Raw genomic sequence first — 144,179 nt, forward strand, 5'->3', positions numbered from 1 at the left:
TAGTTAATTAACGTGGCGGGGTCCAGTTGACAGTGAGAGGGGAAGGGTAATTAGCGCCCTAATTAAGCCGGTTAGGCCGGCGGTTAGCTGGAGCACGGCGGCGTTGGCCGTCCGGCCAACTCCGGCAGCGGGAGAGGGCGCGCGGCTAGGCATGTTAGAATGCCTCCAGAGAGGCGAGTGGGGTGGTGCCCACGGTTCGTGCCAGGGTCGCCGAAGTCGCCGCGGTAAGCACGACCGTGACGGCTGTAGAGAAGCGGCCGCACGGACGAGCTACAGTGGCGGAGCTCGCAAGCGAGGGTGGGGGTACGGGCACGGCAGGTGCGGGGCTCGCAGTACGGGCACGACTTTGGGATGGAGGGGGAAGCGGATGGGGCGACGGGGAGCTCACACGAGGGGGTCGGGGAAGCGTTTGAGGAGGCCGGCGGTTGCCCTCGCGGCGAGCGGCAGCTAGGGCGTGGCGGAGGACGAGCAACTCGGGCGCAGGGGGGTTGCTGCAGCGCGGCGCGAGGATGATGAAGAAGCTGCGGGGTGGAGGTGGCTGTCATCGGGCGCGGGCGTGCTCGCCGGGGCCACCGGGAGCAGCCGCGACCAGGTACGGCAGGGCGCCGGCGGGGGAGGTCTTCGACGATGTCGTGGCGGCGGATGTGGGAGTAAGGGGTAGCGGTCGAGCGTGGGAGGTCGAGGGGAGAGATGGGGTTCGAGTGGGAACGGGCCAATGGGGATTTATGGTTACAGGGGAGGGGAGAGGTTAAGTGGTGGGGGTGGGCTGGCCTGCCCGGGGTGGCTGGCTGTGCCGAGGCCCAGTTGGCCATGGGGAGGTTCATTTACTTTTTTACTTTTTGTTTATTTGTCTTTTTGTCTTTAATGTAATTTAGTTTAATTAAAAGATAAAATAAACTTCTAAATTATTATTATCTTTTAACCCATGGCCATAAAAAGTTTGACCCCTAAATAAAATGTTTTAGTATTTTTATAATTTCTAAAAGGCATTTAATTATTGTTTTAGTTACTATTTTAATTATCTTAGTGCATTTAATTATTTTATAGAAATGTGGTTTATCTACCAATATTACCTATGATTTAGTTGCCACACTTAGAACATTTTAGTTTTAACATTTAAAAACTTTTATTGTTTGACTTTATTTTAAATTTGAATTTGAACGGGTTTTGAATCAACGGGGGGTTATCAACAGTAATCGTGGGGATGTGGCATCATTAGCAGAGGGTTACTGTAGCTTAATTATCCGGGCGTCACAATTAGTATCAAGATCGAGGTGTCACCCTACTCCTTCGGTGTCGGGAAGTGTGTGTGTGGGGGTGGGGGGGGGGGTGGCAGTGACACTTAGATATAAGGAGTTTGTATGACACGTATCTATATTAAGGGATAGGTAGGTAGCATGTGTGTGAGGCATACTTAAAGCATCACAGAGATAAACAAATGATGTGCACTGAAGTGTCGGAAAAAAATGAAGAGAGAAACAATGTCTACGCATGCGCGTGTGTGTGTTTGTGTGTGTGTGAGAGAGAGAGAGAGAGAGAAATCTCAAAACAAAAGGTGCTCTGCTGGAATCCCATTGTATGTATTCATATGGTTCCGGAACTCGAGTTAACCTTAGGCATATGTGTGAGAGACATAATTATACTTTGAGACATTAGTGACGGTGGGTGGGTGGAATTAAAGGGGTGGGCGTGTGCTACAGAGAGAGCGTGTGTGTTTCTGTGTGAGAGACTTGTAGGACGGGGTAGAAAGATGAATTCTAACCTTGATGGAGGGAGAGAAATACACGAAGTGCACGTGTGTGATTCCGATGCCCACGGAGAAATGAGATATGTATGCGTGTGAGAGAGATTGCACAATTCATTCACGTATCACTATCTAGCGATCGCGGATGTGCATAGCTTGAACATAAATCAATATATACTTCCTATTGTGACCAAAGATACAATATTGATTCAACGCTATAAAGATTGGACACTCACATATCACATTTTTTTTCTGAATAATCCTTTTCAATTGTGCATGCCAAAGTTACAGTGATGTTTCTTCAAACAACCAATGTAGCTATCATGTACATGCACCATTGTTAGTCTTGCATTAATATTTATTAGTCTTGGATGATTTAAGGTTCTATTATGAAGTAATATATGTAATATTCATATATGAATTCAACATCCATTTCTTTTTGTGCGCCTCTACAATATCCATTTCTTTTATGTGACTACAACATCCATTTCTTTTTGTGCGCCTCTACAATAACACGTCAATGCATTATGTTTAAAGTAAATAACCAATGTCACTAAATTATCTATTTACACGAGTAGTACATAGGCTGAGCGTTTGATCCCCTTTTTGTGAACGCGCCTCTACACCCGTACGATTGGCCACGCCCGTGTGAACGTCCAAGTTATCAGTGCATCATCCCGAGTTATTGTCTTTTTTCTGGGGTGGACTTCAGACCAGTTATTAACTGTTGACGTGTGCCCCGTGTACACAGTCTCGCATGACCTTCCCGCTAGCACTGTCCAAAATTAGTTGAAACTGGATACGAACGATCCCGCGGGCGGCAAAATCTCCCGCCTCCTTCTAAAATTTCTGCCACATAGTCTTTAGCATGCGAAATTCCCCTTTTGTCCTTGGTGCATGGAGAACAACAGTTACAAATACCGCCCTCATTTACATAATAGGCCGTGTCTACTTTGGTAACTTCCGGTCCCCCCACCACACGGCACCCCCATTTCCTCTCCCCTCCCGCAAAAACGACTAACTCCACAGCACCCGAGCATCTTACATCACGTTGTCCGTACTTCATAGGCCTTTCTACCCCTCCCCTCTCGAAACCCTAGACTGCTCATCCACCGACGTACCAGAGCCCATTCACTGCCAGCGGCGTCCACCTCGCTGGATCTGCTTCTGCGGCCGCATATACCCCTTCCACCTCCCCTAGAACAAGTAGACTGCTCATCCACCACTGTACCACAACCCATTCAGTGCCGGCCTTGTCCACGACACTGGATCTGCTTTGCCGGTACTCTCGTCAACCGCAGCGCATCTGCAATGGCTCCTTCGTACTCCCCACCGAAGACGCTCCGTCCACCCCCCGGAGCCGCCCCACCGACGGCCCCGTCGATGGCCTCTGACCCTCTTCGCCGAAACCTTCCTCAACCCTACCGGAGCTGCTTCGCTGACACCATCGTCAACCCTACCAGAGTAGCTTCGTCTATACCATTCTCAACCCTATCGGGGCCGCTTTACCAACTCACAAGTCCACGACCTCTGATCCGCTTTGTCGCACCCTCGTCCAACCTACTGGAGCAGCTTCTGATGCCCCGTCCATGGCCACAGATCCGCATCGTCGACACCACCCTGAACCCAACAACCGGAGCAGCTTCATCGATGCCCTCGTCCACGGCCTCAGATCCGCTTTGCCCACACCATAGTGCCCCCTACTGGAGCCGCTCCACAAACACCCTACTCCAAGATCTCCTTACCAGACCTCGACAGCCAGTGCAATGTCATCACCCATGACGTTTCTAACCCGATTCCCACCATCTGGCAAGATGCCAAGCACCCTCCACGGCCTAGGTACTTGTCACATTTAAACCCATCCAGCATCACCTGCTTGATGTACTTCAAATATACTAATAGGTCATTGTTCCATGTTATGCAGCTGGCAAAAACTACAAGGACGATGTTTCTTCTGGATCTAACAGCTTGGCCGACTAATATCCTGGACTGAGGCATTGCTATGATCTTGTAAGTGTGTCTCTCTCTTGTATTGTTGTGTGCCTACCAGCGTGCTTTGCTAGGATTTTTGACCAATAATCCCTTTGTGCAGACAATGATTTCTACTACTGGCTGCTAAATTAGATATGTAGATGTCATACATGATACTACCTTCGTTCCTAAATATAAATCTTTCTAGAGATTCCACTATAGGCTACATTCAGAGCAAAATGAGTGAATCGAACTCGAAGATGCATCTGTATACATCTGTATGTGGTCCATACTGGAATCTCTACAAAAACATATACTTAGGAACAAAGGTAGTACACTACACAAAATCGTAGGTGGCATGTAGGAATTCCAGTGCACTACATTAGGCTCCCTTAGAGTGCCTGCTAGTCCAGCACACAGAGTCATGGCTAGTTTATGCTACGCACACAATCGTTAATTGGTGGTTTAAATATGCGCAAGGGATATGCAATGTATTATCATGTAGAGATGTCTGAAATTAGACGTGTCAACTTGCAGATACGATTACGCAATGAAGTACAAGATGTATGTGGCAATTCCATGAACATCGCAAAAAAGGAGAGGCAGCGGTGAGCCTATATAGTGTGCTATGGTAGGTCACTCTGGCCCAGTTCTTTTGCAGGATTCTCCCAGAATCTGCCCCTCTCTAGCTTCTCCTAGAATCTTTGACCCCCTTTTGTTTTATAGTCCTACCTAATTATACCCTAGATCGATAGGATTGTAAAACAAATGGGGCTCAAAGATTCTGGCAGAATCTGGGTAGGGGTCAGATTCTGGGACAATCTGGCAAAAGAACTGAGCCTCCATTGCAATCATCATGACATGTTATTTGTATGTCAGTTCTATTGGCCAAGTTTCTTAGGGACAATTATTTGAAGAAAATAACCACATGTGAATATACGCTCCAGGTAATAAGCCAACCAGTTCTTTTCATTGCCTTCCTTTTCAGCTTATATTTGGTATGATCGGTGACAAGTCTAGATTGCATTATATTTTGTCATTTTTCTGCCCATATGAAAATTAATTTGACTTGCAAACATCAAAAATTGAACCCAATGTAGTAATTAATATGATAGGAAGATAGACCATCAATATTTGTTCAAAATGCAAATACAAAGATACCATCTACTTGGCACAATCTACTTTGGTCAATGTCTTCCATAGAGATCCCATTGCCTAATTTAAACGAAGAACACATGACCTAAATTTAAATGAAGAACAATTATTTATTGAAATTCGATGGTCCAACTGGCTGGCTATTATCATATAGCACCACCACCTGAAAGCATCATATAGCAGCAGTAGCAGCTCATAGCAACTCATCATACAACAACAACATCATAAGTGTGCAATTCATGATATACGAGAAGCAACTCATAGCAACTCATCATATAGCAGTAGCAGGAGCAGCTCATAGCAATTCATCATATAGCAGCAATAGGAGCAGCTCATAGCAATTCATCATATAGTAGCAGCAGGAGCAGCTCATAGCAATTCATCATATAGCAGCAGCAGGAGCAGCTTATAGCAACTCAACATATAGCAACAACAGCTCATAGCAATTCATCATATAGCAGCAGCAGCAGCTCATAGCAATTCGTCATATAGTAGCAGCAGGAGCAGCTCATAGCAATTCATCATATAGAGTAGCAGAAGCCGCTCATAGAAATTCATCGTATAGCGGATCAGAATGAAAATTTGACAAAAAAATGAGAGGAGATCCTCACCTTGTTGGATGAGCTCATCCTTCAACAACACCTCAAGGCCATGACCTGGAAGGAGGGGAGGAGGAATGAGGTGCCTTCTACCGCAGTGTGGCATCGGCCGTAGTTGTGCGGCGCCCGCTGGAGTAGTGTGTTGGACGGACCACAGTGGAGCAGTTGCTGGAGACCATGAGAATGAGGGGCGATGCTAGAGGGAGGAGCAGCCGGGGAGATTTGGCCCTACTTGCCTGCGATGTAGTCTAGCTGGACACAGCATCATCGAGGACCAGGCCAGATGAGACCAGTGGCAATGGCTCACTAGAGGAACCCTAGCGCTGCAGGCAGGGGATCAAGGTAGAGGGAAAGGGGAGAGGAGATGCAAGCAGGCAGGGCAATGAACACTTGCATGTTTGGTTTTTACGTGAGCAGTGGCATTTTGAGTGTAATATAGGCAGACAATAGAGTCATTTCACTATTCCCCTTCCCTTCAATTTTTAGTGAGCTTCTACCCGAAACACCCCCCTCCAAAGCGAAATAAGTTAAGCCCAAGCCCATAACTCAAAAATGACTTCTTCACATCTTTTATGGCTTATTTTGACAATAAACTCTAAAAGGGTGAAATAGAACCGGCCCTTAACATGCAATTCAATTGTGCGTGCAATGATGAATCACCCCTACCTGCTATAGTGTACATTTAGGCATCATCATACATGGCATAACCTAATACATGTGCATTCCATTGTAGAATCTGGAATATGCAATGTTTATGTTAGTTCATATGTTGCACATGATGTTTAAATGGCCCTTAAATCTGGTCAGCCAAGTGATGGTATTTAAGCCTCCTTGAGGGAGTCCTGGATTAGGGGGTGTTCGGGTAGCCGGACTATACCTTCAGCCGAACTCCAGGACTATGAAGATACAAGATTGAAGACTCCGTCCCGTGTCCGGATGGGACTTTCCTTGGCGTGGAAGGCAAGCTTGGCGATGCGGATATTCAAGATCTCCTACTATTGTAACCAACTTTGTGCAACCCTAACCCTCTCCGGTGTCTATATAAACCGAAGGGTTTTAGTCCGTAGGACAACTTCATCATACAACAATCATACCATAGGCTAGCTTTTAGGGTTTAGCCTCCTTGATCTCGTGGTAGATCTACTCTTGTACTACCCATATCATCAATATTAATCAAGCAGGACGTAGGGTTTTACCTCCATCAAGAGGGCCCGAACCTGGGTAAAACATTGTGTCCCTCGTCTCCTGTTACCATCCGGCCTAGACGCATAGTTCGGGACCCCCTACCCGAGATCCGCCGGTTTTGACACCGACATTGGTGCTTTCATTGAGAGTTCCTCTGTGTCGTCGCTTTCAGGCCCGATGGCTTCTTCGATCATCAACCACGATGCAGTCCAGGGTGAGACTTTTCTCCCCGGACAGATCTTCGTCTTCGGCGGCTTCGCACTGCGGGCCAACTCGCTTGGTCACCTTGAGCAGATCGAAAGTTACGCCCCTGGCCATCAGGTCAGGTTTGGAAGCCTAAACTACACGGCTGACATCCGCGGGGACTTGATCTTCGACGGATTCGAGCCACAGCCAAGCGTGCCACACTGTCTCGATGGGCATGATATAGCTCTGCCGCCGAACAGCGCCTTGGAGGCCGCACACACATCGGTTCCGACCATTGATTCAGAGCCCACTGCGCCAATCGAGGATCAGCGGTTGGACGCTGCCTCAGGGGCTGCGATCTCAGAGGCGATCGAGCCGAACTCCAGCCCTGCACTCCGCATGGCCCGTGACTCCGAGGAGCCGGATTCCTCTCCGAACTCCGAGCCCCCCGCGCCCCTGCCTATCGAATCCGATTGGGCGCCGATAATGGAGTTCACCGCCGTGGACATCTTTCAGCACTCGCCCTTCGGCGACATCCTGAATTCTCTAAAGTCTCTCTCTTTATCAGGAGAGCCCTGGCCGGACTACGGTCAGCAAGGTTGGGATACAGACGATGAAGAAATTCAAAACCCACCCACCACCCACTTCGTAGCCATTGTCGACGACTTAACTGACATGCTTGACTTCGACTCCGAAGACATCGACGGCATGGACGGCGATGCAGGAGACGAACAAGAACCAGCACCTGTGGGGCGTTGGAAGGCCACCTCGTCATATGACATATATATGGTGGACACTCCAAAGGATGGAGATGGCGATGGAACAGCGGTGGATGATACCTCTAAGAAACAGCCCAAGCGTCGGCGTCAGCGGCGCCGCTCTAAATCCCGCCAAAGCAAAAATGGTGATTCCGGCACGGGAGATAATACAACTCCGGATAGCGCCGAAGAACACCCCCTCCAGCAAAATTCGGCATAGGAGGACAGAGAAGCCAGCCCTCACGAGAGGGCGGCGGACCAAGAGGTTGAGAACGATAATTATATGCCTCCCTCTGAAGACGAGGCAAGCCTCGACAACGACGAGTTCGTCGTGCCAGAGGATCTTGCCGAGCAAGAGCGTTTTAAACGCAGGCTCATGGCCACGGCAAGCAGCCTCAAGAAAAAGCGGCAACAGCTTAGAGCTGATCAGGATTTGCTAGCTGACAGATGGACTGAAGTCCTTGCGGCCGAAGAGTATGAACTCGAACGCCCCTCCAAGAGTTACCCAAAGCGTAGGCTGCTACCCCGACTAGAGGAGGAAGCACCTACATCACCAGCGCATGACATGGCCGACCGGTAACCTCGTGGTCGCGACAGAGAGGCCTCTTGGCCCTCCACTCAAGCCATGCCCCGGCACCGCATCAAGCATACTAAGGCACGGGAAAATGCACCCGACCTGCACGACATCCTGGAGGACAAGGCAAGGCAAATAAGATCGATCTACAGATCGCGCAGGCGCCCCACGGCACGTGACGGTGATCGTCACTCCGGACGCAATGAATTCGGCCGGGCCGAACTCAACAGACAAAGCTCCTTTGAGCTGCGTCGTGATATAGCCCAATACAGAGGCGCCGCACACCCACTATGCTTCACAGATGAAGTAATGGATCATAAAATCCCTGAGGGCTTCAAACCCGTAAACATTGAATCGTACGATGGCACAACAGATCCTGCGGTATGGATCGAGGATTATCTCCTTCATATCCACATGGCCCGCGGTGATGATCTACATGCCATCAAATACCTCCCACTCAAACTTAAGGGACCGGCCCGACATTGGCTTAACAGCTTGCCAGCAAACTCAATCGGTTCTTGGGAGGACCTGGAAGCCGCATTCCTTGACAACTTCCAGGGCACTTATGTGCGACCACCGGACGCCGATGACCTAAGCCACATAATTCAGCAGCCAGAAGAATCAGCCAGGCAATTCTGGACACGGTTCCTATCAAAGAAAAACCAGATAGTCAACTGTCCGGACGCAGAGGCCTTAGCGGCCTTCAAGCATAATATCCGTGACGAGTCGCTGGCCCGGCACCTGGGACAGGAAAAGCCGAAATCTATGGCAGCCCTCACGACACTCATGACCCGCTTTTGCACGGGAGAAGACAGCTGGCTAGCTCGCAGTAACAACTTAACCAAGAACACTGGTAATTCGAATACCAAGGACAAAAGTGACAGGTCGCGTTGGAACAAACAAAAGCGTCGCGTTAACAGCGACAACAACGAGGATACGACAGTTAATGCCGGATTCCGAGGCTACAAATCCGGTCAACGGAAACAGCCATTCAAAAGAAAAACTCAGGGCCCGTCCAGTTTGGACTGAATACTCGACCGCTTGTGCCAGATACATGGCACTCCCGAGAAGCCAGTCAATCACACCAACAGGGATTGTTGGGTGTTCAAGCAGGTAGGCAAGTTAAGAGCCGAAAACAAAGACAAGGGGCTGCATAGCGACGAGGACGAGGAGCCCAGGCCGCCGAACAACAGTGGACAGAAGGGATTTCCCCCGCAAGTGCGGACGGTGAACATGATATATGCAACCCACATCTCCAAGAGGGAGCGGAAGCGTGCGTTACGGGACATATATGCGATGGAGTCGGTCGCTGTCGTGGTTCTAAGTCTGACAGTAATGTAGGGGGGTAAGTATGGAGAGGCGATATCTTAGCTATGGAGAAGTTGTAAGGATGCAAGGTTTACGAGTTCAGGCCCTTCTCGGAAGAAGTAAAAACCCTACGTCTTGGAGCCCGGAGGCGGACGACTGGATTATGTGAGTATGAGTTACAGAGGTGCAAACCCTTGTCTCGGAGGAGGGGGGTGGCTTATATAGAGTGCGCCAGGACCCCCGGCCAGCCCACGTTACGAAGGGTTCAATGTACATTAAGGCAGGGCGTTACTGGTAATGCTAGTAATAAAGTGCTATGATGACCATAAAAGCTACTTAATGACCGACCGTTAGCGTGCGGGGTGACTTTAGGTCTCCTGGCCGTCGAGTGGTTGGATCTTGGTTGAGTGATCGCTTCTTGGTCGAGTGACTTCGAGTCTGTCGAGTGGAACACCTTCATGTCGATTGAAAAGCGATTTCTTCTAGAGATGTCCTTGGGTAGGGCAGTTAGGACAGATCCATGACCCTACCCTAGGTACATAGCTTCATCATTAGCCCCCGAATGGATCGATGTTTGAGTGGGGAAGGAGTTGAGGACCTCTCCGACTTGTTTTTCATGCCGTGAGCATATCATGCTCCGGATCAATGGACCCGAGTGATGACAACAACTTCCTTTTCGGCCGCCTTGATCCATTCTTAATTATTCGTCGAGTGAGTTTCTTTACCTGTAAGGCTCCGAGTGACGGTGCGGAGGAGATCTTTTAGTCTGACAACTTTGTTTGCTGCCCGCAGATTTCGTGGGATCCGAATTTTGGGAAGCGTGCAGGACGGGGGAGGCCGCAGTAATCGGATGGGATAGAGCGGAGATGTCTCGATCCCCGCGCCGCCTTTTTTGCCACGTACCGCACGCGCGATCGGTACGGGATTTGACAGAGTCACCTGGGCCTACCCGTCAGCCACTCGGAAGCGGCCTCGTTAAAGGCGTTGGACCGGAGTCTCCCGAATAGTGCATCTCATTTCCCCTTCTCTTCCTCACGCCCCTCCGCTGCGCTCGCTCTCGCCCCAGCGCCACCGCACCGTACGCGTCTCGCCGGCGACAATGGGGAAGGAGAAGACAGCGGCTCTGGAGAGGGCCAAGAAGGTGACAGCGAGGTCGAAGGGGAAGGCAACCAGCCGGGGTGGATCTTCCTCGCAGTCCGGCCTGCTGAGGGGCTGGATCCAGGGCGACTGGACCCACTCGAGGATCTCCCAAGAAGACCTCGACGACTTGGCCGAAGGGGGGCTGATCCCTACGACTCGGCGCGGCTTCTGGGGAAGGAATCCGAGCCGCAGCCTCGGGAGGGTGAGCGTGTCCTTCTTGCCACCCACGTCGACCGTGGATTTTCCTTGCCCCCTCACCCCTTCTTCCGAGGGTTTCTGAACTTCTTTGGGGCATAACTCCATCATTTTACCCCCAACTCAATCGTTTATCTTGCCGCTTTCATTTCTTTGTGTGAGAACTTCCTGGGTTGTCGGCCTCACTGGGGTCTCTTCAAGCATATTTTCACTTGTCGCTCCCAGACAATGAAAAAGGCTAATCCGAGTGACGAGAGGACCCAAGTGATCCAGATGTGTGGGGGTCTTGGCATCTAGTCGAGGGGGAAAAGCTCCTTCCTGGCCATGATTCTTCCCGACTCAGTTCGCGGATGGCAGTCGACTTGGTTTTACTGTAAAGACCAGTCGACGCCGGGGCAATCGACTGGCCTCCCTCCCTTTACCATGGACCGAGTGGAAAAACCCTCCCCTTTGAAGGTGCTCCCGGAGGAGAAGGCGCACGTGAAGGTGCTGGTCGACCGAGTGGTCCAGCTTATTCGCGATGGGGTCACTGGTATGGATCTCTTGGAAGTCTTCCTTCAGCAACGCATCCAGCCTCTCCAAGCCCGAGACCATCTGATGTGGATGTATTCGGGTCTTGAAGACTCCACTCGGATCCACCCAGAGGAGGTCCACGATGACACGCTGGAGAAGTGGCTGTCTGGCATTACTGGAAATAAGGACAATCCCAGGGGAGCCAGGAGAGTCCCTCCATTCGACCAGTCCCACGCACCCGAGCAGGTCTGATTCTGAGTTTTTGCTTGTAATCTGAATTCACTCGCGTAGCTGCCGATATTGCGTCGACTGACTTTGATCTACCTGCTTTCTTTCAGGCCATTATTGAAATGTATTCAATGCCCAACGGGGAGCAGGAGCAAGCTCTGGAAGGCGAGGCGAGTGGCGGTGAAAGCGGCGAGTGGACTTTCGATGGTGAAGGGGATGGAGGGAGCGACGACTCAAGCGGTGGAGAAGAAGTCGAGTCGCCTCCTCGCAGGGAGAGGCGATCCAAGCTTGACCAAGAACGGCCGAGTGCCCGTGACAAGGCAACTGCTCCAGCTGGTCAGTCTTCGAAGCGCCCTCGGATCTCTTTGCCAACCCCGACTGAGAAGGCGCCAAAGCACCCCAGAGTCGTAGAGCCGAAGACTCGGAAGGCGTTGCCGAAAATCAAGATTGATATCCCCGTCGCTTCCGCGTGAGTGCCTCTCTTTGCATTCACTCGACGCCCCGCGCTGTTTGTTTTTCTTGTTTTAACTGGACGAACTTTGGAACTGTCAGTGCTGCTACCTCTGGGACCTCAGCTTACAGGGATGATGACGAGGTGATGGAGGATGCGGTCACTGCTAATCCGCCTATGATTTCTGCCACACTATCTTTATTCGGTTGATTCAACTGCAATCTGCCTCATTGGGTGACGTGATTTTGGCAATTGAACTTTGCACAGCTCCCAACACTATCGACCTCCCTGATGATGATGAAGAGTCCGAGAGGCCTTTGACGAGGAAGAATAGGCGAGCTCCTGTAAGTGAGGTGCTACAGTCGACGCCGAGGGCGGAGCTAGTCGTTCAGGACACTGGCGACGTCAATCGGGGTTCTGTTACCTTCACCGAGCCACTGTCGAGTGCCTTGCCTTCTTCGTCGACTGCTCGAGCCCCCGTCGACCCGCCTTCACTTTTTGCAACCCATCATGTCCCGGAGGACGAGGTGAATGCTGCTAGGGAAGCCATACGCCAGGCAGGCATTATGATGGAGAAGATGAAGACAGTGCGAGACGCCAGCCAAGCCGCCTATGATGCCAGCTCGGCTCTCCAGAGCAATGTTCATGTTAGTTGGTCGCCGCTTGTTCTATTAGGATATGCTATCTGAAGATTCTTTCCGAAAATCTTTTCATCTGTACACCCAGTGGGTCTGTCAATTGAATTTTTTGGGCTAGTGGGGGCACGCTGAGTGCACCCACTGGGTGTAGTCCCCGAGACTACGGTGGACTGCTGGCAGTCGACTGTAGTCTTTGTATTTTGTCGAGTAAAACCGAACTGGTAGTTTGTTTCTTCTGCTCGACTCGGTCGAGTGGGATCAGAACCGGTGGGGGCACGCCAAGTGCACCCACTGGGTGTAGTCCCCGAGACCGCGGTCGACTGCTGGCAGTCGATTGTGGTCTAAGTTCTACTTTCTCTCTCTCTTTTTTTATTCCCCTCACTCGACTCCGGCGGACCGGTCGAGTGGGATCAGAACCGGTGGGGGCACGCTAAGTGCACCCACTAGGTGTAGTCCCCGAGACTATGGTGGACTGCGGGCAGTCGCCCTTTGTCTTAGTATTTTTTTGCTGTAAAAATAACTTGTCCCCTTTGATTTCAGAAATCTTGTGATCTTGGAGCTCGCTTTGCTGACTTGGAGAAGCAGCAAATTCAACTGAACCTTGACTTGGAGCTGGCCAGGACAGAGCTGCAAAAGGTCAGAGACGGCGCCGCAGGTAAGACGAGTTTGTCGACTGGTCAGTTTTAGGCTCAAGCACCCTTCTGCTATTTCTGAATCAATCATCATTTCTTTGCAGAAAAACTAAGAGAAGCTTTGGCGAAAAAGGATCAGGATTTGTCTGCTGCCCAGAAGGAGGCTGATGACAGGACCGCTCTGGCCGAACAGAAGCTGGCTTCAGTCGGCCAGTTGGAAGAAGAGAATACCAGGCTGAAGACTGCTCTGAATGAAGCCAACAGGGAGTGCACACGTTGGAAGAAGGAGAACCTCAACCTGAACGAGAAGATGGAAGGCGTCGCTCGTAGGAGGGACGATCTGGAGAGCTACCTAAGGAGCCTTGCCAAGAAGTTTTATATCAAGCTTGAAGGTGCACATTTAGTTCCGACTGATTTTTCTTTGTGTCGACTCAGTGTATGAAAATTGACTTATCCTTGGATCGTGAATGCAGAGTTTTGCCAGAACTTTGAAGAGGAGACTGGGCGGATCGAACCAGGTCTGGATCCAATCAACTCTCCCGTGAAAGATGAAACTGCCATGAATCTGCTCCGACTGGAATCTCGCGTCGACGGTGCCATGGACTACTTGGCGCGACTGAAGGTCGCCATGTCACGGATCGACCCGTCACTTTGGCCAGAGGCTACGCTCCAAAATGATCTTGAGTCTCTGATGACTTGACTTAACAGAATCCCAGACCGAGTGCAGGAGTGGAAGAAGTCTTCTGCTCGTTGTGGCACTGACGTGGCTCTGTCCTTGGTTCATGTCCACTGCAAGGAGGTGCGACAAGACAAGCTGGCCGCAATCAAGGTCGCAAACACCCAGAAGCACGACTTCTGAACTTTAATGGAAACCTTCATAGCTGCCGCCACTCGGATTGCCGATGGCGTCAACCTAGATGAGTTCGTCAAGCCTGCCAGCCCTCCTCCTGCGGAGTGAACAAACTCTTATGTCCTACCTTAAATTTGCCTCGGAATGCCGAGTGGTTTTTGTAACCGTTAAACTTTTTCGGGCTGCGTGCCCGAGTACTTCGATCTGTGATCTGAAACCTTTAGAATTTATCTAAACTTGGTTTATCGTTGAATATCTTTATGAATCTCCTGCTGAGTGAATCCAATCTTTATTCGAGACAACTTTCTGTATTCGCAGTGCAGCTCCGAAGGAGGGGGAAGCAGTCGACCCACGTCTTGTATTTGTGGCGAAGCTCCCCAGGGGCGGGCGGCGGTCGACCCACACCCTGTTACTGCAGAGTGGGACGGAGCGCACATTGTATTTGTGGCGAAGCTCTCCGGGAGAAGGTGGTGGCCGACCCACACCCTGTTACTGCAGAGTGGGACGGAGCGCACATTGTATTTGTGGTGAAACTCTCTAGGAGAAGGTGGCAGTCGACCCGTACTTCGTTACTATAGAGCGGGATGAATCGCGCATTGTATCTATGGCGAAGCTCTCCAGGAGAAGGTGGCAGTCGATCTGCCCCTCGTCATCCTTGAGGATTGAGATGTGTTTGGGAGAACTTAGGCGAGTGCTGTACTGCAGCTAAGCCCCCAAGTGAGAGGATCGCTCTCTACTCGATAGGATTTTTTCAAACTTAGGCGAGTGCCGGACTGCAGCTAAGTCTCCTAGTGAGAGAACCTAGGCGAGTACCGGACTGCAGCTAAGCCTCCGAGTGGGAGGATTGCTCTCACTCGGTAGGATTTTTCCAAACTTAGGCGAGTGCCTGACTGCAGCTAAGTCTCTAAGTGGGAGAACTTAGGCGAGTACTGGACTGCAGCTAAGCCCCCGAGTGGGAGGATTGCTCTCCATCGGTAGGATTTTTCAAACTTAGGCGAGTGCCTGACTGCAGCTAAGTCTCTAAGTGGGAGAACTTAGGCGAGTACTGGACTGCAACTAAACCCCCGAGTGGGAGGATTGCTCTCCACTCAGTAGGATTTTTCAAACTTAGGCGAGTGCCTGACTGCAGCTAAGTCTCTAAGTGGGAGAACTTAGGCGAGTACTGGACTGCAGCTAAGCCTCCGAGTGGGAGGATTGCTCTCCACTCGGTAGGAATTTTCAAACTTAGGCGAGTGCCTGACTGCAGCTAAGTCTCTAAGTGGGAGAACTTAGGCGAGTACTGGACTGCAGCTAAGCCCCCGAGTGGGAGGATTTCTCTCCACTCGATAGGATTTTTCAAACTTAGGCGAGTGCCTGGCTGCAGCTAAGTCTCTAAGTGGGAGAACTTAGGCGAGTACTGGACTGCAGCTAAGCCCCCGAGTGGGAGGATTGCTCTCCACTCGGTAGGATTTTTCAAACTTAGGCGAGTGCCTGACTGCAGCTAAGTCTCTAAGTGGGAGAACTTAGGCGAGTACTGGACTGCAGCTAAGCCTCCGAGTGGGAGGATTGCTCTCCACTCGGTAGGATTTTTCAAACTTAGGCGAGTGCCTGACTGCAGCTAAGTCTCTAAGTGGGAGAACTTAGGCGAGTATTGGACTGCAGCTAAGCCCTCGAGTGGGTGGATTGCTCTCCACTTGGTAGGATTTTTCAAACTTAGGCGAGTACTGGACTGCAGCTAAGCCCCCGAGTGGGAGGATTGCTCTCCACTCGGTAGGATTTTTCCAAACTTAGGCGAGTGCCGGACTGTAGCTAAGTCTCTAAGTGGGAGAACTTAGGCGAGTACTGGACTGCAGCTAAGCCCCCGAGTGGGAGGATTGCTCTCCACTCGGTAGGATTTTTTCAAACTTAGGCGAAGCGGATTCGCGGCTAAGCCACCCACTGGGGGATTTCTTACGCAAACAAAAACAATAATAATCACTAGGAAAATTATAACGCTCTTGTCTTTTGATAAATAAACTACAGGAGTTTTTCTTATTACATCTCATCCGAGTGAGAATTCAAGTATAAAAGGGGGCGGAGTAGCTCCGCATTCTAGGCTCGTGGCTTGTCAATCTGGCGATCGACATTGTAGAGGTGGTATGCTCCATTGTGGAGGACTCTGGTGACTATGAAGGGGCCTTCCCAAGTAGGAGCGAGCTTGTGTGGTTTCTGCTGATCCACTCGAAGGACTAAGACTCCTTCTTGGAAGGCTCGGCTCTTCACGTTTCTGGCATGGAATCGACGCAAGTCTTGCTGATAGATGGTCGACCAAATTAAGGCCATTTCTCTTTCTTCTTCTAGAAGGTCGACTGCGTACTGCCGGGCTTGTTCTGCTTCCTCTTTTGAGTAGAGCTCGACTCTGGGAGCGTTGTGAAGCGGGTCGCTCAGTAAGACTGCCTCGGCTCCGTAGACTAGAAAGAACGGGGTTCTTTCGGTCGATCGATTTGGGGTTGTCCTCAATCCCCAAAGGACTGATGGGATCTCGTCGACCCATGCACGTGTTGCGTGCTTGAGATCGCGCATCAATCGGGGTTTCAGTCCTTTGAGAATTAGGCCATTTGCCCTTTCCGCTTGCCCATTCGACTGGGGGTGAGCGACCGAAGCATAGTCGACCTGAGTGCCCTGAGAGGCGCAAAAGGCCCATGAGCTTGTCGAAATCGAAGTTTGACCCATTGTCCATGATGATACTGTGCGGAACTCCATATCTGAATATCAACTCTCTGATGAAACTGATAGCGGTGCAAGCATCGAGATTCTTGATAGGCTTGGCTTCAATCCATTTGGTGAACTTGTCGACTGCTACCAGCACATGAGTGAAGCCGCTCCTGCCTGTTCTTAGTGGTCCAACCATGTCCAGCCCCCAAACGGCGAAGGGCCAGACAAGTGTAATGGTTTTCAGGGATGACGCGGGTTTGTGTGGCATATTGGAGTAATACTGACATCCTTCACATTTGTCGACTATCTCTTTTGCCATCTCATTGGCCCTTGGCCAGTAGAACCCCGCTCGGTATGCTTTGGCCACAATGGTCCGAGAGGACACATGATGACCACAGGTCCCCGAGTGGATATCGTTAAGGATCATCTGACCTTCTTCTGGTGTAATACACTTCTCGCCGACCCCAGTCACGCTTTCTCTATATAACTGTCCCTTTATGACTGTGAAGACCTTGGATCGACGGACGATCTGTCGAGCCTCTTCTTCGTCTTCTGGGAGTTCTTTCCTTAGGATGTACGCGATGTACGGTTCTGTCCAGACGGGAGTGATAACGAACACTTCCATGATCAGATCGACCACAGTCGGAACTTCAACTTCGGTCGGATCCATGGCGCTTTTTGGCTGCGGGGCCTCTTCGGTGAAGGGATCCTCCTGGACTGAAGGTGTGTGGATGTGTTCCAAAAACACATTGCTGGGAATGGCTCCTCTTTTGGAACCTATTTTTGCCAAATCATCAGCTGCTTGATTTTTCAGTCGGGGTATGTGGTGAAGCTCTAACCCCTCGAATTTCTTCTCCAGCTTTCTCACTGCATTGCAATAGCCAGTCATGGCTGGACTTCTGACATCCCATTCCTTCATCACCTGATTAACCACCAAATCTGAGTCGCCGTAGACCATGAGGCGACGGATGCCGAGTGAGATGGCCATGCGTAACCCATATAAAAGTGCTTCGTATTCTGCCTCGTTATTGGAGGAATCGAAGTGGATTTGAAGAACATATCTGAGTTTATCTCCTCTGGGGGAGACCAACACCACTCCGGCACCGGAACCACTCAGCATCTTGGAGCCGTCGAAGAACATAGTCCAATGCTCCGAGTGAGTCTGAGTCGGCAGCTGCTGTTCAATCCACTCGGCGACGAAATCTACGATTGCCTCGGACTTGATAGCTTTCTTTGCCTCAAACTTGATATCTAGGGGAAGGAGTTCAATCGCCCATTTTGCCACTCGACCGGTTGCATCCCTGTTATGCAGGATCTCTGACAATGGAGCGTCGCTGACGACTGTAATGGAATGATCAGAGAAGTAGTGAGCAACTTTCTTGGTGGTCATATAAATCCCATATACAAGCTTCTGATAGTGAGGATATCTTTGCTTTGATGGGGTCAAGACTTCAGAAATATAATATACTGGGCGCTGAACTTTGAAGGTTTTCCCTTCCTCTTCCCGCTCGACCGTAAGTACCGTACTGACGACTTGTCCTGTGGCTGCAATGTAAAGCAGCAAAGGCTCCTTGCTGATTGGGGCAGCAAGCACCGGCTGGGTGGAGAGCAGAGCTTTGAGCTCTGCAAATGCTGCATCAGCTTCAGGAGTCCACTCGAACTTGTCGGACTTCTTCATCAATCGGTAAAGAGGCAATGCCTTTTCACCGAGACGAGATATGAATCGACTTAGGGCGGCCAAGCAACCAGTAAGCTTCTGGACGTCGTGCACTCGCACAGGGCTTTTCATTCGGAGTATAGTGCCAACTTTTTCTGGATTGGCGTCGATTCCCCGTTCGGAAACGAGAAAACCGAGTAACTTTCCGCCAGGGACCCCAAATGTGCACTTTGATGGGTTAAGCTTGATATCATACCTCCTAAGGTTGGCAAAGGTTTCAGCAAGGTCAGTCAGCAGGTCAGAACCCTTCCGTGACTTGACCATGATATCATCCATGTATGCTTCTACATTTCGACTGATTTGAGTGAGTAAACACTTCTGAATCATCCTCATGAATGTAGCTCCGGCATTCTTGAGGCCGAATGGCATGGTAACATAACAGAAGCACCCGAATGGAGTGATGAAAGCTGTCTTGATCTCGTCAGGTCCATACAGACGGATCTGATGGTACCCGGAATAGGCGTCCAAGAAAGACAGTCGCTCACATCCCGCGGTCGAGTCAACTATCTGGTCGATGCGGGGGAGAGGAAAATGATCTTTTGGGCAGGCCCAATTGATATGTTTAAAATCAATGCACATGCGAAGTGACTTGTCCTTCTTGGGGACCATGACAATGTTGGCGAGCCACTCGGAGTGGTAGATTTCTCGGATGAACTCCGCTGCTAAGAGCCGAGCCACCTCCTCGCCAATAGCCTTTCTCTTTTGGACGGCGGACCGTCAGAGATGTTCCTTGACAGGTTTTACTTTTGAGTCGACTCTCAGGCGATGCTCAGCCAGCTCCCTGGGAACACCTGGCATGTCAGAAGGCTTCCATGCGAAAATGTCCCAGTTCTCATGGAGGAACTGGATGAGCGCTTCTTCCTATTTGGAGTCGAGTGTTGTCGAGATATGAGTCGGAACGGCTCTAGGGTCGGTCGGGTGGATGTGAGCTGTCTTTGTATCGCCAGTCGACTGGAAAGCTGACTCTGTAGCGGGCTTCTTGGCTCGCAACAGATCACTCGGGTCTGCAGTCTTCTGGTATTCCTGCAACTCCACCACTGCCATCTGCGCATCAGTGATCTTCGAACCTTTTGAAAACATTCTTCCGCTTTCTTCTGATTGCCCGTAATGGTGATCACACCTTTGGGGCCAGGCATCTTCAATTTGAGATATACATAACATGGTCGGGCCATGAAGCGTGCATAAGCCGGCCTGCCCAAAATAGCGTGATAGGCACTCTGGAAGTCTACAACTTCAAATGTCAACTTTTCTTTGCGGTAATTCTTGGAATCACCGAAAACCACATCAAGAGCAATCTGGCCGAGTGATTCAGCCTTCTTCCCAGGAATGACTCCATGGAAACTCATGTTGCTGGCACTAAGTCTGGACATCAGAATGCCCATCCCTTTCAACGTCTCAGCGTATAATATGTTCAAACCACTGCCACCATCCATCAGGACTTTGGTCAGTCGAGTGCCTTCAACAACTGGGTCGACCACCAAAGCTTGCCTCCCAGGGGTGGCGATGTGTGTTGGGTGGTCGGACTGGTCGAATGTTATGGCAGTCTGAGACCATTTCAGGTAACTAGGTGTTGCCGGAGCGACCATATTCACCTCTCGGTTAATAACTTTCAGTCGACTTTTGCTCTCAACATCAGCAAAAATCATCAGGGTAGAATTGACTTGAGGGTATCCGTCATCACTGTCCTCTTGTCCTCGACCTTGTCTGACTCCTTTTCCTTACCCTTGGGCTACTTGCCCTGGAACTGCTGGATCAAGAGTCGACACTGCCGAGTGGTATGTTTCGGGTAAATAAAATTACCCTCTTCATCTTTCTTTATGTGGACGAGACATGGTAAGTCCAACACATCATTTCCCTCCTGGTCTTTAACCTTTTTGGGGTTCCAAGGCCCTTTAGGTTTCCCTTTAGACTTTCCTTGGGCCAAAGCTAAAGCTTCCCCGGGAGCCACTGGCTCGGCCTTCCACTTCTGTTTCCGATTGGAATTACCTCCGGTTTCTTGGACGACTGACTTGAGCTTGCCACTCCTGAGTCGATCCTCATCTTCACCATTAGCGTACTTGGTGGCAATCTCCATCATCCGATTCAGGGACATATCTCCGGTTCGACCGAATTTCAAGTTCAGTTCTCTGTACTTGACGCCTTCCTTGAAGGCACAAACTGTTTGGTGGTCAGGCACGTTCTCCACCGAGTGATGTAACGTGATCCATCTTTGGATGTAATCCCTCAAAGTTTCATTCGGCCTTTGCACACAAGACAACAGTTCCGTCAGTCCTGCTGGTCGCTTGCATGTGCCTTCAAATGTGGTGACGAACACTCGGGAGAGATCTTCCCACGTGTAAATGCTGCTAGGCGCTAACTGGTTTAGCCACGCTCTGGCCGAGCCCCCCAACATGAGAGGCAGGTGCTTCATGTCCACTTCATCATTGCCGCCGCCAATCTGGACGGCCACTCGGTAGTCCTCGAGCCAAGTATCGGGCTTGGACTCGCCAGTGAACTTACTGACTCTAGTCGCCAACCTGAAATTGGGAGGAATCACAGCAGCCCTGATGGCTCTACTAAAGCACTCTGGCCCCGAAACATGTACTCTGCTGCTGGCAGGCGCATCTCTGTCGTGGCCTTCTCGGTGAGCCCTGTTCCTGTCGACCATACCCTGGACAAGGATGGATCTCGCGTCAAAGCCTGGCCCTCTAGGGTCGACTGGAATCCTTCGCCCACCACTATGAGGGCGCCTGTCATCCTGCTAGCGAGGCACATACGACCCGCTCCTCGGGGGAGGCATGGGCACTCAATGTCGACCGTCACGATCGACTCGGTGATCATACTGCTCATGGTTCCCATACTGGTCACGCCGGTCTCCACGTCCTTCACGCCTCGGGGGCGATCTCGGGCTGTGGGCCGACTGGACTGTGTCCGCGGCAACGGACCTGCTGTGAATTCTGTTCCGCGACTGAGAAACACTGGAATTCTGATCTCCTGCTGCCCGGAGTAACGCTCTGATCTGCAGCAAGCCTCTGCCAGCCTCCAGCTGGGAAGGCTGAATCGACTCCGCTATACGGGCCGCGGCTGCTAAATTCTGAATCGGAGTCCGATATACCTGCGGGGGCGGGAAGAGCTGACGTCGAGTGGATTCGGGAACCTGTTGTCGCGCACGCTCGTCGAGTGCTCGCTGGACGTTCTCCAGTCGAGTGCGCTCGGCCAAGTTTGCCAGGCGCGCATCCTCCAAGGCGCGAGCCTCGGGGGTTTCTCCAACGATAGGAGTGTGCAGCGCATCCATGTTTCGGCGGTGAATTTCTTCTCTCTGCAACGACGTGAGAGGCTCGGGAAGATACTCCTCATGGGGACGCGACGGGTCGCCTCCTCCTGCGCCTCCGTCGGTGCGGGTAAAACCGGGGGGACTGGGCGGTCCATCGACCATCAGAACCTCCGCCGCCGGATCGCTGCTGTCGCACTCGGATGCAGTCTCTTCGGAGCCAATCGAATAGGCCGTAGAGGGATTCGTCGGGCTCGATCGCCGCGACTTGAGGGGTGGCCGACTGACGGGCCACCGCGTGTCTCACCCACCGTTGAAGCCTCGACCGACCAGAGCGCTTGCACCGGCGGGAAGCGGGGAGGGAGGACAACACAGGAGCCGACCGGTAGGGGGTCAACGGTTGCCGCAGGAGAACACCGCGGACGCACGTGCTAAAGTGCGTTTCCCCCCGGACAGGGAGCGCTTCCACGTCGAGCGGAGCCTCCTGAAGCTAGGCGGAGTCGTCGGTGATGAACGTGAGCGCGCCGAGACGGATCTCGCGGCCCTCCACCAAAACTCCGTCGAAAACCATGATGATTCGGGTCGGAAAAGATCGCAACTCCTCCAACAAAACGCTAAAACACCTGCCCCAAGGTGGACGCCAACTGTCGTGGTTCTAAGTCTGACAGTAATGTAGGGGGGTAAGTATGGAGAGGCGATATCTTAGCTATGGAGAAGTTGTAAGGACGCAAGGTTTACGAGTTCAGGCCCTTCTCGGAAGAAGTAAAAACCCTACGTCTCGGAGCCTGGAGGCGGTCGACTGGATTATGTGAGTATGAGTTACAGAGGTGCGAACCCTTGTCTCGGAGGAGGGGGTGGCTTATATAGAGTGCGCCAGGACCCCCGGCCAGCCCACGTTACGAAGGGTTCAATGTACATTAAGGCAGGGCGTTACTGGTAATGCTAGTAATAAAGTGCTATGATGACCATAAAAGCTACTTAATGACTGACCGTTAGCGTGCGGGGTGACTTTAGGTCTCCTGGCCATCGAGTGGTTGGATCTTGGTCGAGTGATCGCTTCTTGCTCGAGTGACTTCGAGTCTGTCGAGTGGAACACCTTCACGTCGATTTAAAGGCGATTTCTTCTAGAGATGTCCTTGGGTAGGGCAGTTAGGATAGGTCCATGACCCTACCCTAGGTGCATAGCTTCATCAGTCGCCCCAAAGTTCAACCCATGGCCCTCCTGCCCGATCACCTTTGATCGAAGGGACCACCCCACTAGCATCCGTCACGGCGGCTTCGCCGCATTGGTTCTAGACCCAATCATTGACGGATTTCATCTCACAAGAGTCCTCATGGACGGCGGCAGCAGCCTGAACCAGCTTTACCAGGATACAGTGCGAAAGATGGGCATAGATCCCTCGAGGATCAAGCCCACCAAAACGACCTTTAAAGGCGTCATACCAGGTGTAGAAGCCAACTGTACAGGCTCAGTTACACTGGAAGTGGTCTTCGGATCTCCGGATAACTTCCGGAGCGAGGAGTTAATCTTCGACATAGTCCCGTTCTGTAGTGGCTATCACGCACTGCTCGGGCGAACCGCATTCACAAAATTCAACGCGGTACCGCACTATGCATACCTCAAGCTCAAGATGCCAGGCCCTAGAGGAGTAATGATGGTCAATGGGAACACTGAACGCTCCCTCCGAACGGAGGAGCACACGGCAGCGCTCGCAGCAGAAGTACAAAGCATCCTCTCTAGGCAGTTCTCCAGTTCGGCCTTCAAAAAGCCGGACACTGTCAAGCGCGCCCGAAGTACCCTACAACAAGACCGCCTGGCATGTTCCGAGCTAGCGTAGCAATGCGGCCCCAACCCTAGCCCTCGCGATATATCGAAACCAGCGCTTCGCGTACATAACTACGCTCTTGAAATACCATGGGCACAGGGGAAGGGGCACTATCACGGCACGCCCGAAATACGGCTTAAACCGCACCAGGGGCCGCCGGATTCCTTTTTTTCTCTTACTCTCAAGACTCCATACTTCGGACGACCCGTTCGGCAATTCAACTGCCGCACAAACGATGCAAGATCCAGGAAAGCAGACAAGCCACGCCGCATCATGGAACTCCCAGGTGGTCTCTACTGCGAGCAGTATACCTGTTTTTTAATACAATTCCGCGGCCTGCCCCTGGCCAGGACATGTTAAATAGTCCATATCGTTCCGCTTTCATAGCAGCCTTTCTATAAACAATGCATAGCTTTTTGTCTATTTTTTGCATTACCCTCTTTTTATATATATGTTTATTAATAACATGCTGCATCCGTACACTGTGGTATGGCAAAATACGCCAGGGGCTTCAGTACCCATCAATATGGCGTGAGAAGTCCGTCCACTTTCACAAGTGCGGCACCCCGAACTTATAGCACTATATGCATCGGCTCCAAATCATGATTTGGGTCAATAGTTGGGTTTGCCCGGCTCCTATGTTTTGGTGCCTTACGTTCCGCTATATCGGCTAAGGTAGCACTAGGAGAACCACTGCGATTGTGCCCCAGTTGAGCTGGGCCGAGCACCTCAGTGGAGAAAGCTAAAACTGACTGTCATGATGAGGCGAGAGACCGGTCGCTGTTCGAGAGGTTTTTCGAGTCCTTAAAGGCTTATGCCGCTTCGAGCGAGGAACCGGCTTTGTCCGGCCAAGGCATGGATAGCGCCCCGAACTCGGTCTTTCGAATACTAGGGGCTTCACCGAAATTTAAAATTATAGAGTTCTATGGCTAAGTGAGAGTGTTCAAGCATTATAGTCCGATTGTCTTGTTCGTTGTGCTGACCGCCTCCCTCGACGGACCCAATCATGGGAAAAAGAGCGCTCGGGTTTATCCCGAACACCCCAGCACTAGTGGCATGGGGGCAGAAGCCGACGACTGGCCATCTCTCAATTTTTTGATAAACGGCCGCACAAAAAGTAATATTTTAAATTCAAGCATTGCTTAGCGCATATGAACAAGTTTTCAGCGCACAGGATAACACGAGCGAGTTCATTCAAAAATTACATCCTTGGTACATTCATCCTCCACAAGGCGGGCACCAGCAAGAACATCCTTATAATAGTTCTCGGGCTTGCGATGCTCCTTCCCCGGCGGCGGCCCGTCCTTCACAAGCTTCTCACCGTCCAGCTTACCCCAGTGCATCTTTGCACAGGCTAGGGCCCTACGGGCACCTTCGATGCAGATGGAGCGCTTGATGACCTCGAGCCTTGGACAAGCCTCCACCAGCTGCCGCACCAGTCCGAAGTAGCTCCCAGGCGGGGCCTCTCCAGGCCACAGCCCAACTATGAAGCCCTTCAGGGCCTGTTCGGCCGCCTTGTGGAGCTCGACCAGCTGCTTCAGCCGGTCGCTCAAGGGCACAGGGTGTCCGGCCTCAGCATACTGAGACCAGAACACCTTCTCCGTCGAGCTGCCTTCCTCGGCTCGGTAGAAAGCGGCCGCATCGGATACGCTGCGAGGAAGATCTGTGAATGCCCCTGGAGAGCTCCAGATTCGGGTAAGTAACAAGTAGTTTACTTTTATATGTATGCTTTGCATATAGAATGCCTTACCCGCCGCTATCTTTTTCACCGCATCCAATTCCTGGAGGGCCTTCTGGGCTTCGGCCTTGGCAGATTTGGCAGTTTTAAGGGCCGCGGCAAGCTCGGACGCTCGCGTCTTCGAGTCGAGCTCCAAACTCTCATGTTTTTGCATGAGAACCTGAAGCTCTTGCCGCACCTTGCCAACCTGCGCCTCAAATTTCTCCTGCTCGGCGTGCTCCGTGGCCGCTTTCTTCTCGGCCTCGGACAGCGCCTGCTTGAGGGTCGCCACCTCAGTTGTGGCCCCTACAATAAGCAGTATACTCGTGTCATTTTTTGCAATTGCGCCTTCCTATAGGCATTTTTTCTATAAGGTATCTCTTACCTTCTTTCTCCTCGAGCTGCCGTTTGGCAAGGCCGAGCTCTTGCTCGGTCCGCTCGAGGCCCTGCTTCAGGGCACCCACCTCCGCAGTCAGTGCGATGGTGGCCAGCAGTGAAGCCTGCATACGTATATTGACTCCTTTTTTAGTTAGACTCCTACGATATTTAATAGATCCTCTATTCAGCTTTTCTTTCCGAACGCCAAATAGAGCATCAGGGGCTACTGTCTATACGGTAATATTTTTACATATTTTTACTTACCTCGAAGCCTGTTAGAAGGCTAGCACAAGCTTCATTCGGTCCGCTTTTGGTGGACCGAACCTTCTGGACCACCGTACTCATGATGGCACGGTGCTCCTCATCGATGGAGGTGCCCTTAAGCTCCTCCAGCAGATTGTCCGGCGCCTCCGGTTGGACGGAGGACGCCGGCTTAGTAGGCTTGCTCCTCTTGGCAGGAGTTCGCCTACCGCGGTCCGGAATTGTTGATGATTCCGGCGCAGTGTCCGGCTTAAAGCCGTACTTGGAGCCCAGGGGGTCTTGTCCCCGTCACTCCTGGAGTCCGGGAGGTCGCCTCGCAGCTCCTCCTGGACCACCTCCTCTCGCCCCGGAGCTTGTCGCAATGCCACTTCGGCGTCATCCGCAGCACAGGGGGAAGCAGCGGACGGAACTGAATTCACGTCCGATGAATCCAGGGAGCCGCTCGATGACTCGTCGAGCCCGTCCTTGGGCAGACTGCATGATTATATCCGACATTAGGGAAAGCTGTGCAACAAAAGGAATATCACGAGTTACTCTGGTATCCGAACACTTACGATCTCGCCGGACGCTTGGCCCTGTCCGGCCACTCCTCTTCGTCCTCGTCGGCGTCGGGGACGTAGTCCAGCGGAGGGGTTTTCCTCTTCTTGGACCCCTCGGCTTCCCCTACTGGGGCGGCCTTCCTCTTCTCTCCTCCCCCCACTGGAGGGGGAGAGGTTTCTTCTTCCTCCTCCTCGTTTTCACGGGAGGAGTGCGTCTCGGACTCGTCGGACGACGAGTCCGACACCACCATATGCCGGGAACTCTTTCCAGTCCCCATGGCCTTCTTCTTCTTGGCCTTCTTCTCCGGCACCACATAAGGTGCCGGAACCAGCAGCTTCTCTAGGAGAGCAGGGGCTGGGTCTTTGGGCAAGGGAGCCGGACAGTTAATCTGTCCGGACTTCTCCCGCCAATCTTGTCAAAGGTGAGGGAGTTTAGATCCCGCATAGAGTCAAACTATGAAAAGCTTAACATCCTGTAAAAGATGGAAATATCTTACCTCGCCAGCAGGACGCTGCGAGCTGAATCCGCGGTCTTCGGAGGCGGATGTGGGAGCCTCGGCGCCTTTGGTTAGCCCCCTCCAGACATCTTCGTATGTCGTGTCGAAGAGCCTGCTCAGAGTTCGATGCTGGCCGGGTTGAACTCCCACAAATTGAAGTCCCGTTCTTGACACAGAAGGATCCGGCGGACGAGCATGACCTGGATTACGTTGACAAGCTTGAGCTGCTTGTTCACCAAGGACTGGATGCATTTTTGCAGTCCGGTCAACTCTTCTTCGTCGCCCCACGACAAGCTCGTCTCCTTCTAGGACGTGAGCCGCGTAGGGGGTCCGGATCGGAATTCAGGGGCTGCGGTCCACTTCGGATCACGTGGCTCGGTGATGTAAAACCACCCTGACTGCCACCCCTTCAAGGTCTCCACAAAGGAGCCCTCGAGCCATAGGACGTTGGCAATTTTGCCCGCCGTGGCACCTCCGCACTCCGCCTGGTTGCCGCGCACCACCTTTGGCTTGACATTGAAAGTCTTGAGCCAGAGGCCGAAATGGGGGCGAATGCAGAGGAAAGCCTCGCACACGATGATAAACGCCGAGATATTGAGGATGAAGTTCGGGGCCAGATCGTGGAAATCTAGGCCATAGTAGAACATGAGCCCACGAACAAATGGGTGGAGAGGAAAACCCAGTCCGCGGAGGAAGTGGGGAAGAAATACTACCCTCTCATGGGGCCTTGGGGTGGGGAGAATCTGCCCCTCCTCAGGAAGCCGGTGCGCGATGTCTTTGGACAAGTATCCGGCCTTCCTTAACCTTTTGACATGGCCCTCCATGACGGAGGAGACCATCCACTTGCCTCCCGCTCCGGACATTGTTGGAGAGGGTTGAGGTAGGAAGTGCGGGCTTGGGCGCTGGAGCTCGGGTGCGCAGAAGATGGATAGGCAAAGGAGGAAGAAGGCGTAGGTAAAAAGGTGGATCCTTATCCCCTTATATGGGCAGATGCGACTATGCGTCCCCACCAGCCTAGTAAAACTCGCTTGCCTCCCAAGCATCGTGATAAGTGGCGCGGTTGGGTTACCCACGTCCGTATTAATGAGAATCCCGTAAACAAAGGGGACACGATCTCTGCTTTGACAAGACGTGCCAAGGAAACCGCCTCGCAAAACACACTGAGGTGGAGAAGTGAAAACGATTCGAATAAAGGCTTGGCCGTAGTGTGATGTCACGCTGCGGAATACGTCAGCAGATTAGATTGGTGTTAATATTATTCTCTCTATGGCAATACGTGGAAGCTTATTTTGCAGAGCCGGACACTACTCTTGGTGTTTACAAAACTTTTATGAAGAATTTGGAGGAGGAACCCGCCTTGCAATGCCGAAGACAATCTACGCGCCGGACTCGTCGTCATTGAAGCCTGGTTCAGGGGCTACTGAGGGAGTCCTGGATTAGGGGGTGTTCGGGTAGCCGGACTATACCTTCAGCCGAACTCCAGGACTACGAAGATACAAGATTGAAGACTCCGTCCCGTGTCCGGATGGGACTTTCCTTGGCGTGGAAGGCAAGCTTGGCGATGCGGATATTCAAGATCTCCTACTATTGTAACTGACTTTGTGTAACCCTAACCCTCTCCGGTGTCTATATAAACCGGAGGGTTTTAGTCTGTAGGACAAATTCATCATACAACAATCATACCATAGGCTAGCTTTTAGGGTTTAGCCTCCTTGATCTCGTGGTAGATCTACTCTTGTACTACCTATATCATCAATATTAATCAAGCAGGACGTAGGGTTTTACCTCCATCAAGAGGGCCCGAACCTGGGTAAAACATTGTGTCCCTCGTCTCCTGTTACCATCTGGCCTAGACGCACAGTTCGGGACCCCCTACTCGAGATCCGCCGGTTTTGACACCGACACTCCTTCTTTGCTTCTTTTCTTAATATGTAAGATTTGCTCACACATATGTTCAATTGCTTGTTTGTATCAGCCAGCCATACTAGGACTATTTGCTTTGATTACTTGCTATTCTTGACCTAACACTCTAACAGAGCTTGTCAACGATTTAGACACTAAGGGCTGCTGTAGTGCGGGCTTGTCTAAATCATAGGTGACATAAAGGTTTGGTTGTACACTAAAGTAGGCTCTCCAAGAGTACCTGGAGATCCAGTTCGAAGGCATGCCTAGTTTTTACATAGTGCACACATAGTAAATGCTCATTTCATTGTGTGAAAGTGCAAGAGATGTGGCATGTTTCATTATGTGGTGTTGTTTTGTTATAATCTCATCCTTTTGTGTTGTTCACAGACTGGAAAGTATGCATATTTATCTTCCAAGGAGATGAGTAACTGGTTTGTGTCACCTTGCAGAGGGGGTGCAATGAAGATAAGATTGAGGATTTCCAAGTACAAGATGTTAGGAAGGAGCCTTGCAAGAGAAGGAGGAGCAACGTTGAGCCTGTTCAACCAGTTAAGGTAAGTCACTGTATCCAACTCAACAGTTCAATTGCTTGTTTGTTTCAGGCATAGTTAATTTGCTCTTTTCAATTGCTTTATTTGTCCTCGGTTAATGAGATGCCCAAATAATGATGCATGATGTTGGGTACTTGTATAACTATTAGTTGACATAATTAAAGGCCTTACCATTTAATTACTCTGGCAAAGTGTGCCTGAAGCTTTGAAGTCTATTAACCAACTATTACCGCATGAGGCTCGCAATCTAGTTTATACTAGGCTAATGATTGCATAGTTTTGCTTGCTGTAGTAGGTTTGTATGAATCCCTCTGTTATTCATTATGCTCCCTAAGACTTTAATCGAGCTACAGAATGGCCAACTGCTTGCGTACTTATACGCAACGTGCTGTCTGAACTTGTTTGTGTTTTGGATTTGGCCCCAACATCATGCTCCTCTAGTGAGCTAAGAGAGATTTCTGTATGCGGGCTGCATAGACTACCATTTTGTAATTTTTAAAATATCACCTGCTTATGCTTCATGACGTGTAACATTATTGTTAGTCCTGTTTTGCCATGTACAAAATAATTTGTCTTACTCGCTTCACTGTTGTAACTATATTTTTTCCCTAGTCATGTGTACTTACAGAAACATTTCAGGATGAAGTGACATCAACACAAAGATCTGCGAGCAGTGCGACATGGCCATTACCAAATGATTATGGATTGGAATTGGAATGTGTTGATGTTCTCGAGCATCAACTAGAGGTGGCAAGACAATGTGTACATGATTCTGAATGTACAATCAACAAGTTGAGACTGGACTTGCAGGTATTAGATGCAGGAGTCAAAAAATGAAACGAGACACTGAGGTACCCATGAAGGAATTGGAGATTTTCCAGACTGCAATTTGTGCTATCTAAATCTGGCCAATCCTATTTTCTGAAGAAATTATAGTTCAAATGTTAAGTTCTGTTGATGCGTGTCCATGATGTATGAGCTTTATTTGTCCAGTGTATGTAATTTGCTGTTTGTATACGCTTTATTATCATTGGTGCCGAACTATAATGCCTAGTGGGTATATTCGGTTGTAATTTCTTTATTGCATAGAGTAGGATTATTCTACGTTTCTATGCCTTAGTCTTTTTATTGTATAGTGTATGTTTTTAGAGGCGATGGTATAGAGTAGGATAATTCTTGAATATGCTATATCGTTGAAACGGGGGCCAACACGCCCAGACATTTCGTGGACACCATACAAACGAACAAACATGTATAGTCAAAGCGGGCCTTAATTGGGCTAGTCAAAATAATATTTAGTGGATCCCAAATGATGTGGCCCACCATAACAACGACTCTTAGCAGGCCGTTAACAGGCCAAAAGCTCGATAGGGCCGTATAAATGGAAATGGCATGCGGGCCTCTAGCTGGCCGAAATAAATGTTAATTTTGTCTCGTCCCTTTTACTTTACGGGCTAGTAAGAGGCCGAAAGTGTTATGGGCTAGAGGAGGCCCAATTTGCAAAATAGGCTTTTAACATGCCGAAAGTCGCGTTGGGCTGAAATTTTGCCCCACAGAACATGGTCCCCTAATGGACCCAAAGTTTAAGGCCCAACTGTTGTGCGGGCTGTTAGCAGGCCGAAAGACAAAATGGGCTAGGAATTAGCCCATTTACCGAATGGGACAAGGACATGCCTAAAGTCATAACGAGATAGAATTGGCCCAACTACAGAATGGGCCAAGAAAAGGCTGAAAGATGTTTCGGGCCGTTAACGGGCTGGAACTGATGATGGGTTGCTAACAGGCAGAAAGAAGCTCGGGTCGTAATTGGGCCCAAAGACGTAGCGGGCCGTTAACGGGCTGACACTGACGATGGGCTAGAAATTGTCAAATCTAGAATGGGCCTTTGATGGGCTGATTCTGTGTAACTTGTATGGGTCGTGCTTGTGAATGGGCCTGACTCAAGTAGGCCGCTAATGGGCCGGCTCGCTTATTTTGACATGCTTGACCTTTTAACCTGAATGGGCCACTGTTGGGCCAAGACATGTGTCGATGTATCAGAGGCCCGTTCCGTCCATTCGCTGGATGACAACTGTCTGAACGCCGGGCCGACACGTGGATCTGCCGGCGAATGAGAATTTTACATGTGGAAAATCCCCATTGGTCCGCTATTAACGGGTTATCGAATCCAAACCGGATCCTGATAGCTTAACGGCGACCCGTTACGGTGGATGCCACATGTCGATTACCCTTGACGAAAGCACTTCTATGACGCGTGATTTATCGTCATGGAAGTGGACACTTCTGTGATCATAATTTTTGTAATGTCATGGAACACATCTATGACAGCACATGTATGACTATCTTGATTCTGTCATAAAATTGTCATGGATGTACTTGCTTGACAGAAAACGTGACCTACTGTGACAAACACGTATCATCACAGAAGTGTGTTTTTTTGTGGTGCACTCTTGGGAAGAAGCCCAAAGTTGGACCCAAGCTTGAAACTAAGTGCTTCTACTGCAAAGGGAATGATCACTGGAAGCGGAACTGCCCTAGATACTTGGCGGATAAGAAGGATGGCAAAGTGAACAAAGGTATATTTGATATACATGTTATTGACATGTACTTTACTAGTGTTCGTAGCAACCCCTGGGTATTCGATACCGGTTTAGTTGCTAAGATTAGTAACTCGAAAATGAGAGTTGCAGAATGAACACAGACTAGTTAAGGACGAGGTGACGATGTGTGTTGGAAGTGACTCCAAGATTGATACGATCACCATCGCACACTCCCTCTACCTTCGGGATTAGTGTTGAACCTAAATGAATGTTATTTGGTGTTTGCGTTTAGCATGAATATGATTGGATCATGTTTATTTCAAATACTGTTATTCATTTAGGTCAGAGAATAATTGTTGTTCTATTTACATGAATAAAACCTTCTATGGTCATACACCCAATGTTAATAGTTTATTGAATCTCGGTCGTAGTGATACACATATTCATAATATTGATGCCAAAAGATGCAAAGTTGATAATGATAGTGCAACATACTTGTGGCACTGCCGTTTAGGTCATATTGGTGTAAAGCGCATGAAGAAACTCCATGCGGGTGGGCTTTTGGAATCACTTGATTATGAATCGTTTGATACTTGCGAACCATGCCTCATGGGTAAGATGACTAAAACTCTATTATCCGAAAGAATGGAGTGAGGTAATGACTTATTGGAAATAATACATACCGATGTATGCGGTCCGATGAGTGTTGAGGCTCACGGCAGGTATCGTTATTTTCTAACCATCACGGGTGATTTGAGCAGATATGGGTATATCTACTTAATGAAACACAAGTCTGAAACATTTGAAAAGTTCAAAGAATTTCAAAGTGAAGTGGAGAATCATCGTAATAAGAATGTGGCCTTCATTTAAACAATGTGGAATAGTTTCATAACTCACGCCCACCTGGAACACCACAGCGTAATGGTGTGTCCGAATGTCGTAACCGTACTTTATTAGATATGGTGCGATCTATGATGTCTCTTACCGATTTACCACTATCGTTTTGGGGTTATGCATTAGAGACAACTACGTTCATGTTAAATAGGGCACCGTCTAAATCTGTTGAGATGACACCGTATGAATTGTGGTTTGGCAAGAAACCTATGCTGTCGGTTCTTAAAGTTTGGGGTTGCGATGCTTATGTGAAAAAGCTTCAGCCTGATAAGCTCGAATCCAAATCGGAGAAGTGCGTCTTAATAGGATACCCAAAAGAAACTATTGGATACACCTTCCACCACAGATCCGAAGGCAACACTACAAAAAAATACACTTCCGTGATGATACGTGTTTGTCACAGTAGGTCACGTTTTCTAACATGCATGTACATCCATGACGATTTTATGACAGAATCAAGATAGTCATACATGTGCTGTTGTAGAAGTGTTCCATGACATTACCAAAATTATCATCATGGAAGTGTCCACTTCCATGAAGATAAATCGCTCGTCATAGAAGTGCTTTCGTCAAGGGTGACCGACACGTGGCATCCACCGTAACGGGTCACTGTTAAGCTATAGGGTTTCTGTTTGGATCCGATAAACCGTTAACAGCCAGGACCAATGGGGATTTTCCACGTGTAAAATTCTCATTGACCGGAGGAACCACGTGCCGGCTCACCGTTGGGACAGATGTCATCCACTCAGTGGACAGGATGCGCCTATGATAGATCGACATGTGGCACGGCCCAACAGTGGCCCATTCCAGTGAAAAAGGCCGGCCTAGTAAGAATTAGTAGGCCGGCCCATATAAGGCCTACTTGTGTCAGGTCCATTTAAGCCCACGTCCCATACGAGATGTGCCCATTCGTCCCATCAATGGCCCGTTAACGATTTGACTCCATTGCGGACCATCAACAATTCGAGCCCGTTTACAACCCGCTATATATTTGGGCTCAATATCGGCCCGATGTGGTTTCAGCCTGTTAACAGCCCATTCAAGGGATGGACCAATTTTCAAGATGTACATCTTTCGGCCTTTTAGCGACCCATTTAAGTGTTGGGCCAATTTCCGGCCAGGTGTGTCTTTTAGCCTGTTGATGGCCCGTAAGTGAGTTGGGCCTCAGACCTGAGTTTTGGCCTTTTAACGGCCCATGCTCTTCATGGTCCAATACCAGCCCGGTTTCTCTTTCGGCGTGCTAAAGGCCCACAACACAGTTGGGCCATTTACAGTACGACCTGACTTTCGGCCTCTTCGCGGCCCATGCTCTTCATTGTCCAGTACGAGCCCGCTGTCTCTTTCAGCTTGCTAAAGGCCCACGGTATAGTTGGGCCATATGTAGCCCGGCCTAGTATCGGCCTGTTAACGACTCATGAAATCAACTGGGCCCACCTGTTGCCCGCTTCCATGTCGGCCTGTTAACGACCCGGGAGGTAAGAGTGCTGACCATTAACTTTCGTCCTGGTAATGGCCCATTAACTAAATGGGCCCACTAAAGTTCATACATGTCTTTAGGCCCAATTAGATAATTTGAGCCCATTACGATGAGCAATTATGCACAGGACCAAAACCGATCAAGCAAAGGTACGACATACAGGGAAAAACGTTGCACATCCAGCATATATTACAGGAAATTACATCCACTGGGAAATCAAAGATTGATGCGAGTGCAAATAAATGAACAAAACCTAATGATCTACAATGTCACAATCTGCAACCTCGGCGCGGATGATGCCCATAAGCATGTGGGCAAGTTCTTGCTGCTTTGGTACACTGTCTCTGAAAACATTGATTAGTTGTTGTTGCGCACGAATGTGCACCTCTGATTCCTCCACCATTTCAATCATTGCTTCAGCCATTAATTGGTTCACAAACATACATTCTTTCCATTGCATTCGAGACAGAGGAAACAGAACAGACTTAGATGGCGATTTTGGCAGGCTTGTATTATTGATAGTGGAGAGTATCTCGACCACTGCATCATAACATAAATTAGGAGGGGAACCAAACAGATTAATCAAGAGTTATTGCCATATTACCTGGCCTAGATTTATAAGAAAGAAACAATGGGGTTGCTTTGCTGTTTTTAGAGTTTATCTTCTTATCTTTAGCAGCCTGCACCAAATTAACACACTAGCATTGCTATCATTGGCCAGGTCAGATAATAGGAAAGCAACATTGACACAACGAACACCAGCCTACACCAAATTAACACCATATGGCACAGCTATCATCAGCCAGGTAAGGTAATACGAAAGCAACATTGACACAATGAACGGATGGGCAACCAGAGCAGCACAACAATTCAGTAATGTGCATGATATGAGATAGTACAGTCATGCAGCTCAGTATGCAAAACTACCATGCAGTTTTCCTTTAAAAAATCAACATTGTCGCCTTTAACATTTTGCTACAACTAATTTTAGATCAGATAAAGGTTGGATTCATGCCAATTAACAAAATATATGCTGATGTAAAAATATAGTGATATACAACAGGTACTTACATCAGCATTAGAGCACAGAGAATTCCCGCAAGATACTTTCCTCAAATACGATCCCAATGGAGGAAGTCTTCTATCATTTAAACTTATTTTCTAAAAGAGAGATGGGTAAGAAACATGTAGAAAATATGATCAGAATGCTATAAAATTTCATGATGCGAGGATACGCACATGCTTCCTAGAATGGAGTTGACATATTTTTGCTGGACTGGAGCAGACTAGTTCTTTGGCCACTGGAATCTTCTTATTATCAGTGGGAGTTTGGTTTCTCTGTGTTGGAGCAGTATCTATGAAAACTGGAATTGGTTTATTATCTCCTGGCGTTTGGATCTTTTGCAAAGACCTGGTTTGTAACCCTTCAGATTCTAACATAGCCGTCTTCCCCTTGCATGCCTTATATAGAAGAATGGTGCTTCAATTATAAAACATGCTACAACAGAGATGGAATAGGTACTGAAGAATAGAAAGGCATGACATATTGACATGTATTCCCTCCATCCGGAAATAAATGGATGGTTCTAGGCGTATTTCAGTTCTAGATACATCCAGTTTTATCCATTTCTGCGACCTGTAATCCGGACGGAGGGAGTATGATGTAAGAGCTAGGGATACGACGGGACAACAGTGTAAAAAACACTACTTGAATGTAAAAACTGTATGCTAGCAGAATACATACAGAAAAACACTAAGGCAACATATGCATGTATGATTGGGAAACTAAGATGGCATTGCAAGAGACAACTAGCACAACACTTCAATGTAAAAAAAGAACATGGTATGGTAGACAGATGAAGTACATACTGATGAATAACAATGCATAAGATATTGAGAAGCATGATGTCCAAACTAAGCAGATGGCATTGCGATAGAGTAGAATGACAGTACTTGAATTTGAAAACATGTTATCATGAATGGAATAGGTACTAAAAAATAGGAAGGCATGCCATATTTACATGCATGATCAGTAGGCAAAGCACAAGGCATTGCAGCAGAGTGAATGCACTCCAGGACATTATATGCATGATGTACCCATATCAAGGGCCAAGTTAGAGCAAGGACCTTGTGGGGTGAATAGGATTCATCATCTTTCTGCAAGTCTTGTGAAGAACTACCTTTACATGTTCCATCATATTGGGTATCATTGACGTCAAGTTTGTTGGCCATTACATTGCTCTGTGAGGTTCTTGTGGATAAATTAGTGTGTGTAATTATATCTGACATGCATGGAAGACAACTAGTAGTTAGATTTATGTAATGAGTGCATGTAGGAGATGACATAAATAGTAGGACTGGGGTTAACTAGTAGCAACAGGTCTTGTCGTGGAGTTGTCACGGCAGATGTCCTAGTGTGAGGACTTAGTCGTGAGGCCAACGCATCTATGTGGTACCTTGAGAGGGGTTGAGCGGAATCGAGAGATGCAACGCAAGACAAGATTTTAGACAGCTTTTGGCCCCGGGAAACATCATCCGGTAACAACCCTACATGCTGTTTGAGGCTATGTCTCATTATGATCATGAGGAAGTCGTCGTAAACCGGATCTCCTAGTTAACCCTAACCCTTTAAGATTGTTTCTTCTTACTTATCCCTCTTTGGGGAGCCCTGCCCCTCCTTATATATGTTGAAGGGGCGGGTTACATGTAGAGTCCAACTCAGACTTAAGACTTAACTATTATAACTTCTCTTCTTGGCTTTCTTAACATATTGGGCTTCATAACGTCTCGGGCTTCATAACATCTCGGGCTTCATAACTCTTGGCAACCCAGTTACCACTGCCTGCCCGGGAGTTAACTCGTGCCGGTTTAAGAATTTCTGCTGAGTTATCATCTGACTTAACTCCTATCTTAACTGTCAGCCGGTTTAACAACCGGCCGGTTTACCGTCTGGGTTAAGTGCCTGTTTTACCTGTCTGTCTTAACTGTCAGCCGGTTTAACAACCTACCGGTTTACCGTCTAACTTAACACCAACCGGTTTACCACCTGCCTTAATACCTGCCAGTTTACCACCTGCTTTAACACCTGCGGTTTACCTCCTGCTTTAAGACCTGCCAGTTTACTAAGTCCCAGCCGAGTTATAAATCTGGCCAGATCATACCGCGGGGTATATCCCCGACATTAGCCCCTAGTTTAATTTGGATTTATCCATGTTAAACTGATCCTGATCATCCTTAAGTCCTTATCACTTCCTTCTTCTATAAAATCCGAGTCAATAAGCCAGCTTCATAATCAATTTGCTGACATTGGTTTGTCACAGAGAAATATTGTGAAGAAAAACTCTGTTGACTTCAGCTCCCAATGCTTAACAAAAATATTGGCCTTTGAAATACTCATTTGATCTTCAACCGGTTTAAGAATGTAGGACTTGCCGGTTTACCATTGCCAAAATTACCGGTTTAAGAATATTGAACTTTGCTGGTTTATCATTGCCGGTTTACAAATATTGATGGCATCGGGTCATAATTGTAGTTAACATCAAGCTTGAAAATATACCTCTTATATGCCTATCACTTGTAGCCCCCAAGTCTTAAGAAGGTAGCATAGTAACAACTTAAGACTTGCTTCAATATGAATGTCACAAGCTTGAAGAAATCCAAATTGTTCATCTCAGTCACTAATCAAAACTGAATATTCCACATATGTAGCCCCCAAGTACTGGGTTGTCATGCTTGCAGCAACCTGGGACTTGTAATTGCCTGATTCTCATAAAAAGTTCAACTAGTGTAGCCCCCAAGGGCCGGATCATTATGCAATAAGGAGTAGGGACTTTATAGATATGATCATGTAGACTTGAACATGAACGTGTAGCCCCCAAGGGCCGGCTCAGTAAGATAATATTGAGCTGGGACTTTATATATACTTCATTGAGAATAACATTATACGATGTAACCCCCCTCATGGGGCTTGAACCCACGTCCACAAGGTTGAGAGCTTTGTGCTTTACCAACTGAGCAGTGGATCCTTCAATAATAGATGAAAACTTGTGTACCTTGAATTGTTCGATAGGAGCAATTGGTAGCCCCCAAGGGCCGGCTCATTACGATGTGATGAGTCGGGTCTTCAATAAGTGAGCAAAACAATGACTTTGCATTAGCCCCCAAGTGTCATGGTGCATGCTTGCAGCGACATGAGACTTATGTATTTGATGTAATCTCAACTTGAATAATGTAGCCCCCAAGTGGCGGGTCGTAAGCCTGCAGCGACTCGGGACTATTCCTCCAATTGTAGAATAAATCATATCTCTTGATAATATGATAGTCATTGCACTAAAGCGACTTTGAAAACCTTAATTATAATACTGGTTATTGATAACCATAATAAAATCCAGCCATGTTGGCTATTAAAGATTTGAATAATATGACCTGGTTTGAAAACCGATTCCTGCCATATAAGCCGGTATATCCATGCACATATGATACATGCTATGATGATGTAATTATAATGCAACGTATGATGCAATATATGATGATGTATATGTATGATCAAGAGGGTTTAAGCGATGGTTCGGATATGACCAGAGCCCTCAAGTAGTCATAATTGTGGCATTGCGTCGATCAAGAGGTGTAGCTATGGTTCTAATACGACCAAGCCCCCAAGTGATTTCCCTGGTGCCCTTATGCCTATCAAGAGGTGTAACTAGGGTTCAAACCCATAGCCCCCAAGTGATTTCCCTGGTGGCTTTATGCCTATCAAGAGGTGTAGCTATGGTTCAGATACGACCAAGCCCCCAAGTGATTTCCCTGGTGGCCCTTATGCCGATCAAGAGGGTATAAGCTATGGTTCGGATAGGACCAGAGCCCCCAAGTGATTTCCCTGGTGCCCTTATGTCTATCAAGAGGTGTGACTATGGTTCGAACATAGCCCCCAAGTGATATTGTGAGCTGTGCTCAAGGGATACCCATGTTTGAGCTGTGCAGTGCAGCAGACTCTCTTTGGCCCCTTATGATAATATTGGCTTGTTAGTCGGATTACCGAAGTAACCAGAGCTATGCTCTTATGATAATATTGGCTTGATAGCCGGATCAAGAGGGTAGTAACGCTACGTTCTCTTTGGTGAATACACCTATGTTTGAATAGGAAGCCCCCAAATGATATTGTGAGCTGTGCTCAAGGGGCACCTATGTTTGAGCTGTGCTTTTGCAACAGACTCTCTTTGGTCCCTGTAATTTTTTCTTGAATCGGATTTTGAACCGGAATCCTTTTTTTAAGCCGGAAATTTTCTGACGGCCTTTAAATTTGCACCAATTTGGCGGTTTTAGGGTCCTGCATTTAGATAATTGTGTAAGACGGAGTAATTGATTTTTAAAAGAAAGCAATATACAATATAAAAATATATTGAACGGACTTCACCTGATATGCCAGGCCAGTAGTTATCCACCGCGGAGTTGATGATCACCATGGTGAAGCGGAAATCAATCATGGGTGAGTCCGCCATAGGAACAGACAGATGAGTCGGCCGCAATATTATAGGCCGGCGCGGACGGGCAAGTTGTCCTCCATATTGTAAACTGGTGCGAATGCGTGAACCGGCTGTCCGTTCATCAGGTAATGTGACACGAAGAAAAACACCGTTGTAGAACGTTGCCATCTCATGCTCCATACCCGCAATACAAATATAATTGTCCTGTGTATAAAAAATACGGCAAGGCGTAGTAATTGTTTGTGAAAAGAGATCAACATGCGCTTTAACAAACAATATATAGGATAAGTATCACCTGATTTACTTAGGTGGCAGCTCTGTACATAGACCCTGTCTTTAGGTCCAGCTTGCCTTTAAAATATTCAGTCATGGTCTGCAAACCGACCGGAACGGCACGTGGGCTTCAACTTCTTCTGGTTGCTTATTTCCAGTATGCTGCTCCGGTTTGCAAATGCCTGATCGTGCAATATCATATGCATATTCGCCCCATTCATCAATGAGTACTAGTTTTGTCAGTACTTTGTATTGGCTTGGGTCTTCACGTGGGGAGAAAATCCCCTCCTTTCTTTAGCAAGTTCAAAGTAGTGCAGGGCACGCAACGCTAGTAGCTTTGCTCTTCTGCTATGCATCTTAGGAGATGTGATGTTTGTCTAAGTTAATGCCATAGAAGCAGCAGGCTCGATGCACAACCGTTGAAACAAGGTGGCTCCAAACGGTGACTTGCAGAAGCACCAACAAGGTGGTACAAGGCGGCTCGGCGCGGCACCGGCTTAAAGCCACGGCGACGGAAAGGTAGCTCAGCAGAAGTGTCCCAAAGGTGTTGAGGCGGCTGACAGTCTGAGGTTACGGCTGTGGCCGGAACAGCGGCTCTGCGCGGCCAGGAAACACGGACTCGCCGGCGTGTGGCGCAGCGTGGCGGTTTGGGCGGCGAGTTGTGCATGCGTCTGCTAGTGGTGGTCCGGCGTGGGCAGACACTTGAGACTGGAAGGTCCGGGCGGCGACTCTGACGGCGGGGCAACGGGGCCGGCAGGCGTGCTCGGAACTGGCACGCATCCAGCGAGGCGGATCAATAGGTGCTCCATCTCTGAAGTATAACACTACTTTCACAGCGAACAATTATCCTGATGACCTTGCACTTGTAGTAGATGGTGGATGCATGGTAGATGAATAGTTGATCTGATGTACATGCATTAGCAGCCCACTAACAGCTCTATGTCGTAGTTGTACAACTTGACGATGTAACTGGAGCTTATGGCAGGTCGGCGAACGGAGGCGAGGCGACTCATGGAAACTGGTCAAACCGCATGTAAAAGGAAACACTGGAGGCCGGGACACCGGGCCATGCCGGGCGCAGGAAAGCTCAAATGGAGAAGCGGTGAGTCAGCGGGGCGCGCCGGAGCCGGCCGGAGCAGCGACTCAATCCGGGCGCGCAGACGGCGGGTCGGAGAAGGCGCGGATGCGGCCGGGTTCAGCACGGGCGTGCAGAGCAGGAGTTGAGGGCGGTGGCGATCCAGACGGGAAGGCGACGGTGACTGCTGCAACATCCGGTTCAAGGGTAAAAACGAGACGGCGCCGGCGACCCACGGCAACGGGGCGGCTCTCGCAGCAGGGGAGAGGCGCACGCTAGGGATCCGGCGGCGACTTAAAGTGAGGCTGGGGCGGCTCCATCCGGTGCAGCAGCGGGTGGAAGACAGGCGTGGCTGGCGGAAGGCATGGTCGGCGAGCGACGACTCAAAGACGGCCGACGCGGCGGCGCAGGGCACTGCGACGGTGGCCCCGTGAGGCAGGATCCAGCTCAAGGCCGCGCCGGTGGAGGCGGGTTAGAACCGATGGTGGCTCGGAGACGTGATAAAGCATGGCTGCGCCGGTCGAAGCAGGTCGTAATCGGCACGGACAGGGCAGTGCCAGCGCGAGGCAAACCGGCAGCGGCTTCGAGGGTAGAAGACGCCGGTGAGGCGGGCCACGGTAAGGCGACAACAGGAGGCAGGTCAGGCGTTTCGACGAGGGCGGCTCTCGTCGATGGAGGTGACGAAGGTGGGTCAGCGCAATATGGGAATCGGAGTAAGGCGTGGCGGCTCCGAGGCCAGTGCGAGGCGCGACTGAACCGGTGTCGGGTTGGAGATGCGTAGCTGCGGGTTGGTGATGGCGACCCAGAGGAGCCGAGGCGCGACTGAACCGGCGGCGCGACTGAACCGGCGGCGGTTCAGAACAGAGGCACGGCCTCCTCAGAAGTGAGGCGCTCGACGCACAATCGACGACTCGGAGGCAGCAGGCGGCCCGAGGCATGGAAACTCAGAGGCGAAGGAGGTGGCCTGAGGCGGCACCGGGGCGGTTGCAGATGTGACCATGGCGACCGGCGGATCGGCGTGAACTCGAGCGAGGGGCGGCCTGAGGCGGCAGGGCCGGCTCAACCCAGCGGCGGACGTAACTCGCCGGCGACTTATGCCCAGACCGAAGCGGCGAACGGAGACCGGCGGGTTGAAGCGGCGACGCTTTGGCTCGGTCTGAGGCCACTTGGCCACGACGGGGACAGAGCACGGCCAGGGGAGACATGGGCGTTGGAGAACAAGGCAAACCCACTGCGGCTCGGCGATGGTGAATCCAGGTCCGAGGCGAGTCGGGGCGGCGTTGGCGACGACGCAGCCGGTTTGACGACCGGCGACTCGACCCGCGGGTGTTTTGACGAGGGCGAGTCACAGCCTCACAGGCAGAGGGGAACCGCAGCGGCGGGTTACCGAGGCTGTAGCCGGTTTAATGCGGCAGGAATCCACGCCGTGTTAGGCCTTCCACTATGTAGGCCAAAAGAGGTCAAATTAACTTCTAGCTTAGATAACCGGTGCCCTCACGTTGTGAGGCCGGTGCCCCAACAAAATTTTCATGGCATCGGAGCAAGTAGGAGCACCGATACCCAATTCCTTCAGCCAATAAAATACTATTAACTCTCAACTTTGAACAACAAATGTCTTCTCTCTCTTTGCTCAATACACAGCAGCATGGTGTACTTGTTTATCATATGGGTCCCAGAATCTTTTTCCTGCCGAAGCCCTACGTTGTGAGATCGATGCCTGAAAAGCAATTTTGGGCACCGGTGATGAGGTGGCTGCCTTTTGATGTATTTGGCACCGGCTACGTTGTGGAAGGCCTTATGGCCGCGGGAACGACGGTCTATCCCGAGATTGAACTGGGCAGGTCGCGGAGGCGGAGCAGAGGACGGGCGTGACTCGGAGGTGGCCGGTGCTCAAGCGAAGCTGGACGAGGCCATGGCTGCTTTGAACCCAGCGCAACAGGGGAGGAGGCTTGGAGGTCCCCTGGCAGTCGGCGGTTCATGGTGCGGTCGGCAGAAAGGCGCGAGGCCAGGGCAGCCGGGCATGAGCATCCCGGAGGGCAGCGAAGGCGGAGCTGACGGGTTGGAGAAGAACAGAGGCACAGGCCGGCGACTTTGGCGACTTAGCGCGAGTCTGTTTTTGGGTCGTGTGGTTTGCCAAGTCCACGTCCGCCCCACCTTCCGGGTCATGGCCCTCCTTCCAGCACTTTTTTTTCCTTTAATAGATACTGTTGGGGATATTACTACTGGGCGTAAACCAGCCAGGTCAGGCCGGGTTAACTCCATCAGTAGTTGAGTATATTAAAACCCATGAGGGCAGATCAGAGGGCTAAAGGCCCATAATCGGTTTAAGGCCTATAGCTGTAAATCGGCGTCGGTATGTAACTTGTATTGTAAGTTAGGAATAAGTAGAGACCAAACCGGACACATCTATGAGCCGGTATTGGGACTCTGTAAACCGAAGGGTGTCACCCAAGTATATAAAGGGACGACCCGACGGAGGTTCAAAAACAACAGACAACAACTCGAGACATAGGCGAAGCTTGTTTGCTCCCTAGTCATCGAAACCCCATCAATTCAATCACAACTAGACGTAGGCTTTTACCTTCATCGAAGGGGCCGAACTAGTATAAACTCTCTTGTGTCCCTGTGTCCGCTTTAACCCCTTCAAGCTAACCCATCGCGATGGCTCCACGACTAAGTCCTTTCTCTAGGACATCTGCCGTGACAAAACCACGACAGCTGGCGCCCACCGTGGGGCTATCGCACGATGGTTTCAGGTTCTTGGAGGGCCGCTTTAAAGGACTCGAGGGCTACGCCGTAGGCCGGATGACTAAGAGTCGTCGCGGCAAGCTCTACATCGACGACGCAGGCTGGGGCCCCAAGGCCGGCTCAGTTGAGTACGAGTACCGGGTCCCCTTTGATGGCATTCACGTTTTCATTGGCAAGATCGGTGAACCGGGCCCTGAGCCGGACATCTGCACCGACCTCGTCGAGACGGCTCAGCGTGCGCGATCCGCCCGGGTTAAACCGGCCATGAAGCGTGCCTTCGTGGGAGTCATCCATGGAGGAAGTTATGAGGATGGATCGGAATCTCGCGGCGATACCGTCGTTTGTTCCGATGACGAGTCATCGACCGGAGAAACCGAATCTCTTTATCAGCTACAAGACGGCCAGATTGGGGGCTGTTCCGATGGCGACAGTATTCCGGACCCCTCTGATCTGCCCAACCGGGTTGGAATATTCATGGCCGGCACACAAGCAGCGCTTCATTCTTCGACTGCTACGTCAACAACCTCCGGTTCAGCAGCGGCGACGGCTGCCGGGGCAGGAGGCCCTGTGCGCCCGCCAGCTCAAATTCTATCAGAGCTATTTGATGCATTGGCTGTGCTTATGGCGGAAGCTAATCCGGTGGATCAGGGCGTTCACAACGTGGAGATTGCAAAGGTGAAGGAACAGATCACCCAGGCCAAGACAGATCCGGCAGCTGAGGACACCAGGATGGCCATAGAGCGGGCCGCTTTAGACGCACAAGCCTACAGGCTCATGTTGGACCAGAGCGCGTCGCAGGAAGTCATGAGGAGGAAGTACCGATCCCGTTTGCCTCCAGTTTTCGAGGCCAGAGACCTTTTCAACACTCCAGGAGTAGGAACCGGCAATCCGCTGGAGGGAAATCGGGCGGAAGCTCCTGGTGCCGGTGCGCCGGTTCAGCCTCGTCGGATGGACCCGCCTCGTCAAAGCACCGTTATACCTCAGGCTGTTTTAACACCTCCGGATCACTACTCCAACCCAATGGACAATCTCGTCGCCGCTGCTGCAAGGCTGGAGGCCATTCCAATTGAAGGTGACTCGCCGCAGGCAGTAGAGACGCGACGGGTCAAGGAGGTTCTGAGGACAGCTTTGGTCCAATAGGAAGCGTACTCGTACAGCCGCGACCGAATCCACTCGACCCCCCGTCCAAGCCGGAGCTATAGCAGACATATGGATGAACCGGCAGTGTCGAGTAATGAACGACATGGAGCACCCCGTGGCAATAACCTGGCGGGTGGTGCTGATAACGCTCAGGAAGTGGTGGACCGGGCCCGAGCGCGCAGGGAGGCTGAGTTAGCTGCACAGCATCAGGCTCGGCAGCTCACGCTGGTTCGTCCAACTATCTCGATCAAACCTGGTGTTACTTCTAGTTCTCTGGGGGTGCCTTGCCTTATCCCCGCTTTACGCAATGTGCGCCTGCCCAAGGATTTCAAAGGCCCGCGCAAAGTACCAAATTACATGGCGGATCAACCTCCAGAGACATGGGTGGAGAGCTATGAGATGGCCATGGAGATGCTTGATGTGGATGATGCGGCGTGTGCGAAATACTTCACCATGATGCTTGAAGGAACGACCCGTACTTGGTTAAAAAGCTTGCCGGCTAATTCTATCAGTTCATGGGCCCAATTACGAGCCCGGTTTATCAGCAATTTCAAGGATACATGTAAACAGCCTATATTGATAGTGGACTTAGCTGCCTGCGTCCAGGAGGAAGGAGAATCAACGACTCATTGGGTGCGCCGGGTTTCACAAGTGTTGCACTCATCAGACCGCATCAACGCTGACACCGCAGTATTAACCCTAGAAGGCAACTGCCGGTTTGGGCCCCTAAAGCTGAAGTTGGGACGGATGAAGCGTCATTGCACTGACATGGGGACCCTCATGGCCGCTTTGGTGAAGTATGCTGATTCTGATAGTACCAAGGATCCCGAATCTGATGATGACAAGGCAGGGAAGGGAAAGAGGAACAACAACTCCAAAGGTCAGCAGCATCACTGGGCAGGCAATGGTGGTGGAGGCAAGCGTAAAGCGGATGGTAACATGGACTTTGTGGCTAATACCAACACGCAGGACAATGGCCAGCGACGCAAGGGTAAACCGAAAAATCGCAATGGGGCACCCAACCCTAACCCGGACCGCCTAAACTATCTACTGAGCCAGCCCTGTCCAAGACATGGGACGAAGGAGGCGCCAGCAAACCACCTTTGGAAGGATTGCTTCATTATGCAGGAGTTCAAGAATTCTAATGCTTTCCGGTATGATCACGGCTCCGGCGGTGGCTCAGGGTCCGGGCCGGGTTACGGTGGAGGAAATTCCGGTTCAGGATTTAACGGTAATCCGGGCGGACATAATAATCAAAATAGTCAGAACAACCAGGGTGGTTACAACCAACAGCAGCAACAGTCAGGTTACCAGAGCAACCCAAAACAGTTGAGTAGTGGGCAGTACCATGTCTTCACCACTAGCTTCGACAAGCGAGACTGGAAGGTTCAAAGGCGGGCGGTCAACTCTGTTGAACCGGCCATACCCCGTTATCTACGCTGGTCTGAACAGCCAATCATATGGAGCAGAGAGGATCACCCTCCCCAGGTTGATAATCCGGGTCAGTTGGCTCTGGTGGTGGCGCCTCAGGTGGGAGGTTACAAGTTCACCAAGGTGCTCATGGATGGAGGGAGCAGCATTAATATCTTGTACTATGAGACCTTCCGTCGTATGAGACTAACAGATAAAAATCTCAAACCGTCTAATACGGTGTTCCACGGTGTAGTACCTGGCAGATCAGCATATCCTGTTGGTAAGATAGCTCTGGAAGTGGCCTTTGGGGATGATCATGATTCCAGGTCGGAGACATTGACGTTTGAAGTGGTGAAAATCCAAAGTCCATATCACGCCCTGTTTGGGCGACCGGCCTATGCCAAGTTTATGGCACGGCACTATTATGTGTATTTGCAGCTCAAGATGCCGGGTCACAAGGGGACAATAACGGTTCACGGAAGCCGCAAAATCGCTTTGGAGTGCGAGGAAGGAGATGCGGCTTATGCAGAGTCGGTTTGTGCCACCGAGGAGTTGAAGTATTATAAAGACAATGTTGATCCGACGGACATGACTCCATTAAAGAAGCCAACTACGGAGCATGATCCAGCCCTGAAGTTCAAATCGGCAGCAGAAACTAAGCTTGTTGACTTCGTACCTGGCGATTCGTCCAAGCAGTTCAGCATCAGTGCCAACTTGGATCCAAAATAGGAAAGCGCGCTCATCGAGTTCATCCGTGAGAATCGGGACATTTTTGCATGGAAGCCCTCTGACATGCCAGGTGTACCGACGGAACTCGCTGAGCACACCCTTAATGTGGATCCTAAATACAAACCGGTGAAACAGTTCCTCCGTCGGTTTAACGAAGAAAGATGCAAGGCGATTGGAGAAGAGGTAGCCAGGCTCTTAGCAGCTGGTTTTATTGTTGAAGTTTTTCACCATGAGTGGCTTGCCAATCCGGTGCTGGTCCTTAATAAAAATGGCACTTGGCGCATGTGTGTGGATTCCATAGATCTTAATAAGGCTTGTCCAGCAAATCCTTTTGCCCTCCCCCGTATTGATCAAATTATTGATGCTACGGCGGGTTGTGAGTGTCTAAGTTTTTTGGATGCATATTCTGGCTATCATCAGGTCAAAATGGCAGTTAAGGACCAGGAGAAGACGACATTTATAACTCCCTTTGGAGCCTTCTGCTATGTGTCTATGATCCGGCGACAGCTCTTGGCCTCCTCTAATTCGGATGGATGTAGTAATGGCCTGGGAGCCGTATTGGAACTCGGTGAATTAGCCTGTAGCCTTGGATGACTTGCGTACGTACAGAACTCCTATCGGTCTCGGTTTAGGCGGTGTTCCAAACATTGATCCGGTTTGAGATTGTTGTACTTTGAAGGAATAAACATCACCAGCAGCTACGAGTTGATGCTCCGAGACTTGTAACGGGTCCGGTCAGATACCAACAGAAGTTGATGGTTTTAGCAACGCAGTGATTTTGACAGCTTGATTGCCAGATGTTGTGCACAACCCGCCGATAAAAATTCGTATGTAGATAAACTTCCTGTTGGCTTCGACGGATCGTCAGACAAGAGCGGCGCACAAGTTGTAACCCTAATTTTTCTTGAACCTTAAATCTCATAGATCCCAAATCTGAACTAATGACCTTTGAAGTTGATGCAAGTCCTTTCAAACCGGTTCATCCGGAAAATTGCAAACTTCTTGATCCCTAAAAGAGATCCCTTCAAAACTCAACACCACCGTGCGCGGGCCCCACGGTGGGCGCCAACTGTCGTGAAGTTATCACGGCAGATGTCCTAGTGTGAGGACTTAGTCGTGAGGCCAACACATCTATGTGGTACCTTGAGAGGGGTTGAGCGGAATCGAGAGACGCAACGCAAGACAAGGGTTTAGACAGCTTCGGGCCCCAGGAAACATCATCCGGTAACAACCCTACGTGCTGTTTGAGGCTATGTCTCATTATGATCATGAGGAAGTCGTCGTAAACCGGCTCTCCTAGTTAACCCTAACCCTTTAAGATTGTTTCTTCTTACTTATCCCTCTTTGGGGAGCCCTGCCCCTCCTTATATATGTTGAAGGGGTGGGTTACATGTAGAGTCCAACTCGGACTTAAGACTTAACTATTATAACTTCTCTTATTGGGCTTCTTAACATCTTGGGCTTCATAACATCTCGGGCTTCATAACATTTCGGGCTTCATAACTCCTGGCAACCCAGTTACCACTGCCTGCCCGAGAGTTAACTAGTGCCGGTTTAAGATGGTATGCCGGGAGTTAACTGGTGCCGGTTTAAGAATGTCTGCTGAGTTATCATCTGACTTAACTCCTGTCTTAACTGTCAGACGGTTTAACAACCGGCCGGTTTACCGTCTGGGTTAACTGCCTGTTTTACCTGTCTGTCTTAATTGTCAGCCAGTTTAACAACCTACTGGTTTACCGTCTGACTTAACACCAACTGGTTTACCACCTGCCTTAATACCTGCCGGTTTACCACCTGCTTTAACACCTGCCGGTTTACCTCCTGCTTTAACACCTGCCGGTTTACTAAGTCCCAGCCAGGTTATAACTCCGGTCGGATCATACCGCGGGGTATATCCCTGACAGGTCTCAAAAACTAAAGGGAGAACACAGATGAAAGCTACAGAATATGTATCATTTGTACTCGAGATTAACTAGATGGCACACAAAAGTATTAAAGAATAACATATGTTATACTAGAAGTGGTATAATACTATAATCACCAGCCTGTGGGATAGCATTGGCTGATGGATGATAACTATGGAACAACGTTACCTAAAGAACAAGTCTCTTAGCTGAACTATGGAACAACGTTAACTCCTGAATAAGACCCGTAAGAGATCAACATGAATATACAGTGAAATGTGATAATCTATTTTCCATTCTTAGATGAATAACAAAGCCATAAATGTTGCACACAAGTAAGATGAGGGTACAACCTATTTGGCCGCCATCCATATGAGTGAGCATCATGTGCTGACTTGTCGATGGCCCTGCAATTGTTGTGGTTGTCCATGTCGGGCACGCACATTCAATGCAGGGAACTGTTGAGTGGGGACTATAGTTGTATGCTTCCCTTATTGGAGCAGCTGCGGTGAGTCGGAAGACGGTGTGGCTGAAGATGCAGAAAACGCATAATGTTAAGAACGACACATCTCTCTGATCTGAAGAAATATCCTAAGAGATCAACAGCAAGGTACGTTTGTTGACTGAAGACTAAATAGGGGTCACATGATTTTATTTTATTTTGGTACTGTCCGATCTACGCTGGATGGCTTGATGGCCATTTTGTGCCTCCCGGCTGACACTGTTTGGAATCTTCCCTGAAGCGCCGGCGACCACCGACAAAGCAGCCTACCTCCCCTGTCCGTGGACCCGACCAAAACCCCGTTCCCCGCCCAACCATAGTACTGTGGTTGTGCCGCCCCCGGGCCAATCCACAAAGACTCGCCGTCGTCCAGATCCAGCGACGGCAGTACCTTCAGCCCGAGCAACTCTAAGATAGCCATCTAAGCGCTTCTTCCGCGACGAACTTGTGCCCCTGTACCCTTACATTAGACACCAACCAATGGGTAGCCTAGGAGCTCCGCCGGCTCGAGGGGTGCTGCTTCCCATTGGGAATCAATTGGCCCAGAATAAAAATTCAGACAACTGATGCCTAAATAAAGTGATTGAGATGAGGGTGCGACCTATCTGGCGGCCCGGTCAAGTAGGCAGCTCCAGCTGCCGAGTCGGTGAGGCCGACGCGGTTGCGGTGGCTACCGGCGGCAGGGAAGCAGAGATGTCGCGATGGTCGATGGCTACGGGGAAGCAGCGCCGGGGCTCTGGACGAATCCAAAGTTGGAGCTGCTCCGGCGCCGTGAACAACGGCAGGGGTGAATCGGCTCCGGTGCGGTTCACGCGGCCGTCGTTGAGGCAGCTCCGGCAGCACGGAGTAAGAGGCACACGGTCCAGTGCACGACAGCAAATGGACATCATCTCCGGGATTAGAGAGGAGGGCGGCGGTGAATTTGGTGCGGTGGGGGCGCCATGGAGGAGGGGTTGAGGTTTCGCGGCTCGGGAGAAGGGAGCTTCCGGGGAGAAGGTGATTTGGCGCCCACGAGGTATGAATGGGGAATTGGGAGGGGGAACCATGTCTTACAGACGCATTTTTCTCAAATGTGGGGGGAGTTAAAGTTCTACCCCTGCCTTTAGGCTTCTTGGCTTGGGTCTATGTACTGAGTGTCGGGGATAGTAGAGTAACTTTGCTTCTCCCAAATAGCGGGCGCGAGCGATTTTGGGCGAGGAGGGCGTGTTTTGAAATATAGTGGGCGCGAACGATTTCGGGTGAGGAGGGCGTGTTTTGAAATATAGTGGGCGCGAGCAATTTCGGGCGAGGAGAGTGTGTTTTGAAATAGTGGGTGTCGGTGTCAAAAACGTATTGATACAGAGGCGGCGCACACCCCGTATGCTTCACCGATGAGGTAATGGAACACGAGTTCCCTGAAGGGTTTAAACCCGTGAACATCGAATCATACGATGGCACAACAGATCCCGCAGTATGGATCGAAGATTTTCTTCTCCACATTCACATGGCTCGCGGTGATGATCTACACGCCATCAAATACCTTTCCCTAAATCTTAAGGGGCCAGCTAGGCACTGGTTAAAAAGCCTCCCAGAAAACTCTATCGAAAGCTGGGAAGACTTGGAAGATTCCTTTAGAGACAACTTCCAAGGCACTTATGTCCGGCCTTAGGATGCCGATGGCCTAAGTCATATAGTCCAACAGCCCGGAGAGTCGGCCAGGAAATTCTGGACTAGGTTCCTAATTAAAAAGAACCAGATTGTCGACTGTCTTCAAACACAGCATCCGCGGCGAATGGCTCGCCCGACACCTCGGCCAAGAAAAGCCGAAGTCCATGGCAGCCCTTACAACACTAATGACCCGCTTCTGCGCGGGCGAGGATAGCTGGCTAGCCCGTAGCGGTAACAGTACCAGCGACCCCGGCACTTCCAAAGTCCGAAACGATAACGGAAGGCCCCGATGCAACAAACATAAGCGTCAGAGCAATAATGATGATACAAAGAATACGATAGTCAACGCCGGATTCAGCGGCTCCAAATCCGGTCAACGGAAGAAGCCATTCAAACGAAACAAAGACGGTTCATCAAGCCTGGATTGAATACTTGATCGACCCTGCCAGACCCACGACACTCCTGATAAGCCTGCCAACCATACCAACAAAAGTTGTTGGGTCTTCAAACAGGCCAGCAAGTTAAATGCTGAACATAAGGAGAAAGGGTCGCCCAGTGAGGACGACGACGAGGAACCTCGCGCACCGAAAACAGGGGGTCAGAAGAAATTCCCCCCCGAAGTCAAAATGGTGAATATGATATACGCCACCCATACCCAAGAAGGAGCGCAAGCGCGTGCTAAGGGACGCCTATGCGATAGAGCCAGTCGCCCCAAAATTCAACCCATGGTCGGCCTGTCCGATCACCTTCGATCGCAGGGACCATCCGACCAGTATCCGTCATGGAGGGTCGGCTGCATTAGTCCTCGATCTAATCATCGATGGATTCCACCTTACGCGAGTCCTCGTGGAAGGTGGCAGCAGCCTTAACCTGCTCTATCAGGACATAGTCTGCAAGATGGGTATTGATCCGTCAAGAATCAAGCCCACTAAAACTACCTTTAAAGGAGTGATACCCGGTGTAGAGGCCCGCTGCACGGGCTCAATCACATTGGAAGTGGTCTTCGGATCGCCGGACAACTTACGCAGTGAGGACTTGATCTTCGATATCGTCCCCTTCCGCAGTGGCTACCATGTACTGCTCGGACGAACTACATTCGCTCGCTTCAATGCAGTCCCGCACTACGCCTATCTCAAACTCAAGATGTCCGGACCACGTGGAGTCATAACAGTGAATGGAAACATGGAACACTCCCTCCGCACCGAGGATAACACTGCGGTCCTGGCAGCGGAAGTACAGGGTGGCCTCATTAAGCCAACTATTACGTTGGCGGCCAAGTCCTCGGACACTGTGGAACGAGTCCGGACTACCCCATTGTACGACAGTCCAGCTCGTCAGGAGCTCGATTAGCAATTCGGCCTCCATCTCATCCCCTACCGAATTGTGGCATATGTGCCACGCGTACGTAACTACGCACTAAAAATACCAAGGGAAATGATGGAGGCACAATAAGGACAATGCCTGCAATACGACCAGACCCTACCAGGAAAATCACATTCCTCTTCTTCCTTATTTTATATTTCTTTCAGGTTCCTTCAAACCACATCACCGTTTCGACGGTACCAAGGCCTCTTTCCGTGACCTATTATGAAAACACCAGTCGGTGATCCTCTCGAAGGACAATACACTAAGGAAAAAAGTAGCATAGACGCGTGCCAGAGTACCTAAAGGATCCTTAAAGATCACCTTGTCCACTTTCAGGACGCATGCACGGCTTCCCCTTGTGTTCAACATGTAAAATAGCCTTGTTGCTTATTGCACTATTTGTATCAATACGTTTTGACGTATCAATCAGACTACAATGGAAATAGTTTTTAGCCCAAACCTACATGGCGTTGGCTTGTCTCTTAACATATGTTTCCCTGCCTTTTTTTGATTATCATGTACACCTCGGTATGGCCTAAATTTCCAGGGGCTTTATTAAGCCGTGTACATCTTTTAAATATTAAACCAAAGTCCAAACACTTTAACAATGTAATTCAGTGTCCCGAATATAGCATTATATGCATTGGCTCCGAATCATGTCTTTGGTCAATAGTTGGGTTGCCTGGCTCCTGTGCTTGCTACCTAACGTTCCGTCTGATCGGATAGGGTAGTAAAGGGAGAACTACTGTGATTATGTTTTTGGTTCACCCGGACAAACACCTAAGTAGAGAAAGCCGAAAACTGACTATCATGATGCGGCGAGAGCTGGTCAGCTATTCGGTGACTAAGTATAAATCTTTAGCGAATTTTTTCCGCATTATGCGATAGGATGGCCTCCACCCGGCCGAGCATTCACGGCACCCAAGTTCGTACAATCCAACAATACTAGGGGCTGTGCCCACACTCCCATTATAAAACTCCTATGGCTAAGTGAGGGCGATAAAGCCGTATAGTCCGATTGCCTGGTTCGCCGCACTAACACCTCCTTCATGGACGAGTACGTTGGGTCAAGTGTGTTTAAGTCTTATCCCGAACACCCCCGTACTACCTACGTGGGGGCTGAAGCCGACGACTGGCCAACTCTCAGATATCATAAACAACCACACACGAGGAGATATTTTAAAGTAAAAATAAGCAATTTATCATACATAAGCCTTGTCTCATGATACATGATTGGACAACATAAATACATTCATTCAAAAATGATGTCCTTCGAACATTGGCCCTCTATAATGCGAGATCCTTTCAGGACATCATCAAAGTACCGCTCCGGCGTGCGACGCTCTTTCCCAGCGGGCGGTCCCTCGGTTGCAAGCTGCACGTCGTCCATCTTCGCCCATTGCACCTTGACACGGGCAAAGGCCATCCACGCACCTTCAATATAGACCGACCGCTTCACGACATCAAGCCAAGGGCAGGCGCTGACCAACCACTTGACGAGACCGAAGTAGCTATTGGGCATGGGTTCGGCGGGCCAAAGACGGACTATCAAATCCCTCATAGCCAATTCAGCCAACCTGTTTAGTTGGGTCCATTGCTTCAGCTGATCGTTGAGGGGCACAGGATACTCTGGCGCAAGGTAGTGCGACCAGAACAGCTTCTCCGTTGAGCTTCCCTCTTCGGCCCGGAAGAACTCCGCGGCATCAGCAACACTCCGGGGCAGGTCCGCAAATACTCCTGGAGAACTCCAAATCCAGGTTAGAAAGATATACCTCTTCTTCACAAATTTGCTCTCCATGTTAAAGGCCTTACCCGCCGCAATTTGCCTTGCCTCTTGGATCTCCCGGACAACGCTTTGGGCTTCGGCTCGGGCTTCTTGTGCACTTTGGAGTGCCTTGGCAAGTTCAAAATTTTGCTCCGAACTCTTCCGCTCTAAGGACTCCCATTTGCCTATGGCATCCTTGAGATCTTGTTGGACTTCCTCCACTCGCGATTCATGTTTAATGCAGGAGGCTCGTTCCTCCTCCGCCTCCTGCTTGGCCTTGGCCAGCGCACTCTTGAGGGCCTCGACCTTAGACGTGTCAGATGCAAACATAATTATGAAACTCATTGAGATACAACATCATAGCTGGCATGGTTTCAGACGTGCTTCGGTATTACATACCTTGCTTTTCTTCTAGCTTCTGCCTTAGCTTGGATGCTTTGGCGGCATGGGCAGCTGACGCCTGTGTTGCAGCCTACTTGTTCAAACAGATATGTGCGTTAATCTACTGCATAAGTTATTAGATCCTCTATTCGGTTTTCTTTCCGAACACTGAACAATGTCTCAGGGGCTACTATCTATACACATGCATTCTTTTATACAACTAAAAAAACATTGTAAGTCACATACCACAAAGCCTCTTAAAAGGCTAGTGTAGGCTTCGCTCAGTCAGCTTTTCGCGGACTGAACCTTTTCAATCACCGTACCCATAAGGGTACAATGTTCTTCCACAATGATGGCGCTCTGAAGCGCTCTCATCAGAGTGTTCGGCGCCTCCGCGTTGACAGAGGACGCCGGTGTTTGAGGCGCGCCCCCTTCTGGTAAAGAGGGTTGCTCCTTTGTCTCAGGAACCGTGTGGGTTTCCGGAATGACATTTGGCCGGGGGCCAAACTGGACATGGCCATCGTCTCCAGCCTCCATGGGGGTCGGTTCCCCCATGTTCTTGGCAGCCTCCAGCACCTCTCCCTATTCAGGAAGGGTCCTTTGGGACGACACCTTGGTGTTATCCGCGGCAGTGGGGGAGGAAGCTGGTGGAGGCGATTCGCTCTCCATCATGTTCGGACCTAGCGAATTCCCGGAAGAGGAGGATCGTTGGGGGAGGACCTTAACCGGACTGTAGCATACAATTTAAATACATTACAACTATAAGCTAGAAAAGCCAGACATATATATATATATATATATATATATATATATATATATATATATCTTTACCTACTAATAAAGCGGCTATCGCTTCTGGTCGTCCGTCATTAAAAGTACCCTTCTAGTTGATAAAAACCCACCAATGCCACCCATAAGTAGAAAACGATTCAATTTTTCGGACCAAAAATCGCCGCCTCCTTCATTGTTTTATAGGGGAGCAACGAGTAGAATACACAGAAAACGAGTGGTTGGCTGATCGATCTTCTGGCGATGAGACTAGGGTTCGATCCCCAGCTCTCACACTTTTTTATCTTTCTTTTCTCACGCATGTCCTACCCATGTATGCGTTCATGGGCCGGCCCATTTGTGGGGCTTTACTTGCTTGTATTTTTTATTTTACTTTTTTGTCTTTTCTTTTCTCATTATGTTTTCTTTCTTCTTTCTTCTTTAAATTAATTCGTGATTTCAATATTCTAAAAGTTGTGAGTTTTTAAAAATAAAATGTTTGAGAAATCATAAAATATATGTGAATTCAAAAATGTTTAGAAAATCATAAAAAAATTGCAGATTCAAAAAATGTTGGTGGTTTTGCTTTTTTGTCTTTTCTTTTCTCATTATGTTTTCTTTCTTCTTTCTTCTTTAAATTAATTCATGATTTTAATATTGTAAAAGTTGCGAGTTTTCAAAAATAAAATGTTTGAGAAATCATAAAATATATGTGAATTCAAAAATGTTTAGAAAATCATAAAAAAATTGCAGATTCAAAAAATGTTGGTGGTTTTGCAAAACTGTTTGCAAAATTAAAAAGAATCACAATTTTGAAAAAATGTTCGGGAAATAAAATCATGTTCATGATTTTGAAAAAATGATCGTGTATTCAAAACATATTCCGGAATATGAAAAAAATGTACAATACATTTTAGAAAATGTTCACAAAAATAAAAATAAATATTTTTTTAATTTGTTTCCCAATTTTAAAGAAAAGTTCATCCATTCAAAAAATGTTTGGTGAGTAAAAAATGTTAATGAATTTGAAACCGGTTCATACATTTAAATAGTTTTGTAAACAAAAGTAATGTTCATGATTATTTTGAGAAAATCATAAATTTCAAAAAAAAAGTTTGTCGGTTCGAAAACTGTTCACTGATTCAAAAGTATTTTATGTCTAGGATTTGATTAGTTTTTCAAAAGTCTGTATATGTCTTGGCGTTGGGAATAGTTCATAGTCAATGAGATTTGTTTTTAAAATTTTAAATGTTCCCTTGCGCAACATAATGACAAATGTGGCATACACTGACAAACTCATAGCCTTGGGATTTACCGCATCGAATATATTGTGATCACGTGGACATCGCGATCATCATCGGCTAGGGTGAGAAAAAAATGGCAACATGATGAGCCACTGTGTTAAAATAGAGTACACTCATATATCAGGATATTAGGTTATACTTATTTGGTTAGCCATAATTTTTTGTCTCCCGTTGCAACGCACGGGCATATTTGCTAGTGTATATATATATATATATATATATACTTACAATCCGGCCAGGGGCTTCGGCCTGGGGCGACACTCATCGATGTCCGACTCGGAGTCATCCGTAAGGGAATTCCTCCCTTTCTTGGACACTTCCTCCTCTAGATCGGCGGAAGTTGCCCTCTTCTTCTTCTCCTTCTCCCCCTTGGGTGGGGGATCACTCTCTTGCTCCTCCTCTTCCTCTTTGTCAGGGGAGGAGAGAATTTTGATGTCTTCGGACACTACGTCCGAGGCGCCTTTATGGCGGAGGCCACTTTGGCCTCCTTGCCCTTCTCCCTAGCCTTATTTTCTGGCGCCTGGTATGACGCCGGGACTAGCATCCTCGTCAACAGAGGAATAGCTTCGTCTTCGGGCAGCAGAGCCGGACAGTGATTCCATTCCGCTTTCTTTGTCCAGCCCTGCAAAAGAAAATGGAGAGTTTAGTGTGCTCCTTGGGCTCGCAAAGTAATGTTATCAAAGAACTTATGGGGGTCGCAGCATGGGTGCTGTCGTAGCCGAGGTCGTCGGTTGTCTCCGGCCATGACTTCTGGTTCTTGAAGAGTAGCTTCCACATGTCTTCGTGGTTCATGCCGAAGAACCGCTATAGGGTCCGGAGACTGGCCGGGTCGAACTTCCACATGGGCTATTGACGCGCCTGACAGGGGAGTATCCGGCGGAAGAGCATCACTTGAATCACGCTGGCGAGGCTGGTATTTTTATCTACCATGCTCTTGATGCGCTTCTCCAGCATCATTACCTCGTCAGACGATGCCCAGTACAGGCCCTTGTTGAGCCAGGATGTCAACCGCATTGGGGGCCCGGACTTGAACTCCGTCGGAGCAACCCATGTGGAGTCACGGGGCTCTGTGACATAGAACCACCCCTGCTCCCATCCCTTCACGGTCTCCACAAAGGTGCCCTTGGGCCAAGTGACATTGGGTAATTTGCTCACCATAGCGCCACCGTAATCTGCATGCTGGTCGTCCACCACTTTCGGCTTCACATTGAAGACCTTGAGCCATAGCCGAAGTGGGGGGAAACACGGAGGAATGCCTCGCAAACGACAATAAATGCCGAAATGTTGAGGAAAGAATTTGGGGCTAGATCATGGAAATCTAGCCCGTAGTAAAACATGAGCCCGCGGACGAAAGGATGAAGGGGAAACCCGAGTCCGCGAAGAAAATTAGGGATAAATTCTACCCTCTCGCCGGGCTTTGGAGTGGGGATGACCTGTTTTTTGGCCGAGAGCCGGTGGGCGATCTCTTTGGGCAGATACCCCGCTTCCCGAAGTTCCATGATGTTTTTCTCTATGACATAGGAGGCCATCCACTTGCCCTGTGCTCCGGATCCGGACATGGCTGGAGTACTTTCTGGGAACGGAGTGGATCGAAGCTTGAGCGCTGGAGCTTGAGGGCGGATGGACTGAGGACGAGCAAGGCGTGGGGTAAAAGGGGGAACCTTATCTCCTTATAAAGGCAGTGAATATCATGCGTCCCCCATGAGCCTTAAGCTCGCCTATTTCCAATGGGTCGTGTGAAATGACACGGTTGGGTTTCCCAAACCCGTATTGATGAGAATCCCGTAATAAGTGGGCACGATCTCTGTTTTGACAAGACGTGTCATTGGAGGTTGCATCTCGAAACGCGAAATGGCAGGCTGAAAAGTGGTACGATATAATAAAATGACCAGACGTTGTGTCTCACCAGTGAAATCTTCAGAAGATAGAACTTATGTGTATTCTACCCTTATGATTCAAAGGTATGACGGTTGTATAGAGCCGGATATAGTACTAACGATCAACTACTTTGAAGTATTCGGAGGAGGAACCCGCCTTGCAATGCCGAAGACAATCTGCACGACAGACACATCGTCATTGAAGACTGGTTCAGGGGCTACTGAGGGAGTCCTGGATTATGGGGTCCTCGGGTGTCCGGGCTACCTGACGTGGACCGAACAGATGGGCCGTGAAGATACAAGATAGAAGGTCTTCCCTCGTGTCCGGATGGGTGATACGTCTCCAATGTACCTATAATTTTTGATTGTTCCATGCTATTATATTATTTATTTTGGATGTTTATGGGCTTATTTATACACTTCTATATTATTTTTGGGACTAACCTACTAACCCAAGGCCCAGTGCAAATTGCTGTTTTTTTGCCTATTTCAGTGTTTCGCAGAAAAGGAATATCAAACGGAATGAAACCTTCGGGAGAGTTATTTTCGGAACAAACGTGATCCAAGGGACTTGGAGTAGACGTCAAGAAATCAACGAGGAGGCCACGAGGCAGGGAGGCGTGCTTGCCCCTGGGCGCTCCCCCACTCTCGTGGGCCCCTCGTAGCTCCACAGACCTACTTCATCCTCCTATATATGTCCATATACCCTGAAAACATCTAGGAGCACCACGAAACCCTATTTCCACCGCCGCAACCTTCTGTACCCAAGATATCCCATCTTGGGGCCTTTTTCGGAGCTCCACCGGAGGGGGAATCGATCACAGAGGGCTTCTACATGAACACCATAGCCTCTCCGATGATGTGTGAGTAGTTTACCACAGACCTTTGGGTCCATAGTTATTAGCTACATGGCTTCTTCTCTCTCTTTGGATCTCAATACAAAGTTCTCCTCGATCTTCATGGAGATCTATTCGATGTAACTCTTTTTGAGTGTGTTTGTCGAGATCCGATGAATTGTGGGTTTATGATCAAGTTTATCGTTGAACAATATTTGATTCTTCTCCGAAATCTTTTATGTATGAATGGTTATCTATGCAAGTCTCTTCGAATTATCAGTTTGGTTTGGCCTACTAGATTGATCTTTCTTGCAATGGGAGAAGTGCTTAGCTTTGGGTTCAATCTTGCGGTGTCCTTTCCCAGTGACAGCAGGGGCAGCAAGGCACGTATTGTATTGTTACCATTGAGGATAAAAAGATGGGGTTTATATCATATTGCTTGAGTTTATCCCTCTACATCATGTCATCTTGCCTAATGCGTTACTCTGTTCTTATGAACTTAATACTCTAGATGCATGCTGGATAGCGGTCGATGTGTGGAGTAATAATAGTAGATGCAGAATCATTTCGGTCTACTTGTCGCGAACGTGATGCCTCACTACAAGAAATATGTCAACTTATGACCTTCTGTCAGTGACCCTCGAAGAATTGGTCATAAATTTATGACCATTTGTCGGGGATGCTGATTCCACCAACACCTATGGGGACAGGGCCCCTTTCGGTTCGGCGGGGGGCGGAGGTCGCACAAAGAGCGGATCGAGGCGGGACACGCGAGCGGTTTTTACCCAGCTTCGGGCCGCACGGATGCGTAAAACCCTACTGCTGCTTGTTAGTGTGTATTGAATTCTTGCTCAGGAGCGACGGACGCTGCCAGACTGAGCGTGAGAGTGTTCCTGGTGTTGAATGAGCCGAACTGGCCGAACTAGCTGAACCCTTCCTACGTTGCGCCTGGGCCTCCTTTTATACTCTCAAGGGGTCACCGACAGGGGGCAACGTAGACAAGAAGGGTAAAAATGGAAAAGGATGCGGTAGGTGCAGCTACCGCTACTGTGGATACAGTGCACCCTACCTAACTCTGACGGCAGGGGACAAGGGCATTAAATGCCTGTCTGAGTCTCCTAAATAGTGCAAAAGGTGACCGTTAGGAGCGCCACCGTTTGCCACGATGGCCTTCTCTTCATCTCCGCTTGCCACCACGTACCCCTAGCTGCACGGCCTCCTGCCACGTGTGCTTGGGAGAGTCCTAGAGCGACACGTTAGCAGGTGTGCTGGAGCGCGGGCACGAAGTAGGGGGTTCCCCGCGGCAAGCTCCTTGCCGCGGTCGTCGTCTTGTCGCGTCCGGAAGCTTGTCGCTCGCCGGATCTTGCCGGGACGCAGGGCGCATCGCGGCAAGCTTTCTTGATATGCCTTGAGTGGCCTTCCCGGCAAGCTCCTCTTGCCGGGGTCTTGTCTCTTCCCGGCAAGATCCTCTTGCCGGGGCCTTGGTTGGCCTTCCCGGCAAGCTCCTCTTGCCGGGGCCTTGATTGGCCTTCCCGGCAAGCTCCTCTTGCCGGGGTCTTGGTTTGAGTACTTTGTTCTTGAATGGTCTTCAAGGGAACCATGGAGGGTCTTGGCGGTCACCCGACAAGCCTTGCCGCGGGATGCTGCGACTGCCCGTGCACAAGTTCGGGGTACTAGGGTACCCCTACTCTAGTACACCGACACCATTTTAGACCAATTGGTCAAAAGCTATTCAGGGGGCTCCAAACCCTAAACCATTGCGACCATTTTGGTCAGAAAGGTCGTAATTTCCTTACACGAAATGGTCACAAAGCAAACAGTGCTAGTCCGCTGCCTTATTTCTAGTTGTTAATGACCAATATAGATGGTTATAGCCTTGTAGATTGTGGTGGGTTGTGATGACCAGGCGCCATCTCATCAGTTTTGCCTATGTGTCATGTCCATGTGGCAGTTTTTGCCCTAGGTTGTGAAGCAACCTATATTTCTATCATTCCCAAAATTCCCAAAAAAATCTCATAAATTCTTTGGGGCATATATTCATCAAATATATAAAAATCCTTCCTTGCCTAGTTCTAAACTAATTCAACAATATTCATTTTCCTATTCTGTTCACAACAACACTTTATGAAGGAAGTGCTATTTATATATTCTTGATTGCCCTCGAAATTTTTGGGCACTCTTTCCTATCCAAATCATTACCGCATGACAAAATTCAGCTCCATTTGCCTAGCAAATCTTCTTCGGCAAATTTCCAAAGTTTTTGTCCACCTAGAAGCATTGTGAAGGAAGTACCTTTTCTATATCTCTAAATGACATGAAATTTATACAGTTCCTTCATATGTCCAAATTATCACCCTCCTCCAAATTGCAGCTCAGTCAGCCCAGGTTCAATTTATATTTTATGGCCAAATTGGCACGTTGCAAAGCAAGTGTTATATAGACCCCTCCTATTACCCTCAAACTTTTCGGGCACTCTTCCATACCCAAATCATTGCCACATGATAATATTTAGCTCAATTTTCCTAGTAAATATTTCTCGGGAAATTTCCAAAGTTTCTACCTCGAGAGAAGCTTTGTGAAGTAAGTACTAGCTAGGCTTACCCAAATGATCTGAAAATTTACCAGCGCATGACCATACCTAAGTAACTTACCTACACCAATTTTGAGCTCATTTCATTCATCCAATCTCTCTCACTAGTTTTCCCAAGTTTCTGTCCATAGAAGAGCATTGTGAAGGAAGTACTACTTTGTCATGTCCAAATGGTATCAATTTTCTACAATGCTTTCCTATGCCCAAATAACCATCCTTCACAAAATTTCAGCTCACTCCATTCATTATTTTGAGCCCAACTTCAACATTCATATTTTTGTCCAGCGTGGTACTTTGCAAAGCAAGTACCACCTAGGATCCTCCTTTTGAGCTCAAAATTTTTGAAGACATTCTCCTTAGTAGATGATCACCCTCAGCCAAAACTCACGCCCATTGGCCATTTGCATTTCCCGTACCGCTAATCAAACACTTGGCTGCTAATTCATGTTTGAGAATCGATCGGTCTCCTCGTGAGAATCTTATGTTGTAATTTTCTTCCTAGCACCAACCTGGGGAGTGCCCAACCCACTAGACATGTCTAGGCCACCCAGAACACATGGCAACGCCACGGTCACGCGGTGACCACGCGGCGGGTATGCGAGTTTACGCGCTCTAGAGATGGGGCCCTCGGCCACCGCCCAAACCTCGACGTATCGCCACCAAACCATGTATTTATGATTAAATAGGTACTTATGTACCTAGAAATGATTTTTGGAAAAAATAAATAGCAAACTATGAGGCAGCTGCAGTTCAAATTTGACCCGCTTCCAACTGAATCGGCGGAAATTTGTCTTTTTCACGAGAGGTGGATCAAAACTTTTTACACCCAACCATCTTGTCAATTTTGCATTAAATATGTCCTAGTATTTTAGAAAATTGATTTGGTCCAATTTTGCAACAATTATTTGGTAGTTCCTTCACAAAAAAACCTCCTTTCGGGCACTCGGAAAATGAAAAACGATTTTTCGTCCAAAGAAAATGAAAACTTCCTTAGGCAACATTGTTTGCCATTCCAATATGCACCCTTGTGCACAATATGAGATCATTTGAACAAACTATGCCACGAATGTGGCCATAAGATTGATCATTTGGCTTGAAAGCCATGAATCTTCAGAGATGATAGCTCATTTCTGAGAACATTTTTTTAAAATAATTATCGTATTACAAGTTTGTTATTTTTCTTGGGAACTTGGCCACATATAATGACTCAATGCGAAGGTTTCCCAATTTTTTGTTTTTTTGAATTTTTTATGCCCGTTTCAAAATGCGGTCAAAACGGCGGGCTTGACCGTTCCTAACTAGTAGTTGAATCTTGGAAAACTTTTGGTGTTTCTCTGATTAAATAGATAATTATGTACCTAGAATTGATTTTTGTAAAAAATAAATAGCGAACTATGAGGCAGCTGCAGTTCAAATTTGACCCGCTTCCAGCCGAATCAGCGGAAATTTGTCTTTTTCACGAGAGGTGGATCAAAACTTTTTACACCCAACCATTTTGTCAATTGCGCATTAAATATGTCCTAGTATTTTAGAAAATCAATTTGGTCCAATTTTGCAACAATTATTTGGCAGTTCCTTCACAAAAAAACCTCCTTTTGAGCACTCGGAAAATGAAAAATGGTTTTTTCGTCCAAAGAAAATGGAAACTTCCTTAGGCAACATTGTTTGCCATTCCAATATGCACCCTTGTGCACAATATGAGATCATTTGAACAAACTATGCCACGAATGTGGCCATAAGATTGATCATTTGGCTTGAAAGCCATGAATCTTCAGAGATGATAGCTCATTTCTGAGAACACTTTTTTAAAATAATTGCCGTATTACAAGTTTGTTATTTTTCTTGGGAACTTGGCCACATATAATGACACAATGCGAAGGTTTCCCAATTTTTTGATTTTTTTGAATTTTTTATGCCCGTTTCAAAATGCGGTCAAAACGGCGGGCTTGACCGTTCCTAGCTAGTGGTTGAATCTTGGAAAACTTTTGGTGTTTCTCTGATTAAATAGATACTTATGTACCTAGAAATGATTTTTGTAAAAAATAAATAGCAAACTATGAGGCAGCTGCAGTTCAAATTTGACCCGCTTCCAACTGAATCGGCGGAAATTTGTCTTTTTCACGAGAGGTGGATCAAAACTTTTTACACCCAACCATTTTGTCAATTGTGCATTAAATATGTCCTAGTATTTTAGAAAATTGATTTGGTCCAATTTTGCAACAATTATTTGGTAGTTCCTTCACAAAAAAACCTCCTTTCGGGCACTCGGAAAATGAAAAATGGTTTTTTCGTCCAAAGAAAATGAAAACTTCCTTAGGCAACATTGTTTGCCATTCCAATATGCACCCTTGTGCACAATATGAGATCATTTGAACAAACTATGCCACGAATGTGGCCATAAGATTGATCATTTGGCTTGAAAGCCATGAATCTTCAGAGATGATAGCTCATTTCTGAGAACACTTTTTTAAAATAATTGCCGTATTACAAGTTTGTTATTTTTATTGGGAACTTGGCCACATATAATGACACAATGCGAAGGTTTCCCAATTTTTTGATTTTTTTGAATTTTTTATGCCCGTTTCAAAATGCGGTCAAAACGGTGGGCTTGACTGTTCCTAGCTAGTGGTTGAATCTTGGAAAACTTTTGGTGTTTCTCTGATTAAATAGGTACTTATGTACCTAGAAATGATTTTTGGAAAAAATAAATAGCGAACTATGAGGCACCTGCAGTTCAAATTTGACCCGCTTCTAGCTGAATCAGCGGAAATTTGTCTTTTTCACGAGAGGTGGATCAAAACTTTTTACACCCAACCATTTTGTCAATTTTGCATTAAATATGTCCTAGTATTTTAGAAAATTGATTTGGTCCAATTTTGCAACAATTATTTGGTAGTTCCTTCACAAAAAAACCTCCTTTCGGGCACTCGGAAAATGAAAAATGGTTTTTTCGTCCAAAGAAAATGAAAACTTCCTTAGGGAACATTGTTTGCCATTCCAATATGCACCCATGTGCACAATATGAGATCATTTGAACAAATTATGCCACGAATGTGGCCATAAGATTGATCATTTGGCTTGAAAGCCATGAATCTTCAAAGATGATAGCTCATTTCTGAGAACACTTTTTTAAAATAATTGCCGTATTACAAGTTTGTTATTTTTCTCGGGAACTTGGCCACATAGAATGACACAATGCGAAGGTTTCCCAATTTTTTGATTTTTTTTGAATTTTTTATGCCCGTTTCAAAATGCGGTCAAAACGGCGGGCTTGACCGTTCCTAGCTAGTGGTTGAATCTTGGAAAACTTTTGGTGTTTCTCTCATTAAATAGATACTTATGTACCTAGAAATGATTTTTGTAAAAAATAAATAGCGAACTATGAGGCAGCTGCAGTTCAAATTTGACCCGCTTCCAACTGAATCGGCGCAAATTTGTCTTTTTCACGAGAGGTGGATCAAAACTTTTTACACCCAACCATTTTGTCAATTGTGCATTAAATATGTCCTATTATTTTAGAAAATTGATTTGGTCCAATTTTGCAACAATTATTTGGTAGTTCCTTCACAAAAAAACCTCCTTTCGGGCACTTGGAAAATTAAAAATGGTTTTTTCGTCCAAAGAAAATGAAAACTTTTGACAACCAATCACTTTGTTAATTGAACATTAAATATGGCCTAATATATTATAAAAATGATCTGGTCCCGTTTTGCAACAAATATATGGTAGGTCATTTAAAAAAAAACTCAATTTACGCACTCAAAAAATAGAAAATGAATTTTTTGACCAATTTAGATGGTCATAACGTCGTATTGTATTCTGATTGGTCCGTGGACGCATCACGCGGATCATGCATCGAATACCGTCGGATGATCGTGGATCCAACGGCAGTCATCAGCCCTTCCACACCATCCCCGAAACCCTACCTCTGCCCTGTAGTAATTTTACATCAACCCCCCGCCTCCTTTCTTTCCCTCGCTCTCTTCTCCTCCTCTCCCCTTCCAGATCCGCCCGCACACCACTCCTCCTCCCTTCCAGATCGTAGCCGCCACCTCCTCCTTTCTAGATCGCCGCCTCCACCTCCCTCTGGCCGAGCTCCCCGCCGTCCATGGCCTTCCCCATGCCCTCCTCCTATCTCCCATCCCCTTCCCTCACCGCGAGCCCTTCTCCCCCGCGAGCCCTCTCTCTCTCCCTCCCGCGACTCCTCTGCTCCACTCGATTCCGGCGAGTTGAGGCAGCTCTCGCTGGCGCGCAGCACACCCCGGGCTCCCCTCACGGAGCTCTTCCCCCCTCCCATCAGATCCGTGTCTCGCACCCTCTAGTGCAAGCCCGCAACATCACCCGTGGCTAGGGTTCCGGCCACCACTTTAACTTCATCGGGATCTGCCACATGCGACGACGGCGAGGCCAGAGGTGGCCGGATCTAGCACCGGTAAGCCCCTCCCCTCCTTCTTCGTGCAACATCTCCTCACCTCACCTCGTCTCATGCTCCTTTTTGTAGATATGTGTTCACCGTGTTCCTGGTCTCCGGCTATGGTGAGGGGCGGGAGCATGCGCCGGAGTTCACCTCCTCCCGGCGGGCGGGCGGGCGGGGTGGCCTCCTCCTGTGGGAGGCGGCCGGGAGCACTGGGCTTGGATCACGGACGTCGGCATCATCTTCTCCGACTCAGACTAGGGCACCGTTGCTCCCGTCTCCAGTCCCTTGCCATTAGAGCACGTACGCCACTGCTCCCGCCTCCAGTCCTGACAGGTGACAGCCGACGCCCTCATCTCCTCCAGCACCGGTTGTCCCTGTTTCCAGTGCCGATCCTGGCCTCGTGGGTGAGTTCTTGGAGAATCATTGCTTCCCGGTTTCCGCTTATACACTGAATCTCTGAACTTGTTGTCCATGTTATAGTGTGTGCTTGCTTGCACAGCTTTGTACTATCAAAATAGAGTGTGTGCTTGCTTGCTGTCCATTCAACATGGGAATCAGGCGGGTTAGTTTGGTTTATTTGGTTCTGTTGTTGCTTTGGGCTAGTTTGGTACGTATGGGTTCAAATGGGTGCTTAATAGGAACGGACTGGATTGGTCTATGTTGAACAGAAAATCGAATTGGACTGGGGTGGTTTGGTTTGATGTCGTACAAACTGAAATGGTCTGAACCCAGGGGTTCAACCGGCACTGCCGCACCAATCGCAACCCACATGAACAAACTAATCCCAATGCTCAAGTGTTTCTCTGTGTTGAGAGTGGATGTGTTGACGCCCAGGACATGTTAGTACTGTAACCTGTAAGCTGTAAGCTGTAACTGATGTAATCCTGACGTAATGAAAATTGCTTTGAGGATCTGTCAATTATACAAAGCTCTCCATGCCCAAGCTGAGAAATTCTTGTTGTCCATCTGTTTGATGCCATCATTTTCTTACCATCATATTATATGTGCCGCTCAACATTCAACCTGCTTTAATCTGTACTAGTATTCAGTTTGTACCTCATCTAGCACACTGCCTAAAATTGCCACTATTCTTTCAATGAAATTAGTAGAATTACCTTGTGATTCCTCTGTTTGCTTCACATTATGGTTGCTCTACTGCTAGTGTCTTACTAGCTTGTTTTGACTCATCGTGTTCCCGCTTGTAGTTGATTTTCCATGTGCCTAAGTATATGGGTAGTAAACGTGCAAGCAAACATTTGAACTCAAACCCATCCATGCTATGTACTATACTATACTGAAGAAGTAATGTAGATGAATATATATGCAGTTTTTGAAACCATCCTCTAATCTTTGCTTGTTTTTACAGTTTGGTGCTACAGTTTAAACCATCACCTAATCTGTGCCTTATCTAGAAATTTTGGCATGAAATTAAATCTGGCTGCTTGTTTACATTCAAAGTCCATATATATGATGCTGAAATAAATGAACACCATATATAGAGAACTAGTACTAATTTATGTTCTGAACATGCATGGTTTGAAATGTCTAAATCAAAGTCATCTTGTATTGTTTCTGGTTGATTTTGTTGTGCTGACTGCTCACAAAAAATATATATCTTTCAGACTCGATACATAAAGGACCGCAAGAGATTATATGGCAGGATACTGGACAGTAACCGTGTCAAGTCCTCCATTCAAGCAAAGTCCAAGGATCGGTCTGAGATGGAGTAGTTTGTCCTGCCTGTGCAATGTTCTTTCCAGCATCTCAGCTGTGTACTCTAATTACTGGAGTATTCTGTAGATTCTTTTCAATTAAACTACTCCAGAGATGAGTCTTTTCCATTAACTAAATCTAAATGAAACATTAGATGAAACTTGCCAGAGATTATTTAAATATTGCAGTAACTATTTGACACACATATTGTCATGCATCAGTAGTAGCATTAGTTGAAACTTTTATAGTAGGACTTGCTGTTATAGTGGGACTTATCTCTGTAATTTAGCCAAACTTCATGTCACATGTACTAGTGTGCTAAAACTACTACTTTGTTTTAAACAAGTACTAATGTTTTGGTAGGACAAGAAGTTTCAAATTCTTATGCTGGTTTATGTTCTCTTTTTAGGTTATGAGAAGATATGCTGCTGGAAATAACTTTTGCTGATAATCCTTTGTTTTAAACAAGTACTAATGTTTTGGTAGGACAAGAAGTTTCAAATTCTTATGCTGGTTTATGTTCTCTTTTTAGGTTATGAGAAGATATGCTGCTGGAAAGATGCTCTTAGCAAACTGGAAGGGTTGCAACCAAATCCAATTGACAACATGGCAGTGGTCTCTGAATATCTAAGCTAGTGATCATCTTTTCAGCGATTCCTTTTCTGTTTGGCCTTCTCGTAGGTAGTGTACATTAGTTGTCTGTTGGAGTTGTGATGGCAGTATATCTTCTTTGTTGCTTCGCTGTCGTTTGATATAGATGGCATTCTTTTAGTTGCTATTGCTTATGTATAGATAATCTGATGAAGATGTACATATGATATATGATTGTACGGCGAAACAAATATTGCTTTGATAGCAAAATAAAAAAAACTCATATATTTCTCTGTTGTCCAGTCCTATGAATTAGCGGGCTGAAAATATTGATGGGTTGGAAGAGGCTTTGGCCCAAACAATGCTGGACAAAGATGGAACAAAAAAAGTCTCAAAAATAGAAAATGGACCACAAAAAGGCTGAGGCCCAGAAAATGGAAAAGGCTTAGAAAAAAAACGCCATGTTGGGCTAGGCCCATGTAGCTAGCGAAAATTAACTGAAAAAACATAAAATGGGCTGAATTAATGGGCTCGGCCCATGTAAAACCCCCAATTGGACCGGGCTGATTTTAACCAACAACCTTTTCAATTCGTCGCAATTTTGCCACTCAGATTGCCACGTCGGATCCGACATGGCCTGGGGAGAGAGCTAGCGACCAAAACAGAAGGTCATAGGATCAACGACCTTTTGTTAAAGGTCGCTATAGTCAGTTTACGATGCCCAACTTTTGACCTTATGTTTTTGGTCACAAAAAGGTCATAAATGGAAATTTGTGACCATTCAGTGACCAATAGTGGTGGTCATAAGTTGACATATTTCTTGTAGTGCCTATATACATGATCATGCCTAGATATTCTCATAATTATGCACTTCTCTATCAATTGCTCGACAGTAATTCGTTCACCCACCGTAATACTTATGCTATCTTGAGAGAAGCCACTAGTGAAACCTATGGCCCCCGGGTCTATCTTTTATCATATAAGTTTCCAATCTATTTTATTTCGCAATCTTTACTTCCAATCTATATCATAAAAATATCAAAATTATTTATTTATCTTATTATCTCTATCAGATCTCACTCTCGTAAGTGACCGTGAAGGGATTGCCAACCCCTTTATCGCGTTAGTTGCTAGGTTCTTATTTGTTTGTGCAGGTACGAGGGACTTGCGTGTAGTCTCCTACTGGATTGATACCTTGGTTCTCAAAAACTGAGGGAAATACTTTTGCTACTTTGCTGCATCACCCTTTCCTCTTCAAGGGAAAACCAACGCAGTGCTCAAGAGGTAGCAAGAAGGATTTCTGGCGCCGTTTTCGGGGAGATCTACGCACAAGTCAAGACATACCACGTACCTATCATAAACTCTTATCCCTCGCATTACATTATTTGCCATTTGCCTCTCGTTTTCCTCTCCCCCACTTCACCCTTGCCGTTTTATTTTCCCTCTTTACCATTCGCCTCTTTTTGCTTGCTTCTTGTGTCGTCGTGTGTCGTTATGGCTAATTCTCCTATCATTGTTAGTACTCCCGAGCATGAAGTTCTCAATTTTAAACAAAGGGAGGGAGAAAATTTAAAAGATGCTTGGTATAGAATTTGCAACGCTCAGAATAGATCTACTAGGAAGCTACCCACTTCCCTTCTTCTTCGCAATTTTTATGTAGGCATCACTCCTTGGAACAGATATATTCTTGATACCATTACCGGAGGGAATTTCTTGGGTAGACATACTTTTGATTCTTATAATGCTATGTTAGATTTGTTTGGCCCACCACCTCTCTTGGTTAATGGAACTATATTAACTTTGGAACATGTGATGCAAAGGCTTGAAATTATAGAAAATAAAGTTGCCTATGTGGAGTTGATTGAAAATTTGGATAAAAAGATCGACAACCAAATCACTCAATATGTATCTAAGGTAGGAGCTACTCTGAATTTTTTAAAGAAAAAGAACCTATAGTTAACGAAAGAATAGATCTAGATTCCACAAGAATTGGTAATCTTGAGGATATTATTACTAATTTAGGACCTGCCTTTTCATCCGTTAAAAATACTCCAAATCCTCCTACTACCAAGGTTGCCAAATTTATGTATGTTCCTAAAAATAAAGGTGAAACTACTAGTAAGGAAATTGCGGATCTCAAATCTATAAGTGTTCATCCCAACTTCTTCAATATCATTAAGGAACCTTTTGCTAAAAATAAAGGTGAAACTTCTAGTAAGGAAATTGCCTAGGAGTTTGATCATTAATAAAAAGAAAACTCCCAAGGGTTATAAGTGCTCTGTTGAAGAATTGCATACCAAAGATGATAATACCTAGATCTATTTTTGCTTTTATGCCTAGCTAGGGGCGTTAAACGATAGCGCTTGTTGGGAGGCAACCCAATTTTATTTTTGTTTCTTGCTTTTTTGGTTTTGTTTAGTAATAAATAATTAATCTATCCTCTGTTTAGATGTGGTTTTATGCTTTTAATTAGTTTTTTTGCCAAGTAGAACCTTTGGGAAGACTTGGGGAAAGTCTTTGCGATCATGCTGTAAAAAACAGAAACTTTAGCGCTCACGAGATTTGCTGCAATTTTTTACTGGAGAGTTTGATCAGGTTGATTATTTTTGCAGATGATTAATAGGTAAATTCCTCCCGTCCAGAAATTTATTTCAGAATTTTTGGGGTTACAGAAGTATTCGGAACCTACAGATTACTACATACTGTTTTGTTTTTGACAGATTCTGTTTTTCGTGTGTTGTTTGCTTATTTTGATGAATCTATGCCTAGTATTGGAGGGTATGAACCATATAGAAGTTGGAATACAGTAGGTTTAACACCAATATAAATAAATAATGAGTTGATTACAGTAACTTAAGTGCTGGTTTGTTTTCTTTTACTAACGGAGCTCGTGAGATTTTCTATTGAGTTTTGTGTTGTGAAGTTTTCAAGTTTTGGGTGAACATTTGATGGATTATGGAATAAGGAATGGCAAGAGCCTAAGCTTGGGGACGCCCAAGGCACCCCGAGGTAAAATTCAAGGACAACCAAAAGCCTAAGCTTGGGGATGCCCCGGAAGGCATCCCCTCTTTTGTCTTCTTCTATCGGTAACTTTACTTGAGGCTATATTTTTATTCACCACATGATATGTGTTTTTCTTGGAGCATCTAGTATGATTTGAGTCTTTTCTTTTTAGTTTGCCACAATCATCCTTGCTGTACACACCTTTTGGTAGAGACACACATGAATTGGAATTTATTAGAATACTCTATGTGCTTCACTTATATCTTTTGAGCTAGATAATTTTGCTCTAGGGCTTAACTTATATCTTTTAGAGCATGGTGGTGGTTTTATTTTATAGAAATTATTGATCACTAATGATTCACTTATATTATTTTGAGAGTCTTTTATAACATCATGGTAATTTTCTTTGGTTATGAAACTAGTCCTAATATGATAGACATCCAAGATGGGTATAATAAAAACTATCATAAAAAGTGCATTGAATACTATGAGAAGTTTGATACTTGATGATTGCTTTGAGATATGAAGATGGTGATATTAGAGTCATGCTAGTTGAGTAGTTGTGAATTTGAGAAATACATGTTCTAAAGTTTGTGATTCTCGTAGCATGCACGTATGGTGAACTGTTATGTGATGAAGTCGGAGCATGATTTATTTATTGATTGTATTCCTTATGAGTGGCGGTCGGGGACGAGCGATGGTCTTTTCCTACCAATCTATCCCCCTAGGAGCATGCGTGTAGTATTTTGTTTCGATAACTAATAAATTTTTGCAATAAGTATGTTAGTTCTTTATGACTAATGTTGAATCCATGGATTATACGCATTCTCACCCATCCACCATTGCTAGCCTCTCTAGTACCGTGCAACTTTCGCCGGTACCATAAACCCACCATATACCTTCCTCAAAACAGCCACCATAACTACCCATTATGGCATTTCCATAGCCATTCCGAGATATATTGCCATGCAACTTTCCATCGTTCCGTTTATTATGACATGCTTCATCATTGTCATATTGCTTTGCATGATCATGTAGTTGACATCGTATTTGTGGCAAAGCCACCGTTCAAAATTCTTTCGTACATGTCACTCATGAGTCATTGCACATCTCGGTACACCGCCGGAGGCATTCACATAGAGTCATATTTTGTTCTAAGTATCGAGTTGTAATTCTTGAGTTGTAAGTAAATAAAAGTGTGATGATCATCATTATTAGAGCATTGTCCCATGTGAGGAAAGGATGATGGAGACTATGATTCCCCCACAAGTCGGGATGAGATTTCAGACGAAAAATAAAAAAGAAAGAAAAAAGAGGCCATAACAAAAAAGAAAAGGCCCAACTAAAAAATGAGAGAAAAAGAGAGAAGGGACAATGTTACTATCCTTTTACCACACTTGTGCTTCAAAGTAGCACCATGATCTTCATGATAGAGAGTCCCCTATGTTATCATTTTCATATACTAGTGGGAATTTTACATTATAGAACTTGGCTTGTATATTCCAATGACGGGCTTCCTCAAAATGCCCTAGGTCTTTGTGAGCAAGCAAGTTGGATGCACACCCACTTAGTTTCTTTTGTTGAGCTTCCATACACTTATAGCTCTAGTGCATCCGTTGCATGGCAATTCCTACTCACTCACATTGATATCTATTGATGGGAATCTCCATAGCCCGTTTGATACACCTAGTTGATGTGAGACTATCTTCTCCTTTTTGTCTTCTCCATAACTACCATTATATTCCACCTATAGTGCTATGTCCATGGCTCATGCTCATGTATTGCGTGAAGATTGAAAAAGTTTGAGGACATCAAGAGTATGAAACAATTGCTTGGCTTGTCATCGGGGTTGTGCATGATTTAAATATTTTGTGTGGTGAAGATAGATCATAGCCAGACTATATGATTTTGTAGGGATAACTTTCTTTGGCCATGTTATTTTGAGAAGACATAATTGCTTAGTTAGTATGCTTGAAGTATTATTATTTTTATGTCAATATTAAACTTTTGTCTTGAATCTTTCGGACCTGAACATTCATGCCACAATAAATAAAATTACATTGAGAATTGTGCTAGGTAAAATTCCACATCAAAAATTCTGTTTTTATCATTTACCTACTCGAGGACGAGCAGGAATTAAGCTTGGGGATGCTTGATACGTCTCCAATGTATCTATAATTTTTCATTGTTCCATGCTATTATATTATCTGTTTTGGATGTTTATGGGCTTATTTATACACTTTTATATTATTTTTGGGACTAACCTACTAACCCAAGGCCCAGTGCAAATTGCTGTTTTTTGCCTATTTCAGTGTTTCGCAGAAAAGGAATATCAAACGGAATCCAAACAGACTGAAACCTTCGGGAGAGTTATTTTTGGAACTAACATGATCCAGGGGACTTGGAGTAGACGTCAAGAAATAAACGAGGAGGCCACGCGGCAGGGAGGCGCCCCTGCACCCTGAGCGTGCCCCCACCCTCGTGGGCTCCTTATAGCTCCACCGACCTACTTCTTCCTCCTATATATGTCCATATACCCCGAAAACATCCAGGAGCATCACGAAACCCTATTTCCACCGCCGCAACCTTCTGTACCCTAGAGATCCCATCTTAGGGCCTTTTCCGGAGCTCCGTCGGAGGGGGAATCGATCACGGAGGGCTTCTACATCAACACCATAGCCTCTCCGATGATGTGTGAGTAGTTTACCACAGACCTTTGGGTCTATAGTTATTAGCTAGATGGCTTCTTCTCTCTCTTTGGACCTCAATACAAAGTTCTCCTCGGTCTTCTTGGAGATCTATTCGATGTAACTCTTTTTGCGGTGTGTTTGTCGAGATCTGATGAATTGTGGGTTTAAGATCAAGTTTATGTATGAACAATATTGGATTCTTCTCTGAAATATTTTATGTATGATTGGTTATCTATGCAAGTCTCTTCGAATTATCAGTTTGGTTTGGCCTACTAGATTGATATTTCTTGCAATGGGAGAAGTGCTTAGCTTTGGGTTCGATCTTGCGGTGTCCTTTCCCAGTGACAGCAGGGGCAGCAAGGCACGTGTTGTATTGTTGCCATTGAGGATAAAAAGATGGGGTTTATATCATATAGCTTGAGTTTATCCCTCTACATCATGTCATCTTGCCTAATGCGTTACTCTGTTCTTATGAACTTAATACTCTAGATGCATGCTGGATAGTGGTCGATGTGTGGAGTAATAGTAGTAGATGCAGAATCATTTCGGTCTATTTGTCGTGGACGTGATGCCTATATACATCATCATGCCTAGATATGCTCATAATTATGTACTTTTCTATCAATTGCCCGACAGTAATTCGTTCACCCACCGTAATACGTATGCTATCTTGAGAGAAGCCACTAGTGAAACCTATGGCCCCCGGGGCTATCTTTTATCATATAAATTTCCAATCTATTTTATTTCGCAATCTTTACTTTCAATCTATATCATAAAAATACCAAAAATATTTATTTATCTTATTATCTCTATCAGATCTCACTCTCGTAAGTGACCGTGAAGGGATTGACAATCCCTTTATTGCGTTGGTTGCGAGGTTCTTATTTGTTTGTGCGGGTAGGAGGGGCTTGCGTGTAGTCTCCTACTGGATTGATACCTTGGTTCTCAAAAAATGAGGGAAATTATTACGCTACTTTGCTGCATCACCCTTTCCTCTTCAAGAGAAAACCAACGCAGTGCTCAAGAGGTAGCAATGGGACTCTCCTTGGCATGGAAGGCAAGCTTAGCATGCGGATATGAATTCCTTTCTCTGTAAACCGACTTTGTACAACCCTAGTCCCCTCCAGTGTCTATATAAACCAAAGGGTTTAGTCCATAGAGACTAGACACAATCATAATCATATAGGCTAGACATCTAGGGTTTAGCCATCACGATCTCATGGCAGATCAACTCTTATAACCCCTATACTCATCAAAGTCAATCAAGCAGGACGTAGGGTATTACCTCCATCAAGAGGGCCCGAACTTGGGTAAACATCTTGTCCCCTGTCTCCTGTTACCATCGATCCTTAGACGCACAGTTCGGGACCCCCTACCCAAGATCTGCTGGTTTTGACACCGACAACAGCTACTTCAGTCTTGTGCGGTGTCTCATCGATGCACTGCCCCGAATCGATGTCGTCAAGAGGTGGTCCTGCATAGAAGGAGTGTGAATGGCCTTCGCCCGTGTCAAGATGCACTGGGTGAAGATGAAAGCCGAAAAGGTGGCTGTTGAGGGTCCACCCGAAAGCAAGGACCATCGCACACTAGAGCGCTATTTTGAGGACGTACTAAAAGGTGCCGGCCTTGTAGAAGGCCAATGCTCGAAGGATGTAGTGTTCGAGTGAGCGAGTCCGAACTATTCGGGAGTTTGTATTATGAACTAAGGATTTCGTAATATATTCATGTCTTTATGAAGAGTTTTATCCTCCTGTGTAGCCGTTTTTATATATGAGAGTTCCCAGTCGTCGGCTTCAACCCCCATGTAGATACTACTAGGGTGTTCGGAATTGCACATGACTGCACTTAACCCAACATCTTGGTTCGTGAAGGCGGTGTCAGTGTGGTGAACCAGGCAATCAGACTATGCAGTTTTATTGTTCTCACTTAGCCATAGGAGTTTGACGATGGGTCTACAAAGTAGCCCATGGTATGTATGCTGCTATCCCAATGCTGATGCGTTGCATATGTGACCGGGAAACAGTCCTTCGTGTAATACGGAAAAAATCGCTAAAGATTTTAATAAGTCACTGAGTGGCTGACCAGCTCTCGCCGTGTCATGACAGTCAGTTTTCGGCTTTCTCTACTGGGGTGCTTAACCGGACGAACCAGAAAAACAATCGTAGTAGTTCTCCCTTTACTACCCTAGCCGATTAGACGGAACATAAGGTAGCAAACACAGGAGCTGGGCAACCCAACTATTGACCCAAGACATGATTCGGAGCCAATGCATATAGTGCCGAGCTCGGGACGCCGAATTGTGCTATAAAGCTGTTCGGACCTTTGTTTGGCGACACATGTGTTTCCATATAGAGCCCCTGGCAATTTTGGGCCGAGGTGTGTGCGTGAGGCAACTGATGAGACGGAATAAATTCTATAAGTAAGGACGATACCGAATAAGGATTTGCTCACTGGAATCTGATTAATACATCAAAACGTCATCTTACAGAGGGTACCATAATCACCAAGGCCATTTCACATGCCGGGGGTCTAAGTCTAATGGGAAAAGCTTTATATAGGTTCTTGAGTGAAGTTGTGATCTATGAAGTCCTTTGCACCTTCCTGCCGCACGTCTGCGCCACTTTCGTCTGAGTAAGAAAGGTTCCTTGTGAGGAATGGTCTTCGACTATTTGTATGGAACCGTCCTTGTGAGTCCGTAGGATGAGTAGGTTTTGATGCACCTATGGTAAAAGATAAACAATAATTAAAGAAAGGGGAAGGCCGTATAGGGTCGAGCCGTACTATAGGCCTATCTGTATTGTGCCTCCGTTGATGCCCAAGGTACTTTGAGTGGCTAATTATGCACGCATGGTACGGATTTCGCGGATATACATGGCGAACGATGGAGGCGAAACTGCTAATCCAGCTCTGGAATTGCCGAGCTGTTGGCATAGGGAATTGGCCGGCATTGTGTAATAAAGTCTGGCGGCTTAATAGCCGATGAGGTGTGCGGCTTGACAGGGCCGCTTTATACTTCGGCCGTGACGGCCATGGTATGCTCCTCAGTACGGAGGGAGCTTTCCATGTTTCGGTTGGTTGTAATGACGCCACGTGGTTCGGGCATCTTAAGCTTTAGATAGGCATAGTGTGGGACCGCGTTAAAGCGGGTGAAAGCGGTTTGTCCGAGCAGTGCATGATAGCCACTATGGAATGGGACGCTATCGAAGGTCAAGTCTTCGCTTCAGAAGTTGTCCGGCAAACCGAAGACAACTTCCAGCATGATTGAGCCTGTGCAGTGGGCCTCTACACAAGGTATTACACCTTTAAAGGTAGTTTTAGTTGCCTTGATTCTTGACAGATCAATGCCCATTTTGCGGACGGTGTCTTGATAAAGTAGATTGAGACTGCTGCCGTCGTCTATGAGGACTCGCGTGAGATGGAATCCATCGATGATTGGATCGATGACCACAGCTGCCGAACCTCCATGATGGATACTGGTTGGTCGTCCTTTCGATCGAAGGTGATCGGGCAAGCCGACCATGGGTTGAATTTTGGGGTGACCGACTCTATGGTGTAGATGTCCCGTAATGCGCGCTTACGCTCCCTCTTAGGGATATGTGTGACATATATCATATTCACTGTTTTTACCTCGGGGGGAAATTGCTTCTGTTCCCCTGTGTTTGGTTGGCGAGGGTCTTGGCCATCCTCGTCGCTGGGTGACCCTTTCCCCTTGTGTTCGGCGTTGAGTTTGCCGGCCTGTTTAAAGACCCAACAATTTCTGTTGGTCTGATTGGCGGGTTGATCGGGGGTGCCATGAATCTGGCAAGGCCAATCCAGTATTCTGTCTAAACTGGATGGGCCATCTCTATTTGCCTTGAATGGCTTCTTCCGTTGATCGGGTTTGGAGCCATTGAATTCGGCGTTGACCGCCGTGTCTTGGGTTCCTTCGTTATTGTTTCGACGCTTGTGCTTGTCGCTTCGTGGCTTCCCATTGCCGTCCCTGGGTTCGGAGGTGCCAGGGTCTGGTGCTATTGCTTCTACGAGCAAGCCAGCTATCCTCTCCCGCGCAAAAGCGGGTCATTAATGTGGTAAGGGCTGCCATGGACTTCGGCTTTTCTTGGCCGAGGTGTCGAGCGAGCCACTCATCTCGAACGCTATGTTTGAAGGCCGCGAGGGCTTCGGCATCCGGACAATCCACAATCTGGTTCTTTTTGATTAAGAACCTGGTCCAGAGCTGTCAGGCTGATTCTCCGGGTTGCTGGATTATGTGACTAAGATCATCGGCGTCTGGAGGCCGAATGTAGGTACCTTGGAAGTTGTCTCTGAATGCGTCCTCCAAGTCTTCCCAGCTACCAATAGAGTTTTCTGGTAGGCTGTTCAGCCAGTGCCGTGCTGGCCCCTTGAGTTTTAGGGGGAGGGTGGCATGTAGATCATCACTGCGTGCCATGTGAATGTGGAGAAGAAAATCTTCAATCCATACTACGGGATCTGTTGTGCCATCGTATGATTCGATGTTCACGGGTTTAAACCCTTATGGGAACTGGTGCTCCATCATCGGTGAAGCATAGGGAGTGCACGGCACCTCTGTATCGGGCAACGTCACAGCGTAGTTCGGATGAAGTCTGTATGCGGTTTTCGGCCCTGGTGAGGTTGTGTTTGTCTCGCCAGGCCTGATGGCCGTCTTCTCGCTCTTGGGCATGCCCCCTTGATCCGTAGATTGACCTGGTCTGGCTGGCTCTATTGTCCAGGTCCCGATGTAGGTCATAAGTGTAACCCTGAGTTATTGTTTCTCTGCTTTTACTGTGAGGTGGTGCGGGCTGGTGTTCGGCTTGCGTTGCCGTTCTATCCCGTCCACGTGGTGGTCGGCCAAGTTTGTCAGCCGCGTTACGCGCGGGTGGTACGGGCTCCAGCGCCTCATCGTCGAATTGGGGTAGCAACTTACGCTTCGGGTAACTCTTTATTCGGCGTTCGAGGCCGTATTCTTCGGCTGACAGGACATTAGTCCATCTGTCGTTGAGCAGATCTTGGTCAGCTTGAAGCTACTGCTTCTTCTTCTTTAAGCTTCTTGTAGTGGCTATTAGCCGACACTTAAAGCGCTCTTATTCGAGGGGTTCCTCTGGCATGATAAAATCTTCGTCGTCGAGGCTCACGTCGTCCTCGGAGAGTGGTAGATAGTTACTATCCTCTGAGTCTTCGTTCCCTGCTTGCTCGTCAGGGTCAACTTGCCCATCCTTCCGATCATCCTATTCGGATGTTGGTTCGATGGGGGTCTTCTTGGTCTTCGGTGTTCTCCAGAGTATCATTGTCTCCGGTGCCGGTATTACTGTCTTTTCCGCGGCATGATTTAGAGTTGCACCGCTGATGTCGACGCTTTGGTTGTATCTCAGGATATTCCTCCTCGACTGGATCCTTGTCAAAATCCTCGTCGCCTTGTTTAGGTGTGTCCACCATGTACACGTCGTATGAGGAAGTGGCCGTCCAGCGTCCAGTGAACGACGAGTTTTGGGCCTGCTCCTCTCCGACATCGTCATCCATACCATCGATGTCTTTGGAGGCGTAATCGAGCATGTCGGTTAGATCCTCAATGGTGGCTATGAACTAGGTGGTGGGTGGGAAGTAAAATTCCCTATTTTCAGCCCTTAGTCTAGGCTGGGCGCAGTTCGAAAGTGGTTCCCTTGTGATGGGGAGGGATTGCATTAAGTCCAAAACCTCACTTAAGAGCGAGGTTTGGATGGGGACAGAAGTTTTCTGGCAGTGCCCGCATGACACAGACTTTGAGGGTTCGGAGCTAGTGTCTGCAGAAGAGTTCGGCTTTGTGATGACTGTTATTCTCTCCGGTTCTCCAGTGTTGAGCTCTATACCTGCAGAGAGTCCGGCGGGTTCTAGACTCCCGTCTTTGGACCTGGTGACGCGCTCTGGATCTAAGGCTGGAGTGGTGGTCTGGGCCGCGAACCCTTGGAAGATCAAGTCTTCTCGGATATCAGCGACATAGTTCAGATTTCCAAAATTAATCTGGTGACCAGGGGCATAGCTATCGATCTGCTCTAGGTGGCCAACCGAGTTAGCACGCAGTGCGAAGCCACCGAATACAAAGATCTGGTCGGGGAGAAAAATCTCCTTCATGGCAACATTGTTGTAGATGATCGATGGAGCCATCGAGCCTTTCGCCGACGGCATAGTGGAACTCCCAATGAAAACACCAATGTCGGTGTCAAAACCGGCAGATCTCGGGTAGGGGTCCCGAACTGTGCGTCTAAGGATCGATGGTAACATGAGGCCGGGGACACGATGTTTACCCAGGTTCGGGCCCTCTTGATGGAGGTAAAACCCTACGTCCTGCTTGATTGACTTTGATGAGTATAGGGGTTACAAGAGTTGATCTACCATGAGATCGTAATGGCTAAACCCTCGATGTCTAGCCTGTATGATTATGATTCCCTCTATGGACTAAACCCTCCGGTTTATATAGACAAAGGAGGGCCTAGGGTTGTACAGAGTCGGTTTACAGAGAAAGGAATCTTCATATCCAAATGCCAAGATTGCCATCCATGCAAAGGAGAGTCCCATCCGGACATGGGGGAAAGTCTTCTATCTTGTATCTTTGCGGCCCATTAGTCCGGCCCATGTTTCATAGCCCAGACGCCCGAGGACCCCCTCATCCAGGACTCCCTCAGTAGCCCCTGAACCAGGCTTCAACGATGACATGTCCAGCGCGCAGATTGTCTTCGGCATTGCAAGGCGGGTTCCTCCTCCGGATACTTTAAAGTAGTTGATCAACAAGAACTATGTCCGGATCTGTTTAACAGGTTAAACCTCCAACCATAAAGGCATAATACTTAAAATAAGATATATCCATCGGCAGCTTTTTCCGGCGAAACGTCATGCTTATCTCTGCTATTATTTTGAACCGTTTTTGGGCCTCCTGCCTCGCGTTTCAATATGCAACTCCTATTGACATGTCTTGTCAAAGCAGAGATCGTGTCCCCTTATTGCGGGATTCTCATCAATACGAGTAGAATCTAACCGTGCTGTTCGCACGACCCCTTGGGAACAGGCGAGTTTTAAGGCTCGAGGGAGGGGGACGCTTGATATTCGCAGTCCATATAAGTGGATAGAATCCAATTCTTCCGTCCCACGCCTCATTCTTTCTCTGCCACCCCATCCCCGAGCTCTAGCACAAAAGTTCCAAGATTTTGTCCCCTCCGCAACTCTTCCGACCATGGCCGGCTCTCAAGGCAAGTGGATGGCCTCCTCCTTCACGGAGGAGAACATCAAGGAGTTGCGGGAGCGCGATATCTAACTGCGGAAATCAAGCACAGATTCCCGATCCGGAGCAGTCCATCCCCACTCCGGGGCCCAGCGAGAGGGTGGTGTTCATCCCCCACTTCCTCGGCGGACTCGGATTCATCCTCCACCCCTTTGTGAGGGATCGCATGTTCTACTATTGACTGGATTTTCACGATCTGGCCCCAAATTCGTTCCTTCACATCTCATCGTTCATCGTCATGTGTGAGGCCTTCCTCCGTGTCCCTCCACACTTCGGCTTATGGCTCAAGATTTTCAATGTGAAGCCGAAGGTGGTCGATGGACAACACGCGGACTGCGGTGGCGCCATGGTGAGCAAGCTCCCCAAGGTCAACTGGCCAAAGGGAGTCTTTGTGGACACCATCAGGATATGGCAACATGAATGGTTCTATATCACAGAACCCCGCGGCCCTAAGTGGGCAGCCACTCCAGCCTTCAGACCCGGGCCCCCGCTGAGGCTCACATCCTGGACCGACAAGGGTCTGGACTGGGGATTGGTCAATGAGGTGCTGTTGCTGCAGAAATGCGTCCAAGGCATGATAACGAAGGACATTACCCTTGCTGATGTGATCCAAGTGATGCTAATACGCCGAGCACTTCCCTGTCAGCGGCGGCCCCTCAAGATGTGAGAGTTCAATCCGGAATGGCGGCGGACCCTACAACGGTTCTATAGCACAACGCATAAGGGAATCTAGAAGCTTCTTTTTAAGAAGCAGAAGTCATGGCCAAAGTCATCGGACGACACCGGCCTCGACTGCAACCATCTGGCCTCTGAGGTAAATTCTAAAACCTCTGAACACCAATTGGTTTGTCCCTCCAAAGGAGAAGTATTGAGTAGTCCATCCCTAAACAGGTCTGGATCAAGAAGGCGGAGCAGATCCGGTGTCCAGATCCGCTCCCTGAAAACCCAGCCGATCCTCTATTAATGAGGATGCTGGTCCCGGCGTTGTACCAGGCGGCGTTGTACCAGGCGCCGGTAAAGAAGAAGAAGAAGAAGAAGAAAGAGGAGGGCACTTCGGACGCAATGTCCGGAGAAGCTGATGCCCAGTCCTCTCACGAGGGCGACAATGACGACGACGAGGAGGAGGAAGAAGAAGAAGATCCTCCCCGCAAGGGCAAGAAGAGGGCGGCCTCCGAAGACCTGGAGGCTGAAGCATCCAAGAGGGACAAGATTACCCTCTCTGATGACTCGGAGTTAGATGCCGAGGCCATCCCGAAGCACCGTCGCCGGACCAAACCCCAAGCCGACTCGTAAGTAGTTCGGGATTTCATACATCCAATCTCTATGAACTGTGATGATAACTCTAAGTTTTATTTTTTAGTCCGGCCCGCAATACCCCCAGAAATCTTCATCCTCAGGGGATCTGCCGTCGGAGATGATGGAGAGCGAATCGCCTCCACTAGCTTCCCCGCCGCCTAGGGCGGATGACACCGAGGTGTCATTGCATAGGCCCTCCTCTGGCCTCGAAGAGATGCGGGGGGGAGGGGGGACTTTACAACATCGGAGGGCAACACCTCGGCTGCCGAAGGACTGAGGGGTACGGCCCCCACAAACACTGGCGACGGGGGCCCCGGTCAATCCGACCCACAGCCGCATACTACTCCGGAGACCCATACGGCTCCGGAGTCTAGTGAGCGACCCCCTGCAGGAGAAGAGGGAGCAGCAACCTCTGTTGATCCGGAGGCACCGAATACCACGGCGGACGCACTGCAAAGTGCATCCGTCCTGGATGAGCACCGCATCCTGATGGGCATGGTGGCTGAGAAGATTCAATCCGCCAAGAGCGGGCTGAACGAAGCCTTCTCCAGCCTGCTAGCAGGCTTCGAGGTACGCAATGTAATATTTTTGATCATTTTTATGAGAAATATGCCTGTATATAGACAGTAGCCCCTGAGACTCTGTTCCATTCTTTGAAAGAAAAGCGAGAAGAGGATCAATAGTCAGTTGTCAGGTGGTAACATGATATTTTATTTGGATTAAAACAGGCCTCCCTGTTAGCGGCGACTTCCCAGTCAGCGGAAATTTCCGAACTCAAACGGAAACTGGAGCGAGCCGATGAGGACCTAGTCCTTGTTAACAAGCGGCTCGACCAGGCGCAAGGTATGAGATACTCTTATTTCATGCCTGTTTATCTTCGTGTTCTGTGGAATTTCAAGAGCTGCAATGTGTGTTTTTGTACAAATGGTGCTACCACTGTTGAAACCCCAAGGGGTGAGCTTGCCCAAGCCAAGGAGCAAGTGAGGGTAAGCAAGGCAGCTGCTGATAAAGTGGCTGCGGACTTAACGGTCGAATAGGCTGCTCGGCGCCGTTTTGAGGAACGGGTGACCGAGGTGGAGCAAAAGCTCAAGGACACCAACCGTAAGTTCGAGTCTTTAGAAGAGGAAAATAAGGTGAAGGGGGCTGAACTCGCCAAGGCCCTTCTAGATGCTAAGGAGGCGCGGTCCAAATCCCGCGCGGATGCGAGGAAATCCGTCAAGCCGGACAGATAGCGGCTGGTAAGCCCTTTCCGTTACAGGCTAAATTTGGGGATCGGAGGTATGCCTTGCTTAACCGACTGTGGAGTTCTCCAGACGCATACGCGGATCTGCCGAAGAGTGCTGCGGCCGCCGCCCAATTCTTCCGGGCCCAGGAGGGGTACGCAACGGAGAAGCTCTTTTGGTCGTAGTTTGCAAGGCAGGAGCGTCCCGCGCTGCTAAATGACCAGATGCCACAATGGGCGGAGCTGCATAAGATGTCCAGCGCGGTCATGGAGGACGTCATAGTCCGGTTGTGGCCGGCCGAAGCCATTCTGGACAGCTGAGGGTTCCTGGATTAGGGGGTCCTCGGGTGTCCGGGCTACGGGACGTGGGCCGGACAGATGGGCTGTGAAGATACAAGATAGAAGGCCTTCCCTCGTGTCTGGATGGGACTCTCCTTGACGTGGAAGCCAAGCTTAGCATGTGGATATGAAGATTCCTTTCTCTGTAAAGCAACTTTGTACAACCCTAGTCCCCTCCGGTGTCTATATAAACCGGAGGGTTTAGTCCGTAGAGACTAGACACAATCATAATCGTATAGGCTAGACATCTAGGGTTTAGCCATCACGATCTCGTGGTAGATCAACTCTTGTAACCCCTATACTCATCAAAGTCAATCAAGCAGGACGTAAGGCATTACCTACATCAAGAGGGCCTGAACCTGGGTAAACATCTTGTCCCCTGTCTCCTGTTACCATCGATCCTTAGACGCACAGTTCGGGACCCCCTACTCGACATCTGCCGGTTTTGACACCGACATTGGTGCTTTCATTGAGAGTTCCACTGTGCCGTCGTCCACAGGCTCAATGGCTCCATCAATCATATACAACAATGTTGACGCAAAGGAGATTTTTCTCCCCGGCCAGATTTTTGTATTCGGCGGCTTCACACTGTGTGCCAACTCGGTTGGCCACCTGGAGCAGATCGATAGCTACGCCCCTGGTCACCAGATCAGTTTTGGAAATCTGAACTATGTCGCTGATATCCGAGGAGACTTGATCTTCCAAGGGTTCGCAGCCTCAACCACCACTCCGGCCTTAGATCCGGAGCACGTCATCAGGTCCGAAGATGGGAGTCTAGAGCCTGCCGGACTCTCCGCAGCCTTAGAGCTCAACACCGAGAGAATAGCGTCTCCGGCAATCATTGCAAGGACGGACTCTTCTCCAGATACTACTTCTGAACCCTGGAGGCCCGCGTCATGCGAGCTCGGCGCAGAAACTTCTGACCCTGTCCAAACCCCGCTCTTAAACGAGGCTTTGGACCTAATGTGATCCCTCGTCATCACAAAGGAACCACTTCTGAATCATGCCCATCCCGGGATAGGGGCTAGAAATAGGGAATTTTACTTCCCACCCACCACCCACTTCATAGACACTGTCGAGGACCTAACCGACATGCTTGATTACACCTCCGAAGACATCGACGGTACGGACGATGATGCCGGAGAGGATCAGGCCCAAAATCCACCGGTCACCGGACGTTGGACGACCACCTCCTCGTATGACGTATACATGGTGGATACACCTAAAAACGGCGGCGGCGACGACGAGAAAAACTCAGTCGAGGACGAACCTCTGGAGATACCGCCGAAACATCAACGTCAGCGACGCCGCTCTAAATCGCATCGCGGCAAGAACAACAATACCGACACCGAAGACAATGATAGTCCGGAGAACGCCGAAGACCAAGAAGACCCCATCGATCCAACATCGGAACAGGATGATCGGGATGACGGGCAAGTTGACCCTGACGAACAAACAGCGAACAACGACTCAGAGGATAGCAACTATCTGCCACTCTCTGAAGACGACATAAGCCTCGACGACGAAGATTTTATCGTGCCAGAGGAACCCCTCAAATAAGAGCGCTTCAAGCGCCGGCTAATAGCTACGGTTAGAAGCCTAAAAAGGAAACACCAGAAGCTTCAAGCTGACCAAGACCTGCTCAATGTCAGATGGACTAATGTCCTGGCAGCCGAAGAATACAACCTCGAGCAACCAAAAAAGAGTTACCCGAATCGCAAGTTGCTACCCCAATTCGACAATGAGGCGTTGGAGCCCATACCACCCGTGCGTAATGCGGCTGACGGACCCGATAGACCACCACGTGGCCAGGACAGAACGACAACTCAAGCCGAACACCAGCCCGCACCACCTCACTAAAAAAGCAGATAAGCAACAGCTCGGGGATACACATACGACCTACGGCAGGACCTGGAAAATAAAGCAGGTCAGACCAGGTCAATCTACGGATCGTGGGGGCGTGCTCCGACGTGAGAGGAGGGCTATCGATCCTGGTGCGATAAGCATAACCAACCCCGGGCTGAAAACTACATACAGACTCCATCCGGACTACGTCGTACCATGGCCCGATACAGAGGCGCTGCATACCCCCTTTGCTTCACTGATGAGTTAATGGAACACGAGTTCCCTGAAGGGTTTAAACCTGTGAACATCGAATCATACGACAGCACAAAAGATGCCGCAGTATGGATCGAAGATTTTCTTCTCCACATTCACATGGCTCGCGGTGATGATCTACACACCATCAAATACCTTCCCCTAAAGCTTAAGGGGCCAGCTAGGCATTGGTTAAACAGCCTCCCAGAAAACTCTATTGGAAGCTGGGAAGACTTGGAAGATGCCTTTTGTAACACCCACGATGCGGCTATATCTCCCATGTGTCGAGGCACGACTTAGAGGCATAACCACATGGTGGTTTAGTCGCAAGTGGGGTAATCTTCACACAATCCCATGTACTGAATAAGAAAGGGATAATGAGTTGGCTTACAATCGCCACTTCACAAAAATACAAGTTAAACATACATCATCCAGAGTACAATCAAAGGTCCGACTACGGAACAAAAATAAAGGAAGACAACCCCAAATGCTAGATCCCCAATCGTCCCAACTGGGCTCCACTACTGATCAACCGGAAAAGACACATAACAACGACCAAGATCTTCATCGAGCTCCCAGTTGAGCTCGGTTATGTCACCTGCGCTGGCATCATCGACACCTACAATTGTTTGGAAGTATCCGTGAGTCACGAGGGCTCAGCAATCTCACACCCGCGAGATCAAGACTATTTAAGCTTATGGGTAGGATGAGATAGTGAGGTGGAGCTGCAGCAAGCGATAAGAAAATATGGTGGCTAACATACACAAATAAGAGCGAGAAGAGAAGCAACGCAACGGTCGTGAAGCTAGAAGTGATCAAGAAGTGATCCTAAAACCACTTACGCACAACCATAACACAAGAACTGTGTTCACTTCCCGGACTCCACCGAAAAGAGACCATCACGGCTACACACGCGATTGATGCATTTTAATTAAGTCAAGTGTCAAGTTTTCTACAACCGGACATTAACAAATTCCCATCTGCCACATAACCGCGGGCACGGCTCCCGAAAGGTTATACCCTACAGGGGTGTCCCCACTTAGCCCATCACAAGCTCTCATGGTCAACGAAGGATATTCCTTCTCCCGGAAAGACCCGATTAGTCTTGGAATCCCGGTTACAAGACATTTCGACAATGCTAAAACAAGACCAGCAAGACCGCCAGATGTGCCAACAATCCCGATAGGAGCTACACATATCTCGTTCTTAGGACAACATTGGATGAGCACTCCGTACAACTAAAACCAGCCCTCAAGTTTCCCCGAGATGGCGCTGCAAAGGACTCTAGTTCGGACCAACACTTAGAGAAGCACTGGCCCCGGGGGGTTAAAATAAAGATGACCCTTGAGAGCGCGACTCCCAGGGGAAAAGTATAGGTGGTGGTGAGGCAAATGGTAAAACCAAGGTTGGGCCTTGCTGGAGGATTTTTATTCAAAGCGAATTGTCAAGGGGTTCCCATAACACCCAACCACGTAAGGAACGCAAAATCAAGGAACATAACACCACTATGACGGAAAGTAGGGCGGCAAGAGTGGAACAAAACACCAGGCATAAGGCTGAGCCTTCCAACCTTTACCAAGTATATAGATGCATTAATTAAAAATAAGAGATATTGTGATATCCCAACATATCCATGTTCCAACATGGAACAAACTTCAGCTTCACCTGCAACTAGCAACGCTAAAAGAGGGGCTGAGCAAAAGCGGTAACTTAGCCAAACAACGGTTTGCTAGGAAGGAGGGTTAGAGGCTTGACATGGAAATATGGGAGGCACGATATAACAAGTGGTAGGTATCGCGACATAGCGGTAGAACGAACAACTAGCAAGCAAAGATAGAAGTGATTTCGAGGGTATGGTCATCTTGCCTAAGATCCCGCAAGGAAGAAGAACGAGTCCATGAAGCAGACAAACAGACGTAGTCTAACGGATCCTCACAACTCCGAAATGAAACCGAAACTAACGAGAGAAGCAACCTGGAAAGAAGCAAGCAACATAGTAAACAACCATCACATAAACATGGCATGATGCACAAACAAGTATGATGCATGTCCAGTTTAATGAGGCATGTCATGGCAAAGTGCACAAACAATACTACAAATTAAGTGGAGTTCAATATGCAACGAGTTGCATATTGATGAAACACCACATGACTTATTTAGTTCTCTCTCGGTTATGTACCCAACAATATTAAATGTTATTAAACATGGCAAGGGGTGAAGCATATGAAAACTACCTATCTAGACAAGTTTAAATTAGGCCGAAACAACAAACAACAATTCCATAAAACCCCATGCGCATATTATGAATTTGGTATTGTTCTGCCCTAAATCATATTTTAGAGTTGTTAAACATGCAAACTAATGCCACCATGATAAACTATGCATTTTTCTACCCCATTTACATATAAAGTTTATTAAGTTCTGAGCTACAGTTATTTAGTTATGAAATAAATCATTTTAGCAAGTTATTTAAGCAAATTTAATCAAACAACATTTTTAACATTTTTAACATGGATGAAAGCTGGATATTATTAAACTAGATGAAATTCTAAGCATTTTTCATATATAAAACATTTCAAGCAAATGCACCAATTATGAGTTTAAATGCATGATCTAAAGGGACTTTTCTGTAAAACCGGCAGTCTCTAGACAATTAGCAAATTCGTCCATGAAAAAAAACACATCACGGGCCGAAATCTGGATCGGCTGGGCTGCTCACCATGGGCTGAAGCCTAGGTCGGTGGAGAGGCAGGTAGGCCGGGCGAGGGGAGCAGCTTGGCCGGATCTGGAGAGTCGGGCCGAGGCACGGTCAACGGGGGCAGGACCCGGTCGAGCGACGCGCTCGCTACTCCTGCTCGATGCAGCCGGCAGCGACAGAGATGGAAGCAGGGGTGTGATACAAGGGAAGGGACCAGCGGGCACAGCGGATTTGGGCAGTCCGAGGGTCGGGGCGCTGGTTCCAGGCGACGAGGAACTCCGGCGATGGCGCTGCTCGAAGAAGAGGTGAGGCCATGTAGGTTGCTACTACCTGAAGAAAAACAACAGAGAGAACGACAGAGAGAGTTGAGCGAGAGAAGCAGAGAGAAGACGAAGGGAAGAAGCAGAACGCAAAGAAGAGGAGGAAGAGCACGGCGACATGACCTGCTGGTCGACGGTGGCGGCAATATGAGGTGGTGTCGGTGTCCGCAGGGGGGCCGAAGAGGAACTTGGTGCTGGGTTGTCTTGTCGTGCGAGCAGAGGAAAATGAGCGGGCGAGCTCGGGAACACGGGAGGGAGCAGGGACCCAGCAGAACTGAGGAGGCAGAGATCCTGGCTCCAGCGGCTCCGGTCAGCGGGAGGATCTCCCAGTGAGGTGAGAAGACCATGGCGCTGGGACCGGCAGATGGGCGACGAGGGGAGGTCGGGGATGGCTCATTCTGGCCGAAGACGAGGACATGGGCGGCAGCGAGGGGAGTTCCAGCGGCGTCGGTTCCCTATGGAAGAGAGACAGGGAGGGGGCATTCAGAGAAGAAGATATCAGAGAAGGAGAAGGAAGCAAGGGCACGGCCTTGGCCGTGGTCGATGCGGCGCCGGGCATGGGAGCTTATCTCGTGGTCACCGACGGCAGTGCGATGCAAGGTGAGGAAGGGGCGGTCCTGCTGCCCCGGTGCTGCAGGCGAAGGAGCTTGGGCCAGCTGGGGCCTCGGGCGCGAGCGTTCCCGCTCGGGATGGGCTTTTGTGGTCATAGGCGAAGACGGCTGCGAGGACGAAGGACGACACGGTGGCGGCTCGGGGCTCCGATGGAGCGCAGGCGGAGGCACCTACTGGTGCTCGAGGTGGATGGTGGATCGAGGGGAAGGCCGTGAAGGCGGCGTGGTGATCTGGGAGGAGCTTGAGGTGGGGAGGCCGAGAGGAATTTTTGGATCAGGGGCGCGGCGTGGTTGGTTGGGTACGGAGAGCAAGGGGGGAGGTGGCGGTGGATCTAGGCAGGTGGGATCCCGATGTGGATTCAGTGGAGTGGCGGCGGCTGGGAGGATGGGACATCTCCCTAAATTTTAGGGTTGGTCTATTATATAACAAAAGAAATTTAGAAAGGGACTAGAATAACCCTCTGATTTAGATTGGACGCTCAAAATAATTAGGGTGGGCGAGTGATACGTCTCCGTCGTATCTATAATTTTTGATTAGTCCATGCCAATATTCTACAACTTTCATATACTTTGGCAACTTTTTATACTAATTTTGGGACTAACATATTGATCCAGTGCCCAGTCCCAGTTCCTGTTTGTTGCATGTTTTATGTTTCGCAGAATATCCATATCAAACAGAATCCAAACGGGATAAAATCGGGCGGAGCTTATTTTTGAAATATTTGGAAAATTCCGGAAGAAAAATCCACGCGAGACGGTGCCCGAGGTGGCCACGAGGCAGGGGGCGCGGTTGCCCCCCCTGGGCGCACCCTGACCCTCGTGGGCCACCCGTAAGGCGATTGATGCCCTTCTTCGGCCGCAAGAAAGCTATTTTTGGTAAAAAATCACGGCGAAGGTTTCAGGCCAATCGGAGTTACGGATCTCCATATATATACGAAACGGTGAAAGGGCAGCAGAAGAGAACGCATAAACAGAGAAAGACATAGAGACAGATCCAATCTCGGAGGGGCTCCCGCCCCTCCCACGCCATGGAGGCCATGGACCAGAGGGGAAACCCTTCTCCCATCTAGGGAGAAGGTCAAGGAAGAAGAAGAAGGATGGGCTCTCTCCCCCTCCCTTCCGGTGGCGCCGGAGTGTCACCGGGGGCCATCATCATCACCGCAATCTTCACCAACAACTTCAACACCATCATCACCAACTCCCCCCCCTCTATGCAGCGGTGTAACCTCTCTCTTACCCGCTGTAATCTCTACTTAAACATGGTGCTCAACGCTATATATTATTTCCCAATGATGTATGGCTATCCTATGATGTTTGAGTAGATCCGTTTTGTCCTATGGGCTATTTGATAATCAAGATTGGTTTGAGTTGCATGTTTTATTATTGGTCATGTCCTGTGGTGCTCTCCGTGTCGCGCAAGCGTGAGGGATCCCCGTTGTAGGGTGTTGCAATACGTTCATGATTCGCTGATAGTGGGTTGCGTGAGTGACTGAAACACAAACCCGAGTATGGGGGTTGTTGCCTATGGGATAAAGAGGACTTGATGCTTTAATGCTATGGTTGGGTTTTACTTTAATGATCTTTAGTAGTTGCAGATGCTTGCTAGAGTTCCAATCATAAGCGCATATGATCCAAGTAGAGAAAGTATGTTAGCTTAGGCCTCTCCCTCATATAAAATTGCAATAATGATTACCGGTCTAGTTATCGATTGCCTAGGGACAAATAACTTTCTCGTAACAAAAAGCCCTTTACTAAAACTAACTTCGTTGTGTCTTTACCTAAACAGCCCCTACTTTTTATTTACATAATCTTTATTATCTTGCAAACCTATCCAACAACACCTACATAATACTTCTAGTTTCATACTTGTTCTGGGTAAAGCGAATGTTAAGCGTGCGTAGAGTTGTATCGGTGGTCGATAGAACTTGAGGAAATATTTGTTCCGCCTTTAGCTCCTCGTTGGGTTCGACACTCTTACTTATCAAAAGAGGCTACAATTGATCCCCTATACTTGTGGGTTATCAAGACCTTTTTCTGGCGCCGTTGCCGGGGAGCAATAGCGTGGGGTGAATATTCTCGTGTGTGCTTGTTTGCTTTATCACTAAGTAATTTTTATTTGCTGTTCTTAGTTGTTCTTTATCTTTCGTTATGGATATGGAACACGAAATACCAAAAAAATTAGGTGTACTTGCTACTCATGGAGATGGGGAACCTCGTAAAACCCTCGATGCTGGTTATGTGAAAGATATTATGTACTACTTTAATAATACTTAGGAAACCCCATTCAATTATGTAATGGGAGTAACGTTGGATCAACGTGAATACTTTAGGGATTACTGCTTGACACAAAAAGGGAAACTATTATGAGATCAAATTCATATATTGAATTGGTATGCTAGGCAACTATGCTTGAGATATCATTATACTTGTTGCTCTAGGATGAAGGCTCCACACCTTCCCTTTTTATGCGAATTTAATGATAATAAAACCTTATCTTTTTATGCTAATGGTATATATGATTACTATGATGTGGAACAAATAGAAGAATTTGTTGCTTTTATGGGTGCTTATGAAATTGAATCTATGTTTAAAGAGTTTGAAGATCTTGATGATTCGGTTTATAGACCTGAAAATTTAGCTATCCTTAAATATTGCGATGAGAATTATGAATACAATTCCGATATTAATGCACTTATTGAGAAAGTCTCCGCGGTCCAAGAAGAGACTAATATTTTGCAGGAATCTATGGAAGAAGAAGTTGATGAAACTGTGAGCTCATTGGATGAAAAAGATGAGGAGGAGAGCGAAGAACAAAAGGAGGAAGAGCGGATTGATCACCCGTGCCCACCTTCTAATGAGAGTAACTCTTCAACTCATACATTATTTAATTCCCCTTCATGCTTACCGAAGGATGAATGCTATGATAATTGCTATGATCCCGTTGATTCTTTTGAAATATCCCTTTTTGATGATGCTTGCTATGCTTGTGGCCAAGATGCCAATACGAATTATGCTTATGGAGATGAACTTGCTATAGTTCCTTATGTTAAACATGAAATTGTTGCTATTGCACCCATGCATGATAGTCCTATTATCTTTTTGAATTCTCCCGACTACACTATATCGGAGAAGTCTGCCCTTATTAAGGATTACATTGATGGGTTGCGTTTTACTACTACACATGATGATTTTGATAGATATAATATGCATGTGCTTGCTTCTCCTACTTGTAATTATTACGAGAGAGGAACTATATCTCCACCTCTCTATGTTTCCCGCATGATAAATTGCAAGAAACTGTTTATACTATGCATTGGCCTTTACTATGTGTGCATGAATTATTCTTTTATGACATGCCGATGCATAGGAAGAGAGTTAGAATTCATTGTTGCATGATATATGTTACTTTGTGCTCACTACTAAATTACAAATCATTGTTAATTAAAAATGGCTTTGATATGCCTTGGGATCCGGGTGGATCCATTACTTGAGCACTATATGCCTAGCTTAATGGCTTTAAAGAAAGCGCTGCCTAGGAGACAACCTGGAAGTTTTAGAGAGTTATTTATTTCTGTTGAGTGCTTTCATATAGTTTAAAAACAACAAAAATAAAGAGGGGAACCCAAAACTTTTTCAAAAACGAAAGTGAAAGTGAGAAAGACAAGCATTGTTGAAGTGGGAGAGCTCCTTGAACTTTGTTCATGCTCACGGCAACTTTGTGAATCTTGATTACAGAAACTTTTCAACAAAAATAATTATACCCTTGTACAATTCCATTGTATTATAAAAATAATGTTCCAAGGTTCGCCTTTAGGATGTTTACATTTGCTTGATGGTTTGTACGGTGCAGGACAGAAACTTTGGCTGTAGTGCATGATTTTACATTTTTAGCTGGAACGTCAAATGGTTCTGATACTTTTTGCACTGGCTTTCTATACAAATTGTTTATTTTTCCTAATTTGGGCAGAATTTTTCAAGTACCAGAAGTGTGGTGAATGTTCAGATTATTACAGACTGTTCTGTTTTAGATAGATTCTTTTGATGCATAGTTTGCTTGTTTTGATGAAACTATCGAATTATATCAGTGGATTAAGCCATGAAAAAGTTATATTACAGTAGACACAATGAAAAAACAAAATATGAATTGGTTTACAACAGTACTTAGAGTAGTGATTTGCTTTATTATACTAACGGATCTTACCGAGTTTTCTGTTGAAGTTTTGTGTGGATGAAGTGTTCGATGATCGAGAAGGTCTCGATGTGAGAAGAAGGAAGAGAGGCAAGAGCTCAAGCTTGGGGATACCCGAGGCTCCCCAAGTAAATATTCAAGGAGACTCAAGCGTCTAAGCTTGGGGATGCCCCGGAAGTCATCCCCTCTTTCTTCAACATGTATCGGTATGTTTTCGGATTCGTTTCGTTCATGCGATATGTGCAATCTTGGAGCGTCTTTTGCATTTAGTTTTCATTTTTCTTTTATGCACCATGCTGGTATGAGATAGTCCTTGGTTTATTTATAGAATTCTCTATGCACTTCACTTATATCTTTTGAGTATGGCTTTATAGAATGCTTCTTGTGCTTCACTTATATCTATTGAAGTTTGGATTGCCTATTTCTCTTTACATAGAAAACCGCCATTTGTAGAATGCTCTTTTGCTTCACTTATATTTGTTAGAGCGTGGGCATATATTTTGTAGAAATATTTAAACTCTCGTGCTTCACTTATACCTATTTAGAGAGATGACAGGAACTGGTCATTCACATGGTTAGTCATAAAATCCTACATAAAACTTGTAGATCACTGAATATGATATGTTTGATTCCTTGCAATAGTTTTGCGATATAAAGATGGTGATATTAGAGTCATGCTAGTGGGCAGTTGTGGATTAGTAGAAATACTTGTGTTGAGGTTTGTGATTCCCGTAGCGTGCACGTATGGTGAACCGTTATGTAACGAAGTCGGAGCATGAGGTATTTATTGATTGTCTTCCTTATGAGTGGCGGTCGGGGACGAGCGATGGTCTTTTCCTACCAATCTATCCCCCTAGGGGCATGCATATTAGTACTTTTCTTCGAGGGCTAATAAACTTTTGCAATAAGTACGTGAGTTCTTTATGACTAATGTTGAGTCCATGGATTATACACACTCTCACCCTTCCATCATTGCTAGCCTCTCTAGTATCGCGCAACTTTCGTCGGTACCATAAACCCACCATATACCTTCCTCAAAATAGCCACGATACCTACCTATCATGGCATTTCCATAGCCATTCTGAGATATATTGCCATGCAACTTCCATCATCATCATATACATGACTTGAGCATTCATTGTCATATTGCTTTGCATGATCGTAAGATAGCTAGCATGATGTTTTCATGGCTTGTCCGTTTTTTGATGTCATTGCTACACTAGATCATTGCACATCCCGGTACACCGCCGGAGGCATTCATATAGAGTCATATCTTTGTTCTAGTATCGAGTTGTAATATCGAATTGTAAGTAAGTAAAAGTGTGATGATCATCATTATTAGAGCATTGCCCCAGTGAGGAAAGGATGATGGAGACTATGATTCCCCCACAAGTCGGGATGAGACTCCGGACGAAAAAAAATAAAAAAATAAAAAAATAAAAAAAGAGAAAGGCCAAAAAAAGAGAAGACCCAAAAAACAAAAAAAAAATAAAAAAATGAGAGAAAAAGAGAGAAGGGGCAATGTTACTATCCTTTTACCACACTTGTGCTTCAAAGTAGCACCATGTTCTTCATATAGAGAGTCTCTTGAGTTATCACTTGCATAGACTAGTGGGAATTTTCATTATAGAACTTAGTTTGTATATTACGATGATGGGCTTCCTCAAACGCCCGAGGTCTTCATGAGTAAGCAAGTTGGATGCACACCCACTTAGTTTTAGTTTGAGCTTTCATACACTTATAGCTCTAGTGCATCCGTTGCATGGCAATCCCTACTCACTCACATTGATATCTATTGATGGGCATCTCCATAGCCCGTTGATATGCCTAGTTGATGTGAGACTATCTTCTTCAGAACCACCATTCTATTCCACCTATAGTGCTATGTCCATGGCTCACGCTCATGTATTGCGTGAAAGTTGAAAAGGTTTGAGAACGTCAAAAGTATGAAGCAATTGCTTGGCTTGTCATCGGGGTTGTGCATGATGTGAATATTTTGTGTGGTGAAGATGGAGCATAGCCAGACTATATGATTTTGTAGGGATAACTTTCTTTGGCCATGTTATTTTGAAAAGACATGATTGCTTTATTAGTAGGCTTGAAGTATTATTGTTTTTATGTCAAATGATAGACTATTGCTTTGAATAACTCGTATCTTAATATTCCTGCCATGATTAGATATGTGATCAAGATTATGCTAGGTAGCATTCCACATCAAAAATTATCTTTTTTTATCATTTACCTACTCCAGGACGAGCAGGAATTAAGCTTGGGGATGCTGATACGTCTCCGTCGTATCTATAATTTTTGATTGTTCCATGCCAATATTCTACAACTTTCATATACTTTTGGCAACTTTTTATACTATTTTTGGGACTAACATATTGATCCAGTGCCCAGTGCCAGTTCCTGTTTGTTGCATGTTTTATGTTTCGTAGAATATCCATATCAAACGGAATCCAAACGGGATAAAAACGGATGAATCTTATTTTTGGAATATTTGGGAAATTCCGGAAGAAAAATCCACGCGAGATGGTGCCTGAGGTGGCCACGAGGCAGGGGGCGCGCCTGCCCCCCTGGGCGCGCCCCTGACCCTCGTGGGCCACCCGTAAGGCGGTTGATGCCCTTCTTCGGCCGCAAGAAAGCAAATTTTTGGTAAAAAATCACGGCGAAGGTTTCAGGCCAATCGGAGTTACGGATCTCCATATATATATATATATATATATATATATATATATATATATATATATATATATATATATACGAAATGGTGAAAGGGCAGCAGAAGAGAACGCAGAAACAGAGAGAGACAGAGAGACAGATCCAATCTCGGAGGGGCTCTCGCCCCTCCCACGCCATGGAGGCCATGGACCAGAGGGGAAACCCTTCTCCCATCTAGGGAGAAGGTCAAGGAAGAAGAAGGAGGGGGCTCTCTCCCCCTCGCTTCCGGTGGCGCCGGAGTGCCACCGAGGGCCATCATCATGACCGCAATCTTCACCAACAACTTCACCGCCATCATCACCAACTATCCCCCCCTCTATGCAACGGTGTAACATCTCTCTTACCCGTTGTAATCTCTACTTAAACAAGGTGCTCAACGCTATATATTATTCCCCAATGATGTATGGGTATCCTATGATGTTTGAGTAGATCCGTTTTGTCCTATGGGCTATTTGATGATCAAGATTGGTTTGAGTTGCATGTTTTATTATTGGTGCTGTCCTATGCTGCTCTCCATGTCGCGCAAGCATGAGGGATCCTGCTACCTCTTGAGAACTGCGTTGGATTTCCCCGAAGAGGAGAGGATGATGCAGCAAAGTAGCGTAAGTATTTCCCTCAGTTTTTGTGAACCAAGGTATCAATCCAATAGGAGGCTACGCGCGAGTCCTTTGTACCTACACAAAAACAATAGCTCAACGCAACCAACGCGCTTAGGGGTTGTCAATCCCTTTATGGTCACTTACGAAAGTGAGATCTGATAGAGATGATAAATAATATTTTTGGTATTTTTGGTATAGAGATGCAAAGTAAAAAGTAAAAGCAAAGTAAAAGCAAAGCAATAATAGTGATGAAGATTGATATGATGAGAAAGAGACCCGGGGCCATAGGTTTCACTAGTGGCTTCTATCGAGAGCACAAGTATTCCACGATGGGTGAACAAATTACTGTTGAGCAATTGACAGAATTGAGCATAGTTATGAGAATATCTAGGTATGATCATGTATATAGGCATCACGTCCGAGACAAGTAGACCGACTCCTGCCTGCATCTACTACTATTACTCCACTCATCGACCGCTATCCAGCATGCATCTAGAGTATTAAGTTAAAAACAGAGTAACGCCTTAAGCAAGATGACATGATGTAGAGGGATAGTTTCATGCAATATGATAAAAAAACCCATCTTGTTATCCTCGATGGCAACAATACAATATGTGCCTTGCTGCCCCTTCTGTCACTGGGAAAGGATACCGCAAGATCGAACCCAAAGCTAAGCACTTTTCCCATGGCAAGAACAACCAATCTAGTAGGCCAAACCAAACTGATAATTCGAAGAGACTTGCAAAGATAACCAATCATACATAAAAGAATTCAGAGAAGATTTAAGTATTATTCATAGAAAGACTTGATCGTAAACCCACAATTCATCGGTCTCAACAAACACACCGCAAAAAGAAGATTGCATTGAATAGATCTCCACGAGAGAGGGGGAGAACATTGTATTGAGATCCAAAAAGAGAGAAGAAGCCATCTAACTACTAACAATGGACCCGTAGGTCTGAAGTAAACTACTCACACTTCATCGAAGGGGGCTTGGATGATGATGTAGAAGCCCTCTATGATCGATGCCCCCTCCGGCAGAGCTCCAGAACAGGCCCCAAGATGGGATCTCATGGGTACAGAAAGTTGCGGCGGTGGAATTAGGTTTTTGGCTCTATCCCCGATCGTTTGGGGGTACGTAGGTATATATAGGAGGAAGAAGTACGTCGGTGGATCTTCGAGGAGCCCACGAGGCAGGGGGGCGCACCCTAGTAGGGGGGGGCGCCCTCCACCCTCGTGACTGCCTTGTGGCTTTCTTGACGGAGGGTCCAAGTCTCCTGGATCTTATCTGATGAGAAAATCATGTTTCCGAAGGTTTCATTCCGTTTGGACTCCATTTGATATTCCGTTTCTCCGAAACATTGAAATAGGCAAAAAAGAGCAATTCTGGGCTGGGCCTCCGGTTAATAGGTTAGTCCCAAAAATAATATAAAAGTGGAAAATAAAGCCCAATATAGTCCAAAACAATAGATAATATAGCATGGAGCAATCAAAAATTATAGATACGTTGGAGACGTATCAAGCATCCCCAAGCTTAACTCCTGCTCATCCTCGAGTAGGTAAATGATAAAAAGAGAATTTTTGATGCGAAGTGCTACTTGGCATAATTTTAGTGTAATTCTTCTTAATTGTGGTATGAATATTCAGATCCCAAAGATTCAAGACAAAAGTTCATATTGACATAAAAATGATAATACTTCAAGCATAGTAACTAAGCAATTATGTCTTCTCAAAATAACATGGCCAAAGAAAGTTCATCCCTACAAAATCATATAGTTTAGTCATGTTTCATTTTCTTCACACAAGAATGCTCTCATCATGCACAACCCTGATGACAAGCCAAGCAATTGTTTCATACTTTAGTAATCTCAAACCTATAAACTTTCACGCAATATATGAGCGTGAGCCATGGACATAGCACTATGGGTGGAATAGAATATAATGATGGGGGTTATGTGGAGAAGACAAAAAAGGAGAAAGTCTCACATCAACGAGGCTAATCAATGGGCTATGGAGATGCCCACCGATTGATGTTAATGCAAGGAGTAGGGATTGCCATGCAACGGATGCACTAGAGCTATAAATGTATGAAATCTCAACAAAAGAAACTAGTGGGTGTGCATCCAACTTGCTTGCTCACGAAGACCTAGGGCACTTGAGGAGGCCCATTGTTGGAATATACAAGCCAAGTTCTATAATGAAAAATTCCCACTAGTATATGAAAGTGATAACATGAGAGACTCTCTACTATGAAGATCATGGTGCTACTTTGAAGCACAAGTGTGGTAAAAGGATAGTAACATTGTCCCTTCTCTCTTTTTCTCTCATTTTTTGGACCTTTTTTATGGCCTTTCCCTTTTTTGGGCCTTCTCTTTTTTATGGCCTTTCTTTTTTTTATTCCTCACTTGGGACAATGCTCTAATAATGATGATCATCACACTTCTATTTATTTACAACTCAATGATTACAACTCGATACTAGAACAAAGATGACTCTATATGAATGCCTCCAGCGGTGTACCGGGATATGCAATGAACCAAGAGTGACATGTATGAAAGAATTATGAATGGTGGCTTTGCCACAAATACTATGTCAACTACATGATCATGCTAAGCAATATGACAATGATGAATGTGTCATGATGAATGGAATGATGGAAAGTTGCATGGCACTATATCTCGGAATGGCTATGGACATGCCATAATAGGTAGGTATGGTGGCTGTTTTGAGGAAGATATAAGGAGGTTTATGTGTGAAAGAGCGTATCATATCACGAGGTTTGGATGCACCAGCGAAGTTTGCGCCAAATCTCAATGTGAGAAAGGGCAATGCACGGTACCGAAGAGGCTAGCAAGGATGGAAGGGTGAGAGTGCATATAATCCATGGACTCAACATTAGTCATAAAGAACTCACATACTTATTGCAAAAATCTACAAGTCATCAAAAACCTTGGCACAACGCGCATGCTCCTAGGGGGATAGATTGGTAGGAAAAGACCATCGCTCGTCCCCGACCGCCACTCATAAGGAGGACAATCAAATAACACCTCATGTTTCAAATTTGTTGCATAACGTTTACCATACGTGCATGCTACGGGACTTGCAAATTTCAACACAAGTATTTCTCAATTTCACAACTACTCAACTAGCATGACTTTGATATTATTACCTCCATATCTCAAAACAATCATCAAGCATCAAACTTTTCTTAGTATTCAACACACTCATAAGAAAGTTTTATTACTAATCTTGCATACCAAGCATATTAGGATTTTAAGCAAATTACCATGCTATTAAGACTCTCAAAATAATCTAAGTGAAGGATGAGAGATCAATAGTTTCTATGAAACAAATCCACCACCGTGCTCTAAAAGATATAAGTGAAGCACTAGAGCAAAACTATAAAGCTCAAAAGATATAAGTGAAGCACATAGAGTATTCTATCAAATTCCAAATCATGTATGGCTCTCTAAAAAGGTGTGTACAGCAAGGATGATTGTGGTGGACTAACAAGCAAAGACTCAAATCATAAAATACGCTCCAAGCAAAACACATATCATGTGGTGAATAAAAATATAGCTCCAAGTAAAGTTACCGATAGAAGTAGACGAAAGAGGGGATGCCTTCCGGGGCATCCCCAAGCTTTGGATTTTAGGTGTCCTTAGATTATCTTGGGGGTGCCATGGTCATCCCAAAGCTTAGGTTCTTGCCACTCCTTGTTCCATAATCCATCAAATCTTTACCCAAAACTTGAAAACTTCACAACACAAAACTTAAAGTAGAAAATCTCGTGAGCTCCATTAGCGAAAGAAAACAAAAGACCACTTCAAGGTACTGTAATGAACTCATTATTTATGTATATTTGTGTTAAACCTACTGTATTCCAACTTATCTATGGATTATAAACTATTTTACTATCCATAGATTCATCAAAATAAGCAAACAACACACGGAAAACAGAATCTGTCAAAAACAGAACAGTCTGTAGTAATATGTAGCTAGCGCAAGATCTAGAACCCCAAAAATTCTAAAATAAATTTCTGGACATGAGGAATTTATCTATTAATCATCTTCAAAAAGAATTAACTAAATAGCACTTTCTAAATAAAAATTACAGTAGTTCTCGTGAGCGCTAAAGTTTCTGTTTTTTACAGCAAGTTCAACAAGACTTTCCCCAAGTCTTCCCAACGGTTCTACTTGGCACAACACTAATTAAACACAAAAAACACAACCAAAACAGAGGCTAAATAATTTATTTATTACTAAACAGGAGCAAAAAGCAAGGAATAAAAATAAAATTGGGTTGCCTCCCAACAAGCGCTACCGTTTAACGCCCCTAGCTAGGCATAACAAGCAAGAATAGATCTAGGTATTGCCATAATAGTAAGATAGATTATTAAAACTCATTTCATATTCTCTACGTTCGGCAGCAAGTTTTCTTTGAGTCAAGCAAAAGTAATCAAAAGGGCTAAATTTAACGGGACAAAAGTTCCCAAGATCAACCTTGGGAGGTATAGGTTCCTCCTTTGGTCCTTCATAATGCACAACCAATTCATCATTATAAGCATTCTTTTGACAGAACTTTGTGAGCCTATATTCAAGATAATATCCTAGTTCATTATTTCGAATAGCCAAATCATCATTAAGTTCAGAAATTCTATCAACTAAAACATTGGTAGGAACCCTTTTTCTAAGATTTTCATTGAAAGCAACATAGTCTAGAGATTGAAAACGCATTATCTCTTCTTGATCAAAGAGGATAGCCTCTATGGGAGGACGGCAAGCGTCCACCCTGTAATGCGCAAAGATTTATTTGGCTTCTTTTATTATGAATCTAAACTCATCAGCCAAAAAGATAGTAGCGGCACGCTTAACAGAAGAATGCTCAATATTAGAAAATTCTAGAAAAATCTTTTGTATGGAAGGATGTATGTGCATGAATTGTCTTTCAAGTTCAACTACAAGCATGGCAATAGCGTCCGCAAGACTACTAGTTCTGTGAAGGATAGAACTTCCCATAGAAGGTAAAGCACCGGCACAAGTAAACAAATCTTGAATAACTCCTTTTCCAATAATATTACCACTACCAACACAGAAATTTTTTGTATGAAAGATGGTAGGTTCTTTAGCAGGAGCATCAGAATTTTTCATGATATTATTATTGTCCATATCGACAATAATTTCCCCAATTTCAGACATAGAGGCAGAAGGTAAAGGACTTGACAGAACGACAAGCTAGCAAACTGACACACGAGCAAACAAAAGGCAAACAAGAAAAATAGAAAAATAGAGAGGGAGGATAGAGAGAGAGGGCGAATAAAACGGCAAGGGTGAAGTGGGGGAGAGGAAAACGAGAGGCAAATGGTAAATAATGTAATGCGGGAGATAGGGATTGTGACGGGTACTTGGTATGTTGACTTTTGCGCAGACTCCCCGGCAACGGCGCCAGAAATTCTTCTTGCTACCTCTTGAGCACTGCGTTGGATTTCCCCAAAGAGGAGAGGATGATGCAGCAAAGTAGCGTAAGTATTTCCCTCAGTTTTGAGAACCAAGGTATCAATCCAGTAGGAGGCTACGCGCGAGTCCCTCGTAACTACACAAAAACAATAGCTCAACGCAACCAATGAGCTTAGGGGTTGTCAATCCCTTCATGGTCACTTACGAAAGTGAGATCTGATAGAGATGATAAATAATATTTTTGATATTTTTGGTATAGAGATGCAAAGTAAAAAGTAAAGGCAAAGCAATAATAAGGTGATGAAGATTGATATGACGAGAAAGAGACCCGGGGGCCATAGGTTTCACTAGTGGCTTCTCTCAAGAGCATAAATATTCTACAGTGGGTGAACAAATTACTGTTGAGCAATTGAAAAAATTGAGCATAATTATGAGAATATCTAGGTATGATCATGTATATAGGTATCACGTTCAAGACAAGTAGACCGACTCCTGCCTGCATCGACTACTATTACTCCACTCATCGACCGCTATCCAGCATGCATCTAGAGTATTAAGTTAAAAACATAGTAACGCCTTAAGCAAGATGACATGATGTAGAGGGATAGTTTCATGCAATATGATAAAAACCCCATCTTTTTATCCTTGATGGCAACAATACAATACGTGCCTTGCTGCCCCTTCTGTCACTGGGAAAGGACACCACAAGATCGAACCCAAAGCTAAGCACTTCTCCCATGGCAAGAACAACCAATCTAGTAGGCCAAACCAAACTGATAATTCGAAGAGACTTGCAAAGATAACCAATCATACATAAAAGAATTCAGAGAAGATTCAAATATTATTCATAGATAGACTTGATCATAAACCCACAATTCATCGGTCTCAACAAACACACCGCAAAAAGAAGATTACATCGAATAGATCTCCACAAGAGAGGGGGAGAACACTGTATTGAGATCCAAAAAGAGAGAAGAAGCCATCTAGCTACTAACTATGGACCCGTAGGTCTGAAGTAAACTACTCACACTTCATCGAAGGGCTTGGATGATGATGTAGAAGCCCTCTGTGATCGATGCCCCCTCCGGCGGAGCTCCGGAACAGGCCCCAAGATGGGATCTCGTGGATACAGAAAGTTGCGGTGGTGGAATTAGGTTTTTGGCTCCGTCCCCGATTTTTTGGGGGTACGTAGGTATATATATGAGGAAGAAGTACATCAGTGGAGCTTCGAGGGGCCCACGAGGCAGGGGGGCGCACCCTAGGGGGGGCGCGCCCTCCACCCTCGTGACCGCCTCGTGGCTTTCTTGATGGAGGGTCCAAGTCTCCTCGATCTTATCTGATGAGAAAATCACGTTTCCGAAGGTTTCATTCCGTTTGGACTCCGTTTGATATTCAGTTTCTCCGAAACACTGAAATAGGCAAAAAAACAGCAATTCTAGGCTGGGCCTCCAGTTAATAGGTTAGTCCCAAAAATAATATAAAAGCGGAAAATAAAGCCCAAGATAGTCCAAAACAGTAGATAATATAGCATGGAGCAATCAAAAATTATAGATACGTTGGAGACGTATCAGATCCCCACTGTAGGGTGTTGCAATACGTTCATGATTCGCTGTAGTGGGTTGCGTGAGTGACTGAAACACAAACCCGAGTAAGGGGGTTGTTGCGTATGGGATAAAGAGGACTTGATGCTTTAATGCTATGGTTGGGTTTTACCTTAATGATCTTTAGTAGTTGCGGATGCTTGCTAGAGTTCCAATCATAAGTGCATTGTAACACCCTAGATGCGACTATATCTCCCATGTGTCGAGGCACGACTTAGAGGCATAATCGCATTGAAGGCATATGTCGCAAGTTAGGCAATCTTCACAACATCCCGTGTAATATAAATAATAAAGGGGAGATAACAATAGTTGGCTTACACTCGCCACGTCAATCAAGTACATAAATAACATTACATCATCCAAACACTCATGGCCCGACTACGGCGCCAAAATGAAAGATAACCCAACATGCGACACGGTCCCAATCACCCCCAACTGGGCACCACTACTGATCATCGGGAAAGGAAACATAGTATCGTTGAGAGTCTTTGTCAAACTCCCACTTGAGCTCATATGCGTCTCCTGGACTGGAATCATCGGGCCCTGCATATGGTGTAATAGTAATCTGTGAGCCACACGGACTCAGCAATCTCGCACCCTCGCGATCAAGACTATTTAAGATTATAGGTAAGGCAAGGTAAATATGTGGAGCTGCAGCAAGCGACTAGCAAATATGGTGGCTAACTTATTCGCAAAAGAGAGCGAGAAGAGAAGGCAAAGCACGAGCGGGAAACTAGAGAGCAACCTGCGCAAACATTACTCCAACACCGTGTCTACTTCCCGGACTCCGCCGAGAAGAGGCCATCACGGTAACACACTCAGTTGATTCATTTTAATTAAGTTAATGTTCAAGTTATCTACAACCGAACATTAACAAATTCCCATCTGCCCATAACCGCGGGCACGGCTTTCGAAAGTTCAATCCTTGCAGGGAGTCCCAACTTAGCCCATGACAAGCTCTCACGGTCAACGAAGGAATAGACCTCCTCCCAAGACGTTCCGATCAGACTCGGTATCTCGGTAACTCAAGACACTTCGACAGGTTAAAACAAGACCAGCAACACCGCCCGAATGTGCCGACAAATCCCGATAGGAGCTGCACATATCTCTTTCTCAGGGCACACTCAGATGAGCGCTCCATACAACTAAAACCAAACCTCGAGTTTCCCCGAGGGGGCGCTGCACAGGACTCTAGTTTGGACCAACACCCAGAGGAGCACTGGCCCGGGGGGGTTTAAAATAAGATGACCCGCGGGCTCCGGAAACCCGAGGGAAAAATAGGCTAGGTGGAAAATGGTAAGACCAAGGTTGGGCATTGCTGGAAAAGCTTTAATCAAGGCGAACTATCAAGGGGTTCCCATTATAACCCAACCGCGTAAGGAACGCAAAAAATGACCTAGGGTTAGGGTTTACTGTTCACGCCAGATCTAGATCGGGATCACACGGAGCCCGAGGATCGCCGGCCGGAGTCTTCGCCGGAGTTCATCGGAGAGGGAGAAGATGGCCGGAGGCGGCGGCCGGGACGGCGAGCGGCCCGCGGGGCGAGGCGGCGCGCGGCGGCCGGGGCCGGCGGCGGCTGCGGCGGCCCGGGCGACGAGGTGGCGACGGCGGCGACGGGGTGGACCGCGGCGGCGCGGCACCGGAGGCGGAGGAGGCGGCGGCTTGGCGCGGGTGGCGGCGGAGGGAGAGGCGCGGGGCGCGCGGCCCGGGTGGCGGCGGAGAGGGCCCACGATGGGCCTGGGCGGGCCACGGCGGCGGCGGCGGCCGGGTGCCACGTGGCGCGCTGCCACTGGCTGCGAGCGGCGGCTGCGGCGTGTCCGGCCGGAACGGACACGTCCGGCGCGCGCGGTGGATTTTTTAGGGTTAGGGGGAGAGGATCCGCGAATTTGGAATGGGGGGTGTATATATAGGCATAGGGGGAGCTAGGAGAGTCCAAATGAGGTGCGGTTTTCGGCCACGCGATCGTGATCGAACGCTCTAGATGATGGAGCAGAGTTAGGTGGGTTTTGGGCCAAAATGAAGGGGTGTTAGGCTGCAACACACACGAGGCCTTTTCGGTCCCTCGGTTAACCATTGGAGTATCAAACGAAGTCCAAATGATACGAAACTTGACAGGCGGTCTACCGGTAGTAAACCAAGGCCGCTTGGCAAGTCTCGGTCCAGTCCGGAAATGTTTAATCCCCACACACGAAAGAAAGCTGGAAATGACCACCGAAGGAGAACGGAGCACCGGAATGCAAAACGGACAACGGGGAAAATGCTCGAATGCATGAGACAAACACGTATGCAAATGCAATGCACATGATGACATGATATGAGATGCATGACAACGACAACAACACAAGGAGACAAAACCCGAACCCGAGGAAATAAATAAAGCTTAACGCCGGAAACAGCAAGAGTTGGAGTACAAATTGGGAAAGTTACATCCGTGGTGTTACAACACTCCACCACTACGAAAAGATCTCGTCCCGAGATCTAGGACTGAAAGAACGCCGGGTACTCAGAACGGAGGTGATCCTCGCGTTCCTAGGTAGCTTCACGGTCGGAATGGTGTGACCACTTGACTTTGAGAAATTTGATTGACTTGTTGCGAGTCTTGCGTTCAGTCTCTTCAAGAATAGCAACTGGGTGCTCACGATAAGAGAGATCTTCTTGGAGCTCAATGTCCTCGAAGTTGACGGTGCGGTCAGGAGTCTTGAAGCACTTTCGAAGCTGAGAGACATGGAACACGTCATGAACATTTGCAAAGTTTGAAGGAAGCTCGAGTTGATAGGCGAGGTCGCCTCTCTTGCTGACAATCTTGAAAGGTCCCACGTATCTAGGGGCAAGCTTCCCTTTGATACCGAAGCGACGAGTACCTTTCATAGGAGAGACACGGAGGTAAACATGATCTCCGATCTCGAAAGCCAAATCACGGTGCTTACTATCATAGTAGCTCTTCTGGCGGGATTGGGCTGCTTTGAGGTTATCACGAATGACTTTGCACATTTCTTCTGCCTCTGTGATTAAGTCATTACCCAAAAGCTGACGTTCACCGGTTTCAGACCAGTTGAGAGGGGTACGGCACTTCCTGCCATACAGAATTTCAAATGGGGCCTTGCCCGAACTTGCTTGAAAACTGTTGTTGTAGGAGAATTCAGCATAAGGAAGACAATCCTCCCACTTCATGCCGAAGGAGATCACACAAGCCCTGAGCATATCTTCAAGAATCTGGTTGACACGCTCGACTTGACCGCTAGTTTGAGGATGGAAAGCTGTGCTGAAGCGGATGTTGGTGCCCATGGCCTTCTGAAAAGAATCCCAAAACTTCGAGGTAAAGATGCTGCCACGGTCTGAAGAGATCACTTGAGGAATACCGTGCAGAGAGACAATACGAGAGGTATAGAGTTCCGCCAATTGAGCTGCAGTGATCGACTCTTTGATAGGCAGAAAGTGAGCCACTTTGGTGAGTTTGTCGATGACAACGAATATAGCATCATTGCCACGCTTGGACTTTGGAAACCCAGTCACGAAGTCCATTTCAATGTGGTCAAACTTCCATTCTGGAATGGCAAGAGGTTGGAGGAGACCTGCTGGCCTTTGGTGTTCTGCCTTCACTCTTCTGCAGACATCACATTCATTCACGAATTGAGCGATCTCGCGCTTCATTCGAGTCCACCAATAAGCTTGCTTGAGGTCCTGATACATCTTCGTGCTCCCAGGGTGGATGGAGAGGAGAGAATTGTGAGCCTCGTTCATGATCACTTTACGAAGGTCACCTTTGGGTACAACAATACGATCCTCGAAGAAGAGAGTGTCCTTGTCATCAAGGCGGTAGCACTTGTACTTGGACTGACTCTTGGCAATCCCAATCTTCACCTTTTTCACCATAGCATCAAGAAGCTGGGCTTGGCGAATCTGGTCTTCCAAGGTAGGAGAGACTTGAAGGTTGGCGAGGAAACCTTGAGGAACAACTTGCAGATTAAGTTTGCGGAAAGCTTCACAAAGCTCGGGTTGATAAGGCTTGAGAATCAGACTGTTGCAGTAAGCTTTCCTGCTCAAAGCGTCAGCAATCACATTGGCCTTGCCTGGAGTATACTCGATACTCGGATTATACTCTTGAATCATTTCGACCCATCGAGTTTGCCTGAGGTTGAGATTAGGCTGAGTGAAGATGTACTTGAGACTCTTGTGATCAGTGAAAATGTCCACTTTTCTTCCCAATAGAAGATGTCTCCAAGTCAAAAGAGCATGCACAACTGCCGCCAACTCGAGATCATGAGTGGGGTAGTTCTTCTCATTAGGCTTCAACTGGCGAGAGGTATAAGCAACAACTTTCTTCTCTTGCATCAATACTGCGCCAAGACCTTGGAGAGAGGCATCACAAAAGACCTCGTACGGCTTGGATTCATCAGGCGGAGTCAGAACTGGAGCAGTGATCAATTTCTCTTTCAAAGTGTTGAAAGCAATGTCACACTCCGGAGACCAAACGTACTTGACGTGCTTCTGGAGAAGATTAGAGAGAGGCTTCGCGATCTTAGAAAAGTTTTCAACGAATCTTCGGCAATAGCTTGCGAGACCGAGGAAGCTGCGGAGTTGCTTCACGTTCTGAGGAGGTTCCCAATTCACAATTGCAGACACCTTCTCAGGATTCACGGCAATGCCCTTGGCAGAGATGATATGACCAAGATAAAGAACCTCATCGAGCCAAAATTCACACTTGGAGAACTTGGCGTAGAACTGATGTTCTCTGAGCTTATCAAGAACCAAACGCAAGTGCTTGGCATGATCTTCCTTGTTCTTCGAGAAAACCAGAATGTCGTCGAGATAGACCAAAACGAAGTCATTGGTGTAGGCGTTGAAGATGAAGTTCATCATGCGAGAGAACGTCGGAGGAGCGTTGACGAGGCCAAAAGACATGACAGTGTATTCATATGAACCAAAGCTTGTCCTGAAAGCCGTCTTGGGAATATCTTGCTCACGAATGCGAATCTGGTGATAACCCATACGGAGATCAAGCTTGGAGAATACTTGAGCACCTTTGAGTTGTTCGAACAGCTCATTGATGTTGGGAAGTGGGTATTTGTTCTTGATGGTCTTCTTGTTCACTGGACGGTAATCAACACAAAGTCGGTCCGTTCCATCCTTCTTCTTCACAAAAAGAACACCACAACCCCACGGAGAAGAACTAGGCCGGATGAGACCCATTTTCTCTTGAATATCGAGTTGCTTCTTCAGCTCCTTCAACTCTTCAGGTCCGAGCTTGTAAGGACGTTTGCACACAGGTTCCGTGCCAGGCTCAAGATCAATAACGAATTCAACTGGCCGGTGCGGAGGCATTCCTGGAAGCTCTTCTGGAAAGACGTCTTGATATTCGCAAACGACTGGAATTTGTGAGATGGCATCCAATTCACCCTTCTCATTGAGAGAAAACAGACGGATGGTATTATCCCGAGCGGCAAAGACAATTACATCCTCAGACGAATGAGTCAATTGAATCTGCCTGGCAGCACAATCAAGATGTGCCTTGTGCTTAGAAAGCCAATCCATTCCGAGAATAAGATCAATATCCGAGTTACCAAGAACAATTGGGGAAGAAAGGAACTTGTAGTCACCTAATGTGATAGTAACCTCCGGGACGCAGGTGTTAGCTGTCATCTGCTTGCCCGGTGACATAATTTGCAAGGACCTTTGCAGATACTGATAATCACACTCATACTTTGATGCAAAAGGTTTGGAAATGAAGCAATGCGATGCACCCGTGTCAAAAAGAACTTTTGCAGGAATATCATTAACAGGAAGGTTACCCATGATGACATCTGGTGAGTCCTCTGCCTGAGCTGCATTCACCATATTGACCTTGGCGAACTTGGGGTTATGCTTGACCACAGCTGTACTTACCGATCTGACAGGAGGAGGAGGGGGAAGACGCCTCTGGTTGAAACACTTGTTGGCATAGTGACCCTTCTGTTGGCACTTGTTGCACGTGACCTCTGAAAGCGGACGGTGATACGGAGCACTCGATCTTGGAGCTTGAGACGAAGTCTTGTTCTGAAAGCCAGGGTTGGGTGGGTGGGAAGAACCACTGCCACCTTTGCTCTTCTGCTGATACGGCTGACGGAACGGAGGAGGAGGAAGCCAATACTTCTGCTGCTTGGCCACTTGAGTAGAGGAAGAAGGAGTAACATCTCTGACTCGCTTCTTGGAAGCATCACACCTCAACTGAGCAGCCTCTTGCTTCAGTGCCATGTTGTAGAACTCATCGTATCTCAAGGGCTCAAAGAGAACAAGAGCTAGCTGAATTCTTCTCTGAGACCACCCCTGAACTGATATATCATGCTCTTCTCATCAGGGACGTCCTGCTTGGCAAAGCGGGCGAGCTTCTGGAACAACTTGTTGTAGTCATAGACAGACAAAGAGCCTTGCTTCAGGTTGCGGAATTCCTCACGCTTGCTTTCAACCACGCTCTGGGAATATGATGAGCTCGGAAATCTCGACGGAAATCATCCCAAGTGATAACACGTCCACCTCTGGAGTCCTTGTACTGCTGGAACCATTCTGCAGCTTGATCTTTGAGTTGGAAGGAAGCGAACTTGACAAAGTCCTCAGGCCTGACGTTACTGCACTCGAAATGCTTACACAGATCCACAAGCCAATCGTCAGCATCGGTTGCCTCAACACAATTGCTGAAAGTCTTTGGCCCGTTAGCAAGGAACTGGTTGAGTGTAGCAAAGTGATTCTGATTGCTGCCTTGATTCCCTTGGTTGCCTTGATTGCGCTCTTGGAGAATTTGCATGATCAACTGTGTGTTTGCATTGGTTGCGGCCATCACAGCTTGCCATGCCTCCGGAGGAGGTGGAGGTGGTGGCGGATCAGGATTCGGAGTCGTGCGCGTTGGAGGAGCCATCCTGAAGAGGTTGACCACCATTAGCACATTGACAGACAAATATTGAAGCTGAATCCAACGGAATGAAAATTGCAACATATAGTCTTCACATCCGAACAAAATGAACGAATGCATTCCTCTTGAAATGGTCACATATCCATAAATTGAGAAGCCACGTAGAATTAAGGTAGAGAAATAAATCAACAAGGTACGGATCAAGAACGAATAATCGGTAAGAAATCCCAATCTCAAACCAATATCCGTGGAAGAAGAACTAGAGCTACTAGAATTCCCACCTATGAAACTCCCGAACCTTTCCGGTTATGCAATCAGGTGTTGGGGATACAGGGGAAGCATAATATCTCACCCAAACTAGCAAATCCTACATCCAGCTGTATCCATCCTTCAACACATAACCAAGAAACCTTCGGAAACCATCTACCTCAACCTTCGAAAAGCATCCGTTATACAAGTTATGGCGATACTCCCGAACTCCCGCCCCAGTACTGGGTGGCGTCGAGGTTATCTCACCAACGAACTGCATAAAAGAGATTTTCGATGTCGGCGTACTAAACTCAGGTATTCCAGAACTGCAACGATAAAATTATGATGACAACACCTCAGAGCTCAACTCCCCGGGACACTTCCACTAAACCCCTGACAGGAGGCACCAAGACAATGTTCTCATCATAAAACCATCGGAACGATTCCAAGATACCCGCGTGATCCTAAAATTTTTTAGTGAAATTTGAGAAGAGAAGAGTCAAAACTCTACGTCAGGATGCCTTACCAGAGCGATGAGGAGACTGGGAAGTAAAAAGAATTCCTAAACTCTCCGATATATAATTCCTAAATGACTCAAAACATTTTTCTAGACACAACTCGGCCGCTAAAAACGATCAAGCAATGGGGCTCCTAAGGTCGGGGAAGGCTCTGATTACCAACTTGTAACACCCTCGATGCGACTATAGCTCCCACGTGTCGAGGCACGACTTAGAGACATAATCGCATTGAAGGCATATGTCGCAAGTTAGGCAATCTTCACAACATCCCATGTAATATAAATAATAAAGGGGAGATAACAATAGTTGGCTTACACTCGCCACGTCAATCAAGTACATAAATAACATTACATCATCCAAACACTCATGGCCCGACTACGGCGCCAAAATAAAAGAGAACCCAACATGCGACACGGTCCCAATCACCCCCAACTGGGCACCACTACTGATCATCGGGAAAGGAAACATAGTAACGTTGAGAGTCTTCGTCGAACTCCCACTTGAGCTCATATGCGTCACCTGGAGCGGAATGATCAGGCCCTGCATCTGGTGTAATAGTAATCTGTGAGCCACAGGGACTCAGCAATCTCGCACCCTCGCGATCAAGACTATTTAAGCTTATAGGTAAGGCAAGGTAAATATATGTGGAGCTGCAGCAAGCGACTAGCAAGTATGGTGGCTAACTTATTCGCAAAGGAGAGCGAGAAGAGGAGGCAAAGCGCGAGCGAAAAACTAGAGAGCAACCTGCGCAAACATTACTCCAACACCGTGTCCACTTTCCGGACTCCACCGAGTAGAGGCCATCGCGGTAACACACTCGGTTGATTCATTTTAATTAATTAAGGTTCAAGTTATCTACAACCGGACATTAACAAATTCCCATCTGCCCATAACCGCGGGCACGGCTTTCGAAAGTTCAAATCCCTGCAGGGGAGTCCCAACTTAGCCCATGACAAGCTCTCACGGTCAACGAAGGAATAGACCTCCTCCCAAGACGTTCCGATCAGACTCGGTATCTCGGTAACTCAAGACACTTCGACAGGTTAAAACAAGACCAGCAACACCGCCCGAATGTGCCGACAAATCCCGATAGGAGCTGCACATATCTCTTTCTCAGGGCACACTCAGATGAGCGCTCCATACAACTAAAACCAAACCTCGAGTTTCCCCGAGGGGGCGCTGCACAGGACTCTAGTTTGGACCAACACTCAGAGGAGCACTGGCCCGGGGGGGGTTTAAAATAAGATGACCCGCGGGCTCCGGAAACCCGAGGGAAAAAGAGGCTAGGTGGAAAATGGTAAGACCAAGGTTGGGCATTGCTGGAAAAGCTTTAATCAAGGCGAACTATCAAGGGGTTCCCATTATAACCCAACCGCGTAAGGAACGCAAAATCCGGGAACATAACACCGATATGACGGAAACTAGGGCGGCAAGAGTGGAACAAAACACTAGGCGAGAGGCCGAGCCTTCCACCCTTTACCAAGTATATAGATGCATTAAGATAACATAGCAATATAATGATATCCCAACAAGTAAATAAAATGTTCCAACAAGGAACGGCCTCCAATCTTCACCTGCAACTAGCAACGCTATAAGAGGGGCTGAGCAAAGCGGTAACATAGCCAATCAACGGTTTGCTAGGACAATGGTGGGTTAGAGGTTTGACATGGCAATTTGGGAGGCTTGCAAGCAAGTGGTAGGCATCGTAGCAATGGCATAGCAAAAGAGCAAGCAAACTAGCATAGCAAAGATAGTAGTGATTTCGAGGGTATGATCATCTTGCCTGCACAGTTGTCAGAGTTGACTGGATCCTCGAAAGCAAACTCAACGGGCTCCTCGTTAGCGAACTCGTCTCCCGGCTCTACCCAAACAAGACAAACAAGCAACAAGGATACAATCAACCACGTGCAAGACCAAGCAATATGATGCAATGATGATATGCTATGCGGGATGCGATGCGGGATGCAAAATGCAAGATATGACAGGAAATGCATGAACCTGGCCTCAACTTGGAAAACCAAGTGTGCCACTGGAAAGATGAGATGAAATCGCTTGAAAACGATATAAAGAACGCCGGAATCGGAGTTACGGTTTGGAAATGGCAAGCGATTCAAATATGGCACCGGTCTGCGATTTACAGCAAGTAGGCATCTAAATGCAATGAGATGAACATGCTACAGCACCCAAACATGACAACAAAATACATGGCAGGGATGCATACAAGATGCTTAACAAAAGTCTAGCACTGAGCTACGGCCAATTCATCCATTAACAGGTTCAAACAAGCATGGCAAAAATGCATATGGCAAACAGATCTCAGACTTAGTGAAATTAACACTTGTCTGGAATTTCAGATCAGGTAGCCCTCTTCGGAGCAACAAAACTACATGCTACAGGACCTGAACATGGCAAAGTAAAGCATGGCATGGAGCTACTCAAAGAGCTTAACAAAAGTCCCTTAGTGACCTTGAGCCAAAAGGGATCAGAAAATACAATTGCAAGCATGTGAACATAGCAAAAACATAATCAGTTTTCAGACTTAGTGAAAACTGGCACATGCTGAAATATAACTCAAGTAGGCATGTTTACGAGCTCGATGCACTCACTACGGTGCAAGTCATGGCAAGACAAGCATACACCCATCAAGAAGGCACAAAATGCAAGCTAGACATGGCAAGAACAATAGCATAGCATGCACGGATCAACTACAACATCATCGGCAAAATTGCAAACAAGTTGACAATCTGCCCAGATTCACAAAGTAGCAAAAGTAGAGCTCGATTGACTCAAGCTAGGGTGCTCCATAATTGCAAACAAAGACATGGATGGATAGAGCACTACAAGTTAACAAAACATCCTTACTGATCATCCTCAAAAGAGGCACGGATCACTAGGAAACAACATGAACATATGGCATCATGAGATAAACAGGTCCAGGACTTAGTGAAATTACTAAGTCCCTGAAAACAGAATTAGCAAGTGCACCACTTTGCAAGCTGGCACTAGTCACCACACACATCACAAAAATACATGGGTTGCACCTCTGGAAAGATGACAAAACCCTTAACAAAACACATGTAGAGCATCAGGGCATATCATGCACACATTAATCATGGCAAAAATGACAAAATCCTAAATGGAGTAGCAGATCTGGCAATTATCTCAAGTAGCCCTCTTCTAACAGAATTTCGGGCATCAAGATGAAGTCATATGAAAATGACGCAATGGAATGAAATGATGTACTCTCTGAGATGAAAATTTTGGTGCGCTATATGCATGAATCGGAGCTACGGATGAGAAGTCACGGAGCTACGAACATGAGCACTTGGATCGGAATTTCTGGGACTTAGAGAAAAAAACGCCTCCGAGATCTAGGGTTTGCACGGATTACGAGGACGGACGGATCTTCGCCGGAACAGTGCTCGGGACCGCCGGAGAGGTCGAGGTGGCCGGAGTTCGAGATGGACGGGGCGGCGGCCGGAGTGCGCGGCGCGGCGCGGCGCGGCGCGGCGCGGCGGCGCGGCCGGCGGCTGCGCTCGGAGGAGAGGGAGGTGGCGGCGGCGGCGGCTCGGGTCGCGGGGGCCGGCTCCGGGCTCCCCGGGCCGCGCGGCGGCGGCGAGGTGGCGGGTGCCACGTGGTAGGAGGCGGTTGGCTGGCGGAGGTGTGTCCGCCCCGGGCGGACAATGTCCGGCGGCGCGCGATGGAAAATTAGGGTTTCAGAGGTAGGAGGAGATCCGAAAATCGGGGGGGGTGTTTAAATAGGCATAGAGGAAGCTAGAAGAGTCCAAATGAGGTGAGGTTTTCGGCCACGCGATCGTGATCGAACGCTCTAGATGATGGAGCAGAGTTTGGTGGGTTTTGGGCCAAATTGGAGGGGTGTTGGGCTGCAACACACACGAAGCCTTTTCGGTCCCTCGGTTAACCGTTGGAGTATCAAACGAAGTCCAAATGATACAAAACTTGACAGGCGGTCTACCGGTAGTAAACCAAGGCCGCTTGGCAAGTCCCGGTCCAATCCGGAAATGTTTAATCCCCACACACGAAAGAAAGCTAGAAATGGCCACCGGAGGAGAACGAAGCGCCGGAATGCAAAACGGACAACGGGGAAATGCTCGAATGCAAGAGACGAACACGTATGCAAATTCAATGCACGTGATGACATGATATGAGATGCATGACAAAGACAACAACACACGGAGACAAAAACCCGAACCCGAGATAATAAATATAACTTAACGCCGGAAACGGCAAGAGTTGGAGTACAAATAGGGAAAGTTACATCCAGGGTGTTACATGCATATGATCCAAGTAGAGAAAGTATGTTAGCTTATGCCTCTCCCTCATATAAAGTTGCAATAATGATTACCGGTCTAGTTATCGATTGCCTAGGGACAAATAACTTTCTCGTAACAAAAAGCTCCTTACTAAAACTAACTTTGTTGTGTCTTTACCTAAACAGCCCCTACTTTTTATTTACGTAATCTTTATTATCTTTCAAACCTATCCAACAACACCTACATAATACTTCTAGTTTCATACTTGTTCTGGGTAAAGCGAACGTTAAGCGTGCGTAGAGTTGTATCGGTGGTCAATAGAACTTGAGGGAATATTTTTTCTGCCTTTAGCTCCTCATTGGGTTCGACACTCTTACTTATCGAAAGAGGCTACAATTGATCCCCTATACTTGTGGGTTATCAGCGAGTCCAACAAATAAACACAGACGCTTTAGGGATGTTGGGTGACCATCTGGACTCAACAGTCATGAGTGCCCAGTCGTATTCGGGGAAGTTTTGAACGCGCATGCGAGGGGGTCTGAGAGAGGTCGACAAAGGCAAGCGGGCCTAGGAGAGGGGGTATTAGTCCATTTCGGAGTCGTTCGATCGCTATCGGATGGTACGGAGTGGAGGGGGATTAGGTGGGCTGTGAAGAGGGGCCTTGGGCTGAGAAGAGAGAGTCGGAAAGTGGCCCGACGATTGTTTCCGGAGACCGAAAATGTCTGACGTTTGACCGACTATATTGTCGCTATAGTTATCCGTTGGGTCATCAAACGAACTCTGAATGCGATGAAACTTGGCAGGCGACCTACTAACAACATAACAACACTGCATGCAAACTTTCATCCCATTACGAGAACATTCTCCGACCACTTATAAAATACTATTTCGGACGTGCCGCGGGCGCGTGCAAGTGTGTCTGGGCTCAGAATGGACAACGGAAAGAACGGGGAGACCAGGACGGATGCAAGTTTTGAAAACATGATGATGCAATGCACATGATGACCTGGCAAGATGCCACACGCAAGCGAATGACAAGGAAAGAACAGCGAATAACTGGAAGACACCTGGCGTAACGGTCTCGGGACGTTACAACACTCCACCACTACGAGAGGATCTCGTCCCGAGATCTAGGGATAGCACCAGAGGAAACGGAAGAGGAAGAGAAGAGGTAAAACTAAGTTGCTTCTTTGACAAATGACTGAAAACAAACAACCTTGAGAGGTTGAAAACTTGAAAGAGGAACACAACAGAGTTGAACGAAATTGAGAGCACTCGGGGAGAAAAGAGAAACAAGGAACACCATGTGAACCTTGGAGGTTGCAAAGCTATTGAATGACGAGCACAATGGACAAGAAGGAATTGAAAACACTCTGGTTGAAACGAGATAAACAAGAAACAAGGAAGAACAAATTCAAACAACACTCCCTTTAGAAAAGAAGAACACGGGATACGACGAGAACCAAGAGGTTAAGTGACAAGATAGATATTGAAACCACTCCGGTTAAAACAAGATAGAGAAGGAATAAGAATGATTTAATTTGGGGAGCACTCTGACTGTAAATGGAAGGAATTGAACATGATCTTGACAAAACAAGATGATGGGTCGAAGAGAGCAACATCACAATGCCTTCGGAAGAAATAATATAAGATAGATCATTCGAATAAAAGAATGGAGAAGAAAATGGCAACTTCTGCCACAATTTAGCTTGGAAGGCACCCTTCCAAGAAGGTTATAACGGAGTTGTTGGAAAGCCAACAACGAAAATAACAAGCTTGTAGTGGGCTTATGGAGAACAACTCAAAACTATGAGGTGAAATTATTCCACTAACGGAAACAATAGATTGGATTGATATGAACAAGGAGACGAGAAACTTATTTCACCGGGAGGATAAAAGAAGAACTTGGGTCATTTATAAGCACCATAAATAGCAACAATCCTTAGGCAAAGCTTTAGGTGAAATATAACCCAAGCTAACTCTAATGAAGAGATTGATGGATTGAGAAGAGCTCATTCTCGACGAAATTGATGGGTTTAACTATCTCATTCTTGACAACTGTTGAATCATGAAACACGAACTCAAATTGTCAAGAATGACATAACACCACCTCAAATGATAAGGTAGAACGAATTGTACTTTAGAATGCAAGATGAAGAATGCTTGGACTCCACAAAACAAAACATGTGTTGAACACCATGTTTATTTTAGAGTATAGCTTGGCGGATCTTAAATTGGAGAGAAATCTTGAAGAACAATTGAAGAATGAAAGGAGTCCTTGAGGAACCACCATGTAGCCTCCATGAAGAACTTCGGTAATAAAAGAACGATAAAAAAGAATAAGATTCAAGCCTTGCAATGATTAGATGGAGCTTTGAAATGATATAATTTAAATAACTTGGAGCTCCGGAAAAGAAATATGAAACAATTGAAACCGAGAATTTTGATGCACCTCCGGAATAAGGAATTGAATTCACTTGATGAAACAAGAATAAGAATTACATTATGCTTATCCTTCATCAATTAAATTGATGACACACAATGGATTTGGCATATTACTTATTCTCGTAGAAAGGATTAAAGAGAGGAATAGCGTAATCTTGAGAAAGACTTCAATGAACCACCGGTAGGATTTGGAAAGAACGAATGAATTGATACAATAACAACGGAAGAGAATTCTTGAACAAACCACTGTAAGAATTGAACATGAAAGTAGCAGAAGCACAATTCACCAGGAAGAATTGCAAAATGAATGAAGATACTTGAGGGGATTTAGATACAAGAGAACAAAGAGATCATGAACTGATTAGAGAATACTTGAATGATGTACCGGTAAAATTTGGAGAATGAGAGCTGAAAGCTGAGAATGAATAAACCCGAAATGATGGCCTTTGGAGAATCAAACTGAAAAGACTCCTAAAATACCCCGAATGGGTAGAAAAAGAATTACTGTCATTTGAGAGGATAGCGTGAAGCTAGAACCATGAATCTTCGAAACAATGGACAATATTTTAAGAGGAACTCTTCTTCGGTCTTTAAAATCCGAGAATGACGGTGAGAAACACCACCATGAATTGTTGAGGCACTCCGGAATGAAAATTCTAAAGGTTGAACCAACGATGAAAATAATTTGAAAGATCTTGGAGAAAGACATTTGACTGATGATAATTCATTCTTACGTCAACTTTGAAAGAATTTGAGGCTAGCTCCGGAAAAATTAGAAGAGTCGGGTAAGATCGTGGGAAAAGACCTGTGGGTTAGGGCCCACTCAAAGATACACCATTGAACGATTTAAAAGAGAGATTGCGCCGGTTGAATTAAATGGCTTGAATGAGATAACAACCTCGAAATAACTTGAACGGATTAAGAATGGAAACACAAATCTTCCGAGATATCTTCGGCACTACGGATATGAATAGAGAGAGATGAACGATTAAGAGGTGCACCGGCATGAGAAAACATTTGAAACGAGAAAAGGATATGATCGACAAAGCTTGAATTGAATCCACCGAAGAAGAAAAGTTGAAGAATAATGAGCCTGAAGCTTCCTTAGCATCTTCATGAGAATCACCGGGTGACAACTTTGATTGAAAAGAATGAAGAGACTTCACATTCATACGATGATACTTGATTAAGAAATCTGAGTCCTTAAAGAAAAGGGTGGGAGGGCGAGAAAACAATGGCAACTTGACAGATGGAATAAACACCATTGAGAAAACTTAGAGTTGATCTTGCGGATGTTGAAAATGATCAGATCCACTTGAAGAGCAACACGCCGGTTGGAAAAGAATTGACATGACAACCTCGATGAGCAAGAAGGATTAGTATACACATAGGAATATGAGAACACCGCTTAGGGAAGGTATGGAATCAACGCTTGACTTCGAAGCAACTCGAATACCACAAGCCAAAACAAAACAAAGGATTGGCTTGCAGAATAAACCGGAAACAAACATATGATAGACCCCATATCGTATCATGTGTCTGTTGGAAGGATATCCTACGTGATACTTGAATTCCCACTTATAAACTCCCGAAACTTTCTAGATATGCAATCAGGTGTTGGGGATACAGGGGAAGCATAATATCTCACCCAAACTAACAATCCCTACATCCAGATGTATCCATCCTTCAACACATAACCAAGAAACCTTCGGAAATCGTGTACCTCAACCTTCGAAAAGCATCCGGTATACGAGTTATGGTAATACTCCCGAACTCCCACCCCGGTGCTGGGTGGCATCGAGGTTATTTCACCAACAACTGCATAAAAGAGATTTTCGATGTCGGCGAACACAGGTATTCCAGAACTGCAACGATAAAATTATGACGACAACACCTCGGAGCTCAACTCCCCGGGACACTTCCACAACCCCTAAATGTCAGGAGGCACCAAAAACAATGTTCTCGTCACAAAACTATCGGAACGATTCCAAGATACCCGCGTGATCCTAAAAAAATTCGTGAAATTTGAGGAGAGGGGAGTCAAAACTTCTACGTCAGGAGGCCTCACCACAGCAACGAAGGGACTGAGGAGTAAAAAGAATCCTACTCTCCGATATATATAATCCTAGGACTCAAAAAATTCCGTTCTAGACTCAACAACATCAGCTATTCGATCAAGTAGGGGGCTCCTAAGTCGGGGATGCCTCTGATTACCAACTTGTAACACCCACGATGCGGCTATATCTCCCACATGTCGAGGCATGACTTAGAGGCATAACCGCATGGTGGTTTAGTGATACGTCTCCGTCGTATCTACTTTTTCAAACACTTTTGCCCTTGTTTTGGACTCTAACTTGTATGCTTTGAATGGAACTAACCCGGACTGACGCTGTTTTTAGCAGAATTGCTATGATGTTGTTTTATGTGCAGAAAACAAAAGTTCTCGGAATGACCCGACACTCCACGGAATATCTTACAATAAATAATAAAAAATCCTCGCCAAAAATGAAGACCAGGGGCCCACACCATTTCCACGAGGGTGGCCCCCCTAGGGCGCGCCCCCTACCTTGTGGGCCCCCTGGAAACCTCCCGACTCTGACTCCAACTCCAACTCTATATAACTGCTTTCGGGGAGAAAAAAATAAGAGAGAATATTTCATCGCGTTTTACGATATGGAGCCACCGCCAGGCCCTAAAACCTCTCGGGAGGGTTGATCTAGAGTCCGTTCGGGGCTCCGCAGAGGGGGATTCATCGCCATCGTCATCATCAACCATCCTCCATCACCAATTTCATGATGCTCACCGCCATGCGTGAGTAATTCCATCGTAGGCTTGCTGGATGGTGATGGGTTCGATGAGATTTATCATGTAATCGAGTTAGTTTTGTTAGGGTTTGATCCCTAGTGTCCACTATGTTCTGAGATTGATGTTGCTATGACTTTGCTATGCTTAATGCTTGTCACTAGGGCCCGAGTGCCATGATTTCAGATCTGAACATGTTATGTTTTCATCAATATATGAGTGTTCTTGATCCTATCTTGCAAGTCTATAGTCACCTATTATGTGTTATGATCCGTTAACCCCGAAGTGACAATAATCGGGATACTTACCGGTGATGACCGTAGTTTGAGGAGTTCATGTATTCACTATGTGCTAATGCTTTGTTCCCGTTCTCTATTAAAAGGAGGCCTTAATATCCCTTAGTTTCCACTAGGACCCCGCTGCCACGGGAGGGTAGGACAAAAGATGTCATGCAAGTTCTTTTCCATAAGCACGTATGACTATATTCGAAATACATGCCTACATTACATTGACGAATTGGAGCTAGTTCTGTGTCACCCTATGTTATGACTATTACATGATGAACCACATCCGGCATAATTATCCATCATTGATCCAATGCCTACGAGCTTTCCATATACTGGTTTACGCTTATTTACTTTCCCATTGCTATTGTTACAATCACTACAAAATAGCAAAAACATTACTTTGCTTTCGTTACTCTTTTGTTACCATTACCATCGCTGTCATATTACTTTGCTACTAAACACTTTGCTGCAGATACTAAGTTTCCAGGTGTGGTTGAATTGACAACTCAGCTGCTAATACTTGAGAATATTCTTTGGCTCCCCTTGTGTCGAATCAATAAATTTGGATTGAATACTCTACCCTCGGAAGCTGTTGCGATCCCCTATACTTGTGGGTCATCAAGACTAATTTTTGGCGCCATTGCCGAGGAGCATAGCTCTATTCTTTGAGTCACTTGGGATTTATATCTGCTGGACACTATGAAGAATTTGAAAGACGCTAAGATAACAATTTATCCCTCAACTACGAGGGGAGGTAAGGAACTGCCATCTAGCTCTGCACTTGATTCAACTTCTGTTATGAGTAAGCTTGGGACACCTAAACCTGCTTCTGCTATTCGTTTTGATATGTCGCATGTTATTGATGATGATACTTCTGCTATACATGATACTTATGATGAAACTACTTCTATGCTTGATACTACTGTGCTACTTGGTGATTTTCTCGAGGAACGACTTGCTAGGGCTAGAGAGATTGAAAATATTGAATCTGATGATGATGATGAAAGTGATGATGAAGAATCACTTGTTATTCCTGAGGGTTATTTATTTGATCAAGAAGCTTCTTTAGCTATTTTAGCTTGCAAAGATAGATATGAACTCAAAAGGTTATTAGCTAAATGGAATAAGCAATCTCTAAATGCTAGGGTGAAACCTGACCCTGCTTTTGCTACTTCACCTATCTGTGTTAATGATAAGGATTATGAATTCTCTATTGATCCTGATATAATTACTTTGGTTGAATCTGATCCTTTTCATGGCTATGAATCTGAACCTGTTGTGGCACATCTTACTAAATTAAATGATATAGCCACCCTGTTCACTAATGATGAGAGATCTCGCTACCTTTATATCCTTAAAATATTTCCCTTCTCATTAAAGGGTGATGCTAAGACATGGTTTAATTCTCTCGATCCTGGTTGTGTGCGTAGTCCCCAGGATATGATCTATTACTTCTCTGCTAAATATTTCCCTGCTCATAAGAAACAAGCTGCTTTAAAGGAAATATGCAACTTTGTGCAAATTAAAGAAGAGAGTCTCCCACAAGCTTGGGGGAGGCTTCTCAAGTTACTTAATGCTTTGCCTGATCATCCTCTTAAGAAAAATGAAATACTTGATATCTTTTACAATGGACTAACCGATGCTTTCAGAGATTACCTGGATAGTTGTGTTGGTTCTCTTTTCAGGGAAAGAACACCGGATGAAGCTGGAATCTTATTGAATAATATGTTGACAAATGAAAATAATTGGGCACCTCCTGAGCCAGCACCTGCTCCAATTAATGATCCTATTCCTAAACCAACTCCGAAGAAGAGAGGTGTTCTATTTCTCAGTCCCGAAGATATGCAAGAGGCAAAGAAATCTATGAAAGAAAAAGGTATTAAAGCTGAAGATGTTAAGAATTTACCTCCTATTGAAGAAATACATGGTCTTAATTTACCGCCTATGAAGAAACATATGATCTTAATCCTTTATTTATTGAAGAACCTCCAGACCTCGATAACCCGACACAGGTAGTAAAGGTAAATTCTCTCTATAGATATGATAAAGCTGAAATCCCTCCTGCTAAAATTGCTAGTCAATGCTTGGATGAGTTTGATAATTTTATGTTTAAGCAAGAAGACTTCAATGCTTATTTTGGTAGACAATTAAAACAAGATGCTGATATGATTAAATACTTGGGTGATTATATGGCTAATATTAGAGGTGAACTTAAACTTGTTAGCAAACATGCTTCTATGGTTACCACTCAAGTAGAACAAGTACTTAAAGCTCAAAAGGAATTGCTCAATGAGATGAATAGTAAGAAAAATAATTATGCTGTTAAAGTGGCTACTAGAACTGGTAGAATGACTCAGGAACCTTTGTATCCTGAAGGCCACCCTAAGAGAATTGAGCAAGATTCTCAGAGAAATAATATTGATGCACCTAGTTCTTCTAAAAGGAAGAAAAAGAAAAATGATAGAACTGTGCAAACTTCTAGTGAACCTATTGCTGAACCACCTGATAATCCAAATCATATCTCTATGTCTGATGCTGAAACACAATCTGGCAATGAACATGAACCTAATGAAAATGTTAATGATGATGTTCATAATAATGCTCAACCTAGTAATGATAATGATGTAGAAATTGAACCTGTTGTTGATCTTGATAACCCACAATCAAAGAATCAACGTTATGATAAGAAAGACTTTGTTGCTAGGAAACATGGTAAAGAAAGAGAACCTTGGGTTCAGAAACCCATGCCTTTTCCTCCCAAACCATCCAAGAAAAAGGATGATGAGGATTTTGAGCGCTTTGCTGAAATGATTAGACCTATCTTTTTGCGTATGCGATTGACTGATATGCTCAAAATGAATCCTTATGCTAAGTACATGAAAGATATTATTACAAATAAAAGAAAGATACCAGAAGCTGAAATTTCCACCATGCTTGCTAATTATACTTTTAAGGATGGAATACCAAAGAAACTTGGAGATCCAGGAGTACCTACTATACCATGCTCCATTAAAAGAAACTATGTTAAAACTGCTTTATGTGATCTTGGAGCCGGTTTTAGTGTTATGCCTCTTTCTTTGTATCGTAGACTTGACTTGAATAAGTTGACACCTACTGAAATATCTTTGCAAATGGCTGATAAATCAACTACTATACCTGTCGGTATTTGTGAGGATGTGCCTGTTATAGTTGCAAATGTTACTATTTTAGCGAACTTTGTTATACTTGATATTCCCGAGGACGATAGTATGTCTATTATTCTTGGAAGACCTTTTCTTAATACTGCAGGGGCTGTTATTGATTGCAACAAAGGCAATGTAACTTTTCATGTTAATGCTAATGAGCATACGGTACACTTTCCGAGGAAACAACCTCAAGTTCATAGTATCAATTCTATCGGAAAAATTCCATAGATTATATTTGGAGGGTTTGAATTTCCTCTTCCTACTGTCAAGAAGAAATATGATATACTTATTATTGGGGATGTGCATATCCCCGTTGAGGTAACCTAGTGTTATTCGAAATTTCTCCAGTTTCATGTTAATCGGAATGAGTTTGTTAACAAGACTTGATCAACCTTGTTAGTGGATTCCTTTTGATGAGCATGAGATGGATGAAACTAGAAGCACAACCTTTTGTACCCTCTCTATACTTTCTGTTATTTAGTTGAAATAAAGTAAAAATAGTATTTTTCTGTCTGCTATCTGATTATCCGTGCAATATAAAAATACCTCGAAAATAAAAGTTCTCCAAATGCCCTAAAAATTAAATATGATTTTTTCTAGAATATTTGAGGATTTATGGAACAAAGAACACACCAGGGGGCCAACCACCTTGCCACGAGGGTGGAGGGCGCGCCCACCCCCCTAGGGCGCGCCCCCTGCCTCGTGGGCCCACGGTGGCCCTCCTCCACTTATTCCTGCACCCATCCTCTTCTTCTTCCTCCCACAAACACGAAAAACCAACTCAAGCACGAGTTCCAGCCCTCTTTGCTGCCATTTTCGATCTCCTTGCTCAAAGCACCTCTCACAAAACTGCTTGGGGAGATTGTTCCTTGGTATGTGACTCCTCCATTGGTCCAATTAGTTTTTGTTCTAGTGCTTTATTCATTGCAAATTTTTGCTGCTTAGGTGACCCTGTTCTTGAGCTTGCATGTCAAATTTTTATGGTCAAAAGTAGTTTTGATGCATGAAATAGGCCCTAGGCACTTGTAGGAGTGGTTGTTATCAATATTATTGAGTTTGATTTACTTTCATTTTGAAGTTACTAAAAAATTTCAGAAATTTTCAGAGGAAGAAATATGCTTAGGAAAATGTTCCAAGGTGGTTCTTCAAAGAAGCAAGGACCCAGGCTTGCAATGCGTGATGCTGACGAAGAGCCACCAAGAGACGCTCCAGTGCGTCCTTGTGAGTGGCCATCTGAAAAATTTATGGATCGAGCAGGAATTAAAGAAGAATTTAATGCATATTTGCGTAATGGCGGTCTTGAGGACTTTGAGGCAGACAAATGCCCCCAGTATCATGATCTCACAAGCTCTTTTGTGAGGAGGTTTGAGTATTCATCTTCGCGTAATTCTCCTTCAGTCATGTTTGATCTTTATGACAAATCTTATACCATGGACTTAGAGGATTTCACTTTTGCTTGCAAACTTCCACAATGGGGTAGTGTTAGGGATCCCCCTAAATCTGAATTTAGAAACTTTCTTGCTAGTATAACTGTAGGGGAATCTATAGATATAACGCAAGCTACCATAGGGAGCATTCACTTTCCTGCTATACATTATTTTTCTCTCTTCATAGGTAGGTGCATAAATGCTAAGGATGAAGCATGTCACATGTGTGTCCCTGACCTTAGCATTCTCAGGAGTGCTGTGTCAGGAGACCAATCTTATCATATGGGAGCCATTGTAGCTCGTAGGTTGCATCATAATAGATATAATGGAGATTTCTTTGGAGGAATTTATGCAACCCGCTTAGCTAAATTTCTTGAGATAGACGTTCGTGAAGGAGACATGGAGTTGCCTCCTGCTTATTTAGATTTTGATTCTATGGTTTCTCACCATTTTGTCGAGAGGAACGAATCGCCTCTCCAGTACCGACTAATCTTTGACAGACGCCGTGCTGTCCGTATTACTCTCCCTGCTCCTGCTTTCTTTGATTATCAGGCAAGAGGAGGATATACTATTACCAGAGAGGAGGCAGATGAGTACGAGAGGAGAGCGGAGGCCGCTCGTCGCCACACTGCAGCTCAGGAGGCGATAGCCGCTGCATCACAGTACGACCCCAACAACTATTATTATGGATATCAGCCAGGCCAGCCGTGGCCATAGACCAACTTAGGCCAAAAGCCTAAGCTTGGGGGAGTACGTATTTCTCACCGACATTACATTTATGTTCACACACACTCATTGCTAGATGTCGGTGCTCATACTTTTTCATTGTATCATCCATGCTAGTTTATTTCCTTTTATGCTTTCTTCTTGTGTGTTTAATAAACCTTAAGAAAAAACCAAAAAAATTAGTTGTAGCTTTTAATTAATTTACTTTCCATGCTTGTAGTAGTAATTAAAAAGAAAACCCAAAAATATTTCCTGTTCTTCTTTTGCTTGTTGGGAGCTTTCCCGTGTAAATAGTTTTATTTCTTTTCTTTTCTTTGGGGGTCAGTAGGAGAAGACCATGATTAAATTGTTGAAGTGGCTCTTATATGCTTTATTGTTGATTTAACCAAGAGCCCATATTGCTTTGTCTTCTCCTGTTTATTGAATGCTCGCAGATTCCAGCTTAGTCCAATGCACGTGCACTCTTATTATTATTCACATCGTTCGGTCGTGCAAGTGAAAGGCAATTATGATGATATATGATGGACTGACTGAGATGAGAAAAGCTGGTATGAACTCGACCTCTTTTGTTTTTGTAAATATGATGAGTTCATCGTTCTTGATTCAGCTTGTTATGAATAAACATGTTCGCAATGACAATTAGAGATCATAGTTGCTTGTGCCATGCTTGATTAGCTATGAGTTATAATGGTTTACCTTGCGTGCCAACATGCTATTGAAATGGTTATGATGTGGTATGATAGGGTGGTATCCTCCTCTGAATGATTTAAGTGACTTGACTTGGCACATGTTCACGCATGTAGTTGAAACAAATCAACATAGCCTTCACGATATTTATGTTCATGGTGGATTATATCCTACTCATGCTTGCATCCAATGTTTATTAATTTTAATGCATGTACATGGCTGTTGTCGCTCTCTAGTTGGTCGCTTCCCAGTCTTTTGCTAGCCTTCACCTGTACTAAGCGGGAATACTGCTTGTGCATCCAATCCCTTAAACCCCAAAGTTATTCCAGATGAGTCCACTATACCTTCCTATATGCGGTATCTACCTGCCGTTCCAAGTAAATTTGTATGTGCCAAACTCTAAACCTTCAAATAATCATCCTGTTTTGTATGCTCGAATAGCTCATGTATCAACTAGGGCTGTCTGTATCTTCCATGTTAGGCGGGTTATTCTCAAGAGGAGTGGACTCCGCTCCTCACTCACGAGAAAATGGCTGGTCACCGGGATGCCCAGTCCCATGCTTTATGCAAACTAAATCAAAATAATTGCAAAACAAAACTCCCCCTGGGACCTGATGTATGTTGGAGGCACTCGTTGTTTCGAGCAAGCCATGGATTGATGTTTGTTGGTGGAGGGGGAGTATAAACTTTACCATTCTGTTTGGGAACCGCCTATAATGTGTGTAGCATGGAAGATATCGCCATCTCTTGGTTGTTATGTTGACAATGAAAGTATACCGCTCAAAATATTATTCACCTCTATTTCAAAACCGAGCTCTGGCACCTCTACAAATCCCTGCTTCCCTCTGCGAAGGGCCTATCTATTTACTTTTATGTTGAGTCATCACCCTCTTATTAAAAGCACTAGCTGGAGAGCGCAGCTGTCATTTGCATTCATCACTGTTAATTTATATTGGGTGTGACTATGATTGGATCTCTTTTACCATGAATTACAATGTCTAGTCAGTCCTTGATCTTTAAAGGTGCTCTGCATTTATGTTTTGCGGTCTCAGAAAGGGCTAGCGAGATACCATCTTGTTATATCATATTATGATTGTTTTGAGAAAGTGTTGTCATCCGAGATTTATTATTATGGCTTGCTAGTTGATTATGCTATTGATATGGGTAATCATGAGACCTGAGAATTATTGCAAATGTGGTTAGTTATAATCTTTGCTGAAAACTTGAATGCTAGCTTGACACATTTACAACAACAAGAGCAAACAGAGTTTGTAAAAGTTTTTCTTTATTTCTTTCAGTTTGTCAACTGAATTGCTTGAGGACAAGCAAGGGTTTAAGCTTGGGGGAGTTGATACGTCTCCGTCGTATCTACTTTTCCAAACACTTTTGCCCTTGTTTTGGACTCTAACTTGTATGATTTGAATGGAACTAACTCGGACTGACGCTGTTTTCAGCAGAATTGCCATGATGTTGTTTTATGTGCAGAAAACAAAAGTTCTCGGAATGACCTAAAACTCCACGGAATATCTTACAATAAATAATAAAAAATCCTCGCCAAAGATGAAGACCAGGGGGCCCACACCCTTTCCACGAGGGTGGGGGCGCCCCCCAGGGCGCCCCCTACCTCGTGGGCCCCCTGGAGACCTCCCGACTCCAACTCCAACTCTATATAACTGCTTTCGGGGAGAAAAAAATAGGAGAGAAGAATTCATCGCGTTTTACGATACGGAGCCGCCGCCAAGCCCTAAAACCTCTCGGGAGGGCTGATCTGGAGTCCGTTCGGGGCTCCGGAGAGGGGGATTCGTCGCCGTCGTCATCATCAACCATCCTCCATCACCAATTTCATGATGCTCACCGCCGTGCGTGAGTAATTCCATCGTAGGCTTGCTGGACGGTGATGGGTTGGATGAGATTTATCATGTAATCGAGTTAGTTTTGTTAGGGTTTGATCCCTAGTATCCACTATGTTCTGAGATTGATGTTGCTATGACTTTGCTATGCTTAATGCTTGTCACTAGGGCCCGAGTGCCATGATTTCAGATCTGAACCTATTATGTTTTCATCAATATATGAGAGTTCTTGATCCTATCTTGCAAGTCTATAGTCACCTATTATGTGTTATGATCCGTTAACCCCGAAGTGACAATAATCGGGATACTTACCGGTGATGACCGTAGTTTGAGGAGTTCATGTATTCACTATGTGCTAATGCTTTGTTCCGGTTCTCTATTAAAAGGAGGCCTTAATATCCCTTAGTTTCCATTAGGACCCCGCTGCCACGGGAGGGTAGGACAAAAGATGTCATGCAAGTTCTCTTCCATAAGCATGTATGACTATATTCGGAATACATGCCTACATTACATTGACGAATTGGAGCTAGTTCTGTGTCACCCTATGTTATGACTGTTACATGATGAACCGCATCCGGCATAATTATCCATCATTGATCCAATGCCTACGAGCTTTCCATATACTAGTTTACGCTTATTTACTTTCCCGTTGCTATTGTTACAATCACTACAAAATACCAAAAACATTACTTTGCTTTCGTTACTCTTTTGTAACCGTTACAATCACTATCATATTACTTTTCTACTAAACACTTTGCTGCAGATACTAAGTTTCCAGGTGTGGTTGAATTGACGACTCAACTGCTAATACTTGAGAATATTCTTTGGCTCCCCTTGTGTCGAATCAATAAATTTGGTTAGAATACTCTACCCTCGAAAGCTGTTGTGATCCCCTATACTTGTGGGTCATCATTTAGTCACAAGTGGGGTAATCTTCACACAATCCCATGTACTGAATAGGAAAGGGATAAAGAGTTGGCTTACAATCGCCACTTCACACAAATACAAGTTAAACATACATCATCCAGAGTACAATCAAAGGTCCGACTATGGAACAAAAATAAAGGAAGACAACCCCAAATGCTAGATCCCCGAGCGTCCCAACTGGGATCCACTACTGATCAACCGGAAAAGACACATAACAATGACCAAGATCTTCATCGAGCTCCCACTTGAGCTCGATTGCGTCACCTGCGCTGGCATCATCGGCACCTTTAACTGTTTGGAAGTATCCGTGAGTCACAAGGACTCAACAATCTCACAACCGCGAAATCAAGACTATTTAAGCTTATGGGTAGGATGAGGTAGTGAGGTGGAGCTGCAGCAAGCGATAAGCAAATATGGTGGCTAACATACGCAAATAAGAGCGAGAAGAGAAGCAACGCAACGGTGGTGAAGTTAGAAGTGATCAAGAAGTAATCCTGAAACTACTTACGCACAACCATAACACAAGAACCGTGTTCACTTCCCGGACTCTGCCAAAAAGAGACCATCATGGCTACACACGCGGTTGATGCATCTTAATTAAGTCAAGTGTCATGTTCTCTACAACCAGACATTAACAAATTCCCATCTGCCACATAACCGTGGGCACGACTCTCAAAAGTTTATACCCTGCAGGGGTGTCCCAACTTAGCCCATCACAAGCTCTCACGGTCAACGAAGGATATTCCTTCTCCCGAAAAGACCCGATCAGTCTCGGAATCCCGGTTACAAGACATTTCGACAATGCTAAAACAAGATCAAGACCACCCGATGTGCCGACAATCCCGATAGGAGCTGCACATATCTCGTTCTCAGGGCAACACCGGATGAGCACTCCATACAACTAAAACCAGCCCTCAAGTTTCCCCGAGGTGGTGCTGCAAAGGACTCTACTTCGGACCAACACTTAGAGAAGCACTGGCCCGGGGGTTAAAATAAGGATGACCCTCGGGAGCGTGACTCCCAAGGGAAAAGTATAGGAGGTGGTGAGGCAAATGGTAAAACCAAGGTTGGGCCTTGCTGGAGGAGTTTTATTCAAGGGACAATTGCATTTTTGCCCCTAGTTGGTTCCTACCCACGGGTTTTGCCCTTACTTTTCGAGCTTGCTTAGTTTTGCCCTTACCTTTTCCGTCGAGGTCCCTCGAATGCCCTTTGACCGTTTGACCAAAACTTTGAAAATTCATAACTAATTCATATGAACTCAGAAAAATGCAAATAAGATATCAAAATGTTCAGATAAACATTACCTTTATGTGCATATCATTTGCATTCAGGACAAAAGCACCCTTTAAACTACCTAAGGTAATTAATGTTATTAACATTATTAAAAATAAAAGGTATAAAAATATATATTTTTTATGAATAAAAATTACATGCAAATGTAGGTGATGTTTCCAGAACATCCTGATATCTTATTTGCATTTTTTGAAGTTCGTATAAATTTGTTATGAAGTTTCCAAATAATGGTCAAAGTCGTTAGAACATTCATAACAAGATGATATGAACTTAGAAAAATGCAAATAAGATATCTGGATGTTCAGAAAACATCAGCTACATTTGCATGTAATTTTTATTCATGAAAAAAATTGTTTATGCCTTTTTTAATAATGTTAATAACATTAATTACCTCAGGTAGTTTAAAGGGTGCTTTTGTCCTGAATGCAAATGATATGCACATAAAGGTAATGTTTATCTAAACATTTTGATATCTTATTTGCATTTTTCTGAGTTCATATGAATTAGTTATGAATTTTCAAAGTTTTGGTCAAACGGTCAAAGGGCATTCGAGGGACCTCGACTGAAAAAGTAAGGGCAAAACTGAGCAAGCTCGAAAAGTAAGGGCAAAACCCATGGGTAGGAACCAACTAGGGGTAAAAATGCAATTGTCCCTTTATTCAAAGCAAACTGTCAAGGGGTTCCCATAACACCCAACCGCGTAAGGACCGCAAAATCAAGGAACATAACACCGGTATGACGGAAACTAGGGCGGCAAGAGTGGAACAAAACATCAGGCATAAGACCGAGCCTTCCACCCTTTACCAAGTATATAAATGCATTAATTAAATAAGAGATATTGTGATATCCCAACATATCCATGTTCCAACATGGAACAAACTCCATCTTCACCTGCAACTAGCAACACTATAAGAGGGCTGAGCAAAGCGGTAACATAGCCAAACAACGGTTTGCTAGGAAAGGTGGGTTAGAGGCTTGACATGGCAATATGGGAGGCATGATATAACAAGTGGTAGGTATCACGACATAGCGGTAGAACGAACAACTAGCAAGCAAAGATAGAAGTGATTTCGAGGGTATGGTCATCTTGCCTGAGATCCCGCAAGGAAGAAGAACGAGTCCATGAAGCAGACAAACAAACGTAGTCTAACGGATCCTCACAACTCCGAAATGAAACCGAAACTAACGAGAGAAGCAACCTGGAAAGAAGCAAGCAACATAGTAACAACCATCAGATAAACATGGCATGATGCACAACCAAGTATGATGCATGTCCGGTTTACCAAGTATATAGATGCATTAATTAAAAATAAGAGATATTATGATATCCCAACATATCCATGTTCCAACATGTAACAAACTTCAGCTTCACCTGCAACTAGCAACGCTAAAAGAGGGGCTAAGCAAAAGCGGTAACTTAGCCAAACAACGGTTTGCTAGGAAGGAGGGTTAGAGGCTTGACATGGCAATATGGGAGGCATGATATAGCAAGTGGTAGGTATCGCGGCATAGCAATAGAACAAGCAACTAGCAAGCAAAGATAGAAGTGATTTCGAGGGTATGGTCATCTTGCCTGAGATCCCGCAAGGAAGAAGAACGAGTCCATGAAGAAGACAAACAGACGTAGTCGAATGAACCTCACAACTCCAGAACGGAACCGAAGCTAACGAGAGAAGCAATCTGGAAAGAAGCAAACAACATAGTAAACAACCACCACATAAACACGATGCACAACCAAGTATGATGCATGTCCAGTTTAAAAGTGCATGGCATGGCAAACTGCACAAACAACACTACAAGTTAAGTGGAGCTCAATATGCAACGAGTTGCATATTGACGAAACACCACATAACTTATTTAGTTCTCTCTCGGTTATGTACGCAACAATATTAAATGTTATTAAACATGGCAAGGGGTGAAGCATATGAAAACTACCTATCTAGACAAGTTTAAATGAGGCTGGAACAACAAACAACAATTCCGGAAAATCCCCATGCGCATATTATGAATTTGGTACTGTTCTGCCCTAAATCATATTTTAGAGTTGTTAAACATGCAAAGTAATGCCACCATGATAAACTATGCATTTTTATACCCCATTTACACATCAAGTTTATTAAGTTCTGAGCTACGGTCATTTAGTTATGAAATAAAGCATTTTAGCAAGTTATTTAAGAAAATTTAATCAAACAACATTTTAAACATTTTTAACATGGATGAAAGTTGGATATTATTAAAGTAGATGAAATTCTAAGCATTTTTCATATATAAAACATTTCAAACCGATGCCCCAATTGTGAGTTATTAAATGCATGATCTAGAGGGACTTTTCTGTAAAACTGGCAGTCTCTGGACAATTAGCAAATTCGTCCACGAAAAAAAACACATCACGGGCTGAAATCTGGATCGGCTGGGCTGCCCACCACGGGCCGAAGCCCAGGTCGGTGGAGAGGCAGGCAGGCCGGTGAGGGGAGCGGCTTGGGCCAGATCTGGAGAGCCGGGCCGAGGCACGGTCAACGCGGGCAGGACCCGGTCGAGCGACGCGCTCGCTGCTGCTACTTGATGCAGCCGGGGCCGACGGAGATGGAAGCAGGGGCGCAATACAAAGGCAGGGACCAGCAGGAGCGGCGGATTCGGGCAGTCCGAGGGTTGGGACGCTGGTTCCCGACGACGAGGAACTCCGGCGATGGAGCTGCTCGAAGAAGAGGCAAGGCCATGTAGGTTGCTGCTACCTGAAGAAAAACAACAGAGAGAGTTGAGCGAGAGAAGCAGAGAGAAGACGATGGGAAGAAGCAGAACGCGAAGAAGAGGAGGCAGGGCACGGCGAAATGACCTGCTGGTCGCTAGCGGCGGCAATATGAGGTGGCGTCAGGGTCCGCAGGGGGGCGAAGAGGAACTTGGCACTGGGTCGTCCTGTCGTGTGAGCAGAGGAAAATGCATGGGCGAGCTCGGGAACGCGGGATGGAGCAGGGATCCAGTAGAACTGAGGAGGCGGAGGACCCGGCTCCAGCGGCTCCGATCAGCAGGAGGATCTCCCGGTGAGGTGAGAAGACCATGGCACTATGACCGGTGGACGGGCGATGAGGGGAGGTCGGGGACGGCTCGTTCTGGCCGAAGACGAGGCCATGGGCGACAGTGAGGGGAGTTTCGGCAGCGTCGGTTCCCTGTGGAAGAAAGACAGGGAGGGGGCATTCAGAGAAGAAGATAGCAGAGAAGGAGAAGGAAGCAAGGGCACGACCTTGGCCGTGGTCGATGCGGTGCCGGGCATGGGAGCTTATCTTGTGGTCACCGACAGCGGCATGATGCAAGGTGAGGATGGGGCGGTCCTGCTGCCCCGGTGCTGCAGGCGAAGGAGCTTGGGCCAGCTGGGGCCTCGGGCGCGAGCGTTCCCACTCGGGAGGGGCTTCTATGGTCATAGGCGAAGACGGTTGTGAGGACGAAGGGCGACGTGGTGGCGGCTCGGGGATCCTGTGGCGCGCGGGCGGAGGCACCTACTAGTGCTCGAGGTGGATGGTGGATCAAGGGGAAGGCTCGTGAAGGCGGCGTGATGATCTGGGAGGAGCTCGAGGTGCGGAGGCCGAGAGGAATTTTTGGATCAGGGGCACGGCGTGGTTGGTTGGGCATGGAGAGCAAGGGGGGAGGTGGCGGCGGATCTGGGCAGGTAAGATACCGATGTGGATTCGGTGGAGTGGCGGCGGCTGGGAGGATGGGACATCTCCCTAATTTTTAGGGTTGGTCTATTATATAGCAAAAGAAATTTAGAAAGGGACTAGAATGACCCTCCGATTTAGATCAGACACTCGAGATAATTAGGGTGGGCGAGTCCAACAAATAAACGCAGACGCTTTAGGGATATAGGGTGACGATCCGGACTCAACAGTCATGAGTGCCCGGTCGGATTCGGGAAGCTTCGGATGCGCACGCGAGGGGGTCTGAGAGAGGTCGACAAAGGCAAGCGGGCCTAGGAGAGGGGTTTTTAGTCTGTTTCGGATCCAAGAGGCAAGAGGACGGTCTGGAGCAGAGGGGGATTAGGTGGGATGCAAGTGGGCTGTGAAGAGGGGCCTTGGGCTGAGAAGAGAGAGTCGAAAAGCGGCCTGGCGACTGTTTCTGGAGACCAAAAATGTTCGACGTTTGACCGACTATATTGTCGCTATAGTTATCTCTTGGGTCATCAAACAAACTCTGAATGCGATGAAACTTGGCAGGCGACCTACTAACAACATAACAACACCGCATGCCAACTTTCATCCCATTCCGAGAACATTCTCCGGCCACTTATAAAATACTATTTCGGGCGTGCTGCGGGTGCCTGCAAGTGTGTCTGGGCTCAGAACGGACAATCGAAAAAACAAGGAGACCGGGACAGATGCAAGTTTTGAAAAGATGATGATGCAATGCACATGATGACATGGCTAGATGCAACACGCAAGCGAATGACAAGGCAACAACATCGAATAACTGGAAGACATCCGGCGCAATGGTCTCGGGCGTTACACCTTTAGAGACAACTTCCAAGGCACTTATGTCCGGCCTCCGGATGCCAATGACCTAAGTCATATAGTCCAACAGCCCAGAGAGTCCGCTAGGAAATTCTGGACCAGGTTCCTAATTAAAAAGAACCAGATTGCCGACTGTCCGGACGCCGAAGCCCTAGAGGCCTTCAAACACAACATCCGCGACGAATGGCTAGCCCCACACCTCGGCCAAGAAAAGCCAAAGTCCATGGCAGCCCTTATAGCACTAATGACCCGCTTCTGCGCGGGCGAGGATAGCTAGCTAGCCCGTAGCGGTAACAATACCAGCGACCCCGACACTTCCGAAGCCCGAAACGGCAACGGAAGGCCTCAACGCAACAAACATAAACGTCGGAGCAACAATGATGATACAAAGAATACGACAGTCAACGCTGGATTCAGCGGCTCCAAATCTGGTCAACAGAAGAAGCCATTCAAACGAAACAAAGACGGTTCATCAAGCTTGGACCAAATACTTGATCGACCCTGCCAGATCCACGACACTCTTGATAAGCTTGCCAACCATACCAACAAAAGTTGTTGGGTCTTCAAACAGGCCAGCAAGTTAAATGCCGAACATAAGGAGAAAGGGTCGCCCAGTGAGGACGAGGATGAGGAACCTCGCGCACTGAAAACAGGGGGTCAGAAGAAATTTCCCCCCGAAGTCAAAATGGTGAATATGATATACGTCACCCATATCCCCAAGAAGGAGCGCAAGCGCGCGCTAAGGGACGTCTATGTGATAGAGTCAGTCGCCCCAAAATTCAACCCATGGTCAGCCTGTCCGATCACCTTCGATCGCAAGGACCATCCGACCAGTATCCGTCACGGAGGGTCGGCCGCATTAGTCCTCGATCCAACCATCAATGGATTCCACCTTACGCGAGTCCTCATGGACAGCGACAATAGCCTTAACCTGCTCGATCAGGACACGGTCCGCAAGATGGGTATTGATCCGTCAAGAATCAAGCCACTAAAACTACCTTTAAAGGAGTGATACCTGGAGTAGAGGCCCGCTGCACGGGCTCAATCACATTGGAAGTGGTCTTCGGATCGCCGGACAACTTTCGCAGAGAGGACTTGATCTTTGATATCGTCCCCTTCCACAGTGGCTACCATGCACTGCTCGGACGAACCATGTTCGCCCGCTTCAAAGCAGTCCCGCACTAGGCCTTTCTCAAACTCAAGATGCCCGGACCATGTGGAGTCATAACAGTGAATGGAAACATGGAACGCTCCCTCCGCACTGAGGAGCACACCGCGACCCTAGAAGCGGAAGTACAGGGTGGCCTCATTAATCCAACTATTACGTCGGCGGCCAAGTCCTCGGACACTGTCAAACGAGTCCGGACTACCCCATTGTACGACAGTCTAGCTCGTCAAGAGCTCATTAGCAATTCGGCCTCCATCTCATCCCCTACCGAATTGTGGCATATGTGTCATGCATACATAATTACGCACTTAAAATACAATGGGAAAGGATGGAGGCACAATAAGGACAATGCCTGCAATACGGCCAGACCCTACCAGGAAACTCACATTCCTCTTCTTCCTTTTTTATTTTAATTTTCTTTCAGGTTCCCTCAAACCACATCACCCTTTCGACGGTACCAAGGCCTCTTTCTATGGCCTATTATGAAAACACCGGTCGATGATCCTCTCAAAGGACAATACACCAAGGGAAAAAGCAGCATAGATGCGTGCCAGAGTACCTAAAGGATCCTTAAAGATCACCTCGTCCGCTTTCAGGACGCATGCATGGCTTCCCCTTGTGTTCGGCATGTAAAATAGCCTTGTTGCTTATTGCACCATTTGTATCAATACGTTTTGACGTATCTATTAGACTACAATAGAAACAGTTTTTTAGCCCAAACCAACATGGCATTGGCTTATCTCTTAACATATGTTTCCCTATTTTTTCTTATTATCATGTACACCTCGGTATGGCCTAAATTGCCAGGGGCTTTATTAAGCCGCGTACATCTTATAAATATTAAAAAAAAGTTCGAACACTTTAACAGTGCAATTCAGCATCCCGAATATAGCATTATATGCATTGGGTCCGAATCATATCTTTGGTCAATAGTTGGGTTGCCTGGCTCCTGTGCTTGCTATCTTACGCTCCGTCTAATCAGCTAGGGTAGTAAAGGGAGAACTACTATGATTGTGTTTCTAGTTCACCCGGACAAACACCTCAGAGAAAGCCGAAACTGACTGTCATGATGCGATGACAGTTGGTCAGCTATTCGGTGACTAAGTATAAATCTTTAGCAAATTTTTTCCGCATTATGCGATAGGCTGGCCTCCACCCGGCCAGGCATTCACAACACCCAAGTTCGTATAATCGAACAATACTAGGGGCTGCGCCCACACTCCCATTATAAAACTCATATGGCTAAGTGTGGGCGATAAAGCTATATAGTCCGATCGCCTGGTTCGCCGCACTAACACCTCCTTCACGGACCAGTACATTGGGTCAAGTGTTTTTAAGTGTTATCCCGAACACCCCCGTACTACCTACGTGGGAGCTGAAGCCGACGACTAGCCAACTCTCAGATATCATAAACAGCCGCACAGGAGGAGATATTTTAAAGTAAAAATAAGTAATATATCATACATAAGCCTTGTCTCATGATACAGGATTGGACAACATAAATACATTCATTCAAAAATGATGTCCTTCGAACATTGGCCCTCTACAACGCGAGATCCTTTTAGGACATCATCAAAGTACCGCTCCGGCGTGCGATGCTCTTTTCCAGCGGGCGATCCCTCGGTTGCATGCTTGACTGCGTCCATCTTCGCCCATTGCACCTTGACACGGGCGAAGGCCATCCGTGCACCTTCAATACAGACCGACTGCTTCACGACATCAAGCCGAGGGCAGGCGCTGGCCAGCCGCTTGACGAGACCGAAGTAGCTACTAGGCATGGGTTCGGCGGGCCAAAGACAGATTATCAAATCCCTCATAGCCAATTCAGCCACCCTATGCAGTTCGGTCCATTGCTTCAGCTGATCGCTGAGGGGCATAGGATGCTGTGGCGGAAGGTACTGCGACTAGAACAGCTTCTATGTTGAGCTCCCCTCTTTGTCCCGGAAGAACTCCGCGGCATCAGCAACACTCCAGGGCAGGTCTGCAAACACTCCTGTAGAACTCCAAATCCGGGTTAGAAAGATATACCTCTTCTTCACAAATTTGCTCTGCATGTTAAAGGCCTTACCCGCCGCAATTTTCCTTGCCTCTTGGATCTCCCGGACAGCGCTTTGGGCTTGAGCTCGGGCTTCTTCTGCACTTTGGAGTGCCTTAGCAAGTTTAGAATTTTGCTCTGAACTCTTCCGCTCTAAGGACTCGCATTTGTCTATGGCATCCTTGAGCTCTTGTTGGACTTCCTCCACCCGCGATTCATGTTTAAGGTGGGAGGCTCGTTCCTCCTCCGCCTCCTTCTTGGCCTTGGCCAGCGCACTCTTGAGGGCTTCGACCTCAGACGTGTCAGCTGCAAACATAATTATGAAACTCTGAAAGTGCAACTATCCCTAGGTGGTTTTGGTAATTCATAACAACATATAGCTCATTGAGCTAATGCTATTCCAACATGATTATTTCAGGAAAGCTCAATGATTGGCATGGCATGGATGTGAAAGTGGAACCCTCAAAATGCTAAGGACAAAGGATTGGCTCAAGCTCAAAAAGCTCAAGACTCTTCATTTTATATTTTAGTGATCCAAGATCACATTGAGTCTTTAGGAAAAGCCAATACTATCAAGGAGGGATGATGTGTTGCTTAATGAGCCTCTTGCTTCATGTGCTTAGTGATATGCTCCAAAACCCTCAACTACTTTCCCATATCCACATATGACCTAAACCCTAAAGCCAAACTCGGTCCTACCGATTCTTCCTATCCGGCGCCACCGAGTTTCATTTGTCATAAGCCACTGCCAAACCCTACCAATTCGGTTCTATCGATAGGGATCTCGGTCTCACCGAGATGGGATTGCAAACTCTCTGTTTCCCTTTCGTAACTTTTCGGTCTCACTGAAAGAGTGAATCGGTCCCACCGAGATTGCAATGTAAATTCAGTGTTTCCTTTTTGTAACTTTTCAGTCTCACCGAAAGAGCAAATCGGTCCCACCGAGTTTGCCTGACCAACTCTCTGGTTAGCTAATTACCAAATTCGGTCTCACCGAGATTACGTTATGCCCAAACCCTAACCATATCGGTCCCACCGAGTTGCATGTCAATCCCACCGAAAATCTCCAACGGTCACTAGGTTTACATTTTCGGTCCGACCGAGTTTGTTGATTCGGTCCCACCGAGATTGGAAAACTATGTGTAACGGTTGGATTTTGTGTGGAGGCTATATATACCCCTCCACCTCCTCTTCATTCGTGGAGAGAGCCATCAGAACACATACACAATTCCTACTCATATGTTCTGAGAGAGAACCACCTACTCATGTGTTGAGACCAAGATATTCCATTCCTACCATATGAATCTTGATCTCTAGCCTTCCCAAGTTGCTTTCCACTCAAATCTTCTTTCCACCAAATCCAAATCCTATGAGAGAGAGTTGAGTGTTGGGGAGACTATCATTTGAAGCACAAGAGCAAGGAGTTCATTACCTACACACCATTTGTTACTTCTTGGAGAGTGGTGTCTCCTAGATTGGCTAGGTGTCACTCGGGAGCCTCCGACAAGATTGTGGAGTTGAACCAAGGAGTTTGTAAGGGCAAGGAGATCGCCTACTTCGTGAAGATCTACCGCTAGTGAGGCAAGTCCTGTGTGGGAGATGGCCATGGTGGGATAGACAAGGTTGCTTCTTCGTGGACCCTTTGTGGGTGGAGCCCTTTGTGGACTCGCGCAACTGTTACCCTGTGTGGGTGGAGCCCTCCATGGACTCTCGCAACCGTTACCCTTTGTGGGTTGAAGTCTCCATCAACGTGGATGTAGGATAGCACCACCTATCCGAACCACGGGAAAAACATTCGTGTCTCCAATTGCGTTTGAAATCTCCAAACCCTTCCCCTTACATTCTTGCAAGTTGCATGCTTTACTTTCCGCTGCCAATATACTCTTTGCATGCTTGCTTGAATTGTGTGATGATTGCTTGACTTGTCCTATAATAGCTAAAATCTGCCAAGAACTAAAATTGGGAAAAGGTTAAATTTTTATTTGGTCAAGTAGTCTAATCACCCCCCCCCTCTAGACATACTTTCGATCCTACAAACTCATTGAGATACTACATCATAGCTGGCATCATTTCAGACGTCCTTCGGTATTACATACCTTGCTTTTCTTCTAGCTTCCGCCTTAGCTCGGATGCTTCGGCGGCATGGGCAGCTGACACCTGCTTTGTAGCCTGCTTGTTCAAACAGATATGTGTGTTAGTCTGCTGCATGAGTTATTAGATCCTCTGTTCGGTTTTCTTTCCAAACACCGAACAGAGTCTCGAGGGCTACTATCTATACACAGGAATTCTTTTACATAGCTAAAAAAATACTGTAAGACACATACCTCAAAGCCTTGTAAAAGGCTAGTGTAGGCTTCGCTTAGTCCACTTTTCGCGGAACCGTACCTGTAAGGGTACAATGTTCTTCCACAATGATGGCGCTCTAAAGCGCTCTCATCAAAGTGTCCGTCACCTCCGCATTGATAGAGGACGCCGGTGTTGTAGGCGCGCCCCCTTCTGGTAAAGAGGGTTGCTCCTCTGTCTCCGGACCGTGTGGGTTTCTGGAATGACATTTGGCTAGGGGCCAAACTGGACATGTTCACCGTCTCCAGTCTCCATGGGGGTCGGTTCCCCCATGTTCTTGGCAGCATCTAGCACCTCTCCCTATTTCGGAAGGGTCCTTTGGGACGACACCTTGGTGTTATCCGCAACAATGGGGGAGGAAGCTGGTGGAGATGATTAGCTCTCCGTCATGTTCGGACCCAGCGGATTCCCGGAAGAGGAGGATCGCTGGGGGAGGACCTTAACCGGACTGCATCATACAATTTAAATACATTACAACTATAACCTTTGAGTACTTACAATCCGGCCAGGGGCTTCGGCTTGGGGTGCCACTCATCAGTGTCCGACTCTAGTCATCCGTAAGGGAAGTCCTCCCTTTCTTGGACACTTCCGCCTCTGGATCAACGGAAGTTGCCCTATTCTTCTTCTTCTTCTTCTTCCCCTTGGGTGGGGGATCGCTCTCTTCCTCCTCTTCCTCTTCGTAAGGGGAGGAGAGAGTTTTGGTGTCTTCGGACACTATGTCCGAGGCGCCTTTACGGCGGAGCCCACTCTTGGCCTCCTTGACCTTCTCCTTGGCCTTCTTTTACGGCACCTGGTACGGCGCTGGGACTAGCATCCTCGTCAACAGAGGAATAGCTTCATCTTCGGGCAGCGAAGCCAGACAGTGAATCCGTTCCGCTTTCTTTGTCTAGCCTTGTGAAAGAAAATGGAGAGTTTAGTGTGCTCCTTGGGCTCGCGAAGTAATGTTATCAAAGAACTTATGAGGGTCGCAGCATGGGTGTTGTCGTAGCCGAGGTCGTCGGTTGTCTCCGGCCATGACTTCTGGTTCTTGAAGAGCAGCTTCCACATGTCTTCGTGCTACATGCCGAAGAATGGCTGCAGGGTCCGAGGACCGGCCGGGTCGAACTTCCACATGGGATCTTGACGCGCCTGACACGGGAGTATCCGGCGGAAGAGCATCACTTGAATCACGCTAGCGAGGCTGGTATTTTTATCTACCATGCTCTTGATGCGCTTCTCCAGCATCGTTACCTCGTGTGACGATGCCCAGTCCAGGCCCTTGTTGAGCCAGGATGTCAGCCGCATTGGGGGCCTAGACTTGAACTCCATAGGAGCAACCCATGTGGAGTCACGGGGCTCTGTGACATAGAACCACCCCTACTGCCATCCCTTCACGGTCTCCACGAAGGTGCCCTTGGGCCAAGTGACATTGGGCAATTTGCTCACCATAGCGCCACCGCAATCCGCATGCTACCCGTCCACCACTTTCGGCTTCACTTTGAAGACCTTGAGACATACGCCGAAGTGGGGGGAAACACAGAGGAATGCCACGCATACGATGATAAACGCCGAAATGTTGAGGAAAGAATTTGGGGCTAGATCATGGAAATCTAGCCCGTAGTATAACATGAGGCCGTGGA

This window comes from Triticum aestivum, chromosome 6A (genome assembly GCF_018294505.1).
Source record: "Triticum aestivum cultivar Chinese Spring chromosome 6A, IWGSC CS RefSeq v2.1, whole genome shotgun sequence".
In the NCBI taxonomy this organism is placed as follows: Eukaryota; Viridiplantae; Streptophyta; class Magnoliopsida; order Poales; family Poaceae; genus Triticum; species Triticum aestivum.